This window comes from Carcharodon carcharias, chromosome 9 (genome assembly GCF_017639515.1).
Source record: "Carcharodon carcharias isolate sCarCar2 chromosome 9, sCarCar2.pri, whole genome shotgun sequence".
NCBI classification, from domain to species: Eukaryota; Metazoa; Chordata; class Chondrichthyes; order Lamniformes; family Lamnidae; genus Carcharodon; species Carcharodon carcharias.
The window spans coordinates 149,459,994-149,604,172 of NC_054475.1; the positions used below are offsets into that span (position 1 = coordinate 149,459,994).

Here is a 144,179-nt window from a genome sequence, read left to right on the forward strand (position 1 = left end):
AGATAGAGCCCATCTTTGGACAATATGAAAAACACAATGACCAGGACAGCAACCAAATTCCAACGTCAGGATTTAAAGTGAGTGGCGTGGGCCTGCAGCCAGGGGCCAAGTTGTGACCTGAATGTTCTTATGGCTGGCCAATTAATGGTCAACAGGTGGACCGTCAGACGTTAGTTGGCCCAGGCAGTTGTACGTTCCAGTTCAGGGAACACTGGTGCCATCTTTAAAAAGCAGCCAGCAGGGCCATGCAGCAGCTCTGGAGGGAACAGTTAGATTAACTCATACAAACAGACTGTACACCAGCTCAAACGATGCTTGTCAGAAGTTGCACAAATCCCTACTCCAACCCTGAGAAAACCACCTAGCTAGTCATGGATACAAGACTGTTGGCTTAGGTGTAGTTCTCCTGCAGAAAGACAGGGCAGGTAATCCATCAACTGTCACAATAGCAAGCAGATCGCTAACACCTGTTGAGAAGATTATTCACAAACATGGAGAGAAGCACTCTCCATCATATAGGGTATTTTACACTTTCATCTCTACTTGTGTGGATGCAAGTTTGAAGTGATAACTGATCATAGGCCAATTGTAAGTCTGTCCAACAATCCACATAGCAAGCCACCTTCTTGAATAGGCTGTTCATCTCATTGTGCACCATTTTGTTAAATTAATACAAAAGTTTGCATATGTAATCGTGAAAGTTTGCTATAAGTCTGGCTTAAACAAAAATGAAAGAGGTGGAAAAGATTCTTGTTGTGAAAATATCAAGTGTCACTGATGAAGTTGAAGGTTCAAGTTATGTTTAAGTTTACACTTATAAAAACAAACCAGTGAAACACTGCAAAACAAATAGTCCATTTTTGGTAGTCTGAACATTCTATTTATTTAAGGAAAATAATATATATCTCTCATGTAACAAATAGGTGTTAGTTGTAATGTATTGTTTGTCTTGTACATTTCGGGCCATCGTGCTTGTCTGAAGGAGTATGTACAATATGCCAGCAGGGGGAGTAAGAAAATGAAAACAGCCTTGTTCTGACAGCACATGCAGTCCTTTGAGTTTTGCTTATCAAGCTCTTTACATTTACCATCTCGTGTGTTCCTGTGCAATTCTCCTGCCATCCCTGACGCCTCTGGTAATATCCGCTCATGAAGTAAGCACGTCAGGCTCCCCTCCTGGCACCTTTTGCTGCCAATATACCACCCTTCCTGCCACCCAGCTAGTCTCCAATGGGCTGGTAGAATCCTAACCAATGTGTCTGAAGAGTTGGTCATGATACTGGTCCTCTGTTCAAACTCTATGCTGTTCTGCTGTCTGAACTTATAAATAGGTGGCAATCTGATTGAACTCTAATATACACATTGAACTGAATTTGTCCCTTCAGCAGATGAATCTCATGCTGTTCCAAAACAATGACCCAAGAGCTACCTCTCTGGCAGACAAGATTCTCTTTGTGTGTTGTGTTTGGATGTAATAATGAAATCCTATTCTGGTTCTCAAAGGCTTAGTAACCAGCTGAGTGCACACAGATGGATCCCATGTTTCAAACTCACTCCTTGACAGGAAACTGAACTTCTGACCAGAGCTGGGAGGTGAGAGTAATGTTTGTATTCCTCAGCTGCAGCCTCAGGCTGCATGTTTCATTCCCTAATATCACCCTGACTGAATAAACAGTATGCGGAGAGATGAAAAGGGAAATCTCTCAATGTTAGCTTTGCTTACTTCGGCAAAGACTGATTGATGTTGTGTGCAGTGTTGCAATGAATTACAAGAGCTTTTGACTATGGTGGTTTTGGATGCTCCCAAGATCCTCATATAAGCAGGGCCTGTGGTTTTAGGGTTTGCACCAATAGAGTCTTCTAATGACCCTTGAAGATGAAATCCAAAATTCCAATTAAATCTGGAAAAACCCAAAAACACAAATGTTGTTTTCAAGTATAAGTAATCTGTTGCAACCTTGCCACAAACAGGTAAAATGATCCACATCATTTGCCATGCAGCATGTCTCTTCACTTTGGAAAAAGTTAGATTCTTACTGGCTAATTCAATTCATTGTCCAAAGTCAGTACACTCTTTCTTGACTTATTGTGATTTCTCAAAAGAAGCATTTATTTATTTTAAAAATCCAACTTTTGGCGTGCGATTTGTCTGGCCAAAAGCTTAGAGCCCTCCCTCTGGCTAATTGCACAGCTGCTTCATTTCTAGATCTTTATGTGTCTGTATGGGGTGGACTGTAGACTAATAAATCTGGTTGAAGGCAGAACGAGTGCAGACAGTGAAAGTGCGTTACGACTTAGTTGAATATTGTATCCAAGGAGCCTCATATGGCTTTCTGCTGCCACATTTTTTGCAGCAGTATTATAAAATCCAGTCACAGCCTCACTTCTTTAAAGAATAAAGAGATGTGTTATTTTAACCCATTAAACTATTTTTTCTACTTTCTGTTTATGAATTCTGTGTTCATTGAGGTGGAGGATATTAGTACAGTGGAATGGCAGATTCCATTTTGAACATCCAGTGCCATCATCAAGCCTGCCTTCTTTACTCAATACGGCTGGTTTAATGAATTGTGCTCCCAATGGGGAGTCTCACCACCCAATAAGGCTTGTTGGGAAACCATAAGTACAATCTGTTGATGGACAGAAAGTCAAGGGAAGGATAGCTGTGGGCTGTCATTATGGTCTTCCACTGGCTCAGGCTCCTAGCTAGGAGCACCCGGAGTAAAGATTGTTTTCTGTCCCAACAACATGCTTCAATTGTAACCTCCAAAGAATCAATCCTGGTACACCAGCGTGAAAGCTTTCCACCTTCTGCTCCAACCATCCTGTGACCTGTTCAACAAAATTGCTGGTTTTGTGCTGTGGGCCTCAGAGTTTGACTGAGTTTGAACTCATTTAATTCAACATCATATATGACCCTTTGAGCCAGCAGACATTGGGAATTCTAATTCCATCAATCTAGGGTGGGTTTGAATTGATGTTCAGGAGTCAGTATTTCTCCATTTAAGCACAAAACTTATTTAAATTACCTAATGTAAAAGCTAAACACTCTGAATGCTGGAAATCTGATAATCTTTAAATTGCCTTATGGATGTTCTAATAGCTCCAATGAGCTCTGGCCAGTGTGATACTGAAAGCGTAGGATTTGTGCATTTCTGTGATTATGCTATTAATGGGTATGCAGAACAATGAATAGCTGGGGCCCAGGAACACTGAACAAGTCCTTGTACCTTCTCCAACACCTACTGATGGCAACATAAACACAATCCTATAACCACTCCCAGCCACATGCAATTGGTCACTGTTTTGTTGTGTGGTAGGGGTTTAGACAGGGTTTGGGGATTGTCTAGTCTCCCAAAAGTATGCTGCTCGAGTCTATAGTCTTTTTAACTAGAACCATTTATTTGCAGCAAGTATTTACACATTTGGACCTCCACATGTGGTAAGAGAGTCTCTCTTCACGATTTCTCATACTACTCAATCATGCGATCTGACATTACATCAGCATCGTGTATGCTTCTGATGTTAACCTTTACACTACATCTCCCCCCAGATGCTTATTCCCATCATATTTACATCTTCCTACAGTCTCTATGGTGTAACAACTGGCTTCATGCAGGCATTTCTGTATCACAGTGGTATGTAAACTGTAGCCCCAATTCATGTTGATCATAATCATATATATTTCTATTTGCGAGTCAATGTTCCAATTGTTCCATGACAACTGAATCTTTATTGCCCCAATATTTTAATAGTCTGCTGACCACATTTAGCAAGATAAGTCAAAGGTGTTTAAGTCTTATATGCAATGATTTGTACTTATATGTTCCTTTAATGTAGAAGAATGTCCCACAGTGTTTCACAGACCTAAAAAAAACAGGGACAATGAGCCAAAGGAGACATTTGGAAAGTCAACCAGAAGCTTGGCCATAGAAGCGGGCTTTAAGGAGGATCAAAGGAGGAGAGGCAGAAGGGGTTAGAAAGGGAAGGGTTGTATTGGGGGAATGAACAAGAGGACAGAATTAGAGGGACAGAGTTTAGGAATGGATTATTTTTACGGCTAGAGGTTGTTACAAAGATAGGAAGCGGTAAGACCATGAAGGATTTTAAACATGAGGAGGGAATTCTGAATTTAGGACACTGGGGGATCAGGAACCTATGTCGATCAGTGAAGACAAGGGTGATTGGTGAGATAGGATATGAACAGCAGAGTTTTGAATAAGCTGCAGCTTATACAGGGTGCAAGGTGAGAGGCTAGCCAGGAGAGCTGTGGAATAGTTAAGCCTGAAAAGGTGAAGGCATGGATGAGAGTTTCAGTTGTTGATAAAGCAGGGGTGGAGAGGAGCAATGATATGGGAGTGGAAGTAGTCGGTCTTTGTGATAGAGATATATAGAGCCTTGATGAGACCGCACCTGGAGTTCTGTGTACAGTTTTGGTCTCCTAACCTAAGGAATTATGTACTTGCCGTAGAGGGAGTGCAACGAAGGTTCACCAGACTGATTCCTGGGATAGTGTGATTGTCCTATGAGGCGAGATTGAGGAGATTAGGCCTATATTCTCTAGAGTGAGAAGAATGAGAGCTGATCTCATTGAAACATACAAAATTCAACAGGGTAGATGCAGGAAGGATGTCACGTCCGGCTGGGGTGTCAAGAATCAGGGACAGTCTCAGAATAAGGGATAAGCCATTTAGGATAAGCCATTCTGCATCCCAGAGGACTGTGGAAGTTCAGTCATTGAGTATCTTCAGATTTCTAGGTATTAAAGAAGGTATAGGGGATAGTAAGGGAAAATGGCATTGAGGTAGAAGATCAGCCATGATCTAATTGAATGGCTCGAGGGGCCGAATGGCCTACTCCTGTTCCTATGTCCCTATACCCCTATTTTATGATGATATGGGATCAGAAACAGAGCTCTGGACTGAATAGGGCATAAAGGTTGCGAACAGTCTGCTCAGTCTGAGACAGTGGACAGGGAGGGAGACAAAGGTGATGAATTTGACCTTACCAATCTTTAGCTGGAGGAAATTGCAACATGTCCAAGTTTTTTTTTCATTTGTTCATGGGATGTGGGTGTCGCTGGCTAGGTCAGCATTTATTGTCCATCTCTAATTGCCCTTGAGAAGAAGGTGGTGAGCTGCCCTTTTGAACCGCTGCAGTCCATGTGTTGTAGGAACACCCACAGTGCTGTTAGCGAGGGAGTTACAGGATTTTGACCCAATGAATGTCTGAATGTCTGCATTGAATGCTAATTGTATTATAAATTTATTGAAGCACCACAGAGTGCAGCATGATGTATGTTGATAACTCCAATACCATTGTCTGATTGTCTGCATTGACCATGTTGAAATGATTGTAATATTCATTGATTGAATTAATGCACCTTGTGATATATGTTGTAAAAGTTGAATCTGATTATACTTATGTGATGGTGATTTTGAAATGGTTTGGAATGTTCTTCCAGCTATTTTATGAATAAAGTATATTTTTCTAAAAAAAAGTGACTGTGAAGGAAGTGCGATATATTTCCAAGTCAGGATGGCATGTAACTTGGAGGGGAACTTGCAGGTGGTGGTGTTCCCATCTGACAAGCAGTCTGACAAGACAGCAACAGTGGAGGCATCAAGGGATGTTGGAAAGGTAGAGTTAGATGTCATTAGTGGAAGCTGACTCATTGTCTATAGATGACGTATACATCAGGCTTCCTTTGCATCAGGTGGTCCTGTGACCACAGAATTTACATATATCATGACACAGTCCTGTGATTGGGTGGAGAAGCTCAGGGGAATTTTCTCCTACCTGACACTCCCTTACCAAAAAAAATTGTCTTTGTCAGAAACGGGAGCAAGACTTGTGCAACCAGGGGCAGAATTTTCTCGTCGGCGTGCAGTGGCAGCTGTGCACCCACCGAACTGTCAAAGGGCCTGTTAAGGCCATTAGTAAACTAATTAAACTAATTCTGAACGCTGCCCGCCCAACCTTAAGGTTGGCGGGCAGGCAAAGAGCCCAAGTGGCCTTTGCATTTTTCATGAAACCTCATCCATGGGTGGGATGAGGTTTCATGAAGGGTTTCTTAAATAAATAAATATTTTTCAAACATTTGATAAACATGTCACATGAGGGGACATATGTAAATGGTTTATCATTTTCTTTAATTTGAACTTTGAAACTTATCTTACTCTCCCTGAGGCAGCTCCGTGCCTCAGGGAGATTTCTGCGCTCTTTCAAGCACATGTGCGAAAGAGCGCAGGCCCCGACTCTCCCTCCTCCCGCCATCGGTACAGGTAGTGGAGCACTACCGGCCATGCGTCATGCTGGGCAGGCCTTAATTGGCCTGCCCACGTAAAATAGCGGCGTGCAGCCTATCGCGGGTGGCAATCGGCTCCACGCCCGCCCACGCCTGCTTCTGAACAGCCCGCCTGACAGGCAGAAGATTCTACCCCAGGTCCCACCTGCCATTTTAAAGGTCTGTGGCATATTCCCATCTCTGCGAAAATCCAGTCCACATGCAATGATCAGAAATATTAATGGGGGGGGTTACTTTTGGTCATTCTACTGGATGTAACTTATATTCTGAAAAAGGAATCAATCTATTTCACCATATGACAGTCCTGTACTCATGTGTTACAAGATACAGAGTACTGAAATCCACGTTTCAATACATACACTTCTATATGTCATGTGTTAATTGTCCTGCACCCATCTGCCTACGTTATAGAATTATACCCATAGCATTATATCGCAACATTATAATATACATTTTGTGCTGTACTTCCCGTTATTGTATGTTCTGTACCATATCCCTGTGTTGTAATACACACTCAGTATTGACTATTCATGTTATATTACACAAACAATTCTTTATCCCCTGTGTTCGTTCACAGACTGATCATTATATTCCACATTTATATAGAATGCTACAGAATAGAGACTTGTCAGTGATTTTGATAGCAGCTGTCTAGCCTCATTTCATTCTTCTGCTCCCTCACTACAGCTTTTAATATCCTTTTTCAAGCAAATCCCTTTCAAGAGAATTTATGGACTTTATTTCAACAACAGTTTTGTAGTAGAGAATTACATATTCTTACTACCTTCAGTATAAATAAGTATTTCCTAATCTCTGGTTTCATTCCTGTTACTGCCTTGAAATTTAATGGAAACAATCTATTTATGACCAATGGAAACGATCTGTCACTATTTATCATATTGTAATGCCTCGCAATGACCTGATAATTGGTCTTGGAAAAGGTCTCCATTGACTTGAAAGAAAATGAAAATCAGTCAGAATGTAAAACACACCTCACACTACTACTGGCAGAACCCCAGCTGAATTGTTTCGTTGAAGGCAGCATAGAACAAGGTTTTCATTACTGAAGCTACATTTAGCACTATCAGTAGAAGACAAACAATCCAGGTTGAAAGAGAGTCATGATAAGGTTAGGGTGAGAGAAGGAAGTCTGAAATTGAACCAGAAGGTAGAGAGAAAGAACATCATCATAAGTAGTTGAAGTGGTCACCAGGAAGAGTCATGAAAATATGTGGTCCTCACACATGTTTAGTCAAGGTATTTGGTAGAGGAAACATCAGATTTGTACATATAGATCATGTTTTAACTTCAGAGGTTCATGAGAAAGAAGGAAATTGTGGAGAATCAAATGAGTCTGGTGAATTGGGTAGTTGGGATACAAGTAGGATAGCAATAATTACTCCAATACTAGTCATGCCTGAAACCAGATAGGAGTCAGAGTTAGACAGACATGTCTGATAAAGTGGAAAACTCAACTGGAGGCCAAAGTCAAGATCAGTCTGTGTTGGAGAAAACTTCTCCTCAGGCTCAGGCCAAAATGGGTCAAGATCCTTCCCCAAGTTCTGAATGTTTGTGTCAAGAAAGGAAGTATCCTCTTAGAATAGAAAACCAGTGGTTAAGTTGAATTGTAAATAAATGAAAAAACAAGAAATGTATATAAATTGTATGTAGCTTGGACTTTATCGTGCAACATTTGCATTAAGGAGGGAGGGAACAATTTGTATTGTGCACTCTGCTGCTCCATTTGAAGCAGTACAATACAGTGGAACTCTAGTGTTTCACCCCGTTCATTATCATGAATTTTACAAATTCTTCTGAACGAAACTGAAGTCCATTGCTGGACACAATTTCCCCTGGGGACCCATAAGCAGCAAAGATCGAGAGTTATCCTGGTTATTGTTTGATTCATTGGAAACCTCTTAACCCATTTTGAATCACGATGAATAGCTTTGCTCTTCAAATTCTGCAAAATCTATGTACAGCTCCTGCCACATTCTAGCTGACAATTTCTATGGATGTGAAAGTACTGATGCTGGCTTCTTTTCTATTGCTTGACACACTCTACACTGTTTCACTATGTCTTCTTGTGGACATTTGTGTATGTAAGTATATAAACAAACTGAAATAAACCAGTGTCAATTGGGTACTTGACTTCCATGTGGCACACATTCTCTTTTGTCCTGCAAAAATATCACATCCACATGTTAAAACAATCTCAGTGCTGTATCCCTGGTGCAAGAGTGTTTTGACTCATTTCCATTGGTTCTTGATGAAGGAGAGAAAAGTACCTTGTTTTACAGAAAACAAACAGATGTCCATGGAATAAATTACAGACATCCATGAGATCCCTACTGTGCAAAACTCTTATCAGTCATCATCACAATGTCACACTTCAGATGGCATAAATCAACTAGAAGGATGGAAGGGGCTTTGCTACTAAGGGAGTTATACCATCAAGTCTTTTTTAGAAATCAATTTGGATGAATATAACTAGTTGTTCTCCTATTGTGTTACTCTTCCCAGATTTTTCCTTCCTTTTGTCATATAGCTTTTATGGTTTGATTTTTTTCTAACTTTTTAATTATTTTATATTTATTCACCAATGTGGACAAAATTAATCAGAAATTGAAACCAAAGCAGATTTCAACTATTGTATAAACTGTTCAAAAACAGGATGGACGTTGCAAAAAAAAAATCCTTTTCTTTCATTTTACTGTCCCCTAGTGTTTACATTTCATTATCACAAGCAATTAACAAAGTGTTCATTATTCGTATGATAATACTCATTTCCAAAATACAATAAAAATGCATTAAAATCCTATGAATAATGTGTGACGTTCCTCAAGGCCTGTGATTATGCTTGAATGCAATATAATGTCCCTCTTAGTGTGAGATTCAGAAGAAAGATTTATGCCAATTATTCTTGTTAAACTAGCAGAGCACAGGGTTTGCATGACAAAACACACCAATCTCTTCCTGTTTAAACTTTCCCCTCATAACCAACTGTCCTACAATGCTTGGAAGATAATCAATTCTATGGTACTGTCACAGTACCTTAGGTGTGATTATTGTTTTTTAATTTGCTCTCCCTCCAACCCAATGTACGATAAATCTTATAATTTTATTGCATTTCGTATGTACAGGCTACCTCATCTGATTCTTCCATAACTTCTGCTTAGTGTCTGACCTCCCCACTTCTTCAAGCCATCGTGCACATTTGCAACCAAATTTGTCACCCTTGCTAGTTGCCTCCATGTACACATTGGACAGGAGTTTCACAACCCTGGTGGGGGTGGGTGTGTGTGGTGGGGGCAGGAAAATACCCAGGGACCCACATTGGGATGGCTCTCCCTGATGAAGTCCTGCCACTGGGGAAGTTTTCCAGTGACAAGACCAGTTGTGGAGTAGCTGCCCACCCCTGTTCGCCAGACAGCCAATTTAAATACTTAAGGACTCTAGTGTGGTTGATTCTTTGGGCTTGCCGTCATTTTGCGAGCAGTGGAGCAAACTGGACCGAGTGGGGAGGCAGCACCTTCGTGGAAGCAGCTGCCGTTCAGCCGTCCGGAAATGTGGCGCGGGTTGGGGGGGGGGGGGGGGGGGGGGGGGGGTTGGTGTGGGATAAATTAATCTGAACTGGAGGTTCAACACAGAGGCACCCTCTCAAGGCCCCTGAGTTGCCTCAGCAGTGACCACCTCTCCCAATGGGACTGCCAGCCCTCTGACTGAGCCAGCAGCATTGGAAGCCCGCTTTTGCCATCCTAAATTGGACGACCAACCCGGAGGTGGCCAGTTAGGAGGCTGCCTCTGGTAACGTTACGAGCCTGACCCATTCCTGGCAAGTGTGAGTTCAGGACCTCTGAACAATGTCCTGACGTTGTGGTCTTTAATCCCACTGGAAAATCCTACTCATTGCATCAGTCTTTTATGTGGTGAGTGGGTTCCTTTCCACCAATCTCCAGGTTATGTGTTCTAGCACTGATTCTGTAAATCTGCCAAGGCAGATTGAAATTTTGGAGTTTGAATTCCTTTACCTTTTGTTCCTCAGGGTTTCTATGGCACTCTTTAAATCAGAGTCAGCTGCGGAGCTGTAAAAGGACTTCGCTAAATAGGTGCTGCTTGCAGGGGACAAGTTCTACCAAGCTCAAATATTGGCAGTAACAGCCCTGCAAGTGCAGGCATGCTTTGGAGGCTTTAAAAAGCTGCTTCGGCCTCCTCTTACCTCTGCTCCAGGTTTAGGTAAGGTGGCTATAGACAGATCCAGATTAGGTGCAGATGATGGGGTTGCTTGTTCTGGCTGTCTACCTATCTTCCACAGCCTTATCCATGCCCGGAAGGCCCTGGTGAAGGAGCACGCAGTCTCCGCTGGTATGATTGAGACCTTCCGCAGCCCTTGACACTGGTGGGACTGTAGTGCGTAGTAGATAGAAAAGACAACATTTTTATTTAACTTGATAAGTTTCCTTTTTTTTGGATGACCTGTGTGATTATCGTTTGTGTCCCTTTAAAAGGGGGGAACCTTTGTGACATTTTTTAAATTTTATTTGCTTACGCTGGGGTTTCTATCCTAATTGGCCAGTGGAAATCTGGTTAGTAACTCATCATGTTCTAGTGTCTGGCTTGGGGTCGGCGGGGTGGTGGGGGGGTGTACTGTGGAACAGTGGTTGCTTGTGCTGTGGGGAATGAGTCTGGTTGAGATTCTGTGGACCGAAGAAGAGAGGAAAGAAAGAGAAAAGGAATACCAGAAATACTCACTTGACACCATTTACTCTTGGTTTGCAGGAACACTGGCATCGTCAGGCCAAAAGATGTTAAATGTGCATTACCGCCCTCCTGTAAATGAAAGGAAATGCACTGATTGTTTTGGGAGCGAATACATTTCAAAATTATTAGGAAACGTTTTTTGAGAGATCCATTCAAATGGTTAAGCTGTAATTAAAAAAAAACGCTGAGAATTATTTAATCTAGAGAGACATTAAAAATGTTCATTCCAAATCAATTATTTAGCATCAATTATTCGTAGATTCGAAAGTACCTAATAACTGAGTGGGTTTGATCAATAAACAGAAATTAAAATAGAATACCATTTCTCTCCCTTCATACCAGTCGGAACAGCCACACAGGCAAGTCTACAGTTCAGTTGGGAGTGCTGTAGAATTAGTTTTATTCAGATTATTGTCTGTTCTTAAAAATTCAAATTATATTCATTTTTTTTTAAACTTAGCACATGGCTAGTTACCTTTTTCCCAAACTCTCAAAAATAACGTCTTAATTCCATAAATCTTTTCTCACAATTAAGAATCTATTAGAAATCATTTAACAACTGTACTGATAATTCACAGTGAAGTCATGAGAGCTAAGTATCTTGCCAATAGATTACTATAACCCAAACATTGATTTGAGGTGATTGACACAAGAAGCAATGATGATATGAGGAAAACCTTTTTTACGCAGCAAGTGGTTAGGATCTGTAATGCACTGCCGGAGAGTATAGTGGAGGCAGATTCAATTGCGGCTTTCACAAGAAAGTTCAATCATTATCTGCAGAGGAAAAATTTGCAGGGATATAGGGAAAAGGCGGCATGTGGTATTTGGGCAGACAATGGTATGGTGGTAATGTCACTAGACTAGCAATCCAGAACGCTAGCCTAATGCTCAGGGAACATGAGTTCAAATCCTGCCAAGGCAGCTGGTGGAATTAAAACAGTAATAGTGACCATGAAACTATCATTGATTGTTGTAGAAACTCATTTGGTTTACTAATACCCTTTAGGGAAGGAAATCTGTCATCCTTACCTGGTCTGGCCTACTTGTGACTACAAATCCACAGCCCTCTGAACTGGCCCAGCAAGCCACTCAGGTCAAGGGCAATTAGGGATGGGCAGCAAATGCTAGCCTTACCATTGATGCCCACATCCCATGAAAGAGTTAAAAAAAAGGGGGGACATGCCAGGCTGAATAGCTGCCTTCTGTGCTGTAGCCATTGTATGATTCTATTTATTGAAAGTACCAGAAATAATTTCTCACATGTTTGGGGGTATTTTAACTACTTGAATTTCTGAGAGTGGAGGAGCGAGAGTGGATTGTGGGGCAAGCACCCAGTATTGCACATGAACCCAAGAAGTTGGTGCATCCCTGAATGCTGTGGGGTCTTAACTCCACATGATGTGTGTGACATAATTGATAGCTTACCCGCCCAGAGTCATCTGATAGGCTTGGTTTCCAGTTGGGCAGGGAACACTGGGACAGAGGTTGCAGGACCACATAGGCCAAAGCCTCCACCTGGGAGGGTGTAGGGGTCCTGATCCTTGGGGTGGGGGAGAGGGCGCTGTTGCTATTGGTAGGGGCATCAATCCCGGGGGGTGGGGAGGGGGCAATCAGAAGCCTTGCGATGGGGGATCGGATGCCGTTGGGAAGGGTGGGGGGGTGGGGGGGGGGGGGGGTGGGCGGCGTTGGGATGTTGGAGGCCTCGTTGAGGAGAGGAGGGTTGGAAAGGAGATCAGGAGGGGTATGGTGTTCTCCAATTACAGAATGATGTGAAGCAGGAAAAATATTTAATTTCTGGATGTAACAGTCCTTGACTTTATGTAACCACGGGGTTTCCCTAGACTCAGGAAATCGGGCCGGCAAGAACTTAATTTACAGTGATCCATAAATATGAGGCATGTGGACTCATTGTAATATTTAAGTTGCCAACCTGCCTCCTGGGAGCAGGCTGACTGCCCATGCACCCCCTCCCTGCACATCTTTTAAAACTGGAAGGAGGTGGGTTGGAATTGTAATTCAGATTTCACCGAATCACAGATTTGTTACAGCGTGGAAGGAGGCCATTCAACCCATTGTGTCTGTACCTGTCCTCTGAATGAGCAATTCACTTGGGCCATTCTGCTGCCTTCTCCCCGTAACCCTACACATTCTTTTACTTTAGATAACAGTCTAATGCCTCAATTGAATCTGCCTCCATGCTCAGGCTCCCTTGACACCAACCACTCACTGCATGAAAAAGCTTTTCCTCGTGTCGCTTTTGCTTCTTTTACTAAGTACCTTAAATCTGTGTCCTCTCATTCTTGGTCCTTTCATGAGTGGGAACAGTTTCTCCCTATCTACTCTGTCCAGACCCCTCATTATTTTGCATACCCTCTATCAAATCTCCTCTCAGCCTTCATATTTTGAAGAAGAACAGTCCTAACTTCTCCAATTATTCTATCTAACACTTTAACCTCCCTCTAGACTCAAACCTGCCCATTTTTGTATTAATATGTAAACATTTTTATACAAATATAAGTTGTTAAAACTACCCCTCCTCCTCCTCCCCCATTATATCATGCTTGTAGTAATCTGTTCACGGCTAAAGGTTGTATTGCTATGGGGCAGTAGAATACTTTGTTTTTGGGCATCTTCTATCATTTATATTAGGAGCTGTACTGAGGACGTGAAAGGAGTTACATAAACACCAGCTCGTTTTTTTGTTCACCAGATTTACCTCAGTGACACAGTAAAACATGGGCCTGAATTTTTAGTTCAGCGGGCGGGTGCGATCGGCGAGCCTGGGATTGGCTGGGAAATGGACCGGCAACCGTGATCGGCCCCTGACCACGATTTCACGCTGAAAAGCTCAGCACTGCCGGGGTGGGGGCAGGGGAAAGGTGGGCGGTGATGTCAACGTGGACTCAGGTGAGCGCTAAGAGAAAGCTCCCCGGAGGCAGGGGAGCCAAAAATGTTCCAATAATGTTTTAAGCAGCTGATTTTCACACCCGATCGGGTCAGGCATGCGCCCAGCCAATCAATGTAAGATTCAGTCCATGGTTTGTTAAAAGTGTGGACTTAGAACCATAGAAAATTACAGCTCGGAAAGAGGCCATTTGGCCCATCTTGTCCATGCCAGCCCGAGGACACCCAGGTGCCCTTTCTAATTCCACCTTCCTGCATCCGGCCCATAGCCCTGTAGTTTACAGCACTTAAGGTGCAGATCCAGGTACTTTCTAAAAGAGTTTAGAGTTTCTGCCTCTACCACCAACTTGGGCTGCGATTCCAGACACCCACTACCCTCTGCATAAAAAAGTGCTTCCTCATGTCCCCCCTACACCTTCTGTCACTTATCTTGAATCTATGTCCCCTGGTTCTAGAATTCTCCATCAAGGGAAACAATTTTATCCTGTCCACTCTTATCTATTTTATCTATTGCCTTCATAATTTTGTACACCTCAATTAAGTCACCTCTCAGCCTTCTTTGTTCCAAGGAAAATAACCCCAACCTATCCAATCTCTCCTCATAGCTACTCTTTTCTAACCCTGGCAACAACCTTGTAAACCTCCTCTGCACTCTCTCCAGAGCTATTATGTCCTTCCTGTAATGTGGTGACCAGAACTGCACACAATACTCCAGTTGTGGCCTCACCAGTGTTTTATACAATTCCAACATTTTATCCTTATTTTTATATTCTATACATCTACCAATGAAGGCGAGCATTCCATATGCCTTCTTTACAACCTTGTCTACTTGAACTGCTGTCTTCAGGGACCTATGTACTTGTACACCAAGATCTCTCACTTCATCTAGCCTTCTTAGTATATTCCCATTTATTGTGTAATCCCTGTAACTGTTTGACCTCTCCAAATGTATGACCTCACATTTCTGTATGTTAAAATCCATCTGCCACTTTACCGCCCACTCCACCAACCCATCTATATCGTTTTGGAGATTATGGCTATCCTCTACACTATCCACTACTCGGCCAATCTTTGTATCATCTGCAAATTTCCCAATCGTGCCCCCCACGTTTACGTCCAAATCGTTAATATATAACACAAACAGCAAGGGTCCCAACACCGAGCCCTGTGGAACATCACTTGAGACAACTTTCCATTCGCAAGGGCATCCATTGACCATTACCCTTTGTTTCCTGTTACAAAGCCAACCTTTTATCCAGTTTGCCACATTACCCTGAATCCCATGGGCTTTTACTTTCCTGACCAATCTGCCATGTGGGACCTTGTCAAATGCCTTGCTAAAATCCATGTAACACAACATCCACTGCGCTACCTTCATCAACCCTTCTTGTCACTTCCTCAAAGAATTCAATCAAATTTGTGAGGCAAGACCTTCCTTTAACAAATCCATGCTAACCATCCCTGACTAGTCCATGCCTTTCCACGTGACAGTTAATCCTATCTCTCAGGATTGATTCTACTCATTTGCTCACCACCGATGTAAGACTAAATGGCCTATAATTGTTTGGCATTTCCTTTGATCCCTTTTTAAATAATGGAACTACGTTTGCATTTCTCCAGTCCTCCGGTTCCTCCCCTGTATCTAGTGAAGATTGAAAAATCATCCTCAGGGCATCTGCTATCTCCTCCCTGACTTCCTCCAGCAGCCTCGGAAACAATCCATCTGGCCCTGGTGACTTATCAACTTTCAAGGATTTCAACCCTTCGAGTGCTTCCTCTCTCTTTATGACTATCCCATCCAATATCTCACAGTGTTCCTCTTGGACTACTGTATCTACAAACTCCCTTTCCTTTGTAAACATGGAGACAAAATACTCATTCAAAATCCTTCCCACAGCTTCTGCATTTACACACAAGTTTCCATCTTCATCACTTTTTCCTTCACTAACCTTTTAGCATTAATGTATTGGTAAAACATCTTTGGGTTATCTTTAACTTTACTTGCTAATCTTTTTTCACGCCCTCTCTTTGATTTCCTTATTTTGTTTTTTTACTTCGTCCCTGCACTTCCTATATTCGTCTAGGCTATCAGCCGTGCTTAGTTCTTTGTGCCTATTGTATGTTTTCTTTTTCTGTTTGATCTTCCCCTGTATTCCTCTACACAACCAGGGAGGTCTAGATTTGGCAGTACCACTCTTATTTTTGTAGGGGGCATGTATACTTTGTACAATTAGGATCTCGCTTTTTAGTGCTTCCCACTGGTTTTCCACTGTTTTATCCTCCAGCAGTGCTGTCCAGTCCACCTCAGCCAAGTCCATTCTCATTTCTGCAAAATTTGACTTCCCCCAGTTCAAGACTTTTACTCCTGCCTTATCTCTGTCCTTTTCCATGGTAATGCTAAATCTAACTGAATTGTGATCACTGTCCTCGATATGGTCACCAACTGTCACTTCACCCACTTACCCTTCTTCATTCCTCAAGACTAGGTCTAGAATTGCATCTCCTCTCGTTGGGTTTGTCACTAATTGGTTGAAAAAAATTTCCTGAGCACACTGCATGAATTTTTCTCCCTCAGTGCCCCTTATATTGTGAATCCTAGTTGATATTAGGATTGTTGAAGTCTCCTACTATTATTGTCCTCTGGTTCTTACAAGCAGAAATTTGCTACATATTTTGTTCTTCTATCTCCCTTTCACTATTTGGGGGTCTGTAGTATACTCCCAGTAGTGTAACTGCCCCCTTTTTATTTCAAAGCTCAATCCATAAAGCCTCACTTGTTGACCCATTTAGTATATCATCCCTTCTCGCAACTGGAATTGATTCTTTAACCATTAGTGCTACCCCCTCCTTATTTATCTTCTACTCTATCGTGTCTGAAGACTCTATAACCAGGGATATTAAGCTGCCACAGTTTTGTCCCTCCTTTAGCCTTTTTTTTTGAGATTTCTGAACTCAGATCCTGCTTTTCACTACACAGTACAAAAAAGTTGTATATCATTGTTTAACCTTTGCTATACTTCTTTCCCGATTCCGTCTTGGGCCTCCCAGAGGCACCCCCCTGGATTGGCGTAACTATCTCATCCAATGTAGCCTTTGAAGCTCCTTTCCCCTTCTTCATCTGCTGAATAAATAAATTGAAAAAAGAGAGAATAAAATAGTTTAGATTATTTTTCTACACTGAAATCATGGAACTATTCCTAGATTTTCCAGCCAATAAAACAACTCCTCCTCTCTCACCCTCCCAATCTAACCATTTCTCTACAATAAAAATAAATTACTGCAGATGCTGGAAATCTGAAATCGAAACGGAGAACGCTGAAAATGCACGGCAGGTCTGGCAGCACTTGTGAAGAGACAAACAGGTTGTTTCAGATCCATGGTCTTCCATCAGGTGGAAGATTATTGATCTGAAACAACTACGCTGTTTCTCTCTCCACAAATGCAGCCACACCATTTATCTGTTCAGAATGCAGGCCTAGTTACACGATTACACCAAGGAATCTTTGCAATCAGTTTCTAAGAACTACGCAAGAATGAGGAAAGCTGACTCAAGTTTTCATCTTTCTTTCAGCCCTCACTTTGGGAAAGGCCTTGGATACAATTTGTGTGGAATCATTCAGCAATTGCCAATATTGCATCACTCAGTGGCACTGCTCCATCAACATCCTCTTCATATCTGGTCAAACGTAAATATATTACCTTTAGTTTATCCATCAAGATAAGGAGTGACAATGGTTAGAAATGGGCTGTAGGGTTGCCCCTGCCGGTTCAATGGGACCAATGCACTGTGATTCTTTTTTTATTCACTCATGGGATGTGGGCTTCGCTGGCTGGGCCAGCGTTTATTGCCCATCCTTAGTTGCCCTTGAAAAGGTGGTAGTGAGCTGACTTCTTGAATTCATACTTCTTGAGCCATACAGACAAGCTAAGTTCCAGGGGCATGACGGCTTATACTGTGGGAACATTATTCGCAGGTAAGCAGGAAAGTTGTTGGAGATGCTGCTGTTTGGGAGCACTGATTGTGAAAGGCCAGTTCGAAAGCAAACTGCCCTACCCATCACTACTGTTCCTCAGGAGCCACAATTTATGGCAGGGTGAGTACAAAGTGTGCAAGCCCCAAAACCGGCAGGATACCTGAGGATAGGAAGGCTCAGCCATTTTAATTTATCTTAAATTGTCTCCAACGTGCACCAGGGCTAAGTCAGATCCACTCTCTGGCCAGCAGGCGGGAGAGAGAACTCAACAGCTGCAGGCTGCATGGAGGCCCACATCACTTCCAGAAGACAATGATAGTGGGGGATGGTGGAATGGTGTGGAGATAGCTTCGGACACAATTGGGGATGGGGGTGGGGGGAAGAAGATGAGCATGGGGTAGCAGAAGCCCATAATTTCCTTGTCAAAGCTCAGAGTAATCTAAAGAAAAGTAATAATTTCCCTTGCTGCACATCTTCTGAACCACAACCTAGCTCCTGACAGGTTTGGTCTGACAGGGAAAGCATTGCTGCTTGCCTTTTCCGCCTCCAACTAAAATTGCAGAATTGGTCTCTACAACAATATAGGCCTTGATCTCCATATTTAAACAAGAGCCCACTACCTTCCTGGGGTGCGTCCCACCCACCTACTTGGAAGAGGAGGTTAAGACCAGACACAGTAAAAAGGCAGCAGGATCAGAGTGGGTACAGTTCCTGCCAGGCAGGGGGAGTTAAAATGGGGGCCAGAGAAACTACAAAGGTGGTCTGAGGAGTTATTAACGCATTGCATTGAAACAATAAAGACACTTTTGTGAAAATGATTGGCCCATGGTAGAGGGAGTTTTATTTTGCATCACACCTGTGCTGTACCTGACCCGAGAGTGTGAGGCACTGACACAGAGAACAAAAATAGTGATGAATGCAGCTAAAAAGCAGCAAAATTGCAAAATACACATCATATCATTACAGTGAAAACAAATTATGTTATTCAACCACTATTAACAAATTTGAGGCATTTGTTCATGGAGAGTCACCAAATGTGCTGCTTTATAAGAGGATGTAATCATTTCGCTGACTATGTTCAAAATATAAAGGTGAATTTTCCAATCCCATGGTCCCAGCAGGGGGTATGCAATCAAAAACAGGGCTGCAACATTGATTTGCCAACTATGAATCCCTGCAGACATAAATCCTCACTGGGAACACAATACGATTTCCATTACAAACAGCACTTAAAAATAAATCCACCAATGTAAAATAGATTATATTGAAAATTGAAAACACACTAATCCCATTGAAAAACTTGTTCAGAGAAAAAGCCTTTCATATCATTTTGAAAGTTTTAGAAATAAAAGTTAGTATAAGATAAACAATGGAACACTAAAAAGTGCAAAAAGGTTCAATCATATATAGAAACCTTTCATATAATTTTAAAGATTTAGAAATAAAAGGAAAGTTTATTTATAAAATAAATAAAACATATTTGTGTAATAAAATATATAAATTATACCTTAGAATATTTCATAGAATTTGTATGGAAACTACAACATAAAGTATGAGTAATTGATGCAACAACTATCAATCGCAGAGAACCCAGCAGGATTTTATGTCCATCACAGTTAATTTCCATTGTAGAAAATTCATTACAGAATTCCACTATGGGACATCTGGTGGGCATTGCTTTCCACCTGCTATCTCCCGAAATACATGAATCTAAAAAAAAAAAATGACCCTATGTATAAAAGATCACAATCTGATGAGTGCTACCGAATGATGTATTATGAACTTCTGCTCAAAGGCAGCAGGAATTATGTTGTCACTTTTAGACATGAGTCAAAATGGGTGGTGAGCAACACACCCACTCTTTTTGTGCAGTGCATGGGCAAATTGTGTACAATTTTTTTTGCATGGCTGCGCACCCGCATTAAGTGAAAGGGGCCAACTTGTGCATGGCTTGCATGGGAATTTTCGGGCTGCTGTGCAGCTTAAGGGGAACATTAGTGGGGATTAGCATCAGCCATTGGCTCATGGAAACAGTCCCAGGACATAGTTATTAAAGATTTGAGGATGTGTGGAGGGGGTGGCAACTTCAAAATAGGGGGAGAGGAGAAGAGAAGACTAGGGCAAGGAAAGCCCGAAGAGTACTAATTGAATTATTTCAGACAATAAAAAAGTTAACACGCAAGAGCTACAGTGTGACAACCGGAGTGCTGAATTTGAAATACAAGCTGTTATACAGGTTGACATATAAATATGATAGGAATAGCTAATATGATTCAGAAAGAAAGACTTGCATTTATATAATACATTTCACATCCTTAAAGAACTTCACAATCAAGAAATTACTTTTGAAATTGTAGTATAAGGGTCTGGCTCATAATGTGGGGATCTGAGTATAGCACTGCACACACAGTGATGTAAGAAAGCACAAGACCCAGACCCAAGGTCAGTGTGGTGTTGAGCAAAGACGTGTATAGATTTATGCATGAAGATGGTTCCTTGTTTGTACCGTTTACCATGCTTCTGTAAATAGTTCTAGCAGTTAATAAAGGCTTATAGTTAACCTACGGAAGACTACAGAGACTTTTTTCAGACTTACTGCTCTGAAACCAACACCCTCTCAACAGAGTTGTAGCTAATGCTGGTTTTTATGCATATGTGACTGCCGATTTGCACACAACGAGGTCCCACAAACTAAAAGTGAGACAAATGACCAGCTAATGTGCTTTGATGATGTTGGTTTAGGGTCAAATTTTGGTTAGAATTCAGGACTCCCTGCTTTTCTTTGCACAGTGCCATGGGATCTTTTATGCCCACCTAAATAGAAAGGCAGGTCTAACATCTCAACTAGAAGACAGCAGAGGGTAAATTTCCTTGTTGTGAAGATGAATTTTATTTTAATACTTTTGAGAATATGGTGGTATTCAGTAGTGATTGAGTGTGTATGTGTGAGAAAGGTTAGTAAAGACAGCTTGCCTGTGAGAACAGAGAGATGAAAGGTAAAGGTGCTAAATGTAAGCATTTGTAATAAGAGGTTATGGCGAAGTTGAGTATATAAGTAAGTAGGTTGGGTTTGAAATTTGCATTATAAGATAAGTAGGAACTTGACTTTTCAGATGTTAAATTTCAAAGGGAGTTTAGGGGTAACAAGGGGCTTTCACAACTTGCAATGGATTCATAGGTAAACAAGGGAAGGTTATTAAATTTTATTTGACCCAAAAGTGGAAGCAATAGGAAAATATGAGAGATTTTTATAGTTAGGAAAAAATTAGATCAAAGAGGTGCTTAGAACAATGGAGTCTAAGATCAAAGGGGAAAGGGATATTTAAAGAAAAATGTTCAGTTGAATTGTGTTGGCTGTGTGGGGGAGATGTCCTGAGACCAGCTCTGTGCTGAGAAAAGTTGTGAATTTGAAGCAGCCATCCAGTTTCAAGCCAGAGAAGTCTTTGTTTACAGAAAGCAGTCTGTTTCTGAACTTCCTTCAGATTTTTACAGCAGAATGGAAGAGAATGAGAAATCATGTGGTGTACTTAATTAAAGTAGCAGCAGTTTTTGCCGTGGGTAATATCACTGGATTTTTATGGTTAAAAACTATATGGGAGCTGTTGCCAAATAGTTTACTTGTGTGTTTTGACCAAGTGGATATTTTTTGTGAATGTTTTATAAAACTGTGTTAACTGTGTCATTTTTAATCTTATGCTTTTAAGTTTTTTTCTTGCTAACAAATCTTTTAATTTTAAAATCTTAAAAGTGTTACTGGGATTCTATGCTTCTGGGATTAGTAGTTTTCCACTTGTTTTCAAAATACGAAAAAAAACTAATGATCAGTAAGACAAGTTTCCCTTTGGGATTTGGCTTGTACAGCGAACATCAGCTGTGCTCGTAGCATTGTTCGCCACCTCACAGCAACTTGTTGGAGCGTTTTTTCCTGCTTTTTGTAGAACCACTCCAACCACCTGCCCCAGACAATGGCAGGAGATTGGCTCCATTAGATTAGCACCCACGCGGTGAAGGCAAGGACTTATCCCTGTCCGTCAGTGTAGGGCTTCTTCAGTACAAGACTGAAGTGTCAGTCTAGGGTATCTGCTTAAATCCTTGAGTGGGGTTTGAACCCAGGACCTTCTTGGTTCAGAGGCAAGATTATTGACCTCAAAGCCAAATCGATATTCAAAGAAAGAATCAAATAGGAGGTTTTCAAAATAATGAAAGGGTAAGAAAAAGATTGAGACAATAAATAATGAATGTTGTTTCCACTGGTTGGTGATTTGGCAAGAACAAGACATAGGCATGGGAAAGGAAGATTTAAACAGTTGGGTAGGAACGATCAGTAGGAGCCCTGAAACATGTAGTGCGCCGATCTATTCTGAAAGAAGCAAGACCTGGATTGGATTTGAATGGTCAAAATTCAATGTAATATTTGAAATTGGTCTCTTATTTGAAGCTGATGGGAATGATGTTAAGTCTGATGGGTGGAAATGGGAGTTGTGGTGGGAACTGACTGCCAAGGGATGACCCCATCATAAGGTTATGCAAAGGGGAGGGGAGGAAATGCTCCCCAGAAGATGCAAGTGTGGGAGGGAAAGGGAGAGCCAGGGCAGGGGATTCCTTTCTGTGCCTGGGGTATCACCAACCCTGAAGGATAAAAATTACTTACCTTGGCCACCTCAGGCCACTCTGCTGGATCCAGCCGGTGGGTTGATACTGGGCAGCCCTTCACACCCAATCCCAGCCAAATTGTCATATGAATTATGTTGTGATGTCAATGACACCATGAGACTGCGATGTTTGGATTTATATTATACTATACTAATGGTAGGTACCATGGCCAACGTCAAAGGCGGTAATGATAAGATATGGCTGGCAGGATCGGTGGGGCTTCTGGCTGGGAAGTAGAGGCAGCCTGATTTGAACGCTGACACATACTATTTTGCCAGGCTGGCCTCATCCATACGGAAATGATTAAGTGTCATTACCCACCTGAACAGAGGTTCTGTCACCAGTTTGATGCAACTGTGGACAGCTGATTGGGAGACTCCACACAGGTCCCCCACTGAGCCCTGAAAAGAGCCGGATGCATAGAAGTTGAGGGTCACTGTGATCTCCAGAGTCATTGGCATGGGGTGTCCACTCACATACTCGGAAGTGATCTCAGACCCAATCATCTGACAAATAATGGTCACAGTCTCCTTGGAAAAACAGATCTCCCTTTGGCATTGCACCTCAGACATATTGAGGTAGCTGCATCGCCATCTGTAAACCCTGGCAGCAGCATAGTGGTATCTCCTGTGATCCCTTCCACCTTAAACTACCCGCTGGCCCTGCGCCCCTTGTGCCTGCGCCTCTCCTCCCACAGGTCACTCCCCTGGGAGCTGCATAGAGAGACCTGGCCTCCTCTCCCTTCTGCCCCTTCTGGATTGGTGGTAGGATAAAGAAATTGGCTGAACATAGATTGGCAGTGGTGTGATATGGAGCAAAACTGGTTTGAGAACTCATCTGTAGTTGGCTGATTTGGCAATCTGCAGTAGTGTTGGTTTGGTGTGGACTGGCAATGATATGGAGAGTTTGATAAAGTGTGGTTTGCTATTGAGGTAGAATGAGAAAACAGTTGACTGCATTTGTAATGGCTTTGGAAAATGCCTAGGAAAAAGGATTAATACAGATGTGTAGAAATTGATTGATCATAGATTAGCAGTGGGCTGAATTAAGTGTGGATTAGCATTAGTATTGACATATTGTTTATATATCCTCGAAGTTGAAAATAAAAATACAAGCTAGACTTGAAAAATTGGAGCCGCTTTCATCAGAACAGAAGAGATTACAGGGTAACTTAATAAACTGTTTGAAATTAAGAAGGAGTAGAACACAGTAGATAGAATAAGACTGCTTTCAGTAATAGAGAGGTCTAGAATGGTGGACATATGTAAAAATCATGGACTGAAGCCGGCTAAGAGATGGTTAAGTACAAATTCATTAGTCTGAGATTTAGGTGATAGGTGACTTCCACTGGAATGATGCAGCATTAATTCAAAGAAACCTGCATGTCAAAAACTGGGACCAGGATTTCAAAGTTGGCTGCCATAGATTAGTACTGGGGTGAAGGAGTCACAAATATGGCTTTAAGGTCATGTGAAAGGCAGAGAAGAATATCAAGGAGGAATAATGGAAGAAAAATATATTAAAATGGCTAAGGCCGATTTTACAAAGCTGAATTCCCAGTCACTCACCGGGACCACATTGTGAATTCAGGCAGCTGGTCCCTTCAGTTTTCCATCCAGTAATAGCCAATGTTATGGAATTGCACTTCTAGTTCATGAGACTTAACCTGTTTTTTTTTGTATTTAGTTATGGGATGTGGGTGATACTGGCTAGGCCAGCATTTATTGACCATCCCTAAATGCTCTCTGAATGAGGACAATTAAGAGTCAACCACATTGCTGCCGGTCTGAAGTCACATGCAGGCCACACCAGGTAAGGATGGCAGATTTCCTTCCCTAAAGGACATTAATGAACCAGATGGGTTTTTACAGCAATCGGCAATGGTTTCATGGTCATCAGACTTTTACTTCCGGATTTTTATTGAATTCAAATTTCACCATCTGCTGTGATGGGATTACCCTAGGCTACACAGAGCATTACCCTGGGTTTCTGGAATACTAGTCCAGCGACAATACCACTATGCCACCAACTCCCCTAAGAGCACAACTAGGTTTTCTGGACTAGATTAGGAAAATCAGCCAGGGTTCTGACTTTTGATTGCTATTCAGGGACTATTCCTGCAAATTGTGCATAGACATTAGATAAGGAGGCGATTGGCCTTGTATTTGAAGTTCCTGAGGTAAAGTAGCTTGTCAATGCTCACTATCAAGATTCAGACATAAAGAATGGCTACTTATTTGAAAACTGTCTGTGGTACTATACTCCAACATAACCTTGTATCTTCAGGAAAGGAGAAAAGGAAAACAAAACAATAAAATAGATTAGAAAATCTCATTATTACATGTATCAAAGACATCTTCCTGGTGGACCTTTTCTGCTTTGGTTGCTCCAAAGAGACACACTGAATCTGAAGAGCCTCTGTAAACAAAGGACAATACACAATTAAAGGACTATGATCCAACATGTCACATCAATCAATCATAAGAACTTAAGGACATAAGAAATAGGAACAGGGGTAGGCCATTTAGCCCCTCCTCAAGCCTGCTCCACCATTAAATAAGATCATGGCTGATCTAACTGTGGCCTTAACTCCGTGCGGGCGCACGTTTGACACGCCCCAGAGTAAAATGATGCACGATGACACTGGGCTTGCGAGCCGACATCATGCGCACCCGCCAATAATTGAAAGGCCTATTAAGGCTATTAACAAGCTCATTGAAATCAGATTTACGCTGCCAATCCAACCTTACGGTTGGCAGGCAAATGAAAAGGCCAAGCGGCCTTTACATTTTTTAGGAAACCTCATCCACTAGTGGGATGAGGTTTCCTAATGCAAATAAACATTAAATAAAAACTTTATTTTTGAATTAAAAACATGACAGAGTCACATGAGGGAATATGTTTTTAAAAATTTTACTGCTTTATTAATTTTATTTCAAAAGCGCTTCAATCTCCCTGAGGCAGCTCCGTGCCTCAGGGAGATTGAAACGCTCTTTTGCGCGCATGTGTGAACTGTGTACCAGGCCTGCTCCCCTTCCTCCCCCCACGCTGCACAGGTAGCGCTGAACACTGCCACTCGCCATCCACACAGGGTGGGCCTTAGTTGGCCAGCCCGACGAGCGAAAAATTCTGGCCCACTTTTCTGCTTCCCCCCCCTTCTCCATAACTTAACTCCCTTATAGATCAAAAATCTGCCTAACTTAGCTTTGAATATATTCATTGACCCAATCTCCACTGCTATCTGAGGTAGTGAATTCCAAAGATTCTAGTGAATCTTTTGGAGAAGAAATTTCTCCTCATCTCCATCTTAAGTGGAAGACATTTTATTTTGAAACTGAGCCCCCTAGTTCTAGATTCCCCCCAAAGAGGGGGAAGTAGCCACGACTCCTTTCAGCTTGTTGAACTGTCAATGGACAAACAAATTGCTTCAGTGCATGTATAGGTACACCAATAACTCAATTTTGAAAGTACAGCAGAAAAACTAACAAGGTCTTAAAATATGCATCCTGCAGTGTAAGCGTTAACAGAATGGATATGCTAATCAATGACATAGATGATGATATATAACTGACATCATTCAGTCTTGGACTCTCAATAGAGAGGTTGGAACACCATGCTCAGGAGCACATGCCTACTCTGTTAGCTCTGTAGATGTACTTGTTTTAAACAAATACCAGGGTATGACTACCGTCTGTCCAAGGAAAGATAGGTCACACATACCAGTAACCAAGAACCACATCAAAGGTCCACAGATCAGAGGCACCATCCAAAACATGGTGGCAGCAATAGAGACATTAAAAAATACATTGGTGCCATTGACAAAACCACAAGAGAGTGAAGAAAAACCTGATAGCGGCTCTAATTAAACTTGATAGAAGGAGATGGCATACTGGAGAGAGATAACGATGCCCCTGCCACGCCTGTTAGACTGTCTCAAGGGCCTGCAGAGAGGCCAAAAGTGGGAGTTATGCAAACGACATTTCCTTCAATATCGAGCAGCATCGGGCCTTCATGCAAAGGAGCAAAAACATCAAGTCAGTTCCTTTCTTTATGCTGTAGGCCCAATAGTGGACAATGTACTCCTGAGGCAGGGGGTGGAGGAGCCTACACTGTTCTGAAGGCCTTCTTGACTCCTATTTTAACCCAAAGCAAAATGCAGTAATAGAAAGAGCACATTTAAACCAAAGGTCCCAAAGACCTGGGGAATCAATTGACTTATTTCTCACTTACCTATATCGCCTAGCTAGTTCTTGTAAATACAGGGCATTGAAGGAAGAGCTAATCCGTGATTGCATAGCCATGGGTGTCCGAGACAAAAAAACTGTCTGACTTTCTGCAGACCAAAGGTGACCTTACTTTAGACCAAGTGGTCCAGTATGTGAGGCCTGAGCTTAGGGAAATAAACCGGCCTATAATTCAGTGTGACTCCAAGGCTTCACATGACTCGGTTGACTGTGTAGGGCCACGGGCAGCAGCCCCACCCACATGAAAGCCCTCCAAACTATGTGAAAGGATGGGAAACTCCACAGCAACTGTCATTTGGAGACGCTTATGTTGCAGAACGAAGAACCAACATGGACGCCAACAAAGGGTGTGGAATGCTTCCAGTGCAGGAAGACTGGGCATGTCTAGCATTTCTACAAAGCCAACAACTTCAATCAAGGTAGAAGACAAGAATATATTTCTGAAACAAACTCCATCCAAGAAATTGGAAATCAAGATAAAGATGAAAGTTTCTAGGGGAAGTTAATGGTCTTAGTCAAGACTATTAGTCAGTTACAGTGCATGTCAAAGGCTTCGATGCCACCTTTAAAATTGATACTGGAGCCGGCATTAACATTATGGCAGATGGTCTAGACTGGCTTCAGCCAGTAGCCCTTCATCCATCAAATTGCAAGGTCTAGGTGGCACAAACCTACCAATCAAAAGCAGGCTAATTGCTCCTCTTCGTTACAAGGGGAAGCAGATCATTAATTCTCTTTATGTTGTCCATAATCAACGTACATCCTTATTGAGTGGAAATGTTGGCGTACTTCTAGGAATTCTGGAAAAATTAGATGATGACCAGTATTTGGACAACTCAATGGCCAGAATTTTCTGGTCCCGTTGGCATCGGGGACAAGGCGAGTTAGGGGGGCAGGGGGACAGTATGGCAAAATGGCCAAGAATGAGTTCCATGTCATTGTGAAATCTGTTTGTGATCGTCTGCTCCACCTGTCAATGGCGGGACGTATTTCCCACCACTGCATGTTGGGAACCTAATTTCAATACTTTAGCATCTCATTATAAGTCCAGCTTGCCAGAATCATCCCCCAACCCTGGATCACCGTGTCGGTGTGATTGTAAGCCGACATATTTCACAACTCTACATAAGCGATGTGTATCTGGCGAGCTGAACTTCACTTGGGACTTTGATGCTTGTTTGCCTACCTTGCTTCAGGCAGCACTCGCAGTCATCAGCGCCAGGCTACACAGGCAGCACCACATCACTTTTATGAGGTCTCATGGGCAGGTCTGTGCCTTTCAAACTAGCCCTAAGATGGGGGGGGGGTGGCTTTTCAAAGGCTGCAGAACTAGGGCTTGCTTGCGGAAGAGGGTGAAGTGGCCTCAGGCAAGGGAAGAGGCTGCAGGGTGAGGGCTGTACTGGGAGGGGGTATCCCAGGGTGAGTTTGGGGGCACTCTGTGCAAGTGGCCTCAAGATGGTGAGGGCTGATGGGGCAATCTCCAGAGGAGATGAGGCCAATGGAGATGTGAGGGTGTGTGTGTGAGAGAGTGAGTGTGATGACCCTTGAGCTGGCAGTGAGTGAGATGCCAGTGAATGTGTGATGGGCTTGTGAGTGTGTGAGTTTAGAGTGATAAGATGGTTGCCTTACTCTGGTGACACAGATGAGATCATTCATCCTTTCTCTGCACTAGGTGGCTGACCTCGTGTGCAGCATTGACACTGACCACCTCTGCCACTGCCTCCCAAGGCAGAGTGATGAGCCTGATGGGCCTCCTGCGGCCAGAGCGGTTTATGCGACGTGCCTCCACGGTATCCAGAAGCCATCCCAGGATGTGTCATTGAATTGGGGGGGATGTACTCATCTTGGCTTTTGGGGCCATGTCTTCACCGAAGCAGTCCTGGGCTACAAGCATTGAGAAGCGTACGTGCGGCTGCAGTTTAAATATGGCGCCCTATGTGAGGAAGCGGCGAGATAACGACATGGCAGGCAAATTGGAAGCCACCCTCGGAGGTGGCATGTTTCCTGTGGCTGTATAATTAATGAGGCGGGAATGGGACGATATGGTGTGAAAACCCAGCATTGCGGCAGGCAGGTAAAACGACATTCTTCCCGCCTGCTACCGCACTTTATGCAATTCTTGGGTGATTCCACCCAATGTCTCTCATGGAACAATCTTCAACCTTTTATTTAGAACCAGTGGAACCTCAGCCTGCAGCAGCTGAAGAGGTTTATTCAATTAGCAGTGAGTTCTATCCTATCACAGAGACACCATCCACTAGACCCTGGGTGGAGACTAAGGTTACAAATCTCTCAGTTCTGCACAAAGTAGGGTCAGAGGTAGCGGGCACAGAAGGCATTGGGCCAGACTGTGGCCATCTGCATAAATACCTGGACCTGAGCTGGCTCTTTCTTGAAGGAAGAATTGAAGAAGATGCCATTGCAGCAATGAGTGATCTGTTGGAGGATGAAGTCCTAGAGGTTGGTCCCTCAATCCAAATGACAGACATACCATATGAAGTCTCTGATGCCTTTTTTGGGGAGTCAGCTGTGTTTCTAGTGGTTCCGCAGCATTCAGATCTTCTTTCACTAAACCTACCAATGCAATACCTCATCGATTGCTAGTCATCCATGAAGAGTCTTCCGGAGAGAATGCCTTGCCTGATTACTTGTCAGAGTCAGTGAAGGATCACAATGCCAAACAAATGATAGCTCCTATTTCCATGGGTGAAAGTTAACTGAGGTCCGTACTTCAGTCTCAGCTGAAAAATCTTCTTCCCTCTCGAGCTGCATGCCAGCACAGAAGCTGCGGCAGAATCTTCAGCACTGCTAAAGCCTTATAATCCCTTACAGAAAACTTGGCTCTGCAGGTATGGTAAGGTGATGGCATAGTGGCATTGTCACAGGACTAGTAATCTAAAGACCCAGGCTAATGCTCTGGAGAGCTGGGTTCAAATCCTGCCATAGCAAATAGTGAAATTTAAAATGTATTGGTTTTTCCTTTGTTGTCCAAATTCATCGGAATCTCAGATTCCTTTCCCGTTTTCGATCCAGCAGCTAATGTTACAGCTGGGAGAATTGAAAATTGTTTGTTTTTCTGAAGGTTTCTCCCTGTGAGATTCGCTCCTCAGGGATTCCTGATTTCTCCTCTTCTAGTCCCAGGCAGTCCGAAGGTTGATGCACTTCAGTCTTCTCTCTTGGATCAGACTTGCATTGCAAAAGATTCATTGCTCTCACAGTTCAATAGTCTTGAAGCCTGTACTCTGCTAACTAGCAGTGCTGCAATGTTGCTGTCCTATATTGCTGTGATGATGTGCTCCACAGGAAGAAAACCCTCATGTCTCCAAGATGTCTTCCCTCAGGGCCAAGATTCCTGTGGGAAACTGAACCCCTCAGGACTGTGACTTGGGGAGGAGGAAGAGTTGGAGTTAGGTAGAATGGAGTTGGAGTTGGGGGGAGATGAAAGCGTAGTGGTATTGTCACTGGACTAATAATCTAGAGATCCAGGATAATGCTCTGGGGACCTGGGTTCGATGATGAAATTTGAATTCAATAAAAATTTGGGATTAAAAGTCTAATGACGATCAATTGTTGTAAAAACCCACCTGGTTCACTAATGCCCTTTAGGAAAAGAAATCTGTCATCCTTACCTGGTCTGGCCTACATGTGATTCCAGACCCACAGCAATGTGGCTGACCCTTAAATGCCCTCTGAAATGGCCGTTCCTTCACTGTCGCTGGGTAAAAATCCTAGGACTCCCTTCCTAACAGCATTGCAGGTGTACCTACACCACATGGACTGCAGCGGTTCAAGAAGGCAGCTCATCACCACCTTCTCAAGGGCAACTAGGGATGGGCAATAAATGCTGGCCCAGCCAGCGAAGCCCACATCCCGTGAATGAATAAAATAAAACCTGCAGTTGTAAAAAGGGAGTTACAGAAATGCACTGTAAAAATAGTGGCATGGGCGGGAACCAGGAGTGTTTACCATCGTGGAGGCCAGTGGGATTTCACGCCGAATCGTGCGATGCCTTTATTCATTCGGGGGTTTCCTGACTTTCGAGGGAGAGGGCAGGCTGGATGGCACGCTCCCTGCCATCCTATCTGGGCGCCATATTTAAAAGATGGCCAGCCATCAACTTACCCACCATTGAAGGAGGAGATGGCACACCAATCCCAGGGAGGTCCAGCCCCCAAATTCTGTGACACATCCCTCGAAGTACAGCTCAATGCAATGGAGGACAGGAGGGGCATCTTCTACCCCGAGGATGGAAGGAGGAGGCTGAGCTGTCAGATCAGCCCTGCATGAGAGGAAGTCTCCAGGGTGGTCAGCGGTCAGGGCATTCGCCAGAGGACTGCCCTGCAAAGTCGGAAACGGATGAATGACCTCATCCGCTCCATCAGGGTAAGTAAACCCTCAAATGCTCACATTCACCTCACTGAATGGTAGAGGGAACATGGGCCTCAATGGCAAGGGCACCAGCCATGTGGCCCATTGATAAACGAGCTATTCAGCACAATAAGATGATTGCCCCACTGCAATCTATCTATACTGCAGGTGGAGAGGCCACTGTGGACCCCTGACCCTTCCACACAGAGAGCTGAGACGCTGACTGTGAGGTGGGGGAAGAGGGGGAAGGGGTTAGGCATTGAGGGCACAAGCAAGCACCACTAATGACATACCTCTGTCAGTCTTATCCTTCTATCTCACTGGTCTGCAAGGTGCTGCCCCAGAACCCTTGTGGACAACCTCTTTTTAAAGTTATTTACAGGATCTGGACATTGCTAGCCAGGCCAGCATTTATTGCCCATCCCTAATTGCCCTTGAGAAGGTGGTGGTGAGCTGCCTTCTTGAACCGCTGCAGTCCATTTGGTGTAGGTACACCCTCAGTACTGTTAGGAAGGGAGTTCCATGGTGACAGTGAAGGAACGGCAATATATTTCCAAGTTAGGATGGTGACTGGCTTTGAGGGAAACTTCCAGGTGGTGGTGTTCCCATGTGTCCCTTGTCCTTCTAGGCACAACCTGCAGTGCAATCAGATGGCACACAATCCAGTAGGCTATTTGTAAGACCAGGCACATGAGAAAGAAACCTGATACCCAATTGTTCTCAATCTCATCTTCTCTCTTTGTGCAGGAAAAGTTGAGGCACAACAGGAGAGAGCGGGAGAAGATGGGAGTGAGCCGGCATGACCTCAAGAACCTCACTGAGTTTGAGGAGCAGAAGCTGGTAGGGGAGGAACTGGACTGAGCCTGTGCGGATGGAAAGGTCGGTGGGTGGCCTCCATCCAATAAGAATGCATGCATAATAAAGTCACATTGAAACCTAAGGGTCATGCGTCCTCCATGTTGGAGGCAGCTCACGTCACTCGTGCTCTCCTCTCTCACTTACAGGTGCCAGCAGGAAGAGTGCAAGGCAACACGAGGATGCCTTGTCCCGTATTTCATCCAGCCCAGGGAGGACTGAGGACATTGGGGTGGAGAAAGAAAGTGCACCTGTACAGCCATCAGCAGTCACCCGCACTGTCCGCCAGCGCAGAGACACACACCTTGGTGGATACTAGATGTAGCTCAGGCAGGGTCTCACATTCTGGTGGTTGCCGCACGGACACATGTCTGCAGTAGGGGGAGGCAGAGTCAGCCAAGCTCACTGGCACTCGGAGGACTGGTGGGGAAGAGGCATCTGCGACGTCCAAGTCGGATGATGAGCCTCTGAGATGGGCCATGCATGAGATGATGGGGAAGCTGCAAGAGGGGAACATCAGGCAAGGGTATTGGAAGCCCTCAACAAGTGGTATGTGAAGCGTAGGAGGCTGTCTGCTGCTCTCTGATGAAGTGGTGCCGACAGGTGCGCACATCGGGCTCTCCATGGGGAGGGTGGTGGACGCCATGAAGAACCTGCTCCAACGGAATGCCCAGTTTGTGTGGCGATGTGTGCAGACCTGCACGTCACTGCTGTAGCCATGGGGGAGTTTTTGCATTGGCTACACAAGCGGGGGATCGGGGCACCTCGACCTCCGTCTAGGTGCCTTTTTCCTCAAAGAGTCAGGCAGGGGCCCTCGTGCACCCAAAGGGAGGAGGAGCAGCTGTTGGACACCTCTGGGGCCTCCAATTAGGACTCTCTGAGGTTGTCTGACCATTCAGAATCCCCCTTGCCTGTGACCCCTTCAGCTTTGTCCTCTGTGACCACAGAGGGAGCAGGTGCTCCATAGCAGGACAGCCAAAGTATGCTGGAGCCCTCCAGCTCCTGGGTCTCTAGGGGACAGCCACCAAGGTCATCGAAGACAACTGGACAAACTGGTCGGTAGGCTGCCTCCACCCCTGCTGCTGATGTCAGGGGTGTAATTAGAAGAAGTGGTAGGGACTGCAAGATTAATTAGTTATGATTTCACTTGTGGTTTTACAGGTGTACTATAATTGTTAATGTTATGACACTTTGGTAAATAGAATACACTTACATTTTAATGAGGTCTGATGTGGTTTATTTGCGATTGTAGCCCCTAAGCCCGTGTTCACTGCTCCCCCCACCCCTGCCATCTTCAGGGGGACACCCCAGACTGGATCTATGTCCCCCGGAATCATGCATCTGCAGGGAGGCAAAGGTCTTTGCCTGGGCCCTTGAGATCCAAGTGCAAGAAATTTCCCTTGCATGTGGAGCCTTTGCCCGTCATACGCTCACCTGCCCTAGCGTTGTAAGCACTACATGCTGGGGTTCCCCTTTAGATGTCCAGTTGAGATGACCTGTTGCCCCACCCACCCTGATGACCCAACTCACATGCAGAATCTGGCGATCTTGACCACAAGGCCCTTTATCGTAGCGAGCAGCCATGGTGCATGTAAGCTTCAATGTTCAGTCCAATACCTTTAGCCCTCTCCCCGTGACTTACACCCTACCCCTCATAACTATTGATCCGCTTAGGTGTAACATTTGACCTTCCCACGGTTACCCTTCAACCCGGCCCCCATCGCCCTCCATCCTGTGCAGGTCAATGTCCACGTTCCCTACTTTCCCAAGGTGCCCACTCATGTGACAGCAGATCTGCCCTCCACCCATTCTGCCAACACAGATATTCCACTTCCCCTTCCATAATCCCTCCAAAATTCCTTTATCTGTCATTGTTAAACGCTAACCCTCACAGCCTACTGGCTCCCAGTGTCCCTCAGGACTCATCAATTGACACCACAGACCCCTCTCTCTGAGCCCTTTTCTCCTCTTCTGTTCACACCCCCGCCACACCTGTTCACACCTCCGCCACACCTGTTCACACCTGCAGAACACCACTGCCGACTGCACTCCACCATGGCTCTTCCTAACCTATTGTTCCATGCGACCTCACCCATTCCATGTCCCCTGCAGCATCTCTCGCTTTGCCCTTTCACCCCAACCTCCCCTGCACCCCCAGGTTTCCACACCCACCCCACCTCTTTATTCCTCTCCTCCCCATCTAATCCCCCGCCCCAACACAGACCATCACCGCCTGACAGTTCCTCATGCAGCTGATCCACCTCCTGGAATCTCCTGCAGTGTGAAGATCCACCTCCTGGAATCTCCTGCAGTGTGAAGATCCACCTGCTGGAATCTCCTGCAGTGTGGAGATCCACCTGCTGGAATCTCCTGCAGTGTGGAGATCCACCTGCTGGAATCTCCTGCAGTGTGAAGATCCACCCCCTGGAAACTCCTGCTGTGTGAAGATCCACCTCCTGGAATCTCCTGCAGTTTGAAGATCCACCTCCTGGAATCTCCTGCAGTTTTGTAGATCCACTTCCTGGAATCTCCTGCAGTGTGAATATCCACCTCCTGGAATCTCCAGCAGTTTGAAGATCCACCTCCTGGAATCTCCTGCAGTTTGAAGATCCACTTCCTGGAATCTCCTGCAGTGTGAAGATCCACTTCCTGGAATTTCCTGCACAGAAAAGGTCCACCTCCTGGAATCTCCTGCAGTTTGAAGATCCACCTCCTGGAATCTCCTGCAGTGTGAAGATCCACTTCCTGGAATCTCCTGCAGTGTGAAGATCCACTTCCTGGAATCTCTTGCAGTGTGAAGATCCACCTCCTGGAATCTCCTACAGTGTGAAGATTCACCTCCTGGAATCTCCTGCAGTGTGAAGATCCACCTCCTGGAATCTCCTGCAGTGTGAAGATCCACTTCCTGGAATCTCCTGCACAGAAAAGATCCACCTCCTGGAATCTCCTGCAGTGTGAAGATCCACCTCCTGGAATCTCCTTGCAGTGTGAAGATTCACCTCCCGGAATCTCCTGCAGTGTGAAGATCCACCTCCTGAAATCTCCTGCAGTGTGAAGATCCACCTCCTGGAATCTCCTGCAGTATGAAGATCCACCTCCTGGAATCTCCTGCAGTTTGAAGATCCACCTCCTGGAATCTCCTGCAGTTTGAAGATCCACCTCCTGGAATCTCCTGCAGTTTGAAGATCCACCTCCTGGAATCTCCTGCAGTTTGAAGATCCACCTCCTGGAATCTCCTGCACAGAAAAGGTCCACCTCCTGGAATCTCTTGCAGTGTGAAGATTCACCTCCCGGAATCTCCTGCAGTGTGAAGATCCACCTCCTGGAATCTCCTACAGTGTGAAGATTCACCTCCTGGAATCTCCTGCAGTGTGAAGATCCACCTCCTGGAATCTCCTGCAGTGTGAAGATCCACTTCCTGGAATCTCCTGCACAGAAAAGGTCCACCTCCTGGAATCTCTTGCAGTGTGAAGATTCACCTCCCGGAATCTCCTGCAGTGTGAAGATCCACCTCCTGGAATCTCCTACAGTGTGAAGATTCACCTCCTGGAATCTCCTGCAGTGTGAAGATCCACTTCCTGGAATCTCCTGCACAGAAAAGGTCCACCTCCTGGAATCTCTTGCAGTGTGAAGATTCACCTCCCGGAATCTCCTGCAGTGTGAAGATCCACCTCCTGGAATCTCCTACAGTGTGAAGATTCACCTCCTGGAATCTCCTGCAGTGTGAAGATCCACTTCCTGGAATCTCCTGCACAGAAAAGGTCCACCTCCTGGAATCTCCTGCAGTGTGAAGATCCGCCCCCTGGAAACTCCTGCAGTGTGAAGATCCACCTCCTGGAATCTCCTGCAGTGTGAAGATCCACTTCCTGGAATCTCCTGCAGTGTGAAGATCCACCTCCTGGAATCTCCTACAGTGTGAAGATTCACCTCCTGGAATCTCCTGCAGTGTGAAGATCCACCTCCTGGAATATCCCGCAGTTTGAAGATCCACCTCCTGGAATCTCCTGCACAGAAAAGGTCCACCTCCTGGAATCTCCTGCAGTGTGAAGATCCACTTCCTGGAATCTCCTGCAGTGTGAAGATCCACCTCCTGGAATCTCCTACAGTGTGAAGATTCACCTCCTGGAATCTCCTGCAGTGTGAAGATCCACCTCCTGGAATCTCCTGCAGTGTGAAGATCCACTTCCTGGAATCTCCTGCACAGAAAAGATCCACTTCCTAGAAGCTCCTGCAGTGTGAAGATCCACCTCCTGGAATCTCCTGCAGTGTGAATATCCACCTCCTGGAATCTCCTGCAGTGTGAAGATCCACCTCCTGGAATCTCCTGCAGTGTGAAGATCCACCTCCTGAAATCTCCTGCAGTGTGATGATCCACCTCCTGGAATCTCCTGCAGTTTGAAGATCCACCTCCTGGAATCTCCTGCAGTTTGAAGATCCACCTCCTGGAATCTCCTGCAGTTTGAAGATCCACCTCCTGGAATCTCCTACAGTTTGAAGATCCACTTCCTGGAATCTCCTGCACAGAAAAGGTCCGCCTCCTGGAATCTCCTGCAGTGTGAAGATCCACCTCCTGGAATCTCCTGCAGTGTGAAGATTCACCTCCTGGAATCTCCTGCAATGTGAAGATCCACTTCCTGGAATCTTCTGCACAGAAAAGGTCCACCTCCTGGAATCTCCTGCAGTGTGAAGATCCACCTCCTGGAATCTCCTGCAGTGTGAAGATCCACCTCCTGGAATCTCCTGCACAGAAAAGATCCACCTCCTGGAATCTCCTGCAGTGTGAAGATCCACCTCCTGGAATCTCCTGCAGTGTGAAGATCCACCTCCTGGAATCTCCTGCAGTGTGAAGATCCACCTCCTGGAATCTCCTGCAGTGTGAAGATCCACCTCCTGGAATCTCCTGCAGTGTGAAGATCCGCCTTCTGGAATCTCCTGCAGTGTGAAGATCCACCTCCTGGAATCTCCTGCAGTTTGAAGATCCACCGCCCGGAAGCTGCTGCACTGAAAAGATCCACGTCGTTGATGTTCCACCCACTGCTGCATGAGGTGTTCCAGGGTCCACAGTCGCTGGAGGCCTCCATCTTCCAATCTCCGCAAAATTCCCCAGGCCTTCTTCCAGATGAGTCCTGACACGTCCGTGACACGATGGTCCAGTCGTGTTCTGGGCAGGCGTGAAATCCCACTGGCGGCGCGGATGATTGGGCGGGGGTGGGGGTGAGGGGTAGGGGGAATTCCAGTTGGGTCTTCTTCCGCATCCCATTGACAGAATGGAAAACAATTTCATTCCAGTGTCTGGTGGGAGTAATGGGCATGAGGACATGTTCCTGCTGTCATTTCAGGGCAACGGGAAACCGACTTTTCGGCTTCTGCTACATTGTCGTCCCCCCCACCCCACCCATTGGTTGGATGGTGGGGGGAAACAGAGGGACTGGAAAATTCCGCTCATTGTTCCGTATTATTGTAAAAAAGTAGATAGCATACTTGGAGGGGGGGGGGTGTAGTGTAAGTTTACAGAATGGATATTCTAATCTATGACATGGATGATGATGTGTCACTTACGTCATACGTTAAGACGAGAGATAGAGAGAGAGAGAGAGAGGGTGGAACACACCATGCCTCAGGAGCAACATGCCTAGTCTGTAACCTTTTTAGATGTAGGCCAGGACTTTCTGGCCCCGGTGCAGATGCCAAGGCAGGACTGGAAGATCCCACGGTGGCCAGGGTTGGAAAATTCCCCTCCCACAGTACTAAAAACCTGTCTTATGCAAATGCCAGAGTGTGGCTATTGTCTGTCTGAGTAAAGATCAGTCACACGTACCAGTAACCAAGAGTCCACAGATCAGGGAGACCATCCAAAGCACATATATGTGCTTAAAAATAAACATTTTTACATAAAAAAACTTCGGATCTAATTGCATATGAAAAATAAGGTTAGGAAGTCCTCCTTAATGTTAACTTTTATTTCTGATTTTTAAAAAATATGCTCATTTGGTCTCAATTTATATGTACACTCCCCAGCAGGAAACTGAATTATGTAGAACTGGAAGGTTTCATGTCTGAACCTGTTCTGTGCTGAGTGCACTGATCTCACCAAAGCAGCAATGGGGATGCCACCTCTGATATAGGAAGAGGGGAAATAAACCAGTTAGGATTTCTGCTCTTGCCTGACTTACAATAGGCCTTGCTGGGAATTGCTTTTGCATAGGGCATCATGTGAGGACTAGGTCAGGCTGGACGTGCTGCCTTCTCATGGATTAATGTCCTACGGACCCATTGTGTTTGTGCACAAACATGAAGGTGCCTTCTAGCACAAGTTAATATTTTGATGGGAGTAAAGGGCCTAAGAAACGTTATAGGCAAGAAATTGGGCTCGACTTAAGAGTGCTGTCAGGGATCTAAAACGATGTCCGTGACAGGTGTGCATACTTCTGATGTGAAGCATACTGGATGCCATCTTGCAAAGGCAATTATGCATACACAGTGTGTGCCACACTGATTTGATGCCAGCTCTACACTCCAGCCAATGCCTTGTCTTAACCTCGCACAGCTAAAGTGTTATGACACAGCCATGGTAAATGCTGAGCTGTTCAAATCCCAGAGAGAAACTTGAAACAACTGTCACAACTAATTTTCAATTTGTATAAATTTCGAGATACATGCCTTGGCCACCAGGTCTTATAGGTTTGTATAAAACTAGATTAAACATTTATTAATAAGAGAAAAGATTTTAAATACATACATAGATCTACAAATTACTACTATGATAGCTTCTGAATCCCCTAATCAATATAACTTCCAGTTACACTTTCATTAAGGCAACAGGAAGACATACAGATTTTAAAGGACCCAGGCAAAGAATCATGCTATCCTGAATAAGTCGACTTCCACATGAGTTTTCTTAACTTCAGTCCTTTGAAGACAGCAGCTTGAGGCATAAATGCTGAAGGCTTTTCATACTTGTAAGATCTTAAAAATGCCTCCCCTTACACAGCCCTTGCTCCTTCTTTATACATGTCTTCCTCTTTAAATGCAAATACCCATTGTTTCATTATTTCTTTAGACTTTATCTCCCTGATAATAAAACCTTCTCATAGCACTCAGTTTTACCAGTAATCTTTGGGAAAATAAAGACACTGTTTCTAAACTTCACCTGGCTAGGTGACACATTTGAAATCAATCTAATCTGATTTATTTCAAAATGTAAATGTTTCCCTTGACACCTATGTTTCTAAACCCCCTCATGTTTATCCAATTAACATTTCCAACCTAACCTCTCTTCATAGGTCCAAGCACCCAGACTAGCTGCCTCTAATGCAATTCGAACACACACACGCACACAATAGCTCAATTTTACAATAAATCCCAATAACGTTATGAGAATTATTATATCTTCTTGACAAAACAGACATTAGGCAGAATGACGAACCCCCAGCAGTGCTATTTAAAGGGATCATCAACAACTTTATAGGTTAGGATGCTGGTTGAATTCTTCTGACCGTTGATACAGTTCTACACAGTTTTGGTACTGTCCATAGTTGTTTGATGTTTCATAAGTCTACAGGGAGTGGTGTGGTAGGTGCTGTATTACCTTTTGCTGACTTCAAGGCCTCTGTACAAAGCAGTTGCTCCCAAACATGGGTGCAGGAGTACGTTTTTCCCTTGAAATGCAGTATGACTTGGAGAATGAGCAGAGGGCAGAGCAGGACAAGCTTCTAGAGAGGGAGGTGGTGGGGTGAGGGCTGTCAGAAGGAGGTCATATCTCCTTCCTGGACCTCAGCAACAAAATATGAAATGGCTGCACTTCACTAAGGAGGTCCTCACTGAAATGTGCCACCTGCTGCAGCCACAGCCCCCAGAGTAGGGCAAGGGTTACATTGCCAGTGGCTGTGAAGGTGACTGTGGCTATGAACTTGTATGCATCTAGTTCTTTCAGGGCTAGTGGCAGAGATACGAGCAACATCTTGCAATTCGTAGTTCATAATTGTCTCGGGGGTACCTGAGGCTCTCTAATGCAAAAAGAGTTGGAGCAGAGGTTGCAGGGAGGGCAGGTTATGTGCCATGCCCTTTGCCAGGTTGGAGCAAGACTACCTCGTGGCCCTAGACGGGAAAGTTTCTAAAAGGCCAACCAATGCACCCAGCATCTCTCTTCACATGCCCATTAATATTCTCCTGTATGCCAATGCATTGAAGTCCTCATGTGAGTGCTCTGCAACATTACTTGTCTGCTATCTCACAATCCAGTGAGCTGGCAACCGAAACATCCTTCACCTCTGGCCTGGTTGCAGACCACTCATGCCAAGATGACTCTTCAGAGTACAGATCTCAACTCCGTTCTGCCCTCTAAGGTAAATGCGGTGTCAGTATCTGAGTTGGTGGCCGTGAGTGTCAGATCAAGTGACAAAGTCTCTTCATCAGTGCTGTGTGTTGCACCCTCTCTCCTTCCTGAGGCTCCTGTGGTTGTATGGCAAGAAGCAGCCCTCACATGCCTGAAAGCAATAATCAGAGGGGAAATTTAGTGTGAGGGTTAGGTTTGGGGTGGGGATCAAGAGGTCCATGGTCACACCACCTGCAACCTGCTCATCATGATAAATCTTAGGGTGAGGATGTGCTGGGAATCAATTAGGGGCACAAGACAGGAACATGCTGAGATTCTCAATGTTCTGAGCCAAGTTGGATGCCACAAGCTCTGACATAGCTGGCATGATGCAATAACCATATCGTCCATAGGGTTCAAGAGATGCTGGCCTCCTTGTCCTCAGCAGTTCTACTCTGTTCCTTCCTATTGCTTACTACCTTGCCTGGGATAGGGAAGAATGTTAGTGATTGTGTAGTAATGTGTTTGGGTGATGTACCTGCCATAGCGGAACAGCTGGATGTGTGTGGCAACAGCAAGAGATGGAGGTGAGACTGGCAGCATTGATAGGTGTGTGAAGTTGAGGCTGAGTATCTGGATATTAAGTATGAGTTCTGAGTGCTAGGGGCTGGTGATGGGTGAGTGATGAGGGTGTGGTGCATTGAGCAGCATGTGGGGTTGGTGGTGCAGTAGGCATAAAATGTCATGCGAAGATGCATTCGCTTACCTTGACCAGCCCTGTGACATCACTAGACCTCTTCTGACACTGCTTCTGGTCCTTGAGTCCAGGACTTGGGGAGTTGACCTTCCTGCCCACATGCACCACTAATGTCTCCAGTGTTGCATCTGTCAGCCTGGTACCCTGGGCCTGCCCTGTTCACATTGCAATAATCTACATTGCAGCAATATTTTTGTGCAACTTCCCTTTAAGGTACATGCCTTTAGGAAGAACAAGCTAGCTCCATCACATAATTGGCAAACAATGCTGCCTGGACCCCACTGATATGCACAGAGGCAGCAGATAGGTTGGGGGGCAGAGAACCAATGCTGGAGCTGCTCAGACTAGCGCTACAATCACAAGGATGAGGTGGGTATACTAAACATGAATTGTCCTCACTTTGATCTCCATGATTGCAGGCAGGTAGTGAATTGTAACCCCATTCCAAAAACCAGGGCAGCCCAAATTTAGCCCATGCTAAAGTTTAACAGTAAATTTGGTAGGTGTTTGAAGGAAAGGGAGAATAAAGTGATGGCCAGGGGAGCAGATCAGGACATACCCCAATCCTGCGCTATGGCCGTTACCCTAGCCATTTTCTGCCTTATTTGGAGATCAGAGATGGACCATGTCTGCAGGCACATGATGTACAAATCTCTAGCTAAAGGGGGAAAAAGTGCACAATGTCACCCTCGTAATGACGGCCACATTTGTGTGTGGCTGCATCAAGCTTAGGTGAAGACGCTCAGTAGGAAAGTGTCAAGTGTCACTACGCCCTGAGGTTCTATCTGTTCCCATTGTTGTGAAGGATGGATTTGGCCTCATGGCTGCAGAATGCTCCACTCAGTTGAACCATGCGATACCACCTGTCCCTAGTGGAAAAGTTTATGCAAAATAACACCTTTGGCCACAAGTTAATCAGGCAGTGGTCCACATGTAACATCCTTGAGGCCCTACAGGAAAAGGAGATGGTGGATCCTGTCAGATGGTTCTCTGAGCATGCTGTCAAAGTCGTTTGGGAGAACATCTCATTGCCAGAATTTTCAAACATGCACCAAGTCGTAGCTTGGCTGTTGGTGAGAAGGACCCTCTCCTTCCTGCCCAGAGTGTCACGCCTCCACACATTGCCCTCGAGCTGGCTGCGGTAGGCAAGAAACCATTGCCAACTTCCTCCTAGAACCTGCCTTTACAAGCAGGTCTGGAAAGAGATGCCGTGAATTCTGTTGCGGTTCAACCCAAGCAGCTCCCTAACTTAGGACTCGGTGCTCCATGGGCTGTTCCCGGGGATGCATATCAAGGTAAACATCAACAGCTGCTGGAGGACCATCAGCTCAATAAAAGGCACTCCTTGGTCTGCCCAGAACTTGCTGGTCTTCCAGTGCAAAAAGATGGCAATGTCTGAGTGTTGCAGACCGGCATATTCCACAGTCCAGGACAATGTATTCAGGGATGCACCAAAGCATCCGGAAGCTTCCGGAAAGGCTCAATGGGGCAAGGTCACTGTCTAAGACCCTCGTGCCATAGTACACCGTAGTGTTTGTAACCTTGTAAAACCCCTTGAGCTGTATGTTTGACAGGAAATGAATATTGTAAATTAAGCTGTGATTCTAAGTGTAATTAGGCACATGAGTGCTACACATTGTATTAAAAGAAACTGAGCTATATAATGTCAACTTTAAACTATTATATAATGCACTTTTCCAAACTGAATGAACAAAGGATATTTTTGGAATTTATATTTTTTAAAAAGCATGGACTGACTGGGCCAAAGAGTCACTATATGGTAATTAATATGTAATTCTAAAAAAAAACTGCCAAGGGCCTAGGAGAGAAGAAATCACACCTGGGCCTAGGGTTATCAACCCTCCTGGACTGGTCTGGGGTCTCCAGGAATTGAGATTAATCTCCAGGCAGTGAGAGTAAGCCTGATCATATCAGCATTAAAATAAGTTGTTTTTATTTTTTTTTTTCAAAACTTCAGTCAGTTAGTTACAAACGTATTGAGAATGGGAAGAAAAGGCTGTTTGACTGATTGTCAAGAATCATCCAAATCAGCCCACTTTATCGGCACCACATCCACCACCTTAAACGTTCATTCCCTCCAGCGACCCACAGCGGCAGCAATGTGTACCATATACAAGATGTACTGCAGCAACTCCAAATCCTCGACCTCTACCACCTAGAAGGACATGGGCAGCAGACAAATGGGAACACCAGCACTTGCAAGTTCCACTCCAAGCCGTACACTATCCTAACTTGGAACTAGATCGTTATTCCTTCATTGTCACTGGGTCAAAATCCTGGAACTCCCTTCCTAACAACATGGTGGGTGGGTGTACCTACACCACATGGACTGCAGTGGTTCAAGGGGCAGCTCATCACCACCTTGTCAAGGACAATTAGGAATGAGCAACAATTTTGGCCTAGCCAATGATGCAGATGTCCAGTGAAAGAATACTTTAAAACAAAATCCAGTTGGGTAATAAACAGTATTTTCATTTTCCAGTTGGACGTAGGGAGGCAGGGCTTTATGAAGATGGATGTGTTGGGTGGTCAATGGCAGGAGAGTGGGGCAGAGCAGTTGGAGATGGGAGGTCATCTGATGAAACCTCCAGGGATTCATCCAGCCAAAATTGACAACCCTTCCTGGACCTGCTCAGAAAAGTTTGATATATGTGACAAGGGCCAGCATATTCTATCCTCTGTTAGAAAATAGTGATTACTGTACCTAACAATTCTGCGTTTGCATTGATTTCAAGTGGAACAATCGATTTAAAGGAATTGTCTGCTTCGTTTCCTGTAACAAGACAGACAAGGTTTATTTTCTTTTCGCTAATTTATTCTCCTGAAGATGCTGAATTTTACTGCTGTACAGCTCCGCAAGTTCTATAATCTCACCCTACTTGCCATTATTCTCAAACAAAAACAAAAACAAAAACAAAAAGCTGGAAAATCTCAGCAGGTCTGACAGCATCTGTGGAGAGGAAGACAGAGTTAACGTTTCGAGTCCGTATGACTCTTCATCAGAACCATTATTTGCCATCATTCTCATATGTGAGTTTAGCAAATGTGACATCATTTGATTGTGGGAGACATCATAGATAACCACAATTTTGACCTCACTTGACACAAATGATACAAATATTGAACAGGTGTGTGAACACTGATAGGTTTTTATATTCTGTACCACAGGGGTGCTGGAACTGATTCTAATGCCATCATTCTGGAGTTGGATGTAGGACTTTCCTCATTTCTCTGGTTTAGTATCATATTGGGCACTGCATGTGTTTACCAGGCCATCAAGGGAGTTGGACATCTTTCAGTCTCAGAAAATCAAGGCAAGTTTTCAAAGAACTGAGAAAAATAAATATTTTCAGTTGTTTTCCATTGCAATAATAATGGCTTGGCATAATGATTTTCATTCTTAGTGCACTTAATTGGCCAGGCAATGGAGAGGGACATCATGAAACCTGCCTGACATTATCAGTGAAAAGCAGGGTCTCATTTACATCTGACTGATGAGCTGCAAGCACTGAACCAGAGCTCATAGACAGCTTACCGATCAGGTTTAGGGCAAGGTGAGCAGTGGGGCCATGGAAATCTGGTAGCCTCTCCGTGGAGCCAAGCAGGAAGTCACGGCTTGAGGAAGGGGTGAGAAAATTGGCGTAAAGAGCACAAAAGGACCGACAGTGAGCCAGAGGGTTTTTGCAGGCCCAAGAAAAGCATTCCACAAAAATAATTTCAAATCCTTACCTGTGCTGTTCTTAGGGTGGCCTGCAGTGGTCCCTGCACACTCAACCCACTGGTGCTTAAAAATTCCCTTGGCAGCTGATGTATAGCATCAAGACCCTGTTTTTGTTTTGGATTTCCAGCATCCGCAGTTTTTTGATTTTATCTCTGATTTGTATGCCTTAGTGAGGTGCACATCTGAGCCAGGCAGATATTCTGGCCGCCAATTTCCAGGACCAGTTGGAAACAGTGGTAAGGGGATCAAAAACGTTGCAGCTATTTTCATAGCACTTACCACCTGTCGAAGGTAGTGAAAATCACCCCAGTGAGGTATCTCTACATCTCCAGGATCATTCTAGATTGATTGGATAATGTTTCTTCCTGCTAACTGCAGGATGTTAAGGATGAAAAACACTCACAATTCTTCACAGTTCAGCAATAAACTGGCCAACCCTCTCAGAGCAAATACAAGATTGGCTGGTGTGGAAAATAGTAACACACTGATACAGTGGAACCCGATCCTGGTACTGGGATTACGGTACATAATTGGAGTAGGAGGGAAAGAGCCTTAACCTGCATAGAACCCATGATTAATGCAATATTGACAGCGGGTGTCAAAAGTGTTCCATTTTCAGCAGCATTATCCATCACCTTACTGAATATAACAATTCTCTCAAAATAAAAGCAGCAATGAAACGACAGAATCCTTACGTTCAATTTTGCATGCATAGTAGGTTCCTCTTGGCTCAAACAGGTTTTCAAGATTTTCATTTGGATCTTTCATTCGGAACAGCAACTTCATATTCATCTGGTCATCATACAAATCCACTGTGTCTGCAGAGACAAAAGGTTTGTATTTTGAACCTGAAGGTCAAAGCTTCAAAGGTTTCAGCTGTTCAGCTAAGAATAAAGAACAGCTTGCATTTATATAGCACCTTTCATGCCCGCAGGAGATGGTAAGATGTTTTATGACCAATTAAGTACCTTTGAAGTGCTGCCGCTGGTGTAATGTCGGATAATGCGACAGCCAATTTGCACTAAAAGCAGATAATGAGACAATGACTAGATAATCTGCTTTAGTGACATTGGTTGAGGGACAAATATTGACCTTAACTCTGGGGAGGACTCATCTACTCTTCTTTGAAAAGCAGCCTCTGGTATTTTATGCTCATTTGCTCCTCCTGCATCTGAATCCCCTACGTGGGTGTATCAGAGTGGCGCTTGTATAAGCAGGAGTTTTGATGGGTGGTCTTGTGATGAAACAGGTTCCTGGTGCACATTTTGACAGACCCTGGGCTGGATTTAACTGGCCGCCATTGGCCCCATACCCTCAGCTAAAAAATCAGAGGCGGCTGCCCATGATCCTGATGCCTGTCCCACCTTAGAGAGATGTTGGCCAATCAGATGGCTGGCAGATCTGTAGTCAAAGCAGCGCCACCAGAAGTGGTGGCCACTGCCAGGACTACAGGCAGCCTACTACACCAAGGCACCCAAACTGAGATTAAGTCCGGGGTCTCCCTGGGGCCCAGTGAGAAATGCAAGGGTGGTGAGGCACTGGGTTCCAGGGGCCAGCAGTAGTGTTAAAGGGGGGATGATATTGAGGGTGTGTGTCTCTGATGGGCTGGGAGTTGGCCCAAAGGAGGTTCTCTTCTCCTCTGTGTGGCATCAGACCAAGCAGCTAAAGCTGCCAGGCTTCCTCTCTGGCATGGGCCTCCCTCCAGCCCATGTATTATACCAACAGTACTGGTAATGAGGCCCTTAAATGGCCATTAATTGGGGCCACCCAATGGCTTCCTATCCCTGTTTAATTGTGGTGGGACAGGGGCAAACGGATAGGTGGTTGGCACAGCATTCATTGGATTTTACATGTCCTCAGGTAGGGGGAGTGTATAATTCAGCTCCCTAGAAATGTGCCAGCCTGGTGCCTGTATGAAATGGCTAGACACAGAGGGGTTTAAATTGGATAGCCCCAGAAAACAAGTGTCGGGAGTGTGATTCATGATTAACTCATGCCCGTTGGTTGTAATGTGGGCAGGATGCCATCTTGTTGCTGCCCACACATTTATATGGATTGTACATGCATTGTTCTAAATGCACTTTTGATTCACTGTACACAACAGCAGTAGATCCAAAATCGATGCTTGCTAACACTACCTAAAGCTATCTGGAACTGACCATCTAGCATCTGGTTAGTAGATGTCTGGCCACCTGTTCAAACTGTTTCTGTGGATACAGTTTCTAAACTACCTCATTATGAATGTTTGGCTGAGCTCCAAGAATGGATAATGGACTAAGCCCTGTAGGCATTGTTGACTCAGCTTGCAGGAGATTGCTAGCTTTGTTTGGTTGACATCTTTATTGCTTTGTAATAACCTGACCTTTCTTTGGAACGTTTTATCAATATTTTTTCAAGAGGCATTAATTATGCTGGATTAAGAGGTATAAAGTGGATTAAAGCTACTTATGTCAATGATATAATGAATGCACTTTTATGAGGTTGTAAGATGAGTATTTTTTTGAAAATTTTTCAAAGCCTCTTTTACTTATGTTATCAGTTTCAGGAGCATTTCAAAGACTTGCCAAAGTCTTATGACTCATTGGTTCTGTATATAGCGGATACTAGAATAGTGGATATGAAGAATGCATGGCAGCATGGAAGGGACATAGAGTTATGACGGGGTATTGGAGATATAAGGGGAGCATGGAGGGGGCATGGGGGTAGGTGGGTGTGAGGTGTGAGACATGAATGCAACTGGGCTGAGGTCCCAGTGAGTGGAGGCGTGCCTTCTAGCCTGTCAGCCTTGCCATCTGCTCGCCTCCCTTGCTGCCTTGGATCTGCATGCGGAGTCAGCAGGCCTGATTCCAATCCGTCCTCGTCTCCCCAACACAAAAATAGGGTGGGCAGGCTCCTCCAAGACGGAGGTGGGATCGCGAGGTCAGAAAAATTCTCGACTCCCAATATTCATCTCCTTGGTGAAAACCGAGGCCTTAGAAACTTGTTCACCACAAAAAACAATGAACATAAAATCCAGTGCCTTTTGTCAGAATGTGTATGGCATGCTGAGGATGCCAGCCAACTCTCCAGGAGGCAGTGCATCGGTTGCAAAGAAGCTGAAGATCAGCCAGATGCTGGGTCTATCTTGAGTCCAGTGGGCGAGTGGAAGGAGAATTGAGGAGGAAACCTGGCTAGCAGTGGCCCACAGTTTTAATGTGAAGTTAGGAAGAGCACTCCTTCTGACTTCACGTTCTGATATGTAAATATTTTTAATTACCTTTTTGCTGGCACCATCTAGCAGTACGTCCCATGAAAGATCTGAGAAAATTGGCCTCAGTATGCAATTCAACCTTGAAAGGGGTCTGAGATAAATTTGCATTTATTTGATTTGCATTGACATTTGGCCTGATACCTGTTACAGGTAGATCATCTGGATAACAACAGGTCGCCCTGACCTAAATGGTGTGTGGTTCACATCTAACCTGAAATGTGTGTATGTACGCTGCAGCATATTCTGTGCCTGTTTTTGTTTAATCCAGTTTCTAGGCCACTGCAGCAATGCCAACTCCAACATCTCATAAATCCAACAAACTCTTAAAAATCAAGAGATCTGGCATAAAAATCATGAGTTGCTATTTCTGTTCAATATAAACCAGTATAGATTAATAGTTGGTTTAGAAACCTCTTTAGTGGCTTATTTAATCCCTAACAAGTCAGAACTCTTTCCTAAAGCTATAATACCACCCAGTTTGGGTGTAACAAGGCCTAATTTCAGGGGCCAAAGTCTTTCATCCCAAGGATGCCTGAAGAACAAAATGACTTTCATTCTTAATAGAATAACCATTCAATGCAAGATCAAAGTGACCTTAATATTTGTGACCGGTGCCAGAGTTGATTGCTTTGTTTGATCCAATGTTCCTTCTCCAACCCTTATTCACTCACTACAGATGGGATTTTCAGTGCATTTCGTCTATTTCCTCAAGTCACTAACCTATTGTTGATTTGACCACTTTGTAAGGTCAGAGTGAGATGTTGAACATATTAGTACAAAGTCTAAAATGATTCACAAAGTCTAAAATGGTTGTAAAGCTAATCTGGGCTGGAGGATCTTGTAGGCTAAGTACAATTGACCACATTTTCATTATTTTCGGTATAGACAAGACAAAAGTAGTGTAGGTTGGATTGGCAAATTAGACAGCAGGTGCTGTCTAAACCCACATGAGGATTAAAATGAGAGAACCCACCTGAGATTAAGAATTTTTCAGGCATCTAGAATGACTGCTTCATACCGTGACAGGGGGTGGGGGCGTGGTGTGGGGGGGGGGGGGGGGGGGGGGGGTGTTGGGTAGCGTAACAGGGTGGGATGTCGAGGGGTGCCAGATGGCGGGTATTTTACCAACAGCAGGGGAGGTGCCAGATGGTCCCATGTCCTTAGCCCAATTGGGGCCCCTAACAGCCATGTAAGGGCCTCTTCCTGCCACTGCTGGTATTTTATGTTAGAAGACCACACCCCCCTCCCTGTCCAAAGCCCTTATGTGAAACCCCCCTGCACCCATCACTGGAGCCTGCCTGATGGCCCTGGTGACTCCAATCCCATTTACCTGGACTCCAGGCTTTCTCAATGGTCGCAGATTCCAGGTCCTGCTGCAATCCCAGCAAATGGTCACCATTGCTAGTTGTGCTTCTGGCCCTTTGATTGGCTAGCAGCTTTCAGAGGCGGGACATTCTGCCTGAGAAGGGCAGAAGCCAAGACTGCAGGCAATTAATTGCCTGAACCACGTAAAATAGAGTAATGGCTTCCAGGGCTGTCAGAGTCTGGCTTGCCCACGACTTTCCAGATGCTGACAGCGCTTCCTCGTGAAGTCACGGCCAGTTTGACCCTTATCAAAGCTTAGACATAAACCCTGCTTTCTACTGGCAGGTATTAGTGTGGCAATGTAACCTGACCCTACTCACTGTCTGCATCCCAATCAAGTACGTTAGCATCAAACTCTGCTGTAAATGGCAGAACCTTCAAGTGATACTAAAGGAGGTGCTTCAAGTGAAGGGAGTCATGCCTCGTGCGAGACTTTCCAAAACATATCTGGAATCTAAAGACCACAATTGTTGAAATGCGGACAAAAGGAATAACTTAATTTTAAAATTAGAACATGACCCACTCAAAATATACATTGGATTTGACAAAGTTCATTTATTTACAAGAACTAGTTGTTCTCCAGAGACTTTCCAATTTGTGGATTTAGATTTTTTTTAACCATTATGCCACTGTTGTACTTACTCATCAATGTCTGAGAGATATCACACTTAAAAACTTCAGTGCTTTGTTTCCTGTTTAAAAAATAACCTTTCTGTGATGATCTGAAAATGTTTGTGGGTGAGACGGGTGAATCACAAATATTTTCCATTCAAAAGGTTGGTTTGAAAAGCAACTGGATATGTTTTTTGCAGAATTTGTGGGCTGGGATCAATAAACAAAAGATATAGGCTTGTCCTCAGGAGACTTCTCACATTCCTACAAGTCCTTACATGTTCCTAAGGCAGGTATCTATAGCAGTGATAAAAACAAAAAACTGTGGACGCTGGAAATCCAAAACAAAAACAGAATTACCTGGAAAACTCAGCAGGTCTGGCAGCTACCTCGACTACAGCTCCTCACACCCCGCTTCCTGTTAGGACTCCATCCCATTCTCTCAGTTCCTTCGCCTCCGTCGCATCTGTTCCGATGATGCTACCTTCAAAAACAGTTCCTCTGACATGTCCTCCTTCTTCCTTAACCGAGGTTTTCCACCCACGGTCGTTGACAGGGCCCTCAACCGTGTCCGGCCCATCTCCTGCGCATCTGCCCTCACGCCTTCTTCTCCCTTCCAGAAACATGATAGGGTCCCCCTTGTCCTCACTTATCACCCCACCAGCCTCCATATTCAAAGGATCATCTTCCACCATTTCTGCCAACTCCAGCATGATGCCGCCACCAAACACATCTTCCCTTCACCCCCCCCCGGTGGCATTCCATAGGGATCGTTCCCTCCAGGACACCCTGGTCCGTTCCTCCATCACCCCCTACTCCTCAACCCCCACCTATGGCACCTCCCCAGGCCCACGCAAAAGATGCAACACCTGCCCCTTCACTTCCTCTCTCCTCACCGTCCAAGGGCCCAAATATTCCTTTCAAGTGAAGCAGCATTTCACTTGCATTTCCCCTAACTTAGTCTATTGCATTTGTTGCTCCCAATGCGGTCTCCTCTACATTGGAGAGACTAAACGTAAACTGGGTGACTGCTTTGCAGAACACCTGCGGTCTGTCCGCAAGAAAGACCCAAACCTCTCTGTCGCTTGCCATTTTAAAACTCCACCCTGCTCTCTTGCCCACATGTCTGTCCTTGGCTTGCTGCATTGTTCCAGTGAAGTCCAACACAAACTGGAGGAACAGCACCTCATCTTCCGACCAGGCACTTTACAGCCTTCCGGACTGAATATTGAATTCAATAACTTTAGATCTTAAACTCCCTCCTCCATCCCCACCCCCTTTCCGTTTCTTCCCCCTTCCCCCTTTTTTTTTTCAATAATTTATATAGATTTTTCTTTTCCCACCTATTTCCATTATTTTTAAATCTATATCTTTTATGCCCTGCTAGTCTTTCCACCCCACCCCCACTAGAGCTGTACCTTGAGTGCCCTGCCATCCATTCTTAATTAGCACTTTAGTTTAGATTATATCACTACCTTCAACACCTCTTTGTTCTTCGGTCTGTGAAATCTTTTGATTATCTGCTCCTATCACTGCTTGCTTGTCCCTACAACCACACCACCCCCCCCCACTTCTCTACCCCCCAAACCCCCCCACCCCCCACCTTAAACCAGCTTATATTTCACCCCTCTCCTAATATTCACTCAGTTCTGTTGAAGGGTCATGAGGACTCGAAACGTCAACTCTTTTCTTCTCCGCCGATGCTGCCAGACCTGCTGAGTTTTTCCAGGTAACTCTGTTTTTGTTATCTATAGCAGTGTCCACTCCACCTTGGTCGACCAGCTTGCTTCCTGCAACCTGATCAGTAAACCAGTGTGCCTCACCCTTCACTGGCTGGATATGGGCAGCAGGCAATAGGTTTTCATTGTGACCTTCTAGAATGCCCCTTAATGTAGGAGCCTTACACTCACTGGTGACAACAAATAGAGCTCAGCGGTCACCAGGATGCCAGGTGACACCAACATGATGAAGCACCCACAGCTCCTCACCACCTAGCCCCCCTCAGCCAGCACAAAGCTGGCAAGAGTGCGCCCTTAGCCTTCGGGCTGAGCTGAAGAAGCAGATCCAAGTGGGAAGACTTTGAAGCTCCCAATTGTGGGACTCAACGGCAAAGTAAACTTCACAGAATCTTTACAGTGCAGAAGGAGGCTATTTGGCTCATCGAGTCTGCATTGGCTCTTTGAAATAGCATTCTACCTAGTCCCGCTCCCCTGCCTCATCTCCGTAACCTTGCACATTCTTTTTTTCAGGTAGCAATCCCATTCCCTATTGAATACCTCGATCGAACCTGCCTCCATTACCCTACCAGGAAGTTCATTCCACACTCCAGCCACCCTCTGGGTGAAAAAAACTTTTCCTCACTCACGTTTACTCCTTTTGCCAATTATTTTGAATCTGTGCCCTCTAGTTCTTGTTGCTGCCTTGAGTGGGAACAGTTCCTCACTCTCCAACTTGTTTGGATTTGCTGAGGCTTGTGCCAGGCTCTTGGCATGCTGTGCAATGCATCAAGTGCAGTACCACTGTTGGGAAATCGAGTTTACATATTATAAAAGCAACTTAAATTCAAGTCTTTTTGTTCCAGTTTATAAGATGGAAATGGGTTTATAAACATAGAAGTTCTTCTTTATCCTCAATCACCTCTACTCCAATCTTTCTCAGGGCTAGTTATTCATGTCCAGGCAGTCTAATTAAGTGGCAGGGTCACTATCTGTCAATGTAATCTACCTATAGTTCACGATATGTTCTTCACTAATGCAGACTAGCATACAGCTGTATGTATTTTGACAAGCAGACAGTGTATTCTCTGTGCCCAGCCTCTTCCTCAGGAACAGTGTTGACTTGGTAAGCCATTTCCTGCCATGTTTAATGCACATTGTGATGCAGAGGGGGTTTCCTCTTCTGCTACAGCTCTACCAACAGAGCATCTAAGGTTTCTTCATTCAAATGGTCTGGACGTTTCATTGTCCATTTTCCACCATTGACCTGGTTGATTTCCTGAAGCTAAGAAAACACAGTTGGTGTGAAGTGGAAGCAGCCAAGCTTAAGAGAGACAACTCCCTGTACATCTGTGCTCCAGCAATTACAATGGACTGTGTTATGACAAGCACAAATGGAACTTATTCCATGATATGCCTGAGCTGATCTCACTAAATTCAATCATCAGGAGTGTGGCACATTTGCGTGTACTGGAAGCTACATATATCAATACACAGGGCCCTGTTCTTTGCAGATGGAAAGAACATGTACACACAATGCACCTGTTTCAGCTAAACAAAATAATTGACAGTCATTTGCTGGTTCATTCCCCAGGGCAATGTCTTGACCAATCAAGCTGCTTGGTTTAAATTTCAAACAATGCGTGGCAGTTAACTGTCAGTCACCATCAACTGGTGCATTATCCATGGCAATGCCTCTACCAATCAGAGTCCACTTGCCAGCCAATTAATACACTCTTCCCAAAAAGAATAAATGTGTTGTTTTCCTTAATATTGGCATTTTCTTTGAATTGTCCTGATGAGTGCATGACGAAAAGCTTCAGTAAAAAATGTCTTTTTTTTTCTCAGCAAATTCAATCAATTTAGTCCCCCATTCATGAACACAGAATTCTTAGCATCTTTTCAACCAAGTCACTGTCCTCCCAACTTTGCCCTCATTTCAGCCTTTCTGCAGGGTGGGGCCTGGAGTTGGTGAAGGGAAGTGATTCTCTTGTAGGGGCCCCCAAGAAGGTGGTCAGACCACTTAATATTTTAAAGGTGCTGGGTAGAAGATGTACATCATTTGTTCCCACTGACATGCCCCACCGCTGCTTTCTTTATGCAATTGTGGCGAGTTTCAACCATAGTAGAACACCTCCTCAATGAGAGCAGTTTAATTCTAAAGAGAGGCTGCAGTGACTGGACATTCCGGACGATTAAAGTGTGACCTCATTGGGATGATTGAAAGATTTGGTGGAGTAGACTGAAACTATTTTCCCTGATGGGGGAACCCAGAACAATTAAGGGCACGTCACTTTAAAATTAGAGTTGCGACATGAGGTGAGAAAGCATTTCTACACACAAAGGATAGTGGAAATCTGTAACTCTCGCCCCAAAAAGCTGTTGTAGATGGGTGAATTGGGAATTTCAAAATTAAGATTGATAGATTTTTGTCTGGCAAGGGCATTCAGACGTATAATTTTGAAAGGAGGCTTAAGATCTGCCCCTGTTCTATGGGTGGGATTTTCTGGCCCCACCCACCACCGGGATTGTCCAGTCCCACCGAGAGTCAATGGGCTTTTGGCTAGCCTGCCACATCCCCAGTAGCGGGTCTCAGCACGGCAGGAGCAGAAAATTCCAGCCTATGTTTTTAGACTTATGTTAAGGGGGCTAGAGAGAGGGGCAGGGGCGATGGGGTGGCTGAATGAGACTCAGTTCACCAAAGGTGTTTAGGAAGGACAGTTTAGATTTTCAGAGTTGGCTTGACTTCACCTACCACCAGTATCCATGGGAAAATTTTCCTGCTTCAGTCATCCTGACACATCCCAACGTGCATCAGGGCCAGTAAAGTGCCCCTTAAAATATCTTGAGGAAATATGGGTCATCCTCCAATGATAAATACTGGCTATTTTACCATAATTATTCTCAGAAGGTCTAATTAATTTTATCCATTACCTGGGTGCTGAATGTTCAGCTTTTCCTCCAAGTAATTCCGGAAAATTATGAGACTACAGTTAGGGTTAGCAAGAAAATGCTGGCCATCTGGAATCAATGAAATAAAAAAAAAGTCAAAATAAATGCATGACTATGTAGTAGCAATAAAGTCCTCCAATAAATTAAAATTCAAACACAAAAGCTCAATTTTTAACCCTGGGCAGAAATTGCGTTGGGCAGCCAGCTGTCACAACCATTCCAGTTTGGGCTCCAGGCAATTTTAATTCCTAGGCCTCATTGGAATTTGATGCATTGCAGAGTCAGGCAGCCTATCCTTAAAAGACAATTTCTGGCAGGGTTCCTTGGACCTAGTTGAAGTGGGGATATACGTCTTGAAGTACAGTTGCATCCCCTGTTTGGATTAATCAGTGAAGAATTGTGGAAGACCTTTTTGAATAGCTTGATGCCTTATTACTTGAATGTTCTAGCTAAGCAGTTGAGGGCCAGGAAGTTCCAGCTCTTCCCGCAAGTCCGTAAGGACATGCCCAAGGCAGTGATGAAGCAGCATGGGACAGTGGTGGCTGACAGGCTTAGTGACACCAGCATCACCCGCAGAACCTGCATTCAATGCAGGAAAGGGTTCACTGAACTCACGAGAGCAGCAAGGGTGAGTACAGCCATTCAGCTCAATACCTCTCTCTCAAGAGCATCTCTCAACAGTCCTCCCTCCTTCTGCTTCAACACTTTTAACAATTCCTTCTGCTTCGTCATATCTTTCAATCTACAATCACGAGGTGCACATTCCAATGTTTTCTCATTCATTCACCTCTCTTTACACAACACACTAACATCATTCTCGTCTCATTTATACAACCAGCAATTACTCCTTGATCTGACGGTCGGCACCCCTTTCCCATCCCCAGCTGAACTTGTCATGCCATTCCTGGTTTGCTTTGTTGCTGGCTGATCTTGTCCACAACAGAAAGGTCACCTTTGAATTTATGTGAGCCACTTGTTTGCATCTCGGGGGAGCGCTACACCCAACTGAAATCATTCCTCTTACAAACACCACCCCCACACACTCCCTTCCCCGTACCAATCCCCTGGTCACACTGCTTATTTAGAGGAATGATTGTGCATCTGTGTGTTACTTCCAAATTCCAGTGCCTTTCTTAAGGAAGAGACATAACCTCCTTTATGATCAGCTTTCTTCAGGCTCTCTGTTCATTTCCATGCTAAGCATTATTTCCAAAGCTTAATTTTTTTTAAATACAGTAACACCTTTTAGGACACATGTTAACAGCAGTAATTAATTATACACAAAAACCCAGTAATGCTGACAGATAAATTAATCATCAATAACCAGAATTATTATAATTTTGTATTCCCCTTTCGAAAACAGCATATGAAGATGACCTAGTTGACCTCTGCTATTACTTATTGATATATCCTAAGCTTCAGAACATTTGTCAAATCTTTTATTGTGTCTTAAGCTTCTGCAATGCCTGCTTTATTCATCACATTAGGCATTGGCGTGCTTGTCATTTGAAATGTAAATTATACTTTTTCTCTCCACAGACATGCACAAAGCAAGATCAGCTCACCTCCATGCTTGATGTAGATGAACATATCCTCTTGCTAAATTTCCTCTGCTGGATCAAATTTCTGTTTCCTTCCCTGTGTTAATCTGACATCAAAAGCTTTGTGACATCAAACAGCCTGATGAAGTCATTGGATAAGAAATGTATAATTTTAACAAGTTGAATAAGAATGAAATGCAAGTACATGCTACAGCTCTCTCAAACACTTTGTGCGGGATTCCTCCAAGCATATAGAATGAAAGAATTATCTATGCACCAGGTAATAAAGGCAGAAAAAGTGTTAGCAATACACAAAGATTGGCCGGGTGCTTAACAGTGAGGTTGAGTGTCTTGGGCTACAGGAAGATATAGATGGGATGGTCAAATGGGTAGATAAGTGGCAGATGGAATTTAACCCTGAAAAGTATGAGGTGATACATTTTGGAAAGAGTAATTTGACAAGGAAGTATGCAAAAAATGGCATGGCACTAGGAAGTTCTGAGGAACAAAGGGACCTTGGCGTGTGTGTCCTTAGATCTCTGAAGGCAGAGGGGCATGTTAGTGGGGTGATGAAAAAGGCATATGGGACACATGCCTTTATCAATCGAGGCATAGATTACAAAAGTAGGGAGATCATGTTGGAGTTGTTTAGAACCTTGGTGAGGCCACAGCTGGAGTACTGTGTGCAGTTTTGGTCATCACGTTATAGGAAGGATGTGATTGCACTGGAGGGGGTGCAGAGGAGATTCACCAGGATGTTATCTGGAATGAAACATTTAAGTTATGAAGAGAGGTTGAATAGACTTGGGTTGTTTTCGTTGGAGCAGAGAAGACTGAGGGGGCGACCTGATCGAGGTGTACAAGATTATGAGGGGCGGATAAGGGTGGATAGGGATCAGCTGTTACCCTTAGTTAAAGGGTCAGTCACGAGGGGACATAAGTTCAAGGTGAGGGGCAGGAGGTTTAGGGGGGATGTTTTTCCCCAGAGGGTGGTGACGGTTTGGAATGCACTGTCTGGGAGGGTGGTGGAGGTGGGTTGCCTCACATCCTTTAAAAAGTACCTGGATGAGCACTTGGCACGTCATAACATTCAAGGCTATGGGCCAAGTGCTGGTAAATGGGGTTAGGTAGGTAGGTCAGGTGTTTCTCACGTGTTGGTGCAGACTTGATGGGCTGAAGGGCCTCCTCTGCACTCTGATTCTGTGAATAGCAGCATTACAATTGGAATAAAACCAAAATGTGCAGTAAACACTCAATAGGTCAGACACACAATTCAATGGGGTTTTCAGTCCTTGCTTCGAATTGAATTGGCCTTAGGTTCAATTCATTCTATTGATCACTATCTGCTGGAGAACAGTGTTGTTTTAATCAATTGCAATCAAGAGGAAATTTAGCTTTTAATAAAACGACTGCGCTTTTGTCAACTGAATTCAAATTAGGAGTAGACCACTGAAGACTAAAATTAAAATTTAAGATAGTGACAAAGCATAAACTAAGATTAAAATTACTTTTAGAACTCAAACAATGCAGGTCAGTAGTTTACAGTCCTGATTTCTAAAGGAATTTGGAAGGGCACTTGAGCAAAGTAAACCTGCAGAGCCACAGCGATAGACCAAGGGTATTGGGACTGACGGGATTGCTCCACAGAGTACGGGCATGGATTTGATGGGCCTGACAGCCTCCATCTGCGCCATTCGGACCATGCCCATGACTTTTGGATTTTTGAAGCAAATGAATACAGTCAGGCACCAAATGATATTGAGCACCTTGGATATTGTGAACGTTCATGGCAGCATTAAAGGTCAGTAGATTATACAGAAGGTAACATGCAGGAGGCCCAGATGGTGGAGAAAGTGTAAGTAATGAGCAGAACAGGAGGGAGTGATTTCTGAAGGGACAAATTTGGTTACAAGCCCAGTGACTTCGGGCCGGATTTAATGCACCCCTGTCAACAAGTTTGAAGGCAGGGATCCTCGTTAAATCCAACGGGCAGCCTGTCCACTGCCTGCCCGACTACCCTATCACCACCACAATTATACCAGTGGTGAGGGTCGTAACATTGAGGCCCTTAAGTGGGCTATTAATGCCAATTAAGAGCCTCATTCCAGCACTGCCTGGATTTAACCAGTGCTGGGCGAGGTCCACACCAAGCAGCACGTCTGGCGGCTTTCCCTTTGTGGGTTTGGTGGTGGGCAGGGTGGGGGTCCCTCATTAAAAGGTGGTGGTATCTTCATGAACTGCTGCAGCCTGCATGGTAAGGGTACTACCTCCGTGCTGTTAGGTAGGGAATTCAAAGATTTTGACCCAGCAATGAAGAAGGAACAGTGATATATTTCTGAGTCAGGATGGTGTTTGACTTGTCGAGTAGAGATCAAAACAATCACCAACAATCTTCTCCCAACCCACTGACCTCTACCACCTAGAAGGACAAGTGCATTTTGCACATGGTAAAAGCGTCAGCTTCTAGGTGGTAGAGGTCAGTGGGTTGGGAGAAGATTGTTGGTGAGTGTCTTGATCTCCACTGGACAAGCTTGATCCCAGGGTGGAACCCAGCTTGATAGATCCTAACTTTTATTTGTTTGTTTAGATACATGGAGAGGATCTACCAAACAGAGTCATTGGAGTCAGCTAATGAACTTTTAGCGAAAGCAGAAAACATTTATCAAACAAGAAAAGATGAACTACATTACAATACTCCTTCACCCACAACTATACTTTTACAGGCATATACAGATTTGTAAGGATAACGCATGTTACAAAAACAATCTTATACTCTAATGTTCACAGTAAGTACACAGTCCATGTAAACCAAATGGCAACCTGTGGTTAGACACCCCATATTCTGAAAACAAGTGACAGATGCCACCCCAGTCAGATGCTATGGATCTCTCCACAACTCCCCCCAGATGCTTCTTACACCATGAGCCAATCAGTCTCACTGAACTCCGTCTTTCACACAAGAGTTTCTAATCTCCAATTTCCAAGAAATCACGTTGAAATCTTCTCCCAAACCGACATTTTCTCTCGGACGCCTTCCGTAAGGGTTCACCTGCAGGCTTTTAAACTCTCCCTCTGATGTTTCTCTCCTCTGGGTCACCAGCTGTGGTCAAGCTTCTCTGCACGCACTCTCTCTCAGTGACTCAGCTGTCAACAGTACACCACTGCTTCACATGCCCATAGCAAAGAGTTACAGACCTTCAGTTATCCCTTTGGACCTTTTGACTTCTCGCAAGCCCTTATATCGCTTTGATTCTGCTTCCTGCAGCTTGGAGTTTTAAGCTTGAAGCTTGGAGCCGTTCTCTGCCCCTCACTCTTAACTTCACTTAACAGGACTTTTTCCAGTTTCCTATCTTTCCTTTGACTAGAAGGTCTGCTTGGGGATTTCTCATGTTCCACTCCGCTGGATTCTTGGGGACATTCTTCTTTAGCTTGGGACTTGCTATCTGTCCCTTTTCCTCCAGTTTTTCTCTGGCAGCTACTTGCAACCAAATTTAGCTTGGGGCTGGCTATCTAGCCCTTCTAGGTTGCTTCTGCTTGGCAGCTGTCTTCAAACTGAACTCAAAAACTGCTATTTCTAGTTTCTTGTGTGTGTGGCTGTGGGAGGGACCTGCCTCGCTGGACCCCTGTTGCTAGGCAACAGTGCAGTTTTTTTACTCTTGTGTTTGCTTAACTTCTCTTACAGTCGTAAACTCTCATTAGAAATGCAGGCACCTTTTAAAGTGGAACTAAAACTCAACTTGACCTTTTCTTAACACACAGATGCAGAAATACAAATCAAACTTAAACATTAAAGCTGAAACTTATTCCTACACCCACAAATACCAGTGTAACTTACTTTAACTATTTCTATTTCCTAACAGTGAGTAAGTTCCACTTGATGACACTGATGATGACACCTTCCATCACTTTGCTAATGATTAAGAATAAGTTATTGGGGCAGTAATTGGCTTCACCTTGGTTCGGGTTGGATTGGATTTGCCCTTTTGTGGATGGTCAGCAAAATTTGGAAGATCAACCATATTGGTTCATACATTCTACATTTCACATCACCTTGGAATCTTCTCTCAAACCAACACTTTCTCTCAGACACCTTCCACAAGAGTTCACATAATATAGTTCTACTCCTGGTCACAATCGTTTGAGCAAGGGAACTGCTTACCCAGTTTCCCTTCCCCACCATGCAGCATATAGTCTCCTGTCTGAATCAGACCGACCAGATGCATATTTAGTGGCTTATCATCAAGTAAACAAGCATGAGAAATAGGGGAGGAAAACACTAGCACTTTAACACATTCACACAAATAGTTAATAAGGATTAAGTTCAGAATGCTAACCTCATTCAGATATCGAACAGGCCTCTGTTTTTCCAGCTTTTCCACGAGACTCTAAACAGAGGGTTCCGCCTGCCACTCAGAAGTATGTTCACGATGCCATGGCAATATTCAAAGAAGGCAGGGTAATCCTTACAACCCTGATCAACATTTATCCCTTAACCAACATTATTAAAAAAAGAAACAGATTATCTGTTCATTCACCTCATTCCTGTTTGTGGCACCCAACCAGGCATAAATTAGCTGCCATGTTTGAATACATTACAACAATTACCAAACGTGAGCCCCATTCTTCGTGCACATGGGGAGGCGCTCAGGTTTAGACAGGGGCCCAAATCTGAGTCCTGCCCCTGAACCCAATCTCTGTCATTTTTATGGGGGGGGGGGTTGGTGGTGGTAGTGGTGGGGAGGGGCGGGGGTGGGGTGGGTGTGCAGCTGCCCATATAAATCAGCAGTTGCCGCCTCTCATGTGATTTTGGAGAGGTAGGCATCTGAAACCCCAAGTGTATACATTATAGCTGGTAGGAGCAGGTCTGAACTTTGTGGATTCATCTGGACAGCCAAGGTACCCTTTTGGAGAGATAAGGTATCCCTTTGGAAATGGTCCCAGGACACCTTTGGGACAGGTCAGGTGTCCTTTGGGAGAGATCAGTGCCTTTGGGATTGTTAAATTTGGCACAATTATGCATAAAAAGTGCATAAACTCATTAGAACTGTTAAAGCTGTCAAAGAACTGTCAAGCTGTCAAAGAACTGTGAAAGCTGTCAAGAGATTTAACTTTGCTGGGCTTTAAATTTTAAAAGTGTGCAGAGTTTTAAAAAAAATCAGTGCTTGCTATTTCACTCTGTTGACATAAGCCTGAGTGGCCTCCTTATAGGATTTGTGCTGCATGACTGATTTTACAACCTAACATTGTCACAGTGGAGTGCCTGTTAAGTGAGCAGTTTGATTGACAGCTTCAAGTGGATATAGTTTAGAAATGTTGTTTTCATAAGAGATTAGTTGAAGGAATTTCAATGTATTGAATGACCTATTTAACAACTAGAGTGTTTTTTAAATAGTGATGTCATCAATAGACACACAACTTTATTTTATGTTAGCGTGGCTCCTGAGGTTTGACCATGGTGGATACTAGCTGAGTTGGCATGGAGGGGGTAAGGGCAAAGGATGGTGGGTGGGGGCATGGGTTGGCATGAATTGATACTAGTTGGAATAGGGGCTATAAAGGGTTATGGTGATGAGTGGGGGCATAGATTGACATAGGGTGTACGAGGCCATCGGGGTGCGAAGAGGGGCATAGGATAGCATAGAGGGTATGTGGGGCAATGGGGGCTAGGTGGTTGGGCATAGGGTGGAATAGGAATAGGAAGGCCATGGAGGTGAACAAAGGGGCATAGGGAAATGGCCATGGGGCATGGGTAGAGGGGCATAGGTTGGCATAGCGATATGAGGGCCATGGGGTGAATGGGTAGCATAGGGTGGCTTTGGAGGCATAAGGGACTATGGAAGTGGTGGAGGGGAATTGGTTGGCATGGGGGGGTATGAGGGGTCATAGGGCTAGTAGAGAGGCATAGGGTGGCATGGAAGGGGAGTCTGTGAGGAGTGAGGTTTGTGAGGGGTGAGGGCTGGAGGGCTGTTTTTTTTTGTTTTATTCATCTTTTAAAAGCTACAAAGTGCCGGAGCACAGAGGCAGGCCTTACAGTCAGCCTGCTTTCGTACCCAGCAGCCTCCCGGGGCAGTGAACTCAACTTGTAATCCAGTCCAGTAGTAGACCACCCCCCCCCCCCACCCCACCCCCTCCCTCCCCTCCCCCTGCCCTGGAGAGAAATCCAACCTTCTGGGCCTCTTTTTCCCAAATTGGATTTGCGCAGCTAGGAATTATCCTGACTCGGAATGCCCAGCTTGGGAATGAAAATCCAGGCCTTAAAACGCACTTAATGAGTCGTGAAGTGGTTTGGACTGCCCAGAGGCTGTGCAAGGCACTACAGAAATTCAAGATCTTTTCCATTTTTTTACATTCATTCCACAGCTATAGCACTTCTTTAAAAATGTGTACTCTTTCACTATTCTGAAAACAGGCCAAAGGAGAGACAAAAGATATTCATATCTGAACCTGTCCTTCAGTTGACAAAACCTAAACTCAACATGACAGTATGACTCAATTAAATGTCCATTAAAGAATAAATGGGCTTGCATAGCTTGACCTTGAAATAAGACATGTTAGATTAGACAACCTTTACTGTTTAATTTTATCTTTGTGTGGTCACACAGCAGAGTTTGCTCACTAATTTTTTTCTCAGCTAGAATAATGTGCACTGCACAACAAATCTCCCTTAATGGTCTTAGTAACACCACTGGATAGATGATCTGAATCCAGCAATTAAATAGCCCATGCACTCACAGCCAGGCAGCTTGAAAAGACTCCTTATCGTCTACAAAGTCACAAAATCGATTTGTGCCACATCACCTTGATGTTTAGTAAGCACATATGACTTTTTGTCCATTTTATCTTCCTTCTTACCTCCTCTTTTGAAGTTTCTTTGGAATGGCACTAGCAGCCCTCCGGCTCCTAGCCAAACTGACTGTTATAAATTTATGAGTGTGGTCAATGGGGTGTTGCATGTTATTCAACCATGAAGGGCATCACAGGCTAGCTGACATCATCGGTATTCATCTGCAGTGAGGTAAACCACAACACTGAAGCTAGATTGAATTCCCAGAATAACACCATCTGGTGGTTATGCTGAATAATTACCCATTTCTCTATTTTTCCACAGCTTGCTGACAATGGATGGTCCCCAGTTCTATATTGTTTTGTGCTGCTTCAAAATAAATTAAACTAAGGTAAATTAATCAGGTACTTTACATGTCAGTGGATAACTCATGAAAGAACGTGTGGCAAAATTTCCTTTTTGTTTGCAGGGGATGAAGGGCAAGAAAACTGACAAGTCATTTTTGTTGTAAAAGCATCACTTGCAAATGTCACGATGAGATATTAGGCACAATTTGCATCGAGGATTTCCGAGTTTTCAGTATAAGCCACTACCGTCTGATAACTGTGTTCCAACTCAAAATAAAATAAAAATATTTTAAAGCACGACTAAAGTCCTCAATAACAATATCTAACACTTTCCACAGTTCTCTCCTTAACACACTTAACCCCATCCCGGGTCTTTTTGAACTTGTATTTCATATTTGCAAAAACAGTATTCATCACGAGTTCCATGATTACTAAACAAAATGTAACGTTTTCATTCGAACAGAAATGATATAGTGCTCTATAAAATCCATATTATGTAGATTGTAGAACATTCACTTCCCACCCTTGGAAGGCATGACTGTGTTTTAATAATCCTCTGTCTAACCTGGGTGCCTTTGCAACAAGGGGTTTTGGGAGCTAACTTGCTGTGTAACTGCTGAAAGGGGTGAGGGGAGTACAAGGTTATGTCCCTCTCTCCTCTGTTCCAAATCGCAGAATTGGCTCTGATACCTCCTCTTTGAGTTACTGGCTCTCTGCCATGAGCTGTGAATTCTAAAAGGCAGTGAATGGGTCAGGCCCAGCTGTAGAATTAATTGATGGGGTTGTGGTTCGGACATCCAAAGGACAGACACGAATATATTTGTTGTTCCATTGCTTGCATTCAGATGTATATCTGATCTTGCCATGCCTATGACAGCCACTAAATACATCGAGGTCAGAGCCTGACCCTTTGAACTCCTTTTTCATCAAATACTTAACAGCTAATTTTATACTCCATATCGAAACTATTTTTGAACTTGCACCCCTGCAAGAATAATCTTCTTTGAGTAAGATTGTCGGGTTCTGGATAACAAATTCCAAAGAAGAATATTCTTGCTAACCCATATCCTCTTAATCACAGATTTCCATGACTAACGGTCTGAGCTGACACTAATGAGGTGTGATTTACCACTGTTCCTGCTTTCAAATGACAGTGTTTGTTCATCATCATCTGTCTACTCCCTTCAGCAGAGGCTCAGCCCCAATGGGAGACTTTGTGAAACTAATCTTGACATAAGTACAAAGAGTATCAATTGAATCTCACACTTAGTGAAACTGGTAACCAGCCATAGTAATATTGAAAACCATTAAAAAACACAACAATTTTTAAAATCAATTTTTATCAATTTTTAAAAATCAATTAAGGAAATATTTACAGGACAATGATGAAAAAACAGGCAGGTGGTTCTAACTGGATAGCTCTTACAAAGAGCTGGCACAGGCAAGATGGGGCAAATGATCTCCTTTGCTTTGATTCTATTCTTAAATGGAGAAGGAATAATTTCTTTATGTGGTATTTGTAGCAAATTTATAAATAATGGGCTTATAATTTCATTACAAATAGCCTAGAAAGGAAATTTTCCTCAGACTGAAAAAGGTTTGTTAAATGTTTTTGCATGAGAATGTTGAATCCACTTCCAAAGCACTCTCTGTAAAATGCCCTGAGATTATAAAAGATGCTATATAAATGCAAGTCTTTCCTTTTTAATAGCTTTACATTACTCATCACCTTTCCAAAAGTAATGGATAGTTTTAAAAGTAGTTGACTAAATTAGAAGTCTCCAAGTTTTAGTTAAGAAGTATTTATAGGCACAAGTCAGGAGCATGATAGAATACTCCCCACTTGCCTGGATGAGTGCATCTCCACCAACACTCAAGAAGCTCGATACCATCCAGGACAAAACAACTCGTTGACTGGCACCCATTCCTTCAATGTCCCCTCCCTCCACCACTGACACACAGTAGCAGCAGTGTGTACCATCCAGAAGATGCACTGCAGCCAATCACCAAGGCTCCTTTGACAGCAACTTCCAAACCCGTGACCTCTATAACCTAGAAGGACAAGGACAGCAGATGCACCACCACCTGCGAGTTCCCCTCCAAGTCAGACACCGTCCTGACTTGGAACTGTATTGCCGTTCCTTCACCGTTGCTGGGTCAAAATCCTGGAACTCCCTTTCTGACAGCACTGTGGGTGTACCTACATTATATGGACTGCAGCGGTTCAAGAAGGCAGATTACCACCACCTTCTAAGGGGGAATTTGGGCTGGGGAATAAACATAGACCCAGCCAATGACAGCCACACACCATGAATGAATATATTTTAAAAAATTCTAGCTAAGATACAACAACACATGCTGGTCAGCAAATCAAGCAGAACTAGGAACATACTTTCCTGAAGCAGCAAAATTAAGTTAAGCATGACATAATGAAACAGGAAGGTGTCAGTATATAGAGATCTCATTAGAAAATGTGTGTGAAAATGGATGGGAAATGCTCCCTGAGAACACCAACACTCCTGAAGCAGATTTACCTCTTCTGGCTGATTGTTTTAGACAGTGGGGAACCAAGTACACAGTCAAATGGTAAGCAACGTGAAATTTTCTAATTGCTCTTACCCATTCTCTGATGAGAAGAGAAACTAATTCAGCCTGAGCAACAAACGCTCTCTCACCCACAGATTAAAAACCCAGAGCTGTGGAATAACTTACACTACTGGGAAACATTCTGAAGAAGAATGATATATCCCAGCAATATTAACCTAACTTTCTTTTATAAATAATAACCAACTTGCAATTTCCCATTTTTTTTCTTTATTTCTGATTTTCACCATTTATAGTCACCTAAAAAGATAAGTAAATTTGTAGCACTCAATATTTTCTTTGAAAAATGTACAGCTTAGAAATTATTGCTGGTGATGATGCTTAATGTGTCCCTTAAGAGAGGCTTTTTGTCCGCTATTTTAGTGGATACTGAAAAAGAAATGGGTTCGTGCCTTCATTAAAATAACGAGCATAGGAATATCATAAAAAGGTTGGGCAAAATCACCAGCTGTAATTTTACACATTTATGGGCTAAGAAATTTCAAGATATTGCTTGATCTTCATTACTGATAAACTATCGTGATATTGGCCAGGGTTTTCATGCCTGCCAGCTTTGGGTGTGTTCAGTGGCGTGAGTAGCACAATCTGTTTCACGATGATGTGAAACCAGCTCACAATCGTCTGCTCAGCCCATCGATGATGGGCAGTGTTCCTCGCCATCGGATGTCGAGAACCTTATTGTCATACATCAGCATATCATTATTAGCCCGCCGGAATCATCCCCTGCTGCTGGATCGTCCATCCACGTTGGCGGGAAAATACACCGACGTGTTTCACAACAGCGTATAAGCAACGTGCACCTGGCGAGCTGCACTTCGCTCGGGACTTCAAGGTTTGTTTGCTTACCTTGCTTCGGCCAGTGCTCGCAGTCATCAGCGCCACGCCTCACAGACAGAACCACATCACTTTTAGGGGGGGCTCAAAGGTAGGTCTTCAACTAGCAGGTCAGCCATATGGAGGTGACTTTTCAACGGCTGCAGGGCTAGGGCTTGCTTGGAGAAGGGGAGAAGTGGCCTCAGGCAAGGTAAGTGGCTACAGGACGAAGGCTGCACTGGGAAGGAGGGTAACCCACGGTGTGTGTGGGGGCACATGATGATCTGTGCAAGTGGCCTCAAGGCAGTGAAGGCTGAGGAGGCAGACTGCAGAGGAGATGAGGCCAGATGGACATGTAAGGGTATGTGTGTGAGAATGGGTGCTGATGTCCCTTGAGCAGATAGTGAGATGCCAGTAAATGTGCGATGGGCTTGAGTGTGTGAGTTTAGATTGATGAGATGGTTGCCATACCCTGGCTGCATGGATGAAATCATTCATCCTCTATCTGCATTGGATGCGCAACCTCTTTTGTGCAGCATTGGCACTGACCACCACTGCCACAACCTCCTAAACCTGGTTGCGCATCCTGTGACCGGAGTGGGAGTAGAGGACATCATGGCAGGACTCCACAGCATCCAAAAGGCGTTCCAGTGACACTTCACTAAACCTGGGGGTGGCAGTCTTTTTGCCTTTCGTGGATATCTTCCCTGCAGCAGTCATGGGCTGGAAGCAGAGAAATGTGCATGCGGCTGGACTTTAAATACGGCGCCCGATGTGTTGAAGTGGCAAGGTGATGGCGTGGCAGGTGAATGACAGACCGCCTGCCATCGAAATGGTGTATTTCTCAGGAATGCAAAATTAACGCCGCAGGTTTGGGGCAATACGGCATGAAAACCTGCCATTGCGTCCAGCAAATAAAATGTCATTTTACCTGCCCGCTGCCAGACTTAGTGCAAATCTGGGATTATTCCGCACATTGTTTCTATTTTATCATGATGATAATTCACTGCATGATCTCATTATCATAAGTAATGAAAATATTTCAGGGCTTTGAAAAAATAACAGCACCTCAACATCATAGGTTCAGTATCAATTAAACTTTTATAAGATAATGGATTGAGTATTGCTGATCTGGAGTTATAGGTCAAATTGTGGGCTTCAGACGGTTTAGGAATAAGAGAATAGGAACACGAAATTAATTACAGACTTGATTCAGATGGTTTCTGTATAAAATAACGGATAAATGTGAGTAAGCTGCAGGTTGGAATCTAACTGAAGGAGTTAGAGAAGATTTATGCGTATAATGTTGGATATCTGGGAGTGAGTAATAGGCTGAAATTTAATTGAAGTTTGTGTCTATGTTCAGTCAAAATGATGGTTGATGGAGATGATGGGGCTGCAGTTGCTTCCTTTGATAAAGTGGAGACATCACTAAATACATTTTCATCCCGTGTTCTATTATTCTCTTTGTTCACTGTGGACTCATATTATTGTTGGGTGATAACAGTCATGTATGGTTGTTAATGATTCTGACAGCATTCTCTGTATTTTATCAACCAACACATTGCATTATTTCACAACGTAAAATTAAAATATTTGTCACAAATTAACTGCATAAATACTATTTGCATCATGTGTTGTAATACTTTAAATACTAATGCCTATCCTAGACATGCTGAGCACCATAAGTTCTATGAGTGGCAGCATAGAGGAAGTGAGAAAAGTGGGAGAATGCCTGAAACCAGAAATTGCAGAAGTTCACTGTATATTAGGTCAAAGTGTTTTTGATGACTGCAAATTTCCCTTAAACTAGGCTTCCTGGGTCAGTTGATTCACTTCAACTAGTTCCCTAATAGTTTCATCCTCACTTGATGTAAAATGAAAAAGATGCTGTGCTTTAAACAGAAGTGGCCTAAAACCTGCAGGTTCCCTTCTGCAATTCTAAAGTGAATTTAATCATTACAGTTTCATCCCCCAATAGATACCAGTCAGATAATCATATTGCACAGAAAAAGTCAATTCAGCTCATCTTGATTGTATTGGCTCTTTGAAGACCTGGCAACTATTTCAGTAAAGCAGTTGTAACAGGTGCCCAGACGTTCTGGTTTTTTTCCCCCCAGATGGCTTTATTATGAATGCTTGGCTGAGCTCCAAGAATGTTTAATGCACTCAACCCTATAGGCAATGTTGACACAGCTTGCAGGGGAATGATAGCTTTATCTGATTGATATCTTTTTTACCTTTTAATAACCTGATCTTTCTTTGAAGACTTTTTTCAGTGTGTTTATTTATACAAGATTAAGAAGTCTGAAGTGGATAAAATGCTTTTTGTCATTGATACTAAGAATGGTTGTGATTGTCTGACAGCTTTTAAGAGGTTGTAAGATGAGAAGTCTTTTACAGACAAGATTTTCAAAGCCTCTTTACTTACTATCTGAATTCCAAGGGCATTTCAAAGACTTACTATTGGCTTATTGGTTCTGTACCTAATGGATACAGAAAGAGTGTGCATGGAGGATGCATGGGGGCACGTAAGAGATATGGGAAATATGAGGGGATATGGAGGGGCATGGGATATATGAGGGACATGGAAGGGCATGGGGGCATGGATGGGGCATGAAGGCATGAGGGCATAGGGACTGAGTGGTGTTGTGAGGAGAATGAGGGGTAAGGGCTTGAGGGTCTATTAGTCATGCTTACAACTGGGTCGATACCCCAGTAAACAGTGGCAGGCCTTGTAGCCTGCCAGCCTTGCCATCTGTCTGCATGCATTGCCACCTTGGGCCTACCTCTGATGGTGACAGGACCAACTCCATCCTGCGCCCGCCTCTCTGGAATGAAAATATGGTGGGCAGGGGGCATTATTAACAGAGTTGGGTTTGTGGAGTTTTGATATCTGTCTCCCTGAGGAAAATCTGAACCACAATACAAAACTCAAGTTTTTTTATAGGGCACCAGCAGCCCACCACCCAACTATTGTCTCATATATAAATTATTCCAGTTTCAATGAGGATATCATTACACCCAAGCAGAATTGTGGAGCACACTAACCACTGATGACATCCCCCTCTCCTGGCCCTGACCAAGCTCTTGCAGGCGAGACAGAAATTAAGGGAAGAATTTCCACCCTGTCAGGGGGAGAAGTGCAGAAGCAGGAATGGGCGCAGGCAGGCACGCCTCCAATCGGTGCCCTCAATTGGGGGCGCGCCACCATTTTACCTGTGGAGCCCAGGTAAGGCCCGCCCAGCGTGACGTCCGCCAGGAAACGCTATGTGCTCCCTGTGTGGATTCCCTCAGCCGAGAGTGTGCATTCATCTCACTGAGGCTAAGTGCTGCCTCTGGGAGATCGGCACCAAATTTAAAAATGGTAAAGGTGCAAGAGCAAAATTTCTCTGCCACGTCCCCTCATGTGACACTGTCAAATGAGTTGGGACATGTCCATCACTTAAACTCAAACCTTTACTAAATTTTACAAACCCTCATGAAACCTCATCCCGCCCGTGGAAGAGGTTTTATGCTTTTCTGAAGCCCGCTAGGGCTCCCAGCCTGCCCGCCAACCCTAAAGTTGGACGGGCAGGTCCATTAATGAGCTTAATGACTTTGTCAATGGCCTCAATTGGCCGTTGACAGGTCGGCGGGCGCACAGCTGATTCGGCTGCGCCACCATTGACCTGAAAATAGAAATGGTGTGGGGTGAAGTCGGGAGTTCCACCAAATGTCATCCCGCATCATTTTGCGCCTGCCCCTGCCCCTGCTCACCGACCTAAAGATCCTGCTCTAAGTGCCCTTCACACCTTTATTTGTATTTTACCCAAGTTAGGAACCTTGTCTTCTGCTCCATTGAATAGTGCAGTTTTAAATGGTTGCTGCTCCAAGTGCTGACCATGACTTTTCTAGCTGTAGGCTGTCAACATTCATTAGTAGGAAGGACCAGACTAGAAAATGGAAGTGTTAATGTGAACACAGTTGTCCCTTGGTGTCTAGAGTGCCGCAGAATCCATAACAAAATGTAAATGTGATTCCACAGCTCCAGTGGCCCCAGTACATTGTAGAGCTGCTTCAAGTGGCAATTATTGTAATTCAATAATAAACAAGGGGCTAGAGCAGTGTGTGTGTGTGTGTGTGTGTGTGTGTGTATGTATGTGTGTGTGGTCAATATATGTAAGCTTGTGTGTTACTTCATAGAATCACACAGTACAGAAGGTCATTCAGGGGCTGCCTAATTGCTCTCTTCCTGTTTCTCTTTCCCGAATAGTGTTGAATTTTTCTTTGCATATATATAAATATATATAGTTAAGACAAAAACCGGAAATGCTGGAAATCCAAAACAAAAACAAAAATACCTGGAAAAACTCAACAGGTCTGACAGCATCTGCGGAGAGTAACACAGTTAACGTTTCGAGTACATATGACTCTTCAACAGAACTAAGGAAAAATAGAAAAGAGGTGAAATATAAGCTGGTTTTAGAGGGGGTGGGACAGGTAGAGCTGGATAGAGGGCCAGTGATAGGTGATAACCAAAAGATGTCATAGACAAAAGGACAAAGAGGTGTTGAAGGTGGTGTTATTATCTAAGGAATGTGATAATAGGTGACATTAAGGGTAGAAATCAGGACGAGCAAGGTAAAGTTAGCCTTAGTGGGGGTGGGGTGGGGAGAAGGGATCGAAATAGGCTAGAAGGTAGAGAAAAATTTATTAATTTTATTATGGACTCGAAACATTAACTGTGTTCCATTCCGCAGAAGCTGTCTGACCTGCTGAGTTTTTCCAGGTATTTTTGTTTTTGTTTTATAAATATATATATATCCACTTCCCTTTCGAAAGCCAACATTGACCACGTCTCCTTTCAGGCTGTAATTCTCCAAGCTAGGTTTACTGACAATGTTTTCACCCCCCCACCCCATTTAAAAAAAAATACTTAATGGGAGATCAGGACAAAAATTCTTTGGTTTTACTACTAAAGGAAGAAAAGATATAACATTTTAATTTTCCTTTGTGTGTTTAGCATATTACGTTGTTATGTTGGGCTCCTTCTACGTTGCCTATGCTTCTAGGTGGGGCACGGTGAATTCTGATGAAAGGTTACAGAACTGAAACATTGGCCGGGATTTTCCATGCCCTCCGGCGTTGGGCGTGTTTGGCAGTGTGAGCGGACAATATGGCGAGAGGGCCAAAAATCGGTTTCACAATGTTGTGAAACCAATTTGCAATCGTCCATTCTGCCCGCTGATGGCGGGCTGCATTCCTTGCTATTGGTCATTGGGAACCTCTTTGTAATACATCAGCATATCAGTATAAGGCCAGCTTGTCGGATTCATTCCCCCCACCCTCCCACTGGATCATCCACCCACATCAGCGGGAAAACATGCCGAAGTGTTTCACAACAACATATATAAGGCGTGCACTTGGCGGGCTGCACTTCACTCGGGACTTCAAGCTTTGTTTGCTGACCTTGCTTCGGGCAGCACTCACAGTCATCAGCGCCAGTCTTCACAGACAGCACCACATCGCCTTCGGGGGGCTCACGGGCAGGTCTCTACCCACCTGATCAGCCATATGTGGGTGGCTTTTCAATGGCTGCTGGGCTAGGTCTTGCTTGGGGAAGGGGGAGAAGTGGCCTCGCGCAAGGGAAGAGGCTGCAGGATGAGGGCTGTACTGGCGAATAAGGGTAGCCCAGAGTGTGTGTGGGGGCACGTGTTGATCTGTGGCCTCAAGATGGTGAGGGCTGAGGAGGCAGTCTCCAGAGGAGATGAGGCCAGATGGACATGTGAGGGTGTGTGTGTGAGATTGGGTGGTGATTTCTCTTGAGCTGGCAGTGAGTGAGATGCCAGTGAATGTGTGAGGGTTGCCATACCCTGGGTGCATGGATGAGATCATTCATCCTCTATCTGCTTTGGATGGCCAACCTCTTCTGTGCAACATTGGCACTGATGACCACGGCCATCGCCTGCCAAGCGGAGTGGTAATGTAGCTGCCCCTCCTGCAGCCAGAGCGGGGGTAGAGGATATCACAGCGGGTCTCCACGTCATCCAAAAGGCACTCAAGGGCTGCAGTCGTCTTGCCTTTCAGGGCCATGTCTTCTTTGCTGCAGTCCTGGGCTGGAAGCACTGAGTGTGGCTGTACTTTAAATGTGGTGCCTGGCATGATGAAGTGACGAAGTGACGGCGTGGCAAGCCAATTGGAGCCTGCCCGCCATCGAAACAGCATGTATCCTGGGAATGCATAAGTAATGCACTGGGCTCGGATGATCCAGCATGAAAAGCCACCATTGTGGCCGGAGGGTAAAACGTCATTTTACCTGCCCGCTACCGCACTTAGTGCAAATCTGGTATGAATCCGCTCATTAACTCTATTTTTGTCTTCACAGGTGCTGCCAGACCTGCTAAGTAACTCCAGCATTATCTGTTTTTAGTTCACATTTCCAGCATCCACAGTATTCTGCTTTTCTAACAGGGTTGATCTGCTTTTTATCTAGATGTAAATTGCATTGTCTACAATGAGGAATTTATGGAGTGTACATGGAGCCATAGTGAAGGGAAACCAAACTACACCCTGTATCACTGGTGAGTCTGCTAATCAGATGAAGTGAATAGTTCCATGAATTTGTTCTGATAGAACTAGATTCAGAAGTGCACCACAGCAGTGGCTCCCTTGAATATCAGTTTACCTTGCCAATCAGTAAAAGAGGAAACCTTCTCTAGGAGCTTGACTGGTAAATACACTTTCCAATGGGATACCGAGCTGCGTGGCAGAAGGATCTCAATCTACAAACTTTGCTCCCAGTTCAGTTCAGTAAACTGATCTCAGCTGAAGAGAAATAGGGTGGGGTGTGCAGGGAGGAGGGGTTGGTTCCTGGTAATTACTTGGCAAGTTCAAACAAGGCTGTGTCATCGCACCAGCCCTCTTCTCCATTTTCCTCATTGTAATTCTGCATCTCACCTCCGACAAATTACCCACAGGCATGGAGATAGTCTTGAGATCAGACGGAAAACTGTTCAACCTACTCTGCCTTCAATTAAAAATCAAAACCACTCCAACTTCAGTCATAGGCCAGGATTTCCCAGTCTGTGAGCGGGGTGGGGGGAGGGGGGCGCTGCTGGCCGATGCGGGATGGCATTGGGCGGAACTCCCGATGTCACCCCGCCTCACTTAAATTTTCAAGTCAGCAGGGGCTCAGTCAAATCAGGTGTGCGCCCGCCGATCTATTAAGGCCATTGACAAAGTAATTAACGTGATTAGTGGACCTGTCCGTCCAACCTTCAGGTTGGCAGGTAGGCCGGGAACCCTGGCGGGCATTGGAAAAAGCATGAAACCTCATCTAAGAGCGGGCTGAGCTTTCATGTAGGTTTTTAAAAATTTAATAAAAGTGTACTTAGAAGTAATGGACATGTCCCAACTCATTTAACAGTTTCACACGAGGGGACATATCAGGGAAATTTTATTTTTCTATTTTTAACATTTTTGAATTTGGCTCCAATCTCGAGGCAGCACTTGGCCTCAGGGAGATGAGTGCGCTCGCTTCCTTGAGGATGTCACACTGGGCGGGCCTTAATTAGCCCACCGATGGGGGGGATAATTCTGCCCATAGAGCTTCAGTATGCAGATAATGCTTGTGTTTGTACTCACTCAGAAACTGAGCTCCTGGTCCTTGTCAGGTCTCCTCCGAAGCATATGAGAAAATGGGCCTTTACTAAACATTCGGAAAATTAAGGCCCTCTTCCAAACAGCTCCCACAGCAAAACACCTACACGCCTCCCAAACCCCATGGGCAACATTTCCCCCCGTCAGAGGGGATGTGCGGGAGCGGGCACAGGCGGGTGGGTTCCCGATCGACGCCCCCAAGTTGGGGGCGTGCCGCCGTTTTACGTGTGCTGGCCAATTAGGGCCCGCCCAGTGAGACATCCACCAGGACGTGCTATGCAGTCTCTGTGTGGGCTGGGTGGTGGGGGGGGGGGCGGTATGAATTCCCTGAGGCGGGAGTGCACTCTTTCGCTCATGCGCATGAAAGAGTGCACAGATCTCCCTGAGGCAAAGTGCTGTCTCAGGGAGATTGGCTGCGATTTGAAACTTCAAATAAAGATGAGAAAAAAATTTCACTGCCATGTCCCCTCATGTGACACTGTCACACGAGTTGGGACATGTCCATAACTTTTATTTTGAAATATTCTGAGATTTTCAAAACACTCATGAAACCTCTTCCCGCCCATGGGTGATGTTTCATGCTTTTTCGCAAGCCCGCCAGGGCTCCCGGCCTGTCCACCAACCTTAAGATCCATTAACGATTTCAGTTAGCTTTTTAAGGGCTTTAATAGGCCGACCTGAAAATCTAAATGACGCAGGGTAACATTGGGAAGCATGTCCGACGTCATCCCACGTCATTTTACGCATTGGCGAGCGAGCTCCAACCCTGCTTGCCAAACAGAAGATTCTGCCCCATCAATTAAGATTAATGGTGACCATTTTCCATACCCTGGGATCTTCCTCTTAATGAACGCAAACATAGATGATGAAATTCTTCATCGCCTCCAATGTGCCAGCTCAACCTTCAGTTGACAAAGGAAATGAGTATTTGAGGACCAGGATCTCAAATCTGTGATCACAGTCATGTTTTACTGGGTAGCGGTGATCTCCGCACTCTGACATGCTTCAGAGTCTTGGACAACCTACAGCAGACACCTCAAAGTACTGGCGAGATACCAACAGTGGTATCTTTGCCAGATTCTCCAAATCCGGTGGCAAGAAAGGTGGTCCAACAGCAGCTTCCTCTCCCAAACCAACTTGCCCAGCATCGAGGCACTATTCACTCAAAACCAGCTCTATTGGGCAGGAGATGTAGTTTGGATGACTGACACCAGACACCCAAAGCAGCTGCTCTACTCAGAGCTCGATCACAGCAGGAGACTCCCAGGAGGATAGCAGAAATGCAGTAGGAATGTCCTCAAAGCATTCCTGAAGAGGTCAAATATACCCGCTGACTTATGGGAGACCCTGGCTTGCAACCAGCCAAAATGGAGAAGGCTCATCCGGGAAGGCACATGGCACATTGAGGGACTTCGTCGGGAATGTGTGGAGGCAAAGTTGAGGCATTGATGGGAGTGCATAAACCTCCAAACAGCCCTTCTGCCCAAATTTTCAAGCATGATGACATGTAGCACATGTGGCACAGTCTGCAGATTGCGCATTGGAATTATCAGCCATTTCAGAGCTCATCAAACCAGAGGGAAGTAAGTTATCCTTGATCCAGGGGACTGCCTGAGAAAGGGGACTTACCAAATTATCATTTTTTTAAATAACTAAGGGCAAACACCAGCATAAGATCATAATAAAAATCATAGGAAATAGTCCATACGAACCCTGGAGGATAGGAAAACACATTAACTTCACACATTTGAACACTGTGATCACAGACAATAAAATGCAAAAACTCTGTCCATGACAGAGAAATGTCACACAAACATGTTAAAGACTCTTCTGGCTATACCTTCTCATTTGTATTTTGATGACATTGCACTTTTAATGCCAACATGTTTCCAATTGAACAGTGAGAGACTGGAAGGTGAACTGATAATGAGCTTTAAAATTATGAAGGTTTTGATTGAGTAGACATAGAAAAGATGTTTCCATTCATGGGGCAGCTAAATCATAAATATGAGATAGTCACTGATAAATCCAATAAGGAATTCAAGAGGAATGTAATTACGCAGAGAATGACCAGAATATCAAACTTGCTATCACATGGAGTAGTTGAGGTCAATAACATGGTAGTCATCAGCCGAACTTCTCAGCCAAGCAAGCTAATAGAAAGTAGAAAGGTTATGAAACTATTATTAAGGTTAAAAATGACAAAAGATGAATTCTTGATACAGTCATTTCAAACATCTAATTTGCAAATAAAAGTTGGCTTATCTGAAACTCCATATGCAAAGGCATATCACTACTTTGAAACTTAACATAAGGCTAAAAATCACAAAAGCCCCACCTTTTAGATGGGACGATTGGTAGACATAAAATATTCCATGATACCAAATTGAAGAAGTAGCAGGTTAATTCTCCCTGGTGACATGGCCAATATTTATCCCTTAACCCTTAAAACTAATGAGAAAACAGATTATTTGATTGCTGAGAGTTTGCTGTGTGTGTTATTGGCTGCTGCATTTCCTACATTACAACAGTAACTACACTTTAAAGGTACCTCATTGACTGTAAAGTAATTTCCTGAGGACGTGAAAGGTGTTATCTAAATCTAAGTCTTTTTCGCTTTAAATAATTTTTGAGCATGTAATGGTTTTCAAAAATATTCAGCTTTCCAACTGATTTTGAATATCCAGCTTACAAATAGGTACTATATATGAAATAACAACCATTTCTCATTCCTTACAGGTATTCCTCAACTCCAGTAAAGGAATGTGGGAACTACATTCAGCAGAATGGGTATAACATTGGTTGCAATTTCTCACAAAATGAGATTACCCAGTTTCAAGAATTTTTTGTTTACAAAAATGGATCCAGTGACTCAGGAAATGCATTACCACAGACCCAGTCATTCCAGTTGCAGAATCAAGGTAGAAAAACTAGTTAATAATTCATAAGATAGAACCAGTGATGCCAGTGTGACCCTTGGAATAATATTCTCATGGGGGTGTGATGGGGGAGGGAATGAGGCCTGGTTTTTGATGAATGTGTTGTTTGATAGGGGTAGGATAGTGATGTCCCCATTGCTAATGTCTCTTCCAGAAAGATCCTAAATATGGTTAACTAGAGCTCTTTTCAAAGTTATAAATGTAATATAAAGGATTAATAGGTAGGATATGCTTTTCCTGTTGTAGATGATGATGTACCACGGATACCAGTCATGTGTTAGACTCTCTCTCTCGAGAGAGAGAGGGAGGTTGGAATCATGCCTAGGATCAATGTGTCTATTCTGTAACCTGTTTAGATGTAGTATTAGTAAACAAGTGTTAAGCAGATACCAGAGTATGTCTACAATCTCTCTAAGAGCTAAGTCCCATGCCTAGAGTTCAAAATATGACAAAGGTAATTCCATCTCATACTTCTCAACCGGTGCAGCCTTTGGCACAATTAACCACCTCCTCCTCCTCCAACATCACTTCGGCAACATCATCCAGCTAAGTGCAACAGCACTCACCTGGTTTCACTCTTATCTATCCAGTCACAACCATTTCCAAAACCTGCTGCAGCTAGAATGCAGTTTCCCTTTAAAAGCAGGTTGCCTTTCAGAAGTGCCGGCTGCCCTGAACCTGGGCCCCTTGCTGAGTGTGTGTCCGCTTGGCAGTGTGTTGAGCAGTGGGCTCAATGCCACATTTATGGAGATGGGCAGGCAGCACAAAGTTTGCGGGCTACCTGCATCATTTCCATTGGATGAGTAAAGTCAAGCATCAGAGCATAAAGAGAAAAAGAAAGGTGAATGTATGTGGTATTGAGAGCTTTACCTGAAAGACTACCAGATAGCATAAGGCATAAATTTACCTTTAAGGTTAGCAGGTGTGACAAAGTAAATTAATGCTGGAACTTGAAGATTAGCAGGTAGTGTGGAGCAGTGAGAGCTTTACCTGAAAGATTAAAGATGCAGTAGAGCAGTGAATACTTTTCCCCTCACTGGTTTGAATTAATGTTGCACTTAAAATAACTCAAAAATCTCAATCACACTAAAGTTGCTGTGTCATTTTAAAATGCTACATTGTTGGAAAATTGAGCATGTGGTAAAAGAACCTCCAACGTTAAATGAAGGTTATTTCTGTCATGGAAATATTTTGTTCAAACATACATAAAACATAACGATGACAAAAGAGAAATTAACCTCAATTGGGAAAATCGTAGAATTGTAAAATGAAGATGTTTATGTATTGGGCATAGGATGGAAAATTCCTCTCGCTAACAAGTCGGGAGTCGGGGTAATTACTATTCAGCAGTTATGTAGTGGAAAACAAAGCACCTCAGCAGCTTGTGAGTGTATCAGAGTGTTTATAGATTGCACCCCTTCCTCTGTCTCCAATCCCTTGATATATTTATCGCCCCTCTTGTCCATTTCCCTCAGTGACATTATCTCCTATCTTGTGTTTTTCACTGCACATTTATCCTTGTATTTCGATTCCAACTCAATTTCCCTGTAATTTTGGATACTCCTACCATTCCTTTCCCTACTCTATTGCTGAATCAGAGCGGTCTGGAGATTTGTTGAAGCTTTTCCCAAGGCCAAAGAACAGCTACTACCAAGGTGCAACTTAGTTTCTTCTGTATAAGGTTTGAAAATGAACAAATAACATGTAGTAGTACCCAAGTTAATGGAAGGTAAGTGGCAATCCTAAAATCCTGATTTCAATAGATTGAGCTAGATCTATTGATGCCCACACATATAAAGTTAAATAGCCTGAATGAAGGATATCAGTTTACTTGTCATCGTGTTGTATGTTTAACTAAATTCTTGCATTACATAAGGTCCATTCTATGACATGAGAAAGTGTGCTGCGATTTAGAAATGCATTGATATTGACATTGACGATGATGCAGTCATGGAGGAATTTTAAGATTTGAAAGCAATGTGTGTTTTTTTAACAATGATTATCCTGTAATATAACAATAGAAACATGTATTTATATCACATCACGCCTTTAACTTGATAAAACATCCCAATGCCCTTTACAGGAGTGTTATGGAGCAAAACTGGACAGCTAGACACAAAAGGAAATATTAGGGCATTGTCAAAAGCTTGATCAAAGAGTTAGGTTATAAGGATTGTTGTAAAGGAAGAAGGAGAGGTAGAAAGTCAAAAAGCTTTAGTGAGAGAATTCCAGAGCTTAGGACTTTGGCAGCTGAAGGCACAGCCAGCAATGGTAGAGCAATAAAAATCAGTGGTGTACAAGAGGTCAGAATTAGTGGACCACAGATATCTTGGGGGGTTGTAGGGCTGCAGGAGATACAGAGATGGGAATTGATGAGACCACGGAGGGATTTGGAAACAAGGTTGATCATTTTAAAAGTGAGGCATTGCTTAATCTGGAACCAATGCGGATCAGCGAGCACAGGGAAGATGGGTGAACAAACTTAGTGGGTAAGGAAATAGGCAGCAGAGTTCTGGATGACCATAGATTTATGTAGGATGGAATGTGGGAGACCAGCCAGGAGTTGAAATAGTCAAGCTTAGAGGGAACCAAGCTTGAAAACAGATTGGTTCAGCCTCAGAGAATTGTCAGACAGAGGGATCAAGTCAATGGCTAGGGGGTGGACTTTGTAGGGGGTACCCAAGACAATAGATTCGGCCTTCCCAATATTTAGTTGGTGGAAATTTAGGCGCAACCAGCACATGAGTAATAATTTAGAAACAAATGGGGAGGGGGGGCTGGGTGTTGAGTGAGAGGGTGGAGAAGTATTCCTGGGTGTCATCAGTGTACATGTTCAGACCTTTTTTTTGCATTTGGGGAGGGAAAACAAAGCAAAGTATTACTCAATAAACGGGAAGTTATTGAGAGCGGTTGCGGAAGTGAGAGGCATTAGAGTGTCCACAGGCCTTTGAAGGTGGCAGGACAGGTGGACGAGGTGGTCAAAAAGCATATGGAATGCTTCCCTTTATTGGGCGAGGTATTGAATACAAAAGCAGGGAGGTAATGATGAAACTGTATAAAACGCTGGTTAGGCCAAAGTTGGAATTTTGTGTACAGTTCTGGTCACCACATGACAGGAAGGACATAATTGCTCTGGAGAGAATACAAAGGAGGTTTACAAGAATGTTGTCAGGGTTTGAAAATTGCAGCTATTAGGAGAGATTGGATAGGCTGGGGTTGCTTTCCTTAGAACAGAGGAAGCTAAGGGATGACCTAATTGATGTGCACAAAATTATGAGGGGCCTAGATAGGGTAGACAGGAAAAACTTGTTCCCCCTAGCTAAAGGGTCAATTACCAGGGGGCATAGATTTAAAGTGATTGGTAGAAGGATTAGAGGGGGCATGAAGAAAAGCTTTTTCATCCAGAGGGTGGTGGGCATCTAGAATTCACTGCTTAAGTTGGTGGTTGAGGCTGAAATGCTCAACTCAATTAAAAGGTACCTGGATCTGCATGTGAAGTGCTGTAACCTGCAAGGCTATGGACAAGAGCTGGAAAGTGGGATTAAAATGAGCGGCTTGTTTCTTTTTTATTTTTTGGCCAGCGCAGACATGATGGGCTGAATGGCCTCCTTCTACACCATAACTTTTCTATGGTACTATGGTTCTATATTTAAAGAGATTACAAATATGCCAATGGGAACTGCATTTTATTCAAAGATTTAATGCATCAAACGTGCCTTGCATAAAACAAATTATTTGTACATAATATGGAAAAAGAGCTCATAGAAAATAATACAGGTTATTTTCTAGAAGACTTGCAAAACTGAAATGCACTATGCAAAACAATTACTCAACTGTCTTTTTGATATTATTTAGAAATTATAAATTTGAGGGTGAAGAATCTAGGCACAGAGTGACAATTTTTTATGAAGCAGGCATCAGTAAGAAAGGTAAACAAATATTCATAGTTTTAATTAGCATTTGGGAAAGCTTGATATGAGTACTTGCAGCCATGATTTGACATCAAACTTTAGGGAGCGGGGAGGGGGGCATCTGTACAAAGAATAGCCTCTGAGAAATGTTGTGAGCAGTTGATTCCAAGGTTTAGATCTCTGAACTAAGAAGAGGCCAAGAAACAAAACTGAACCTTAATAGAAGGAAATTGCATGAAGAAGGGGCGTAATCCAAGTTTTGTATTGCTGACAAAAGAGGCATGACTAAGCTTTTCATCTTGCATTCATCAGGACACTCCCAAGACCCTTACCAATTAGGGTCAAGTTGCCTGGTTTAAATTTCAAACAATGCTTGGCAGTTAACTGTCAGTCATGCATTCTCCATGGCAATACCACTTGCCAACCAATCAGCACTCTCTTTACATTGAGTATAAATTGTTGCTTTCCCCTTGAACTGGTATTCTTACTAGTGCCCTGATGAGTGCAAGATGAAAAGCTTAGACATGCCTCCTTTATCAGCAACACTCAAGTTCTGTACTACAAAATGACCATTTTTAATGGCCTAGTTTTAATAAACAGCATTGATAATATTGTTATGAACCCTGCTGAGGTTACCCCTGGAAACACCTGACCCAGCTTGATAGATCCTAACTTTTAATTTGTTTATTTAGATATATGGAGAGTAGCTACTGAACAGAGGCACAGGAGTCAGCTAAATAACTTTTAACAAAAGAATAAAACATTTACTAAACAAGAAAAGATGAACTACAATACTCCTTCACCCACAACTATACCTTTACAAATATACACAGAATAATACAAGTTATAAAAGCTATTTTATACTTTAATGTCTATAATGAGTACACAGCCCATGCACCAATAGGCACCCTATGGTCAAACATACCACACTCTAAAATCAAGTGACAAAACCAAGATGTCGCTTCAACCAGATGCTACGGATCTTTCCTCAACTCTCCCCAGACGCTTGTCACACCGTTTTTCACATGAGAGTTTCCAATTTCCACTCTCTAAGGACTCATCTTGAAATCTTCTCCCAAACCGATGATTTATCTCAGACGCCTTCCGCCAAGAGTTCACCTCCAGTATTTAGAACTCTCCTTCTGATGCTCCTCTTCCTTGGGTCACCACACGTATTCAAGCTTCTTCCATGCACTCTCTCTTACTGGCTCAGCTGTCAACAGTACCACTACTGCTTCACATGCCCAAAGCAAAGAGTTACAGACCTTCAGTTGTCTCTTTGGACCTTCTTGCCTCTTACAGGCTGTTCTCACTTTAACCCTGCTTTCTGCAGCTTTTGTCTCTTTAAATCTGAAGCTTGGAGCCTTTCTATCTGCCCCTCTCCCTTAACTTCACTTAACAGGAACTTTTCCAAGTTCCTGTCCTTCCTTTGACTAGAAGGTGTGCTTGGGACTTTCACTCTCTTGTTCCTGTCTTGCCCCTTTGGCCTTGCAACCTTTTGATTCTTTTAGGAAATCTGCAGCTCGCTGTTCCAGTGTCCAGTCTCTCTGGGGATCTGGCTTCAAACCGATCTTAAAACTGCTGGTTCTTTAGTTTTTCTGTGTGTGTCTATGGGAGGGATCTGCCTCTCTAGCCCCCTGTTGTTAGGCACCAGTCCAGTTCTTCTACCCTTGTTTTTTATACCTTAGCTTAAGTTGTAAAACTCTTATTAGAAATGCAAGCGCCTATTTAAAGTGAAACTAAAACTCCCTTTGACGTTTCTTAACACACAGATACAGATATGCAAATCAAACTTAAACTTTAAACTCATTCTTAACACCTACAAATACCAATATAACTTAAACTGTTTCTATTTTCTAACAATATAGACATGGATATATTTTGCACCATGGCAGAACCAGAGGAAATGATTTTTAAGCTAAAGAAATCAAGGGGAGAATTTTCTCCCCGTTGGCAGGCTGGGTGGCTGCGGGTGCCAATTAAGGCCCACCCAGTGTGACACGCACCCGGAAGTGCTCAGTGCTACCTGTGCGGGCGAGGGGTGGAGGGAGAGTGGGGCCTGCACTCTTTTGCGTATACTTGCGAAAGAGTGCTGAAATCTCCCTGAGGCAAGGAGCTGTCTCGGGGAGATTAAGGAAAGTCATAAAAATGTGATAAATAAAAGAATAAAATTATTCTGGCATGTCCCCTCATTGTGGCAGTGTCACATAAGGTGGGACATGTTTATCAATTTACATGAAACAGTTTATCAAATTAATAAAGCATTCATGAAACCTCATCCATGAAAAATGTGAAGGCTGCTTGGGCTCTTTGCCTGCCCGCCAACCTTAAGGTTGGACAGGCAGCCCTGACAAGTGCCTCAATTAATTGATTAATGGCCTTAATAGGCCTTTGACAGTTTGGCAGGAGCACAGCCGACTCCGGTACGCGTCCGCTGAAATGAAGATTGGAATGACGCGTGGTGATGTTGGGATGTACGCCCATCATCACTGCGCGTCATTTTATGTGTTGGTGTGTGGGGCCCGCCCCCACATGCCGATCAGAAGATTCAGACCTAAGAGCTTGATAGCTTATGGGATAAATTCTCTGTGTTTAGGGCATTAACCTGTGGAATAGGTTTCCCAACTGGCCCATAGCTATATGGGCCATTTCGAAGAACATAGATGGATTTCTCATTCCGCAAAGAGAAGGGAGATATGCAAGAGAAAGGTCTTTGAGCCAAGAATTGCTTTCGTTTTTAATAGGCTTACAATTAAAATACAATGCTCACATTCCTCAAAATGTGACCTGCACCTTTGCTTACCATTTAACATTGTTAAAGTCACTAACAAAGATCAGATGGTTCATTTCTCAGTTTTTAAACATTCTATCAGTTTTTCTATGCTTTATCAGTAGCGATTTAACATGCAAAAAGGATCCATATAATGCTTTATTTTATGCATGGTAAATGCAGATAATTACCCTGGTCATGCCAGTGTAGTTGAAATGATTTGACTAATCCTCTTTAGTAACTGGGCAAAAACTCCCAGCTACATATGCATTTGGAGCCACACGACCTATGTGGCTGGTCCAGTTAAGTTTCTGATCAGAAACCACCCACCCCCAGCAACACCTGGGTAGTCTACCCATTATTCCATACAATGCTCTTGTGTTATCTGCAAATTTTGCCCTTAGTACAAGAGGAGAGTTGATTGCAGTGACATTGAATATTAAAGGCACTTATATGACATGAATGTTACTTATTACTTATTAACTCAACCCTGAATGTTGTCCAGGACTTGCTGCATGCAGGCATGGACTGCTTTATTATTTGATGAGTCGTGAATGAAACTTAACACTGTGCAATCTTCAGTAAATATCCCCATTTCTGACCTTATGGTTTTTAATGAAGCAACTGAAGATGGCTGTGCCTGAGGAACTCCCTTAGCGATGTCCTCAGGATGAGGTGATTGGCCTCTAACACTCGCAACCAACTTCCATTGTGGTAGGGTTGACTTCAGCTAGTTTTCACCCTTATTCCCAATGACTTCAATTTTACTAGTGCTCCTTCATGCCACACTCACTGACCCTTTAAATAGCACATGTGGAGTCCCTCATGCATCTGAATCCATGTGCAGGGGTGAATGGTTAACACAAGGCTTTCTGGGACCTGTGCAGTCCAAATTTGCAGAATGTGCTCCTCATTAGCCTGAGAGGCTGTTTGACATCAAGTTCTGCCCACTAAAAATTATGGACCATGCATGGCAAGCCCGTGCTAGCGCCCTTCCAACATGTGGCTCCTTGCCGGCTGTGCCAAAAATGGGCACAAGTACTGTTCCTGCCATTTTGAGGGCCTCTGGCTTCTGTAGCACTGGCCTCAGTGGCATTATAGCAGCAAATTTTGTGGCCTCCCTGTTTAAAGCATTGACCTATGGAATAGACTGCTTAACGGTTTGTGTGTACTGCGTTTTCAAAGGGAATCAGATGGGTTCCTCATTTAAGCAGAGACAAAAGAGGTACAGAGAGATTGACGGTATGTGGGGTGTAAGGGATACTACAATATCTTATTTTTGCTTTGAATTTGCACCTTCATTTTTTTCAGAAATTCTGAAAGCTCTTGAACTCGGGCAGTTCACTTGCTCCAATTCCATTACACTACAGTTTTTTTTCTGAAAGTATCATTCTCTGAAATGCTTGGATTAATCCACTTTAGTAACAGGACAAAAACTTAATTCATATCTTTCAGTGAAACTCAATCCTCCTGGAGACCTGGCACTGAATATCTCGAACAACAATGAGCTCATTTTGAGCTGGGACGTCCCGGGGAAACTACTGAAATGTCAAATGTATGAAATCAGGCACCGGAGTAAAAACGATAAAAAGTGGCAGGTACAGTGTGACAATGACAACAAGACTAACAAACGTTTTACCTTATAAACAGAGAAGAGTAGTTAATTTTTACACTGAAAAAATGTAGTGTGTTATCCCTTTGTCACTGGGAATTAAGATGAAGATCTATGCCTTGCCAGCTGGCTTGGATCAAATTGCTCTGTGTAGGCCCTTCCACCAGACTGAAGACAAATATCTGGCATATAGATGATGGTAAAATTCTGAGATTTGGGATGATTACTGCTTGGGGCTGTTAACTGGAGGGAGGTAGATGACATGTTCATATACCTAGGGCTTGGTGCCTATCTTAATTGACTTGCAAAACAATCAACAGCTGCAGCTACATGTCCAGTTAATGGAAGCACCATTTAATGGGATAGGGTGTGTGACCATGTTGTAGTTAGAAGCATGGTGACAACCCACTCATATTTTATGCTGAGTTACACTGCCCCCCATGCCATGTGTGAGAAGCAGCTGAGAAATTGGAAATCTCAAATCTACCGTGTCTGAATCTAACAATGGACTAATGACTGGTGCTGGTGGGATGGTAGTTAGGGTCTCTCTGTCGGTATGGCGATTCCAAACTGGCACAGCTCATGATGGAATTTAAGAACCAAATTGAATCTCCCTCCTTTCCTACTGCCCCCCCTCCCCCCCCCCGCCCCGTGTCATTCGCTCCATCCCCAATGCTACCACCACTCCTTCATGTAAGATGTGATATTTCAAAGCATCAGCTGGACAGGTTAACGTAGCACTCAGGGCACTTTGATCAATGAATAATTAAGCTGATTCACTAAGGACAACAGCAGGGATAGACTTTCACTTGTGATTGAAATTGTTCCCTGTTAGCCTGGAATCCTGGGTCAGGTGTCCCTGTCTGGAAAAACAACAGGAAACTTACCATTCCTTGCTCTTTAGTTAGTTAAACTTCAGCAGTCTGCTTGAAGCTCCTTCTTCTTAAGTTCTTTGCACAAGGGCAAGTCCAATACACAGCACCATGACCACCTTCATGGGTAGGGCAAAGAGGTGGGTCCCAAATCGACCCCAGCCAAAACAGGGATCAAACTCCATGCTGTTGGTATCAATCTGATCCACACCAGCCATCCATCCAACTGAGCAGACAGGCCCTCAAAGGGGTCCAAGTTGCTGGGGCAACATACATTTTTACAAGCATTTTGTAGCCTTGAGCTTTGGGTAGTGATGATAGAGGCTCTAATTTATTTCCATCACATGGCTGACCAGGAATCTCTCCCACTCTCACTGCCTGCCATTGGCATGTGTTGCAAGGGTTTATAAGTTGGTTCTTAACCTTCTTGGCTGCTTTATGAATGCATCTTCCTTGGCCATCAAGTCCAAGAGTGGGACATCAAGCTGGAGCTTCTGCCTCAGAAGCAGGGATCCTACCCACTTCCTTGAAGCTCCGAAGGAGAGCCAATTTGACTTGAATCTCTTCTGACTTGAGAATGTATAATATGCCCCTATGGGAAAAGAATGTGCACTTCAGATTTGATAAACAGAATGCATACAAACACATAAACTTCCTAATGGGTTGAAGAGGAGATTTAAAAAAAAAATAATGGGTTTCTATATGTGTCAGGCAGTGATTGATCAAAAATACATCTTTAAGAGTTTTACATAAGTTATAATTGAGCACTCACAGCCCAGTTCCTAGTGGACGCTAATAAAACTGCTGGCAAGTTAGTTGATAAAGGAATGCATTTAGCTAATTGGGAAAGGCAATAAAGAAACTGGTATCGCATCAATATATTCTCAAGAGCAATTAAGGATGGACAATATATGTTGGCCCTGCCAGCAATGTTCACATCCCATGAAAGAATAAAAAAAAAATGGGTACTCTTCTGAAGCTGAAGTCCTTTCTCATTTGCTGTGAATGTTTTTTTTCGGAATATGTGCATTCTGCAATGCCCTTAGGTTACTTGAAATTTTTGCCCTTAAGTACGAGACCAGTGATGTTGAAACAGCAGTTCTGAAGAAGAGTTATGTTTGATTCAAAACATTAACTTTGTTTCTCTCTCCATAGATGCTGCCAAACCTGCTGAATTTTTTCAGCACTTTCTATTTTCATTTCAGATTTCCAGCATCTGCAGGATTTTGCTTTTATTATTATATTATTGTTCAAACAGGGCAATTTTACCCATGGAAATTCTTTCCTGGACCACATTCTCCTTCCCATTATTGTATGTATAATGCAATTTTCAGAATCCTACTATTTTCACTTTTAACATCTCGGTTCCTACCTCTTCATTAACATTTCTCTTGGATCATAAATCTTTATTTGTGACAAATTTCTGCTCTACTTACCTGCTTTGCTTAGCCATCCTCAGACAAAAAAGCGCTCATGCCTTTACATCATAGCAATGACAAGCACTTCAAGAGTCTATCCCATTGCCCTATAAATTGGCATTTTCATAATTTTATTTTATGTTTTTCCACATTATTCACATATTCCGCAGCTGTGACAAATTGCTGCAGTACTCACTTGATGTATTGCACCAGCTCAGTGCTATAACAACAAACCCATTCCGATTACCTTGAGGGCTTAACCAGATAATATGGGGCAGGAATCATACCAGGTAGGATGGGCAGAAACCCTTCCTTTAAGACACTTGTGAATAAGTTGGGTTTTTAGAACATCCCAGCAGCTTTCATCCTGCCAGCCTAAAAGTTATCAGAATTCACCTTCACAGCTTGCCAGGACAGGAAATCTCAGGTTGTTAGTCCAATTCCAAAAACACAACACCTTCATACTCCACGAGGCTTTATCTTTAGCTCTCAGAAGTCTGTATTTTCCTTTCCTCAGCATGCTGCAAACATAAGAACATAAAAAAAGGAGCCAACGGACAGTAGCAGCAGTGTGTACCATCTGCAAGATGCACTGCAGGAATTCACCAAGGCTCCTTCGACAGCAACTTCCAAATCCTCGACTGCTAATATCTAGAAGGACAAGGGCAACAGATAGATGGGAACTCCACCACCTGGAAGTTCCCCTCCAAGTCATTCACCATCCTGACTTAGAAATATATCGCCATTCCTTCAGTTGCTGGGTCAAAATTCTGGAATTCCCTTCCTAGTAGCACAGTGGGTGTACTTACACCACATGGACTGCAGTGGTTCAAGAAGGCAGCTCACCACCACCTTCTCAAGGACAACTAGGGATGTGCAATAAATGCTGGCCCGGCCAGCAAAGCCCACATCCCGTGAATGAATAAAAAGAAAGCTGAAGTAGGCCATTTAGACTTTCAAGCTACCTTCACCATTCAACAAGATCATAGCTGATCTTCTACCTCGATTCCAATTTCCTGAACTATCCTTATATCGCTTAATTACCATTGTACCCAAAAAATCTGTCTTGAATATACTGTACTCAACAACTAGGTATGCACAGCTCTCATGGGTAATAATTTTCAGCGCTTTGAGTGAAGAAATTTCTCCTCATCTTGGTCCTAAGGGACTGACATCTGAGATTGTGGGAGGAACTTAATGTCCGTCCTCGGGAACGAGCTGGGAGGCAGGGGAGAATTGTATAATGAGGGCAGCAACTCTCGGGGTAGAGAGCTTATTGCCTTTCCAACTCCCACTCCCCTGCCCCGCAATTAAGCCTGGGCCACAAGGGCTGAGGACACTTTTCTACCCGGATGCCAATTGAAGCCTATTAATGGTCACTTAAGGGCTTCCTCCTACTGCCACTAGTATTCCAGCAATGGTTGGGGGCACAACCAACAAGGCAAGGCAGCCAGGTAAAGCCTGACAGGTCTTCCAAGGACTCTCTGGCAGCATGGGCTTTCTCACAGGAAGGCCTCTTGACCTTTAAATCAAAATCCCTTCCCCACCCTCATCAGGGCCTGTTTGACTGTCCCCAACAAACACACCCACGTGTTCCAGGGCTCCATGACTGGTCCTTCTCCTGGGGCCCATTGTAGTGCTGGCACTGAAGAGTTGCTGGCCTCTAGTTGACAGCTCTTGGTGACGGGAGATCTGCCCTGCGGGACCCAGGCACCCCGATGCTGACCAGGTAGGGGCCTGATTGGCTTTTAATTGTGTCGAGCATCTGGGAATGACTGTGGCGGGGTTGCAAGTCGGGCCCACTGCCATGACCATTAAATCCAGCCCTATGGTGTTCTAGATTTCCCAGCCAGAGGAAACATTTCCTCCGCATCTGCAAGCCATTTAAGAATTGTATATGCTTCAGTTAGATCACCTCTCATTCTTTTAAACTCAAGGGAATGTAGGCTTAGTCTACTCAATGTCTCCTCGTAGGGCAATCCCCTCATCTCAGGAATGAGTCTAGTAAATATTTGTTGTGCTCCTTCGGTAAGGAGACCAAAACTGTACACAGTTCTCCAGGTGTGGTCTCACCAATTCCCTATAAAATATTAGTAAGATTTCTTTACTCTTAAACTCCAATCCTCTTGTAACAAAAGCTAACACACTATTTGCCTCCCTAATTGCTTGCTGTACCAGCATGTTAACTTTCTGTGATTCATGTATCAAGTCACCCAGGCCCCTTGAAACATAAACATTTCCCAGTGTCCCACCATTAAAAAAAATGCTGCTTTTTAATTTTTCCTCCCAAAGTGGATAAATTCACACTTCCGCGCATTACATTTTGCCTGAATCTTGCCCACCTGTAGCCTTATACTTCCTCTCACTGCTTGTTTTCCCACCTAACATTATATCATCAGCAAAATCGAATATGTTACACCCTGTAACCTCATCTTAATCATTAATGTAGATTTTAAAAAGCTGAGGCTCAAGAACATGCTTCTTGTGGCACCCCGTTAGTATAGGCTACCAAACCAGAAATGTTATATTTATTCCTACTCTGTTTTCTGTCCTGTAACTAATCCTCAAACAATGCTAAAATAATATCCCCAAATCCCATGAGCTGTCATTTTGTGTCACCTTATCAAATACTTTTTGAAAATTCAAATACTCAACATTCACTTGTTCCCCCTTATCCATCCTACTTAGTTACATCCTTACATATTATCGGTGTGTTAGTTGTTAAAGTGATATAATGTGAATCAAAATGAATTTCTTATTCATCCAATTTTGGTGACGCCTTGTTGACCTCCTTTACAGAGGTCTGCGATTTAATATATTCAATTTGCCATAACTTTTAAGTTCCAATTGTTACTTGTTTATACATATAGAGAGAAATAGTCAATTCGCAAAATTGGCATTACTTGGGGAGTGTGGATTCCAGGAAGCATTACATATTTCAAGTGCGAAGGAAGATTAACCAATATTGTGGCACAGCCGAGCTGTGGAGATCAGGGAATATGATGCCACCAAAATCCAGTCTATTGTTTACCCCAGTACTGAGATGTTAATATTGTTATCACTTTTGATTACATGCTACATTTTCTTGGTTTGTTCACATAGGTATATGGAATCAATTTGCAAGCAAGATATGTTTTGTCAAGTATAGATCCAGAGAAACTCTATACCTTTCAAGTGCGAAGTAAGATTAACGAGTATTGTGCCACAACTGACCTGTGGAGTGAATGGAGCCCACCTGTTCAGTGGGGAAGAAATGACACAAGTAAATGAAATTCTTTTGTTACATACTCATAGAATCTTGCAGCACAGAGAGAAAGCATCCAGCACATCACAGTTGGTCCCATAAACATGCTCTTTTTCTATAGCTCTGCAATTTTCCACCTTTCAAATATCTATTCAATTTCCATTTTGAAAGTTACCATTGGGCAGAATTTTCCCCCCTTTGGGGGTGACGTTTAAGAGCGGGCACGCGGAGGCATGTCTCCAATCGGTGCCCCCGATCTGGGGTGCACCGCTATTTTACATGGGTGGGCCAATTAAGGCCCACCCAGCGTGACGTCCGCATGGAAGCGCTATGTGCTCCCTGTGCGGGCAGGGGGGTTGGGGGATTCCCTCAGCCGGGAGTGCTGCCTCAGGGAGATCAGCTCTACAGTAAAAAATCTTAAAAATAGAAAAAATTTTCCTGACATGTCCCCTCATGTCACATGAGTTGGGACATGTCCATCACTTTTAAATGTAGTTTAATTATATTTTTAAAAACCTACATGAAACCTCATCTCGCCCATGATGAGGTTTCATGCTTTTTCTGAAGACCGCCAGGGCTCCGGCCTTACCTTAAGGTTGGATGGGCAGGCCCATTGATGACTTTAATGACTCTGTCAATGGCCTCAATTGGCCATTGACAGGTTGGCGGGTGGACAGCTGATTCTGCTGAGCCCCCGCCTACCTGAAAATTTAAATGGGGCGGGGTGACGTTGGGAATTCCGCCCGACATCATCCCACATCATTTTACGCATCATGGAGCAGGCCCCACCCCAGCTCACTGACCAGGAAATCCTGGCTTCCACCATCCTTTTAGGCAGATCATAATAACTAACTGTGTCTTCTCATCTCTGCCTCTTTGACCAAGTACTTTAATTCTTTATCCACTGGTTAATGCCCCCACTGCCAATAGAGCCAGTTTCTCTTTTCAAACTCTATCAAAGCCCTTCCAGATTTGGTACATCTTTATTAAATATCTTCTTAACCTTCTCTGTTCTAATGAGAACATCTGTCTCACCATGTTTCTGTAGTTTCTTAACCCTGATGGTATTCTAACGAACTTGCTCTGCAGCACCACCCTCCCCCCACCCCCCTCCCTGCCACCCCCCACTGCACCATTGGCACCTTTCTTAAATTATGATGTCCAGAATTGGTCACAGTACTCCAGCTGAAACCTGCTCAATGACATATAAAGGTTGAGCATAGCTTCCTTGCTATTGTACTTGATAGACGTGAGTGTATCCCCAGGACCAGAGGCAGACGGGCACTAAACATAGAGCAGCTAGCCAGCATGCTGGTTCCTGAGCTCCATCTCACAGTGGCAGGATGGGGTGGTGGTGGTGGCGGGAGGCTTATTTACCCGCACGTGGCAGGAGCATTATGGGCCACTTAAGGCCAATTATAGGGGACTGACTTGGATTTTGCAGTTAGTCTCCAAGCTCCTGAAGGCATTGGGGGGACAGCCTGGAAGCCGTGGCATTCCAGGCAGCTAGTGCTCCAGACTGGCTTAGAGGCTCTCCTTGCCTGCCTGAGTGAAGTAGCAAAGGCCAGCCTGTAGAGGAGCTCCCCCAGCCCCTATCTCCCCCACCCCCAACATAGAGACCTGGTTGCAAAGGCCATTTTTAATTTAATTTTTGAAATACTATTTTGAAGCACCCTTTCCTTCATTTATCTTCCATTGCAGCCTGTTGCTGCTTTCAGACTGGATAGCCTCTGATTGGCTGTCCAGTTTCGAGAACCTTCCCACTGTCCTTAATTGGCCACTCTGGGGCAAATGACATTGTTCCCTACACCGTGCAGATCTTCTTGGGGAGAATCTTGTTGAGGCACCGGGGCGGTGGGTGGTGGTGGGGGGGAGAGGGGGTCTCACCTGTCAGCTGGAGAGCCTCTTTTCTGGAAGGCCCACTCAATCACAAGCCAGTCAGGCAGTAGCAAGGACACTGGCAGGTCTTCCCCTAGAATCAAGACCCTGGGGGCGGAATTCTTGCCTACCAAGAGCTGCTGGCTAATCAGAGGTCAGCAGCTCTTGTGCTCATCAGCGCCACAGGTGAGGCTGTGGCTGCTGCCAGAAGGACAGGCAATGGAGTGCCAGGATCACAGAACAAACCAGTCCACACATAAGAAATGTGGGGTGGGTGGGTGTTTCGTGGGCTGGGCGCTGAGGAGAGAGGGGTGCAGGGGGGCTGGCAGACAGGCAAGGGGTGGGTGTCAGCAGGCAGGACCACATCCCTTCTCAATATCTAATCTCTTGATTAGGCACTGAGTGCCTTTGTTCAAGGGGCCTCACCGCTCCCACACCCTTCCCCAGCCCCCAGCCCAGGAGGTGACAAGCTGGACACACCGTATTGTCTGACATGCACGTTGCACAGCAACAGGCCCTCCTCAAGCTTGGCTAATACCAGCAGCAGTGGGATGAGGCCCTTAAGTGGCCATTAATTGGCTACTTAAGGCCTCAATTGGCAGTGGAGTAGGATGGTCAACCATGGGCCTTACCGTCCAGAACTTTATTATGGCTTAGCCAGGAAGGCTTCAAGATTTCAGTATGCCACCTTCCTGCCTAAGTACATGCCCTTCGCATTTCCACGCTTGCCACCAGGGAGAACACAAGATTCCACCCCTGAAACCCCCTCAACCATCTGACTCCCCCTTGAACCCCTCAAATCTCCTCACTCCTTCAACATCCCCCAGACCCTCTGACTCCCATCCGACCCTCCAACTCCCCCGATCCTCTGACTGCTATCTGACCCTCCAAATACACACCAATCCTCTGAATCCCCACAGAGTCTCCAACTATCTCCCGATCCTCCAACTCACCCCAATCCTCTGAGTACCCCCCTGACCCTCTGACTCCTATCTGGCACTCCATATACCCCCCTGATCCTCTAACTCCCCCCAAACCTGACTCCCACCCCTGACCCAACCTGACCTGACCTCCCCACCCTATCCACCCTGCCACCCATTCCAGCTGCCACACTTCCCACCCTGCCACCTACCACTCTATCCACCCTGTCACATACCTATACCCCTGCTACCCTACCCAGCTGGCATCTTACCCACCCTACCACCCTGCCACCTATCATTCTATCCACCCTGTCACCTACCTATCCCCTGTCACCCTACCCAGCTCACACCTCACCCATCCTGCCACACTACCACTTCACTCATACTCATTCACTGACACAGTGAAAAGCTATTCAAATGTCCCAAACCTTTTCACTGTCTTAGTGAATGCAAATTTACCAAAATACGGTGTATTTTGTGTGGTAGCTGGGAGCATGATTTGGCTTCCCCCCGATGATCCCGCCCCACATAGCGAGGACTCCCAGAGCATTTAGGCTCTGCTTTTCCAAAGAGGCCTGGTTCAGAAGTTCAGGCCAGAAATGCAAAGCTCCAGTTTAAGGTAAGTAAGTGGGAGCAGAGTGACAATCCAATGATTGCCACCCCTTGGAAGTTTCAGCCCTTTGTCTTCAGATGAATGAAGGAGACAGGAAGATCTTCCATTTTTCTCCTTCAGTGTGTGTTCAGCATCAAAGAAACACAGTATGGTTACAGAACAGAAGGAGGCCATTCGGCCCGTCATTTCTGTGCCAGGTCTCTGCAGAGCAATTCAATTAATGCTGCGCCATCCCGCTGTCTCCTTGTAGCTGTGTAAATTATTCCCCTTCAGATAATGATCCAATTCTCTTTTGAGAGCCATAATTGACTCTGCCTCCATTCTCAGGCAATGCATTCCAGATCCTAACCATTCGCTACATTAAAACACTTTTCTTCATGTCACCTTTGCTTCTTTTGCCAATTATCTTAAATCAGTGTCCTTTGATTTTTGATCCTTCCACTAATGGGGACAGTTTCTCCCTCATGATTTGGAACACCTCCATCAAATCTGCTCTCCTCCAAAGAGGACAGTCCCAGCTTCTCTGATCTATCTAAGTAACTGAAGTTCCTCATCCCTGGAACCATTCTTATGAATCTTTTCTGCACCCTCTCTAATGTCTTCACATCTTTCCGAACATGCGGTGCCCAGAGCTGGACGCAATACTTCAGTTGAGGGCAAACCATTGTTTTATACAAGCCTGTTGTGTGGTACTTTGACAAACACCTTTTGGAAGTCCATGTACACCACATTAACTGCATTATCCTCATCAACCCTCTCTGTTATCTCATCAAAAATTCAAGCGTGTTAGTTAAACATGGTTTTCCCTTGACAAATCCATGCTGGCTTTCCTTAATTGATCCACATTTACCCAAGTGACCATTAGTTTGTCCTGAATTATCGTTTCTAAAAGCTTCCCCAGCCACCGAGGTTAAACTGACTAGCCTACAGTTCCTGGGTTTATCTTTTTTTGAACAAACATGTAACATGTGCAATTCTCCAGTCCCCTAGCACTACCCCTGTTTCTGAGGATTGGAAAATTATTGCCTCTGCAATTTCCACTCTTTCTTCCCTCTGTATCCTTGGATGCATCTCACCTGGTTCTGGTGACTTATCAACTTTAAGTACAGCCAGACTTTTTAATATGTCCTCTTTATCAATTTTTAATCCCTCGTGATTCTCAACTGCCTCTTCTTTCATTATGACTTGGGTAACATTTTCTTCTCTGGTAAAGACAGATGTAAAGTACTCATTTAGCATCTCAGCTACATCCCCTGCCTCCAAATCCCTTTTTAGGTCCCTAATTAGTCCCACTTTTCTTTTTGCCATCATTTTACTATTTATATAGCAATTGAAGACTTTTGGATTCCCTTTTATGCTAGCTGCCACTCTCTTCTTATACTCTTCCTTTGCTTCTCTTATTTGTTTTCTCAATTCCTCTCTGAACTTTCTATATTGAGCTTAATTCTCAATTACATTATCTCCCAATTAGTTATTCTTACTCTGGATTACTCCTTGACCTTTTCCATAGCCAGCCTAAACCTGGTGGTATCTCTAGTAGCTACAATATATTGATCCACAGTGCAAGTCTACATAATAAATAAGATTACCTTTTTGACCACCGAAAATCTTTTTTCTACTCTATTTTATAGCCCATTTGAGTGTCCAGTGTGCCCCAATTTTGGACTGAGGTAGGGTGCGGACCGACTCATGTTGGATTACTGTCTCATATTAGATCTGTTCCTATTACCAATAGGTATGAAACATGGGAAGCTCTGGTCTGTAGCCTCATAGCTTTAGTTAAGAAGAAAGGAGAATACTCTAGCCTGGTGGGGAGAGTTTCAGAGCAGATCTTGATATGGGAAGGGTTTTACAGATGTGAAGTATAAATGTTTGGAAGGATTGTGGGCCCAACTTGGTATTTTTTCTTGTTTTTCTTTCTTGGGTGTTTAGATTTTGATGACCTTTTGTGACATTTGTTAATTTATTTATTCCTACCCCTTTATCTCTTTTTCCCACTAGTAGGTTTGCCACTAGGAGCCCCTAATGGGTATATGGTGGGAAGAGGTTGACCAGGGAGGATTGCCAGGCTGGTTAAGCTGCCTGAGTGAAACTCCATGCCCATAGTCACCATCTGCACTTTCACATCCGTAGACAGGGGACTGCTTTGATATTTGCAGGATTTGTGGAGGCTCCTTTTTCCAAAGGAGACTGAGTCAGAACACCTGAGGTCACATCATGATTAGGTGTGGAAGCCTAATTTCTAAAAATTCTTCCAAAGCAGTCCAATCAGAGCATGTCATACTTTATGTGATCACATGCCAGTGTGGCCTGATTGGTCGCACTTTCCGAATTCCACCAACCATTTCTGGAGGCCCTCGCACACCAGTGCCTCCGGGATTGTTTACCTGAGTTATTAGAGATACAGAATAGTGCCATCTGATGCAAGGGCATCTGTGATGACCTTGCATAATTGGATTAGCGCATGAGGAATGGACTTGACATTTGGCTGAAGCCATTTGCAGCTTTTTTGTGTTCCATTTAGTCCTTTGCACTTCATCTTGTTCAGCCTACTTACATATCTAACTATTGTAGATTCATTTTGCTCAACACAAAAATAATAAAATGCTAACAAGGCCTCTGCCGAAAAAAATACAAGGAAGAACTTGATCTAGGCACCCCAAAGCTGCCAAAACGTTTTCAGTACTTAAAATGAAAGATGCTTTTTTCTTGATGGTTTTAGCTGACAAATTTTCTGCCATGATAAAAAGCCAAAAAAGGTCAGGAACGGTCCCAGGTTCAATTCCTGGCATGTATTAAGTTAGCTGATCTCAGCCAGAGGCTAAAGTTATCCTTTTGGGTTTAGGAAATGAAGGGTTTTCTGATGTCCTGTCCATTGATTCCTTATTGGAAAATGGATGAATGTCGACAGTGGGTTGACTGTTAAGCATCCTATAATTGAACTGCCTGCTGCTCTACACATGCATAACCATACCTGGGAGATTGTACCCCAAAGTAAGTCAGTGCTTTTTGGGAGATTAAGGCACAAGTAAGATGGAAAAGGGGAAAAAAACTAGATAATTGTTTTGTTTTTCAGAGAAGGCACAAAGAAAATGGTATCGTTTGGTGTTATTTTCTATGATGCCATTTTTGGGTTTATTGATACTTCTGGTGTGCCAAATAAAGAATAAAAGGTGAGCAGAATTCTGTTTTGATTTAGTTGCTATGGCCACATGAGCTATACAATAAATTGGTCTACTCCTCTATATGTCAAGTTGCTCTGGCCAGTGAACTGGAACTGATGGAAACACCAGCCAAATTCCTTTCACTTCAACTTGTACAATCAAGGCTCCACCACATCAGCCTGGCCTGGATTCATAATGTAAAGAATGCCTGAATTGATTAGATCCTACTAGGGTTGCTAACAACCTATGTCAATAGACATCAATAGACGTCAGAAGAGAAAACAGGAAAAATTGAAAATAAAAGGATAAAAAACGAATGCACAATGAACTCCACCTCCATTTTTTACATAGAATCATAGAACCATTAATAATAGCCTCCCACAATCCAAACACCCTGGGGTCTAGACTTCTCATACACTCTGAAGGACCCTTAGGTTTCAAGATAGAATTTCTTTGCATTTTTGATTCAATCCAGATAGTTTCAGTAAATAGCAACATAGTCAGAAGCAGTTTTGGAAAACAATCTTATTATCACGGGGAGGTGATGCTCCCATGGCGTGATCAAACGTGGACTAGAATATAGGAAAGCATGGAATGTGAAAAAAGTCCACTTGGTGCATCGAGCCCTTTCCGTTTACACTCTTCTAATTCTGAAAATCTGAAACAAAGACAAAAAATTACATTGGAAATGCTTAGCATTTCATTCAACATCTGTGCAGAGAACAGGTGAAATACATTGCACTTGTACACTCTTCGTTGGATCGTCACAGAATCTTTACACTGCAGGAGGAGGCCATTCAGCCCATTGAGTCTGCACTAGCTCTCTGAAAAAGCATTCTACCTAATCCCACTCCCCTGCCTTATCCTTGTAACCCTGCACATTCTCTCTTTTCAGATAACAATCCAATTCCCTTTTGAACATCTCTTTCGAACCTGCCTCCACCACCCTTTCAGGAAGTTCATTCCAGACTCCAACCGCCCTTTTTGAGGAAACTTTTTTCCACTCATCGCTTCTCCTCCTTTTGTCTGTTGTTTTGGATCTGTGCCCTGTAGTTCTTGACGTACTCTTGAGTGGGAACAGTCTCTCACTATTTATCCTGTCCATACCCCTCAGGATCTGAAATACCTCTATCAAGTTTCCTCTCAGCTTTCTTTTCTCCAAGGAAAACAGACCCAGCTGCTCCAATCTATCTTCATAGCTACAGTTCTTTATCCCTGGAATCAGTCTTGTGAATCTCCTCTGTACTCTCTCCAATGCCTTCACATCCTCAAGTATGGTGTCCAAAACCGGACGCAGTACTCCAGATGAGGCCTAATTAGTGTCTTATACAAGTTTAACATGACCTCCTTACTCTTGTACTCAATGCACCCACTAATAAAATCTAGGATACCATATGCTTTATTAACTGTTCTCTCAAAATGCCCTGCCACCTTTAATGACTTATATACATATATGTACTCCTAGACCTCCTTTGGAGTTTCTCTCTCTATTTTATACTGTCCCTCCACATTCTTCCTGCCAAAATGAATCACCTCAGACTTCTCTACATTGAACTTCATCTGCCATTTCTCTGCCCAATCACCAATTTGTCTATGTCCTTTTGAAGTTCAAGACTATCTTCATCACAGTTGGCAATGCTTCCAATCATTGTAACATCCGCAAATTTTGAAATCATGCCCTGCACACCACAGTCTAGGTCATTAATATATATTAAGAAGATTAAGGGCCCCAACACTGATCTCTGGGGAACTCCACTATAGACCTCCCTCCAATCTGAAAAAAAAACTGTACTACCCTCTAATCACTATCCTCTGGTTCCTGTCACTCAGCCAATTTCTTATCCAGGTGCCCATTTTCCCTTTTATTCCATGACCTAGGATTTTGCTCACAAGTCTATTGTGTGGCACCATATCAAATGCCTTTTGAAAATCCATATACACCAAATCAACAGTATTTCCCTTATCAACATTCTCTGTTACCTCCTGAAAAAACTCCCATCAAGTTAGTTAAACATTATTTTCCTTTAGTGACTCCATACTGGCTTTCCTTAATTATCCTGCACCTGTCCAAGGGACTTCTGATTTTGCCCTGAACTATGGGGCAGAATCGCCCCAGATTTGCACTGAGTGCAGTAGTGGGCAGGTAAAACACAATAGCGGGTTTTCATGCCGTATCGTCCCAAACCAGCCACATTATTTATGCACTCCAAGGAAACACACTGTTTCCATGACAGGCAGGCTCTCATTCGCCCACCCACCGTTACCCCACCGCTGCATCACACCGGGCACCAAATTCAGCCACAAGCACACACCTCAGTGCTTCCAGACCACCACTGCTGCAGGGAAGGCATGGCCCTGAAACTGAAGAAGACTGTAGCCCCCAGCTTCAGCGATGCTCTAGTACCTTTTGGATGTCGTGGAGGCCCTCCGGGATGTCCCCTACCATCCTGCTCTGGCTGCTGGATGGGCAGCAACAGCACTAACCTGCCTTGGGAGGTGGTGGCAGCGGTGGTCAGCGCCAACACCCTTCAAAAGATGACAGCCACCCAGTGCCTGACACATGCACACACGTACACACACACGCTCTCTCTCTCTCTCTGCTGGTTCAAGGGACATCACCATTCACTCTCTCACGCTCACCATCATTGTCCTCATCCCATCCATGGGACCACTCACCACCCACACATGTCAGGCATGCTCATCATCGGGCCTGGCATGCATCCTGCTTACACTCTCTTCATCTCTATTCATGCAGGACAAGCTGGCATACAACAATAGGAAGAGGTCATAGACCCATGGTGGAATGCCCAAATTCAAGGTCCTCACGGATTTTGAAAACAGAACCATCCACCCAGCCGGCGATGACTTGGACCAGTCCTCTACTGATGGGGAGGTCGGTGTAGCTCTACCCAAGTGAGAATCCAGCAGTGCAACATCCATCAGACAACCATGCCATGAGTGATGTGTCCTGTTTCACAGGCCACTGCCCTGCACTAATTATCCCTCCTTGCTTTCACAGGTACATCTGCCAAACAGCCGAGAGTCAACAATCCTCCAATCAAGCCCTGAAGAAACCTCTGATGGGGAATCTGGAGGCACCTTTCCTGAAGTCCTGTCACAGCGCTCACCCACAGCCTCCACCAACACAGAGACACACACCTCGGTGGGACTTAGCTTTCAAATAGCCTTGGGATCACAATCCAGTGAGCAAATTGCACAGCCTGATCCACAGCAGGTGGAGGCAGGGACTTCCCTGGTTCCTGGCACTTCGAAGACTGCTGGAGACCAGAATGTTGCTGAGTCCAAATCAGATGACAAGCCTCTGGACTTGGTCATTGTCACAGTTGCTGGAGCTGCAAAGGCAAACTCGGGAACATCAGGAAGGGATGTCCGCTACCCTCCTCAGATTGCAAGGCACGATGGAGGAGTCCTTCCACCTTCACTCTGAGGTGATAGCGCCAGCATGCCAACACACAGAGGTCAACACTGGTTGGATGGCGGCCAGCATTGGAGACTTTGGTCTAGGACATCGCTCCTGCACTGCTGCGCAGGCTCAACTCCATCACTGATGCTGTAGTTGGCCTCCAACAGTGTGTTTGTGAGAGGGGTGTGGGGCAGCTCAATCTCATTCCAGCTTCCCTTTCTCTTCAAGGAGTCAGCCTGCAGCCCCCAGGCATCCAAAGGGAGAAAGAACAGCAGGTGCACACTCTGAGCCCATCCATCCAGGTGACTCCGAGAGTGTCCAGCCCATCCGACTCCCCTCTTCCTGTGACCCCAGCAGCCCCAGCTCCACAGGCTGAGGTGGGTACCACTGCCAAACAGCAGGACTCTGAAAGCAGGGACCCTCCAAGTCTCGGCCCTCCAGAGGACGCTCCCAAAGGTCACCACAGACAGGGAATCGCAGTCAGCAGGCTGCCTCCACCTCCTCTGTGGATGTCCAGGGAGCACCAAGATGTAACTGCAGGGTTAGAAAAGTTACGGAGAATTAACTCTTTTGGAGTCAACCAATTAAACTAAATTAACAAAGCGAGGGACAGAATAAACACAGCCCCTAAATTAGGGAGACTGAAAATACCAAAAACTAAATTTAAAGAAAACTTACAAACATCAAATCAACATTCAAACAAGGGGGTCAATAAAACAACCCAGTCCCCGCGGTGCCCACCGAGCACGGAAGGCCTCGAGAGTGCCGGCAGACACCGCGTGCTCCCTCCCCAGGGACACCGGCCACAAACGTAGCCGCGGAAGACTGACAAACAATCGGGCGGGACTCCCCCCTCGATTGCCCGCTGCCTGGGACCTGTTAATGGCCAACTTGGTCAGGCCCAGGAGCAGGTTCACGAGGAGGTCCTCATCCTTCCCGGCCCCCCTCAGCACCGGGTGCCTGAAAATCAGGAGCGTGGGGCTGAAGCACAAATAAAGCATCAATAAAAGGTTCTTTAAATCACTGAAAAGGGAGTGCAGGCCACAACGCCCTATATATACATGGTACACGGACTCCACAAGGCTGCAAAAGGAGCAGGCATTTTGGGAGTCCATGAACCGACATGTCCTACGGTTGTAGGGGACTGCTGCATGCAACACCCTCCACCCCAGGCCCCCGATGGACCTCCATAGAGGGCCCCCCCCAATGGGGACCTCTGCCGCCGGACTGCAACAAGGCACGCCAGGGCTTGTCCAGGCGGCGGGCGAGGGCAAGGAAGTGAAGGGTGTGCAGAAGCAGCCCATACAGGAAACTCCTCTGCACCGTGCTAAAGAGCACGGAGGGCATTTCAGCGAGGCGGCTCATATTACGGGGCACCTGCTCCCGAGGGAGGGTTGGGGGCTTGGGCCAATGTGGAATTCCGTCTGGACGGGGTACACTCAGACGGAAGACCGCCATACACCTGAGTCACCTCGAGACCCAGTATGACATCGGGGCCAAGCACAACCACCCTAAGGTCTTGAAGGGTGTCAGCCATGAGCCAGACGCTCACAGACACATGACGCACCAACTCCTGCGGAAGCACCCAGCCCACTCCTCCGCCACCCGGCACGTCCCCGATCCTGGTCACCCCGCCAGCCACTGAAAAGGACGGAGGGGCGGATTCCTGAGCAGCAGCTCTCTGATGATAGCTGCTACTCCTGATGGGGGAGAGCTGCGTTGCGAGGCGACCATGTTCCAGGCTTTGATCAGGTCCTTCAAGGAGCCACTGCTCAATAAACAGGAGCTGCACGTCATAACTTAGGCCGTGCACCCGGCGGAAGAAATACATCGCCAGGGCCGCACCATCTTGGAGGGGGCTCGATGTAAAGGTATCGCTGCAGGGCCTGAAGGTGGAAGGTGGCCACCTGAGTGCCTAGGCACACTAGCGCCTGACCACCCTCCCTAAGCGGGAGACTTAGAACATCAGCAGTGACCCAGTGCAGTCTTTTGTCCCAGAAGAAGTCAACGAGCATTCTTTGGATTTTTGTGACAAAGTCCCAAGAGGCGTGGGAAAGGCTCCACACAGATAGAATACAATTGGCCAGACAGGGGGCAACCCTGACGCACTCCCCTCCCAAAGCAAGGGGGCGCCATCAGGGACCCGTTAACCTTCATTAGACACTCCGCAGCGGTGTACAGAAATCGGATCCGGGTGACAAAATGTGTCCCGAACCCGAATGCTCACAGGGTCCCGATTAAATATCCGTGATCCACCCTGTCGAATGCCTTCTCCTGGTCAAGGGACAGGAAGGCACTCAACAGACCAGTCTTCTGGGAAAAATGAATGACATCCCAGACCAAATGGATGTTATCGTAAATGGTACGGCCCAGGACAGTGTAGGACTGGTCAGGGTGGATCATGTGGTCCAGCACGGTGCCAAGGTGAGAAGATATGGCTCGGGCAAAGATTTTATAGTCCGTGCTGAGGAGGGAGACTGGGCACCAATTTTTAAGGAGGCGACAATCCCCCTTCTTAGGCAGCAGAACAATGACCGCCCTGCGCCACAAAAGGGGCATCTCCCCGGTAGCGATACTCTCCCCCAGGACCCCTGCATAGTCATTCCCCAGGATGTCCCAGAACACCACGGTCAGCCCGTCCAGCCCCAGGGGATTTGCCCCTGGAGAGGCTTTTGAGGGCGCCGGTCAGCTCCCCCAGACTTATAGGGGAGTCGAGCTTTCCGGCGCCCTCCGGGCCGACCTGCGGCAGGTCCTCCCACAAAACCCTGCAAGCATCCTCGCTGGACGGAGCCGGAGAGAACAGGGCAGTGTAATAGTCTCGGGCGATGGCCCTGATGCCCTCCGGATCCGAGACAAGGGATCTGTCGTCAGCCAGCAGCGTAAAGATTTGCAGACGGATCCTGTGCCTTTTTTCCAGTGAGTAGAAAGGGGAATGTGGTGCAGGTCCTTGAGGAACCGGATCTGCGGCCTCACGAACGCACCCTGGGCCCCGACGAGCTGCAGGTCCTGCAGCGCGCCCTTCTTCTCTTAGTATGCCAACCGCAGGGCCGGGTCCGCGTCGGGCTGATGGAGACGTGCCTCCAGGTCGAGCACCTTCTTCTCCAACTCCTCAACCCTGGATTTCCGCCTCTTTGTAGACCCCCTCACGTATTCCTGACAGGAGGTGCAGACGTGAGTCTCGCCCACGTCCCACCAAAGCCTCAAGGAGGGGAAGCCTCCCCACTTCCTTCTCCAGCCAACCTAGAAACGACGAAACGAGTCCAGGAACCGCTCGTGCTCCAGCAGCAGTTTGTTAAAGTGCCAGTACGCGGACCCTGTCCGAGCGTAGAACGGATCGAGCTCTGCCCACACCAGACGGTGGTCCGTGCACAGCACCGGCTGCACAGAAGCCGACGGAACGCAGGACACGTATGCCTTAGAAACATAAAGGGGGTCAAATCTGGACGCTCCGACTACAGGTGACATGAAAGTGAAAACGCTGGAGTCAGGATGGAGATTTCGCCAGATGTCCACCAAGTCGAAGGACCTGACCAGGTCCCGCAACCTACTCACACCTAGCGTGCGGTGCTGGGTACCATGACGGTTCCAGGCTTCAAGGGTACAGTTGAAAACCCCCCCGAGGATGATGCTCTCACCCACGTCGATGGAGCCCTGATTAGTGGACACTTCATCAAAGAAGCTCACTTGCTGCTGCTGCGCGCCCAGGGGAGCGTACACATTCACAAAGTGAAGCACCGCACCCCCCCAGGGGCACAGTCAGGTGCAGCAACTGGCCTGGCACCAGCTCCTTGACCCTCAAGATCTCCGGCTGAAAATGTGGGGCCAACAGGATAACTACCCTGCTAGAATTGGAGGCTGGGTGACTCATGTAGACCCCCCCTCGCCACTCCAGGAGCCAAGTAGCTTTGCCTCCTGGAACGGTATAGGTTTCCTGCAGGAAGCACACCACATACTTCCTGTCCTGGAGGACCGAGAAGTTCTGGGACCTGCACTGTACGTCCCTGCTGCTGTGGGTGTTGAGGCTGACTATGGTCGTCTTCATTGCCAGAAATATGTGCTGCCATCACCCAAAATATAAGGAGAGGGCTTTTTAAGTCTTCCTCTCCTTCAGGAGCCCAGCGAGAAACGTATGGACCCTCAGCTGGGAGTTCCTGTCCAAGTTGGGGGCCTTTAGGGCCTTGTGGGTGGACCAGAACACGAGCAGAAACGAATGCCACCAGTCCATGGCCAACTGGACCCTGTATCGGCGTCCATGATTATTTGCTAAAAGGTCCTGGAGTCCCCGCAAAGGGATGAGGGGATAGTCGGTGGGGGGCACCAGGGGATCCACCGCCTCACCCAACAACGACCCTAGGTTGTCCCCAGTGCTCACCACTGAAACTCCATCTTCCTCCAGGTCATTGCCTCCAGTTTCCAACACCTCCACCGAATTGAGTACGGGGCCTGGTTTGGAGCTGCCAGTTGGCTCCACCTCCACCTCGATCCCACCCCCAAGATCAAGGCTAGAGGGGTCCTCTCTGGTCTCCTCTTAGGGATTTGGGCCAAAGGGTTGCGGCAGCTCACCACTCCTCCTCAGGCACTGGGTCGTCCGGCGAGTCCAGAAAATGGTCCGGACCCAGGACAGTGGTGCCCGGCACTGAAGGATGGGAGGGAGCAGGGAGGCCCTCTTCACCACCACCACCCGATGACCCAGTTATAGTGGCTAAGAACAGAGTGCTGCAGTCCCTTGGTGGGCCAGATGACATCTCGGGGGTATAAGGTGGGTCAGGCTGGGCCACTTCCGCCAGGGCACTACCCCCACCGACCCCTGAGCAGCCCTGCTCAGGGGACTGCAGCAAGGTAACAGGGGTAACAGTGGTGATGGGGGTGATAGGGGTTTGGGCTCCCCCTGGAGGGCAGAGATAGGACTTACATGGGGGCAGATGCCACCACCTCTTCACCGGAGGAGGGGACACATCCAACTTCACGGGTCGGAACATCCTCCCCCTCCGAGGGGTGACGTCTCTTGCGGGGTAGAGGGGGCTGGGGAGACCTCCATCAGTGAGGCCCCCACCACCTCATCCAGCCCTCCCGGATGCTCCACCCTCTGGGGTTTGGATAAGTTCAATAAGTCCACCTGCTCAGGGTCACACACCTCATCGCCGCCGGACCTGGGAACCCGCGTAGGGACGACACCGGGCCCAGCACATGGCGCTGAGGCGCACACGAACCCGGGAGAATGTGCGGAAACAATGGGGTCCACATGTTTCTGTTCCCCCCAAGCTGGTGTCTCCGGGGGGGGCGCTCCCATGTGGTGGGTCTTCCTCCACGCCTTCTTACGGCGCGGGGGCTCTCCCCCCGCCTCACCGGCAGCCAAGATGGTGGTGGCTGCCGACGGCACCTCTCCTTGTGGGGAGGGGAGATGGAGTGGTGGCGGGGGGAGGAGCGACGGTGCCAGCTGCGGCCACCTGGATGTGGTTGGCGGCCTTGGAGGCGGGGGCAGTTCTTTCGGACATGCCCCACCTCCTTACAGACATGGCACTGCATGCCATCCACAGTCCAAAAGACGGGTAGGCAGCCCCCTGATACTCAATACTAAAGGCCCCCTCAACGCACTCCTCCTGGGCCAGGCAGACAAAAACCTGGTGCTGGAAGGAGTACACATGGCGGAGGGCCGCGTCCTTGAGGCCGAGTGGGATCAGTGCAACCCTGGACCTGATATCCCCCAGTTGATGGAGGTGGGGGAGGAGGAGCTCACTGGGGTCAAAGGGCGGGACGTTGGAAATAATAAGCCTCTGGGCATTAGATTCCAAAGGGTCCACCGCCACTCGGTCTGCACTGCGTCTCCATGACAGGAGCATTCTCACAGAGGGTATTTGCACTGCCATAAGCCACACTGGAGTCAAACATTCACAGATGCGATTTGAGAATCTATGGGGTCACCTCACTGCATTTCGTCATCATCCTTCACAAATCTAGCAGCTATGAGGTTCTCCCAAGCATGCCTGCCTCGTCTGGCCAGTGCGAGGGCCTCATCCCTGTCATCGCCACCTCTGAGGACCTCCTCATCCTCACCCCTGTCATCGTCCTCCTCATCGGAGGAGATGTGCAGCTCCTCCATCTCCTGATCAGCCAGCTTGTCTCCCCATTGGAGCGCCAGGTTGTAAAAGGCACAGCAGATGATGATGATGCTTGACACTCTGTGCAGACTATATTGCAGGGCTCCGCCAGACTAGCCCAGGCACTGGAACCGCGTCTTCAGCATCCTGATGGTCTGCTCCACCAAGCTGTGAGCTGCAGCATGAGCCTCATTATAGCGTTGCTCTGCTGCAGCCTGAGGCTGCTGCACGGGTGTCATCAGTCACGGCCCTTGGGACCCAACCCTGCAGCTTCTGTGGACCCTGGAAGACTCCAGGGATTTGTGACCGACTGAGGATGTAGGCATCGTGCACACTCCCTGGAAACCGTGTGCACACTTGCAGGATGCGTTTATGGTGGTTGCACAGCAGCTGCACATTCAGCGGAATGGAAGCCCTTGTAGTTGATGTAACCCACCATCTGTTGAGATGGAGATCTGAGCACCACATGACTGCAGTCAATCGCATCCTGCACCTGTGGGAATCCTGAGATCTGGGCGAATCCAATCATTCTTGCATCCTGGCTATCCTGGCCCTGGATGAAATGCACAAAGTTGTGTGACCTCGCAAAGATGGCATTGTGACCTCATGGATGCATTTGTGGGTGGCGGCTTGTGATACCCCACAGGGGTCACTTGTGGAGCCCTGAAAGGAGCCACTGGCGTAGAAATTGAGCGCCGCAGTCTCTCTCATGGCCACTGGCAGAGGCGCCAAATCCTGCAGTATCTGGCAGATGTGACCGACCAGTTCCCTGGACATGCGCAGTCTTTGGCGACACTGGCTCTCGGTCATCTGCAGGAATGAAAGACAGTGTCTATAGACCCTGGGTGTTGTGAGACGCCAGCCTGTGATGCATCGATGTGGCTCTTGGGCAGCATGTGTGGGAGCCCCAGCCTCCCTTCTTCCTGAGGTTGCTGGTCCTGCCTCTGCATAGCCAGGAGCCTCAGTCACTCTCTCTCCTCAGTCGTCTTTGCTCTCTGTAGGTCATCAGGCATACAGCTAGTTCACCAGGCTCCATGCTCCTGATGTACTCCCCCTGCAGGAGGAAAGAGAGAGATACATGGTTAGCATCGGTGTACTAAAAACCTGTCCTGGTTAAGTAGCTTTGGAGCACTTGCTGGCACTTTGATGCCTCTGCGTTGCTTGAGTGGACAGATAAGCTAGGAGCCCGACTCCAATCATATCAATGTGGCTGTGTCTCAACTGTCTCATTTGCAGAAGAATGGTCACTTTATCCAGGTTTCCCTAATGCGTGGCCACATCCCTTGCCCACCCTACTCCCCACCCCGAATGCTTGTGCGCTATATTCAACGGCAGGGCTGCTCTTGCCCCCCTCCGCCACCGGTCGCCTCAACGGCAGGGCTGCCCTTAACCCTGACTCCCCGATGTCCCTGAAGCTTGAAGTCCAACAGGCGACCCTTGGGAGTGCTGTACAACGTTACTGTGTACTCACCTCCGAGTTCCCCTCAAAGTGCAGGCTGCCAAATACACACCTTTTATGTGCTGTTGTGAAACACGTTGGCATGCTTTCCCACCGACATGGACGGACGATCCAGCTGTGGGGAGGGATGGTTGGAGTGGCGGGGCGGAAATGATTCAGGCGGGCAGGCCTAATAATGATACGCTGACGTTTACAATGAGGTTCCCAGTGTCCGATGGCGGGAAACGCTGTCTGCTGTCGGTGGGCTGAGCTGACAATCGCGTTTCCCATCGTCGTAGAACCGATCGCGCTATACTGTCCACTTACACCAGAGGCCAGCGGGCATGGAAAATTCCACCCATAGTTTCCAGAAGCTTCCCGACGACTGAAGTCAAACTGACTGGTCTATGGTTGCCGGCATAATCCTTGCATCCCTTTTTGAACAGAGGTATAACATTCACACTACTCCAGCTCTCGGGCACCTCCCCTGTGTCTAAGGAAGACTGGAAGATTATCACTAGTGCCCCTAAAATTTTCACTCTCATCTCCCTCAGTATCCTTGGATGCATTTCATCTGGTCCTTGTACCTGATCAATTTTAAGTAAAGTTAGCCTTTCTAATACCTCCTCCTTCTCGATTATAAATTCCTTGAATGTACCAGTTACCTCCTGTCTCACCTCAGCCTGGGTAGCATCCTCTTCCTTGCAATGACAGGTGTAAAGTACTTGGCTAATACCTCCGCTATTTCTTCTGCCTCCACATGCAAGTCTCCTCTTTTATCCCTAATTGGCCCAACCCTTTCTTTTATCGCTCTTTTATTATTCACATGCTTATAGAAGACCTTTTATGTTAGCTGCTTGTCTCTTTTTGTGCTCCCTCCTTGCCTTTCTCATTAGTTTTTCACTGGTCCTTCTATATTCAGCCTGATTCTCCGTTGTATTTTCTACCTGGCATCTGTCATACATGTACTTCTTCCTTTTCATCTTCATCTCTATCTCTCTTGTCATCCAGGGTGTTCTAGATTTATTTGTCCTACCTTTCCCCTTCAAGGGAATACACCTGGACATTGCTCACAATACAATGGCTGGGATTTTCCAGTCCCATCGGGCGAGGTGGTGCCCCAGCCAGAAGTCCATTGACCTGCGGCAGGACTGGATGATTCCGGTGGTGGGTGGGTGAGGAAAATTCCGCCCTATCTCTTTGAAGCTAGCCCATTGTTTAGCCACCGTCTTTTCTGCCAACATTTGATTCCAACTCACTCGGCTCAGGTGCATTCTCATCCCTTTAAATTTGGCTTTCTCCCAATTAATTATCCCTGCTCTGGATTGTTCCTTGTCCTTCTCCATGGCCAACTTAAACCTTATGATGCAATGGTCATTGTCTCCTAAATGTTCTCCCACTGATATTTGATCCAGTTGGGCCAACTCATTCCCCAGTACCAGGTGCAACAGTGCCTGCCCTCTTGTTGGACTGGAAAAATACCCCTGCAGAAAATTATCTTGAACACACTCTGGGAACTCTCGCCCCTCTTGTCCCTTTACACAATTCCTATCACAGTTTATATTTGGATAATTGAAGTCCCCCATTATAATTGTTCTATAATTCTTGCACCTCTGTAATTTCTTTGCAAATTCGTTTCTCTACATCCCTTCCGCTAGTTGGTGGTCTATGTACTACGTCAATCAATGTTATTGCACCTTTTTCATTCCTTACCTCTAGCCAGAGAGGTTCTGTCCTTGACACCTCTGGAATATTCTCTCTCTCCTGTACTGTAATATCATCCTTAACCAACACTGCCACTCATCTAACCACTACCCTTTCTTTCTTTCCTGTCTCTCCTAAATACCTTGTACCCAGAAATACTTAAGGCCCAGTCCTGCCCTTCTTTGAGTCAGGTCTCTGTTAGATCAATAATATCAAAGTTCCATTTGTCAATCTGTGCCTGTAATTCACCAATTTTATTAACCACATCCCATGCATTCACATACATGCACATTAATCCTGATTTAGACTTTTTCTCTGACCCCATCTAAAGACTTACTCTAGTTCTATCAAACTCTCCAAGTATTTTATTTACCTTGATACTACTCTCTGATGTATCCTTCATATCAGTTAATACTCCTTTACTTCCCACTGCCCAATTTTCTCCTCTTATCTCTGAATTTCCCCTCAGGTTCCCACCTCCCTGCCAATCTAAATCCTCCCCAACAGCAGTAGCAAATCTCCCTGCAAGAATATTGGTCCCTGTCCTGTTAAGGTGTAACCCATCCTTCTTGTACAGGCCCCATCTGCCCCAGAACCGGTCCCAATGTCTCAGAAATCTAAAGCCCTCCCTCTGACTCCATTTCTCCAGCCATGTTGTCTTACAATTTAGTTTGTATCGACTATTCCCAACCCACTCAATCTCCTGGGAAAGCCAACCAAATACAACACTAGCGAGCGGATAAAAGTACATGGGCTAAATTTTACGAGGTGCAGTTTGGGCGGGGGCACGAGTAGGATCCCTGTCTCCTGGTGTTAAAGTCAGTGGCAAGCACACCTGAGTTTGGCCAGCTCACCCTGCGCACATTTTACTGCCGTTTGGCTGCTAATGGACTTAAGGTGGACTTTTCACCCCAATCAGAAAGGAGGTCCTGCCCCCAAGAGCTGCCAGTCAAGCAAATGGCCAGCTGTCTTGTCCCAGTAACACCACCAGGCGCAGTGGCCACTGCTGGGATTGCATGCAATCCGGAAGTTGAGGTGTCAGTACCTGGACTTCCTGGTGAGCATGTAGTCTCTCCAGGGCCAGCCTGGCAGGCCAGGTGAGGGGAGTGGTGGTGGTTGGGGGTTGGGGGACATGTTCATCAGGGTGGGAGGAAGGGGAAACGGGGATGTGGAGTGCAGGGAATATTGGTGGGGACCTCCGACGGGCTTAAGGCTCCAGGCAGCAGGCGCGTCCCCCTAGCCCGGCCACAATGCCGCCTGGTTTCACCTGACCTCCTCCGCATTGGACAAAAGCACAGTGGCAGTGGGAAGAGGCTTGTAAATGGCCATTAGTTGAGCACTGAAGGGCACTCGCTTGACCCATGGATGGTTGGGCCACCTGACACCACGTGTCACGAGTAGAATATCTGCAGGGGCAGGCAGTTGACAGGCACAGCATTGCAGCAATTTTCTGCTCCCTGCCACCTGCCATCTCACCTCCAGGGGGTTGGAGGGGTGGTTGGGGTTGGGGGGGTGGGGGGGGGGGGGGGGGGTGTGGGGGGGGGGGGGTTGGTGGGGGTGGTTGGGGGGGCTGGGTGTAAAATTCAGCCTCATGAAATCACCTCCCATCTCTCAGTGATGAACTCAGAAGTGGATAGGAAGGCACTTTTTCCATTAGTAGAGGAGTCAATAACTAGGGGGCATATATTTAAGGTAAGAGGTAAAGGGTTAAGAGGGAAGTTGAGGAGAGATTTTTTCACCCAGAGGGTGGTGGGAGTCTGGAACTCACTGCCTGAAAGGATGGTTGAGTCAGAAACTCACGTAACATTTAAGAAGTATTTAGATATTCACTTGCATTGCCATAGGCTCCAGGGCTAGGGGCCAAGCACTGGAAAATGGGATTGGTGTAGTCAGATCTTTGTTGACTGGCGTGGAGACGATGGCCTGAATGGCCTCCTTCTGTGCTGTAAATGTCTATGAGTCCATAAATCCATAATATTACTCCAACATTACCAACCTGTTCTAAGTGATTCAGCAGCAGCACCAGCAATGCACAGTGTTTAATGATCCGGAAATTTGCAAACCTTTGACACAAATAAAAATTGATACAATACAAAGAAAATCCGTTAGCCTGTGCAGAAGAAAAGTGCATCAGACTAAGGGCCTAGCAGTTTGCTCATGTGATATTATCTGAAGGGAAATTCAATCAAAATGTTTAACCAATACCATCTAATTAGATTATCAGTTCATTTATATTCTGTTTATGGCTTCTTACTGTGCACAAGTTGGTTTTCACAAGTTTCCTTACATAACAACAGTGATTACATTTCAAAAGTAGCAGATTGTAAAATCATTTGTGATTTCCCGATGATTTGAGTGATGAATACAAATACAACTTCTTTGTTTCTTCCATCCAAAATGTTGATCTGTTTTCTCTCTTTACCGACGTTGACGAAGCTCTTCTGTATTTCCAGCTTTTTAGAAATTTTTATTTCTAAGGAAACTGTCCTTAGCATATTTAATCATCTATATGCATTTCATTACTTGTGCCTAACCGTTTCATCGTTCCCGCTCTGACTCTGCCCTCCTATATTCCTGTCTTGGATGATGGCGATCTATTCACTTGCTTTTGCCAAGTGGGCGTGGTTAAAATCGGGCCTGTTATTTCAATGAATTGTACAGTCATAATTGTCTTTCGTAAGATTAACTACAGTTAAACACACTACACAAAGCTTGCTGGGTGGACCATTGAATTTTTATGGTTTAACAGGCAAGATGTTATAGCATGGAGAAGTAACTAACTATTGTGGTCGATAAATACACTAATTACTACCCAACCTTTGTTGCACATACCTTCAGAAATCTTTGAAAATTAAGTTCAAATGTAAAATGATGGGAGTGCATTTTGTTTTGCTGTATGATGGTTATATTTTAACCAGGTTTGTTTTGGACAAAATTTTCTTACAGAACGTGTTGTCCCTCTGCTAATGAATACAAATCCTCAAAGGTAAAATATTCATAATATATCCTTTTAAACGAACATAATACCGTCTCTGTTTCTTAGGTAAGGAGACCTGTTCTGATGTCATAGAATCATAACACAAAAAGGAGTCCATTTGCTTCCTGTGCCAGCCCTTTGAAAGTTATCCAATTAGTCCCATACTCCTGCTCTTTCCCTGCAACTATTTCCTCTTCAAGTTTTTTTTTCCCACTTCCCTTTTAAAAGTTACTATTGCGTCTGCTGCCTTTCAGCTGGTGCATTTGAGATCATAAGAACTCTCAGTATAAAAAAAATCTCTTGCTCTCCCCGCTGAGCCTTTTGCCTATCATTGCCTGCACCACTGAAGGTTTCCAGAGGTAATGTCTTCACCCGTTTGTTAGTCTGTTAACAATATACCTCAAAACCTAATAGATGGATACAACAAAACTTAGTACACAGATAGGGAATGGCTCAAAGAAGTACTGCTTACTTTTTGGCAAAGATGCACATCCAGATCCTCGAAAGTCTTAAAGGATCCATTAACATTTGGAGATAGGGTGAATTTACATTGTTTTTTTTAGAATGTAGTAGGTTGTTTTATTTAGAATGTTTGAGTATTTTATAATTTTATGTATTGTCTCAGCTGCTATGGTGGAATTCGTCACAGTGTGAGCTGAGTTTTCAGAGCAGGTTGTTGGATGTGGATTGGCCTGAGGCCTCCTCAATGAGATGGAAGCTCTTCATAAAACATTTTTTTCAGAGCATCAACAATGCAGGGAAAAGCTTCAATAAAGAGCTGTGTAATTGTAATAACGTTGAGTTAACACAACGTTCCACATGTATGCGCACTACTGAGTGCCCTCTTCACTTGTCTTATATCTGTGCCCTCTAGTTACTGACCCTTCTGCCGGTGGAAACAGTTTCTCCCTATTCATTCTGTCAAAAACTCTCATTATGTTATGCAGTCACTTGATTCATCATGAAATTATATTTGTTGTACTTTGGTAACTCTAAGAGGAAAGTAGAGGTCAATAGAGTTGGATATTCTGTTTCATACTCACATCTATTTCTTCGCTATAGTTAGGAAAAAGTTGAAAATTGTGCTCCACATGGCATCTAATTTTCCAAAAATATTCAGGAGAAAATGTCTATGAACCTCCTGCCTTCTAATCACCCATTGTGATTAACAAGGCCAGAACGCATCCATCCTCAAAATATCATGTTGGCCTAGTTTGCATATTCTGGAAGATAGATCATGAGAGGTTTTTTTTTGCCCAAAACCATTCCTATTTCCACACATAGACTGACGATGAGGAGCAAGCTTTGACTTTTTTAAAATATATCCTTTTCATGAGGTGTGGGTGACACTGACAAGCCCAGCATTGATTGCCTATCCCTAAATACTCTTGAGAAGAGGGTGTTGGGGAGCAACCTTCTTGAACCACTGCAGTCCATGTGATGGTTACTATTCTTTGTCAAAGCAGCTAATAGAATAAATGACTTATTAGGCCATTTTTAAATGACAACTAAAAGCCAACCACATTACCGTGGATTTGAAATCACATACAGGCTTGACCACTAAGGACAGCAGGTTTCCTTTCCTAAAGGACATTAATTAGTGAACCATCTTATAGCTTCATGGCCATTACAAATAATACTTTTTTAAATTCCAGATTTATTTAATTAATTGAAGTTAAATTACCCCCCAACCTTCATGGAGGGATTTGAACTCATATCTCTGGATAATCAGTCCAAGCCTTTGGATTACCAGTTCCAGTAGCATAACTACTATGCTACCAGACCCCAGGCATAACAGCAGCAAGTACAAGATGAACCATTTCCTCTCTTCCTCCCTCTCCTAGGTGATATACATTTTTGTCACAAAACAATAACAAAAATACCTGGAAAAACTCAGCAGGTCTAACAGCATCTGCAGAGAGGAACACAGTTAATGCTTTGAGTCCGAATGACTCTTCAATAGAACATTTTTGTGTTGCTCATCCAGTAACTCCTGCTGAAATTAGAAATCCACAAATATAGATTTTGGAGTCAGTCTATAACTTTCTGCCTATGCAGTTCTGGACAAGGTTCAAGAGTTCCAGAGATAGGTTACACACTCTATCCCTCTGAAGAATAAAAATGTTAGGGGATGATAAAGAATTTGGAAAAAGAAATCACCCTTAAATTGAAGGTAAATAATCTACAAAAAGAGGGCTAAGGAACTAGCAAGGTACCAGCTTGTAAGCTCAAAATCATCACTTGGAAATTGATAGTGATATAATTTGATCTTTGTGAATTAAGCGATGGGTTGATATTTTTTAAAAACATATACTGTGTACCATTTTTCACAGGGATCCCAAGAAATGAATGAGTCTCACAACTGAGGATTTCCTGTACAGCAAACTACTTCACCATGTTTCCAAAGAAAAACGGATTCTTTTGTTAGACAGCAGCATTTTGTCATTCTACTACATTTTTTTAAAGTGGGCATTATTGTGACTGAAAAGTAGCAATAGCCGGAAAATGGCAGCACTCTCAAAACAATGATGCTGCTTATTTCAATGATCACAATCACACATTCTTGAAAGTTTACCATGTATTTTTAACAACGTTTGCGAGGAGCACTAACATTCTGGCCCAGCAAGACAATGCTGGTGTAAGATATAAGCTCTAACCTAGATCATTTAGTAGATTGTCTAACTAAAGTTTCAGTGATTTTACCCAAATCAAATAGCCAACTTAAATAAAGGGACCATATCCTCTACGCATCAGCTTACACAACAGCTTCATGGCCATTACTGGTACTATTTTTTTTATTTCAGATTTTAAAAATTAATTGAATTTAAATTCCCCAACCTTCATGTTGGGATTTGAACCCAAATTTCTGGATAATTAGTCCAAATAACTTTGCATCACACAACAGCAAAAATGTAATGACAAATAAACACATTAATGCAGCAATCAGCTAGTAAAATGATCTCATACTCTTTTTTTAAACCTTTATCTCCTTGATACTGTTGATTTGTTTTCTGTTAGCTTTCTCACCATCTGTTTCTAGTCCTCCCCTGTGTGCTCATTATGTTTAGATTAAGGACTCATCAAACCATCTCCCACTTACTCATGTTTCCCGCTTGGCCTAAATAGCCAAGTGGTTATGGTACTGGGTTTGTAACCCCAAGATCAAGAGTTCAAATCTCACAATGGCAAACTATGAAACAATGTAACTTCATCTGAAACAGATGGAAACAGGTTTACTCAAAAAAAAGAGTATCAAGAGTTCAAATCTCACCATGGCAAACTATGAAACAATGTAACTTCATCTGAAACAGATGGAAACGGGTTTGTACTCGAAAGAGTCAGCTTGGCCTAAATAGCCAAGTGGTTATGGTACTGGGTTTGTAACCCCAAGATCAAGAGTTCAAATCTCACAATGGCAAACTATGAAACATGTAACTTCATCTGAAACAGATGGAAACAGGTTTGTACTCGAAAGAGTATCAAGAGTTCAAATCTCACAATGGCAAACTATGAAACAATGTAATTTCATCTGAAGCAGATGGAAACGCGTTTGTACTCGAAAGAGTTACTCATGTTTCCTGCTTGGCCTGAATAGCCAAGTGGTTATGGTACTGGGTTTGTAACCCCAAGATCAAGAGTTCAAATCTCACAATGGCAAACTATGAAACAATGTAATTTCATCTGAAGCAGATGGAAACGCGTTTGTACTCGAAAGAGTTACTCATGTTTCCTGCTTGGCCTGAATAGCCAAGTGGTTATGGTACTGGGTTTGTAACCCCAAGATCAAGAGTTCAAATCTCACAATGGCAAACTATGAAACAATGTAACTTCTTCTGAAACAGATGGAAACAGGTTTGTACTGGAAAGAGTTACTCATGTTTCCCCAGCTCCCCTACAAACTTTGGGGCTCTTTAAGTTTTCCCTTCCTCCTACAATCTGTGGAGTTTTCAAACTCAGGCTTGATGTCAAGTAATCACTGCATCTCCAGTTACCTCATCCTACCTCCCACTTTTCTCAATGTTAGTGAAATTGTACAGGAATGGGGTTTAGGCCAACATGTACTCAATTTAAAAGAATCTCTGGCCAAGTGAGTGGGCATGTGATTTCTACTTCTAATGTCACTGATGTATTATTAGTCATATTTAACATCTTAAGCCCCATGGCCCACTTCATTTAATGAGCTCAAGGTCAAAAGTTCTTCTCCCATTATCTGCTGTTTAAGCAGGATCCATTCAGTCCAACATGTTTACAAGTATAAACTCTTTTTCCTGCCCAAAATATTGCCCTGCTACTTGATTCTGCCCACTTTTTGCTTCTTACATTACCATTTGGTTTCCTGATCTAACCATCACCAGTCAGAATTCTCACTAGCCTGAGGAAGTGATTCCTATAAGCACCATTTTGAGTTAGAAACGCTGGAACAAATTAATTGCACTGAAGACCATTGTCTCAGTACTGTATGATGACGTTCTTTCAAAATTTCTGGCTGAAATCAGATATCTGGAATGGATTGTGACATTGTTATGTTAAACCTGCTTCCACCACCAAAACTCATTGGGCAGAATTTTACGTCCCACATGCGGGCATGCGCCCGGCCGACCCGATCAGGCGTAAAATAGCACACGATGATGTTGGGTGAGCGTCCCGACATCATCGCGCTCTCATGTGATATTTCAGTCGGCGGGTGCCAGGACCGGCGGCTGCAATTAGTTAAAAGGCCACTAAAGGCCATTAAAAAGACAATTGACAGTGATTTTTTTGTTGCCTGTGCAATGTTGCACTCATCACACGGGCAAAACGGGCAGGAGGCCAGCCAACAATTTCAAAAACCTCATCCACAGGCGGGATAAAAGGGGTGAGCAGCATTGCCAGTGTCAGTAGTGGGGAGTTTGGTACATAGGTTTGCTGCTGGTGACTTGTTGGTACTTGGCAGCTTCATCCCTGTTCAAGGCTTCATTGTTAGCATTTCCAGGCTTCATTTCAGGTCTCCTTGGTGTCTATAGGGCCCCTGGAGAATTCAGACCATGTGTAACCTTCCAGGTATCAGACAGCCCCCCGTTACCCTTGTAATGGGGATTGTGGTCTCTGCTGGTGGCACCTCCCCTGAGGAGGAAGAGAGGGGCAAAAGGGAGACGAGGCCAGGTGTCCCCACGCAGCTTCCAGGGGAGCATCTTCTTGGGGGAGAGGCACAGGCACAAGGGGTGCAGGGCCAACAGGAAATCCAAGGCGGAAAGGGCCGTAGAAGGCGCCACTATCCTGCTGCCAGGGTTTACAGGTGGCGATGCAACCACCTCAAGCTGTCTGAGGTGCAGTGCCAAAGGAGGCTCTGCCTCTCAAAGAAGACATTGACCTCCATTTGTCAGATGATTGTGCCTGAGATCAGCTCCAACTGTGTGAGTGGACACCCCATGCCAGTGACTCTGAAGGTCACAGCGGCCCTCAACTTCCATGCCTCCGGCTCTTTCCAGGGGTCAGTGGGGGACTCTCCCAATCGGCTGTCCATAGTTGCATCAAGCTGATGACAGGTGGGTACTGACCTTTTTCTTTACTGTATGGATCAGGCCAGCCAGGCTGAGTGAGCCAAAAGATTTGTAGCGATTGCTGGGTTCCCCCACATCCAGGGTGCCATCGACTGCACACACGTGGCACACTGACCCACGCCAACACGGTTCTCACCCTACCTGAGTGCAGCAGGTCGTTGAAGCGCTTTCGGCACTGCACCCATGTGCGCTGGACCACATTATGGCTGCTCACCAGTGCTGCCACTTCCTCCCATGCCCTGTTTGTCTGGTGCGGTGGCTTTCCGTCTCCCACCTCTGGGGACAAGGGTGTCCCTCCTGGCAGCCGCATCCTCCAGCAGGACTGCGGGGGACTCATCCGAAAAGTGGGGGGGGTGCCGAGTACCCACCCGACCTGCCCTCCGGCCTGCCGTCTGCAGCTGCCCTCGACTCCGTTGAGACAGCGCAGAACAGGTGTCCTTCTGGGGTAGCCTTTCCGGGGCTGCATGGGCCGACAGGGCCCCGCCCCTGATTGGCCCTCCCCAACCAGTGAAGAGCCAAGTTTCACGGTTGGGCAGGCCAACTATCACGGCCGGGAGCCGGTTGTGGGGGTGGCAGCCGGTTTCCCAGCCACCCAGGGTCCCGCCGACCGCGGCCCGCCCGCCAACCTCAAAACCCTGCCCATTATTTCCGGAAGTGATTTCTTTACCTGACCAGCAGGTGGCAGCAACTACAAATTACATTTATTTTCTGGCATCATTTTCAGAGCAGGAGGGAAACTTACTGGCGTCCCCATTGTAACAGCATTTTACCCCGTTTTGCACTTAAGAACTGTTGCCCAGAGGCAGTGTGAAAACAGGCATTTAGTGCAGTGCCGTGTGTTATACTCTGCTCCTGAGACAGCACAAATGGAGACAAAAGCACTGTTATCCAATCGCAATATAACTGAGCTGAAGCTTATGGCATCAGAGCACACGGAGAGTCACATAAAATGCCTGATTCTAGAGTACGGTTCTAAACTCCTGCATTTCTAAAGCGTAAAACAATGTAAGAAGGGGTGAGTGGTGACAGTGATCATTATTTAAATATCTAAGCTTATGGCGAAGTTAATTCAGTACATTACATTTCCTGAGCTGTTGCCCTTAAATAACTCCAGTTCACGCAATGTGAAGGGAATAGGATAACGTGCACAAAACCTGTGGTGACAATTTAGCACAACTGCAAAAATGAAGCGTAATCAGACTATTTTTGAGGTTTCCTGTTTGTTGACAAAGCATCTCATGATGGAAAAACAAGATTGCAAATGAGGCTTAAATTCTAACATTGCTTAGCCTTTTCTCCTAACCACCATTCACCCTAGTTTCAAAATGATGGTAAACAAACTTCTGTTGGGTGAAACTCAAGAGGGTAAATAGTTTTGAGAGTGAAAATGATCTAGGCCAGCAGCACGAAGCAGACTCAACGCGGATCGGAAGCCTGTTATATGCTGCACCAGCATTTATTTCCCATTGACTTGGAAATTATTGTCAAGGTTTTTAATTTCAAACCACATAAAAGCCACAGAGAGACTTGGGAATGAGTCTCCAAAGAGAGCTTGAATTATTGCCCTGTGAATTCCAGTGGAAAGAAGATCTGTGTGTACCATCTACAAGATGAACTGAAGGAACTCACCAAGGCTCCTTGGACAGCACCTTCCAAACCCACAACCATTACTGTCTAGAAGGACAAGGGCAGCAGATAGATGGGAACACCACCACCTGGAAGTTTCCCTCCAAGTCACTCACCACCCTGACTTGGAAATACGTCACCGTTCCTTCACTGTCCAGGTGTCAAAATCCTGGAACTCCCTCCCTAACTGCACTGTGGGTGTACCTACACCACAGGGACTCCTGCGGTTCAAGAAGGCAGCTCACCACCACCTTCTCAAGGGCAATTAGGGATGGGCAATAAATGCTGGCCCAGCCGGCGATGCCCACATCCCATAAATGAATAAAAAATAGATATAGTGAAAAATCAGCAGCCCGTGTTGTGTTGCCGGCATGGATCAATTTCACTCCCTTTGTCTCTAATTCAGGATGACTTTGAACTTATCCTATCTGTAATATACTTTTTTAAAGGGCCTAACATCAGAGCTGTACCTGCCTGCCTGCAGCCTTAAATGTGAAACCTCTAAAGGATAAAAATTAGGAGTCTTGAATGATTGGAGGTAGCTGCCAGAGGCCCAAACCTAAAGATGATAAGTCAGGTCTGATTGGTTGATCAATTCCCAACACAAACACCTGGATGAGAATCAGAGGGCCGGATTGTGGGTTTTCTAAATAACTGGAATGCTGGGTGAAATGTGATATGGAAACAGTGACAAAGAGAAAGGGAAAGATCTGTCTTCTTGAAGTTATAGTTGCCTGGTTTTAGAGATTTGATTGTCCGCAGAGTGAATTTAGCCCATTGACTGGAATGTAGACAAAGGTTTCAGCTGGAATTCTGATGAAGTTACAGCAGCACAGCCTGAGCAGCTCTGAGGTAATGCCCAGCTGTTTGAATAAAGGGTATGTACCAGATATATTGGGGTGGGGGGGGTGTGGCTGGGCAGAGGAAGGGATTCATATCCACAGTACCACTGGAGATAGCTACAGAAACTGATCGTCCTCCTGGTGGGAGGTGGGGTGGGTTGAGGGTGGGGGTGGGGGGTACGCGAGTGGTGGCAGGGGCTCGCTGTTCTGCCAGCTATTCTGGCACAGACCCTTGGCATCATCTGGAGAAGGATGCAAATGCCAGAAGCAATGGAACTGGTGATATCCTGATTCCACACAGGCCGTTTTCGAATTTTGGACCACATAAATCACCCCATGAGGATCAAGCTTTTAGCTACAAAAGGGGCCTGGCACTTGTGTTAATTTAAAGGGACAAGCACCCACGTTTTATAGGTGAGATAATTTTGAAGAATGTCTGCAGTTACAAAGTCCCTGGAAGCTCTCTGGAGTGCGGTCTCTGGAGTTGGCCTTTGAGAGCTGGTGCTTAGAGTCAGGGAGGATAAAAGAACCTCCTGACCCAGGTATGAGGGTTTTGGTGGCAGAGCCTCATGGTCTGTAACATGGCCATGAATTGGAACAGAGGATGCAGAGAGGGTAAACTCTGTAAAGAGGGAGGAGGAGGAACAGGACGAGGCATTCTGGGCACCTTGTTACCAGGCAACCTGTCAGACAGCAGATTATAAGGCCCCGTTTTCAGTAACACCACTTCTCCTAACCAAAATGGACTCACTAATCCCTGCCCTTATATCCAGCTGAGATGCCTTATCAGAATATCGTCTTAGCCATCAGCCAACAGCAAAGGCCATCAGTAAAAGCTTTTACATAACATCTTTATCCAACACACATTCAATTATACAAACAATGAACTACTCATCCTTATGCGTTCCCTCGTGCCTGTTTTGTGGTGCCCTTGCCTGCCTTAGTGCTCCTTTGCATGTGCTACCCCTGTGGCTGCATCAATACTGCTGACTTTCACTGTGGGAGACGGCAGACGGCCTTTCAGGATGACCTTGAGCAGCTCTGGGCTTTGAGGGCCTGACTTCAGACTGTAACATCTCAGCATGGCAGCAGCATGAACTAGCTTTTGAGGGGCAACAGGGTTTGAGTGACATATGAACATCTAAACATATGAACTAGGAGTAGTGGCAGGAGTAGGCCACTCGGCCCCTCAAGCCTGCTCGGTCAGTCAATAAGATCATGGCTAATCTGATTGTAACCTCAACCCCACATTCCTGGATTAACAACCCCCTTGCTAATCAAGAACCTATCTAGCTCTGCCTTAAAAATATTCAAAGACCCTGCTTCCATCACCATTTGAGGAAGAGAGTTCCAAAAACTCACAACCCTCTGAGAGAAAAAAATTTCTCCTCATCTCTGTCTTAAACGAGCCACCTCTTATTTTTAAACAGTGACCCTTAGTTCTAGAACGAGTCACAGTGTTGGGAGAAACACCCTGATACAGCCTGTTGGAGGTCAGGTTGCTGGACTGCTGTAAGAGCCTGCATGTCTCTTTGAGCACTGAGGTCCACAGCCATAATAGCAACAGTCTGAACTTGCATAACAATAAGCATGGAGCTCATGATCTCCATCTGAGCTTCCACTGTAACACAACATTGGGTGACTTCCATCTACGCTGTAGGGGAAGCTGAGTCAACAGTCACCAGGTGCTGCATCGTGGACAGATCTGCAAGTGCTGTCATGTAGTTGGTCACCAATGCCACAGCGGAAAGGACAGAGTTGTGGAAGGTCCCCATGGGTTCTTTGACTCTTCCTCCTGTTATGTGTGACCATCTCCTGCCTCATTTGCTCTTAGCTCCCCTATTGTGAGTGCAGCCAGCCAGCAGTAAGGGTCACACTGGGATGCAAACCTCAATCATTCAAATGAGCAGGGATCATGACATTTCCAGTATGTGATATCTGCTACCACCAAAACTGACTTGAGCAGGTTCGTGAATCACAACCCCAATGCCTGAAAAATGGGGAAATCCAATTTTTAGCTCAGAAAATGTGAGAATAGCCAAAAGGCAAGCCTAGATATTGGGTTGGAAAGCTAAGCTGCTAAACTTGATCCACTTACGAGGGTGGCCAGTGACGCTAAACCCAGGAGAATATCTGAGCAGCTCAAGGGGAACTGTTGGCTGACAGCCAGTTCCAGAGAAGTGCCATCTGCTGCAACGAACATGCAGCAAGACACCCATTCCATAAATCTCTCGATTGTCATCAATGTGATCATAATCATTTGTATCGTGTGCGGACGGTATGGAAATAAATAAATCAAAGGACGAATAAAACATTTAATCCCCTGACAGGAACCCACACAAAAAATAAAAACTGCTGGAAAAGCTCAGCGAGCCTGGCAACATCTGCGGAGAGAGAAACCGAGTTAACGCTTCCAGTCCGGATGACTCTTCTTCGCCGAAATGTTAACTCTCTTTTCTCTCTCCACAGATGCTGCCAGAGCTGCTGAGTTTTTCCGTCATTATTTGCTTTTATTTCAGATTTCCAGCACCCGCAGCATTTTGCTTTCACACGAAACAATGACCCTGACCTTCCGAGGTAATCGGGCATAACGCCAGAGTTTCTACCCATCCCCTTATTGCTATTTCCCACACTTGGCATATTGCCCTCAGCAAAACATTCCCACTTCTGCTTCATCCCAAAAGCACTCATTGTGCCCTGTGGAGAAACTGATCATTTTGTAAGATCATCCCTGCGTTACTTAATGGATAGCCAGCGATGTTAGTCCAGCACCCTCATGCCTTCAGCGGGGAAGACTGCTGCCCTTCTTATCATCTATAACTAGTAATATCTGTGCATTGACTTCTCTTTTTCTTCATTTGTTCCTTCTATTTCTTAGACCTTCCTTCCTTCAGCCCCACCAAAGCCTATCGACGGAGGTTTTTTCCTAAATATATAAAGGGCAGAATTTTCTGCCTGGCGGGCAGGCTGTGTGGGAACAGGCGCAGGCGGACGCAGACCCGATCGCTGCCCGTGATCGGGTCTGTGCTGCCATTTTACGCGCGCGCCCAGCGTGAGAGACGCAGCTCCCGAGGACAGCGGGAGTGGGCGGGCGGCGGCGGGTCTGCCACGACCACTGGGTCCAATGGCGACCCAGCGGCCTGTTTAAAAATCCTCCTGCAGACTTGCAAAGGCTGTGAATCATGGCCAGTGGAGGGGCTCCCCAGAGCGCTGCTGATGAGCAGGCCAGGCAGGAGGGTAGGGCAGTGGGGGGGGCCACTGTGCCTCTCGTTTCTCAGATGATTGCCTTGTTGCCCTCCTCGAGGAGGTAACAGCACGGCGGGAGGTCCTCGTTCCGAGGGATGGGAGGAGGATGCCGCCACCCCCCCCCCCCACCCCTCCCCCTCCCACCCCCACACCCCCCACATGACCAAACGTACCTGGGAGGAGGTGGCGGAGGTGGTGAGCTCCCATGACTTGATGCAAAGCACTGGATCCAGTGTCACAAGTGCTTTAATGATCTGTTGTGCTCAGTAAGGGTGAAGACAATGTTGGCATTGGTCACTTAACCCAGCAGATAGGCTCCCACCCACCCCCACCCCTACCCCCCCCCCACCCCGAGGCCGCCAGCCCCACCCCCACAGGTCTGAGAGCAGTTACTGCATTGGATCATTGATGGCATGTGTCCTTCTCTGGGTGGGTGAGCAGATATTGGCCATGTCACGGTCACTCTGAGAGGGTGGTGAAGAGATGGGTTCTGCACCCTCAGCATGTGGTACAGTGACACCCACACGACTGTTTTGGGGGCAACCTGGAGGATCTGCACCTAGACGCAGTGCTGGAATCCCAGGACATGTCAAAGTCAGGGTGCTGACAGGCTGGGAGGGGAGCTTCCAGGTGGTGGGGCACCGATCCATCTGCTCCCCTTTGTGTTCCACGTGCTTGTGCCTCCTCGCTTTTCAAGGTTGGACTGTGTGATGCCAAATGTGATGTAGGCAAAATTTGGCCAAGGTGGGGGGTTGCGGGGAACAGGCCTGGCATCATTGTGTCAGTGTTCGGCAGCAGTGGGGTGAGGAGGCACTGGAGCCCTGCAATGTCCCACTCTGGTTGGGGTGGGACGGCAGCGAAGAGAATCCAGGTACAAGCTGCACTAATCAATGCTCTTCCCTTCTTTTCAGAAGAATTTTCATAATGCCGCCAAGCGGGTGAGGACTGGCAGAGGGCCAGCCCAGTTGGCCATCATTACCCGGTTCGAGCAGGAGGCCCTCGATCTGGAGAGGCGCCATGCGCCCAGGTACACCGGTGTTGGCGAGGCTGGGATGCCACGGGCAGGTATGTTTGCCCAGCACTGAGGTCACCATTAGTGTCCCATTTAGCCTTGGCAGTGCTGAATGTTCAGTGATTGAAGTTTGCAACATGGCTTGACCATTCCTTATGAAAGGATGAGCGCATAATGATCCGGGGGGACAGGGATGCACATTGACATTGTCTCCACATTAACTGATCCAATGTCCTTGCTCTTCCTTTCAGCATCAGCAGAGCAGGGCCAGGAGAAGGAGCAACAGAGGCCCCCCTCTCACACCCTTAGAGCCCTGAAGTCTCGGACTCACCTGCGTCACACCATCTCTGCCAGGCAGGCACCAGTGCAGATACTAGCACCTCAGTGGGAATTAGATCATTGGCTAGTGTCCCAGGGCACAGCAGTGAGGGCACTTCACAGTCGCTGGAGGAGCTGGCAGAGACAGAGAGTGCCCATGGCAGAGGACTGCAGGGGACCAGACACATGCTTAGTCGGTGGCTGATGATGTGCCTCTGGAGTCGTCCGGGAGGCAGCAAATGCTGGAAGTCTAGCAGGGTGTGCGGGAAGATCTGGCAGAGATACATGAGACCAGCTTGGTCTCCGTGGTGGAGGATTCCACGTGGACCATCGCCAATGCAATGAACCTTATGGCCGAGCGCCATGCTTCCTCCAATCTCGTGGAGAGGCCTCTCCAGGAGACCAATCAGGGCTTCCTGGGGATGCGCTCGGACCACAAGCCCGCACATCGGCATTGGCCTCAGCTGGTCAGTGCCAGTGAGGGAGATGGTCTGGTCACCAAGTTTCCAGCTCGATGCCCATCCATCTACAGTGAGCAGGAAGGCCCGAAGTGACCTCACATCAGCACAGCAGCTGCCTGTCATCTCTATAGTCTCCTCTCAGGGCACTCCAGGTGTGGGCAGAAGCTTCTCCACCCCTCTGCCAGTGACCATTGTATCCGATGATACAATGACTGTGACGACTGGGGAGATGCCAGCTGTGGAACTGGTAGCTCCCTCCCAGGCGGGGCCAGCACAGGCTCCACGGGCCAGAGGACGCTCGCCAAGATCATCGAGGCCAACAGGACAACACAGTGAGCAGGTTGGTTCAGATGCCAGTGCCAGCGAGTGTACAGCACCAAGACATAGTACCTGAAAGCGTAAATTTAAAGCACCTTAGGCACACCACAGGTTTCTCACTGGTGCTCTTGTGTTGCCCCACAATGAGGTCATGATTAGTCATTGTGGCGTTTAACACCTTTGTCATTTTATTTCCTTAATATCATTATGTTACATCAGTAAATTTACACGTGACCATGGCTGAGGGTGCCTCTTTTCCTCTGCAGGTGGATAGTTACCCATGATGTTATAAGTGAGTTGTGTCACATTCAGTTTTATTGACAAGGCCCTTAGTTAATGTTCCTATCCAGGCAGATTTAGCACTCAGGTATCGAGTATGGAGCCTGCAACACAGGCTTTTGTTGGAGGTCCATCTGTGGTGTTCTAGCTGAAGGTTCATTGGATTAAAGCCTCCCAGGTGTCCCTGCCTCCCTGGAGTATGCACAGGTCAGCATCTACCCCCTCTGCATTTCCCTGTGCGTGCTCATCCTCGGACTCACTGCTGGACTCATCATGTGCAGCCATAGCAACTGCATCTACATCTTCTTCGTCCACAGCGTCACCCATTTCCAGCGTCAGATTGTGGAGAGCACAGCATGCAACCACTATCAGTGACACACAAACTGGGGGTTACTGGAGTGCACCCCATGAGCAGTTCAGGCATCGGAAGCGCATCTTGAGAAGACTGTTGGTTCTCTCCATCACAGCCCTTGTGGAGGCGTAGCTCCTGTTGTACCGCTGCTCAGCTTCTGTTCTTGGATGGTGGAGAGGCGTCATGAGCCAACTTCTGAGGGGATAGCCCTTGTCACCCAGCAGCCATCCATCCAGCCGGGCTGGAGCACCTGGGAGTGTCTGAGGATTTGGGCATCATGGGAGCTGCCTGGGTACCTTGTACAGACTTGTAGAATCAGTATCCTGTGATCACACACTATCTGCACGTTCATGGAGTGGAAGCCCTTCCTGTTGACGAAGGCACCAGGCTCACCTGCTGGCGCCTTGATGGCCACATGTGTACAGCCTATTGCACACTGGACATGGGGGAAGCCAGCAATGGCTGCAAAGCCTCTGGCTCGCTGTGTCTGACTGGCATCGTCCCAGCGGAAGTGGATGAACATCAATGCACGCCTGAGCAGAGCGTCTGTCACCTGCTAGACACAAGTGTGGACAGCTGATTGGGAGATACTGCAAAGATTAGCCACCGAGACCTGGAAAGAGCCAGAGGCATAAAAGTGGAGGGCAGCTGTGACCTTCAGAGCCACTGGCATGGGGTGTCCACCCACACAGTTAGCAGAGATCTCAGGCCCTATCATCTGACAGATATAGTTGACTATCTCCCTTGAGAGATGGAGCCTCCTTTGGCACTGCACCTTAGACATATTGAGGTAGCTGCTTCGCCGCCTGTATACCCTGGCAGCAGGATATTGGCATCTTTTACGGCCCCTTCCGCCTTGGACTTCTTGTTGGCCCTGTGCCCCTTGTGCCTGTGCCTCTCCTCCCAAAGGTGGCTCCCTGGAGGCTGAATGTGAACTCCTGGCCTCCTGCCCCTTCTAGTCCTCCTTTCCTCCTCAGAGGAGGTGCCTCCAGTGGAGAGCACAACTCCCATTCCCAGGCTAAGGAAAGGCTCCCTGAAACCTGCAGGCCCCAAAAAGGATCTTCACTGTAGGGTGCTGACATGAAGGTTGTGAGTCCTGTCCAAGCAACTGGTATGAGTTTTGAAGTATTTCTGCTCACACAGGCAAAAATAAATATCTGACTGAGCACATTCGCGACCCCACTGACCCCTCTTATCCCGTCCGTGGATAAGGTTTATACAAATGTGTCCTACCCACCTGCCCATTGCACCCGTGCGATGACCTGAAGATCGCACGGACCCCGAAAAATCATGAATTGGTGCCTCGAGGGCCTCAAGTGGCCCCTTAATTAATGGTGGGCGCGCATCGGAAATCATCGCGCGCCCGCCGACCGAAATATCGCGAAGGTGCGCCGTGATGTCAGGACGCTCACCCGATGTCACTGCGCGTCATTTTACACGTCGGCGTACGGGGCCCACCCCCACACGCCAACGGGAATATTTTGCCCAAAGACTTTTGCGCAGTGTCCTGCCATTTGCCTTTAAGTGTCCATATGCCATTAAACTTCACCTATTCACAATCTTACAGGCCCACCACTAAGTTGTTCCTGCGCTCTGTTGAAATAAAGGTTGATTAATTATTTTATAAAAACAAAAACTGTTTGTCCTTTGACCATCTTTTCTTTCAACTCTCCAAAGCCTTTTAAATTCTGCCAGCAACAGCTGGCTCGTTTTTCTTGAGTTCACTTCGACATTTGTGTAACCTCATCCATGGGCCTTGACCTATATTTCTCAATAAAAAAAATTGCACACAGCCATAGACAAAGCTGGACGCACACAAGCATGTGGTTAGCATTTTAACAGCCTCTGTCGGGCAAAACTGGAGAGCCAGGCAGCTATTTGTGTTCATCCCCTTAAACTTGTGAGAAAAATTTGATCAGAGACTTTGAACAAGGAATGCCAAAAACCTATTTGAATAATCCTTGACATCACACACGTGCAACATAGTGATGTTTTTACAATGGATTAATGAGATCCAGTGTGATTTATGCCAGCCTGCTTCAATGTTCTTCAGGCAAATGAGAAAGGGCCTTTTTTATATAAAGATAATGCCCCCGCTCCCTCCCCTCCCTATCCCTCAGAAGTTTTTGTTAAATAGCTGATACACAAAGCTGCTTGACAATGTAAAAATATATACAATGCGGATCAAATACATTGTACAATGGTTAACCGAATAAAGACCATACGACCATAAGACATAGGAGCAGAAATTAGGCCATTCGGCCCATCGAGTCTGCTCCGCCATTCAATCATGGCTGATGAGTTTCTCAAACCCATTCTCCCACCTTCTCCCCGTAACCTTTGATCCCCTTACCAGTCAAAAACCTATCTATTTCAGTCTTAAATACACTCAATGACCTGGCCACCACAGCTTCTGTGGCAATGAATTCCATAGGTTCACCACTCTGGCTAAAGAAACTTCTCCTCATCTCTGTTCTACAAGGTCCTCCCTTTACTCTGAGGCTGTGCCCTCGAGTCATAGTCTCTCCTACTAATGGAAACATCTTTCCCACGTCCACTCTATCCAGGCCTTTCAGTATTCTGTAAGTTTCAATCTGATCCCCCCCTCATCTTTCTAAACTCTATTAAGTATAGACCCAGAGTGCTCAAACGTTCCTCATATGTTAAGCCTTTCATCCCTGGGTTCATTCTCATGAACCTTCTCTGGACCCTCTGCAGGGCCAGCACATCCTTCCTGAGATACATGGCCCAAAATTGCTCACAATATTCTAAATGTGGTCTGACCAGAGCCTTATGAAGCCTCAGCAACACATCCCTACTTTTATATTCTAATTCTCTCGAAATAAATGCCAACAATGCCAGTTGCATTTTAAGTGGAACTAGCTTGGAGAGGGAGCCTGAAGGCATGAGGGTGCTGGACTAACATTGCTAAATATGCATTAAGTACCACAGGGATGATCTTATAAGATGATTAAGTTCTCCACAGGACACAATAGGATAAAGCAGGAGGAGGAGATGTTTTGTGGAAGGCAATATGCCAAGTTCGGAAAATGGAGATAAGGGAATGGATAGAAACCCTGGAGTTATGCCTGATTACCTCTGAAGGTCAGAGTTATTTTTTGTATGGGTTCTTGTCAGGAGATTAAATATTTTACTTGATCTTTGATTTAGTTATTGCCATACAATTCACACACAATACAAATGATCATGATCACATTTATGACAATTGTGAGATTCAAATACATCAGTCCATATGGATTAATGACTTTTGTTTATATTGGAGAGTGAGGTTATAAGCATTGGCTTGAAGGATGACTTGCCTGGAGGGAAAGGGAGAGAGAAAGAGAGAGATATGCGAGTCATGATGTGTTGATAGGAAAGAAAGCCAGAAAGCTGAATCCTCATGTTATTCACTGAAATAATTACAGTTAATTGCAATATATGAGCCTACACATTTACAATGGGAGAGCAAGAAGCTTTAAAAAAGCAAGATATCTGGTAATATATTATCACAAAGACTATCGATTAAGGAGACATTTTTTTCACTTTAGGCTTGAATGAAAGTTTTGTTGAGCTGGTTTGTATCTCCAGGGGTATTGAATTCTGCAAGTCTGGACCAGTTGATTTATGCACTAAATCGGTTTTTGGATTGACCATATGTACATTAGAGGAATTTCTGGTAGGGTAATTGTGAATTCGTATGAACAACGTTTTGTCAAAGCTAGCAATTGATTGGAGTGAAATTGAATTATAAGGACAGCATTTTGTCAAAAAACAGTATTATTGAAACTTTTTTTATTCATTCACGGGATGTGGGCTTCACTGGCTGGGCCAGCATTTATTGCCCATTCCTAGTTGCCCTTGAGAAGGTGGTGGTGAGTTGCCTTCTTGAACCACTGCAGTCCATGTGGTGTAGGTACAGTTAGGGAGGGAGTTCCAGGATTTTGACCCAGTGACAGTGAAGGATGTGCGATATATTTCCAAGTCAGGATTTTAAGTAACTTGGAGGGGAACTTCCAGTGGCGGTGTTCCCATCAATTTGCTGCCCTTGTCCTTCTAGATGGTAGAGGTCATGGGTTTGGAGGTGCTGTTGAAGAAGCCTTGATGAATTCCTGCAGTGCACCTTATAGGTGGTACATACTGATGCTACTGTGTGTCAGTGGTGGAGAGAGTGAATATTTGTGGATGTGGTGCCAATGAAGTGGGCTGCTTTGTCCTGGACAGTGTCAAGCTTCTTGAGTGTTGTAGGAGCTGCACTCATCCAGGCAAGTGGGGTGCATTCCATCGCAGTCCTGATTTGTACCTTGTAGATGGTGGACAGGCTTTGGGGAATCAAGAGGTGAGTTATACATCGCAGGATTCCCAGCCTCTGACCTGCTCTTGTAGCCGCAGTATTTATATGGCTAGTCCAGTTCAGTTTCTAGTCAATGGTAACCCCTAGGATGTTGATAGTGGGGGATTCAGTGATGGTAATGCCATTGAACAACAAGAGGCGATGGCTGGATTCTCTCTTTTTGGAGATGGTCATTACCTGACACTTCTGTAGCACCAGTGTTACTTACCACTTGTCAGCCCAAGCCTGGACATTCTCCAGGTCTTGCTGCATTTGGACATGGAATGTTCAGTATCTGAGGAGTCGCGAATGGTGCTGAACATTATGCAATCATCAGTGAACATCCCCATTTCTGACCTTATGATGGAAGGAAGGTCATTGATGAAGTAACTGAAGATGGTTGGGCCAAGTACACTACCCTGAGGAACTCCTGCAGTGATGCCCTGGAGCTGAGATGACTAACCTCCAACAACTACAACCATTTTCCTTTGTGCTAGGTATGACTCCAACCAGCAGGGAGTTTTCCCCCTGATTCCCATTGACTCCAGTTTTGCTCGGGCTCCTTGATGCCACACTCGGTCAAACACTGCCTTGATGTCAAGGGCAGTCATTCTCGCCTCACCTCAGGAGTTCAGCTCTTTTGTCCATGTTTGAACCAAGGCTGTATTGAGGTCTGGAGCTGAGTGGTCCTGCTGGAAACCAAACTGGGCATAAGTGTGCAGGTTATTGCTAAGCAAGTGCTGCTTGATAGCACTGTTGATGATCCCCTTCCATTACTGATGATGGAGAGTAGACTGATGGGGCAGTAACTGGCCGGATTGGATTTGTCCTACTTTTTGCATACAGGACATACTTGAGCAATTTTTCACATAGCCGTGTAGATGCCAGTGTTGTAGCAGTACTGGAACAGCTTGGCTAGGGGTGCAGCATGTTCTGGAGCACAGGTCTTCAGTACTATTGCCGGAATATTGTCAGGGCCCATTGCCTTTGCAGTATCCAGTGCCTTCAGCCGTTTCTTGATATCACGTGGAGTGAATCAAATTGGCTGAAGACTGGCATCTGTGATGCTAGGGACCTCTGGAGAAGGTTCTTCAATTTTAAATCTTAAAGCAAATAAATAATAGGCCAATGATGTTAAATACCCTCCACTTGCACAAATTGGTATAGTTTTCTTCAGTGACAGAAGAACAGGATGGGTTTTTGATTTGTGGTATGCTCCATTAGGACCAGATTTTTCCCTCATTGGGCGGGCTTGGAGGGAGCGGGTGGGGACCAGCGGGAAGCCAACCGCGGCCTGCGATTGGCTCTGCTCCGTGAGTTCATGCAGGCGGGCCAATTAAGGCTCACCCTGCGTGGATCATGAGCGGCAGCGCTGAGCACTGCCTGTGTGAGCGGGGGGAGGAGAGAGAGCAGTCCTGGTGCACAGTTAGCAGATGCACGAGAATGAGCGCTTCAATCAACCTGAGGCAATCAGGGAGATTGAAGCGCCTTTTACAAAATTTAATAAAGAGAATAAAAATTTTTAAAAGCATTTCCCCTTATGTGACTCTGTCACATGAGCTGGGATGTGTTTTTAAGTCAAAAATAAAGATTTTAGTTAATGTTTATTTGCCTGAGGAAACCTCATCCCTCTTGTGGACGAGGTTTCCAAAAAAAATGTAACGGCTGCTTGGCCTTTTCACCTGCCCGCCAACCGTAAGGTTGGATGGACAGCGTTAATTTGCTTTTAATTAGCTTGTTAATGGCCTTAATAGGCCTTTCAATTATCAGCGCATCCGACTCCGGTGCGCACCCACCGAATGAAATATCGCGCAAGTGCACGATGCCATTGGGGTGCACGCCAAACGTAAAGTTCTGCCCTCGGTTTTGTGATGTGGGCAGAATCTTTAGGTCAGCTTGCGGATGCAGGCCTGACCCGATCAGACGCAAAATCGTACAGGGTGACTTTGGGCGAGCATCCCAACATTATCCTGTGCTTGCATGATATTTCGGTCGGCAGGCGCGTGCAAAAGCAGGAAGAACGCCCTCCGACAATTAAGAGGCCTATTAAGGTCATTAAAGTTGTAATTGTGTCTGATTTTTCGTGGTCTGTCCAACCTTACAGTTGCTGGACAGGCGAATCGGCCAGGCGGACTTTGCATTTTCCATGAAACCCCATCCAAGGGCGGGGTGAGGTTTCAGTTACTGAATAAAGAAAATAAAAATATATGGACAGCATTCTTATAACCTATATGTTCAGGTGACTGATTGTGATGCTTGGACATTTTTTTCCTGATTTCAAAAACTTTATTTAATTGTTTTTAAGTCTCCCAGCCCCCTGAGGCAACTCTCTGCCTTCGGGGAACTTTCACTCAGCGCTTGCCCGCGCCTACGTCAGTGGCTGCCCTCCTCCTGCCTCCACCCCAGCAGCGCTGAGCATTTCAGCATGCGTTACACGCTAGGTTAATTGTCAGGGGCTGATCATGGTAGGTGGTTCATTCCCCAGCCGATCCCGGGCCCACTGTTGGCGCCCGCCCGCTGACCTAAAAATCTTGCCCATTAGGCTATGTGCCATTTTGAGTGGACGGGCCAATTAAGGCCTGCCCAGTGGCCTGCCCGACAGGAAGTGCAATGCACTTCCTGTTCCGGGTTGCGGGGGTTGGGGGAAGGGAATCCCTGTCTGTCACTGTGTGCTCTTTCACGCATGCGGGCGGAAGAGCTCACTGCTCCCTGAGGCAAAGTCCTGTCTCAGGGAGATTCGTGAGAGGTAAGTAAAATATAAAAATAGAAAAATATTAAAATTATTAACATGTCCCCCTCATGTGACAATGTCACACGAGATGGGACATGTTAATAATCAACACTTAAAATTTATTACATTTTTAAAAAAACAGACATGGAACTTCATCCCGCCAGTGGATGAAGTTTCATGAATAATCTGGAGCCCGCTGGGACTCCTGTCCTGCCCGCCAGCCTTAAGCTTGGACGGGCAGGTCTTTATCTTAATTAGCCTGTCAATGGCCTCTATTGGCCATTGACAGGTCGGTGGGCGGACAGCTGATTTCGCTGTCCGCCCACCTTCCTAAGAATTTAAAGGGACCGGGATGACGTCGGGGGTTCCTCCTGATGTTATCCCCCGTCATTTTCCAGTTGGTGAGCTGGCCCCGCCCCCAAATCACCTATGGAAAAATCCTGGCCATGGAGTTATACACAGCTAATAATGTTTAAACCAGCAAATGATATCTCAATTTATACAATATTCCTATGCAACAGGAAACATTTTTCAACTTTTGCTATCTGTTCATGCCAATTTGAAAACTCATCAATCACAATATCTAAAATTATTGTACTTCTCTTTTCCTCAATATCTACTCCATTTATCTTTATTCCAAATTGATAAACATTCAGTACTGATTTTTAGATTTGAAGCAAATAAAATTTGTCTTTTGCAAATTTAGGGATAACTTGTGACTATGAAACCATGGGCATAATTTTGACAGCTCACAATTTAAAATGAGGGCAAGTTTCTTTGTACTGGAATGTGATTTTGTATCATAAGAGAACATAGCATTGGACAGATGAAGCATTTACTATTTCACTTTTATATATAAATAGTAAAGAATCAAGAATGGAGCCCTGTGGTACTCCACAGTCAATACTCAAATATGTCAGAATAAGTTGAATCAAAAAGTGTAAATTGCTTTCTGGTTGCAGTGTAACTATGGAGCCATGAAAGAGCAATTCTTCTAATTCTGTAATATTTGTAATGTAGAAAGTAGAGTACAATGATCCAGCATATCAAAGGCTTTACTGAGATCCATGAAAAGCCCTACTACATGTTCTTCAAACATGTCAGCAAGTGGTAAGCCAGTGGAATGATGCAGTCTGAAACCATGCTGAAATCAGTAAGGTAGAGTGAGGTCCCTGATAGGGCAGAGGTTGTCTACAGAATGGCTGAATATCATTTTCTTGTTCAAGTCTTGTATTTTTCCAAGTTGCTGGCTAGCAGTTGGATTAACATCAGCAGAAATGCTCCCAGTAACAGAGGTAATCATTAGGAAGAAATTGTGAAATTGTGATGGAGCTACAGTAAGAACAGTATTGGCATAGTCATTAATCTGAATCTGAATGCATGTACTTACTGAAGCCCACAGTATGAAGGATCCGAATTAACATTCAGCACCAATAACATCTGTCAAATTTCAAGCTGGAAGAACAACACTTGAAGTCATAGATTTAATTGCAAGAACAACATTGTTTAATCTGCTATGCTGGCTAACTCCCTGACATATACAGTCTGACCTTCAACTCCCCCCGCCCAGGTCAGGTCACCCCATAAATATCCGAGTACCGCATAGTATCCATAGTAAGTCCACACATACAATCAGCTATCATCATGACACCTCTCCCTTATTAGGCCAAAAACATATCCATGATTTTTCTGCTTGGTGTATGCAGACTCCATCCATTACTAAACACTGTAATAAATTTTGCAAACAAACTTAAAAAAATCATTATTTCCCTAATTCATTGAGTAAATTAATTTCCTCAATCATGAATGTCAGGTACATTCAGCGCATCACAGCCCAATATAGTTTCAGTGCTTTGTTCACTTTCTGGAACTGTTATTTCTCTTTGACTACTTAACTGTGGCATCCCTTGTGATAATGATCAGTATATAATTCAATGTTCCTCGAAGATCCAATCTAATTGCTTTCTCGTGTGCTTGCAAACATCACAAACAGGAACTTCAAAATCTCAAAGAGCAATGTTCCGTGTACACCCTTTTTGTTTCGAACATCATCGCAATACATAAAACTTCACATCTAGGCACATGCTTTGTGTCAAGATTTTCTGTCCTTCAACTTAAAAAAAAAATCACTTTGTTTTAAATCACAAATTGCTGCTGTAAACTGATTCCCAATTTCATGTTCATCGCTAAATCACACAAAACCTTCATATGGCTTTGGTGCTCTTCTCTCACACCGTGGTCTGCCTGCTGTCTCAGGAACTCTGGTCATTGCTTCAGGGTTAGGAAGTGTCATCATCCTCTCTGGAACTGATGTTTTTCCCTCCGGATAACTGTCTACCTGCCATCAGCATCGCTGGCTTGGACTTCTAGATTTGCTGGATGTCAGCTTCACCTCAGCCCCTGCATCTTGTACATCCGCTGCTGTGTCATAGCCACTATGATACTTTCATAGACACGAAGAATTTCTGTCATGCAGTACTCCTTTGGGAAACCACACAATCACACCGTTTCCCTTCTTGGTGACAGTGTAGCGCTCGGGGTAAATTGGTGTATTCATTTTAATCAGACTCTCCCACCTCAGCAGGATTCTATCACCCAGCATCACATCAGACTGTCTAGCTCCCCACCTTTGGTTTGCATAAAACTTTGCCGCACCCTTTTTCTCAGCATCATTATTGCAAACCTCCTGATTTAGCACTGCTGCCCCTCAGCTCTGGCATATTTTGCATCCAAGTAGTAGCTCAGCTGAACTTTTCCCGTTGCAGTGTGTGGAGTTGCTATATACATGGCCACATGTGACAGCAACGCCTCTTTCAATCTTTGCCCTCAGCCTGAGCAATCCTCATCCATTTCTCCAAGGATTAGTTTTGTTGTTCCACTTCCAATTTGTCTGTGACTATTTAACCGTTACTTTGAAATGATGAATGCCTGGAACTTGCATGTAATCTGCAAATGTCTGTGAAATCAATCGTGGCCCGTTGTTTGAATACAGAGTCACAGGTCGAGTGTGCCTTGCAAATATTTCAGTCACTGCAGACACCGTTTTTTCTGCTTCATAGCAACATACTCATAGTAACAGCTGCAGTAGTCAATCACCACTAGTTTGGACTCCCCTGATGGAAGTGGATCTAAGAAGTCAACTGCTACATCCTCCCATAGTCCAGTCAGCAAGAGTGTGCTGTGTACTGATTCTGGCTGATTGGTTTTGCTGACAAGTTGACATCCATGACATGTTTTGACAAAATGCTCCACATATTTCGCCATCCCTGGCCACCATACTTTGGTTTGTAAGTTTTGCTTAATACCAACCACTCACAAATGATCCTCATGAGCTCATATCACCTGTCTTGTCCTAAGCTTTTGTGCCACTACGAGTCTGCTGCCTCTGAGACCACATTTTCCATTGTGCACAGTTCATCTTGTATAATGGTGTACACCTTGAGTGGGCAGTTCTCTCAGTTTCCAGCTTGGTGATGATGTCATGATTGATGTCATCCAATTCTGGATCTTTGTCTGAGATACTTTCAATCTCTCTCATTGCTTTGAGCGTAACATGAACTGCACAAACCACACACCAATGACTCAGCTTCCTTCTTCAGTGAGGATCTGTGTGCTTGATCCTCCTCAGTAGTTGTGACAGTAGATTAGCAATGTCCATCTTTCCAGCAATGTAAACCACCTTGTAATTGCACTGCTGGAGTCTTAAAACCCATCTTTCAATTCTGTCACATGGTTTGGGTCTGGGAGAATAAATCATCTGTAATGTCTTGTGATCCATCACTAATTCAAACTCAATGCTGAACAAGTACACTTGGAATCTTTCACGTGTGCACACAAATCCTGGGGCTTCTTTCTCCACCTGAGAATATCACATCTGTCAGAGATCTGCTCACATCGGCCATGATTCTCAGGCCTTCAGCACACATTTGCACCAGCACTGCTCCTAATCCTACTGGACTGGCATCTGCTATGACTTTCATTGGTGCATTTGGATCATAGTATCCTGGGGTTTGGGCACTTCTCAAGCTGTCTTTCAAAGCTCTAAATGCAGCTTTCTGTTCTTCATCAAATCTGAACTATTTATTTTTTCTGATCAACTTCCTTAATGGAGCAGCCAAGGTAGGGAAGTTTGGGATATGTCTTGCACAATAGTCCCCAAGTTCCAGAAAACTTCTCACTTCGCTGGTATTTTGTGGTTCATGTGGTTCTGCTATTGCCTCTGTCTGGTCTTAAAGTGGATTGATTCCAGCGCCCATGAGTTTATGCCCCATGAGCATTAGTTCTGCCATGCCCAGCAAGCACTTGTCTGCATTTATCGTAAATCCTGCTGACTACATGCATTCTTGCTATGTTCCTCCCTATTGGCTCCATGAATAATGATGTCACTAGAGATATTAGCTGTCCCTGAGATCCCTTGTATCATCTTATGGATTTCATTTTGGTAAATCTCTGGTGTCATATTGACACCAAATAGCAATCTCTTGTATCAGTAAAGTCCACAATGAGTGATGAAAGTTGTCACTTTCCTTGTTAAGATGAAGCTCTGGGTGGTGGTATCCCCACTTTAAGTTTAGTTTGAAAAATATTTTGCTTGTTAACAACTCCCCAGTGGGAATTGAGTGACTATCATGATTGGTTTATTCACCTGTCACATATCAACACAGAGTCTGAAGTCACCATTTGGTTTGGGCACGACCACAGTAGGGTTCACCCACGGTGTTGGTCCTTCATCTAGCTCTATGATGTTTTGGTCGATCAGTTCCTTGATCTTTGCCTCAAATTTATCTCTTAGACCAAAACGTGTTCTGTGTACAGGCCAAGCTACAGGCTTCATGATCTTGTCAATGGCTAATCACACTTGTAAGTTGTGTAACTTCCCAATTCCTTGAAACACTGCTCCAAACTCCTCCCTAAGCTTCACACAAGATTTCACAGAATTCACTTTCAGTCTGATGTGTAGCACCCCCAAGGCTTGGGCAGTTCCCCTGCCCAGAAGAGCTCACCATCCTTCTCAATCGCTACAAATTCTGCCTTAACATTCCAATCCCCAGCTCTCACATCTGCAATGAATCATCCAACTGTTTTGAGTGGGGATTTAGAAGTGTAAGAATAGGGCCTTTTGATACATTTTCAAGATGTGCACTTGATTCTCTTTATCTTCAGTTCCTCCCACAGTGCTCTGTCGATGACATTACTGTCAATGCCTGAATCTACAATAATGCTCACTTCAACAACACTGACAATCACTGGAACTTTCTTATGGTTGCTCCTATTAACAGAAATCACGTATCCATGATTGTTATTTGTGACCTCACTCTCTGCATCTTCTTCAACTCAGCTCAGCTGAGTATTTTCATCTCTCTTTCCTTTATGTGGTTTGTCAGGCTTCATTCTCTGTTCTGCTTTGCTTTTGCACCTCTTGGCAAAATGGTCTTTGCCCCCACATTTTCTGCATATCTTTCCCTTGGCAGGGTAGCAGGCATCTTTTCCATAGTGCCCAAAAGTTGCCACATCTAAAACACTCTCTCAAAGACCTTTGCTGTTTACATTTACATGGACCTGGATTCCATTGTGCCGCTCAGTGTTAACCTCAATTTTTGTTGTGCCAATGGCAGAGGTGGGATCAAGTTTCATGCTGTGAAATTGTCCATCCTCACTTCCAATGCAGCTGCTATTTTCAAAGTGTCATCCAACATTGAGTCACCTCTACTTTCTGGCAGCTTACTCCTCAATTTGGACCACCTTGCAATTTTGGACCACCTGAACAGTTATCTGTTTATTCAAATCCATCGCAACATAATTGTATCTATGCAATACCTGCTTCAAACAGGTTACAAACTGGGCTATTGTTTCCCCCTCTCTCTGTCTTATTTGATAGAAAATGTGCCTTTAAAATGCGGCATTTGGCATCATGAGGTAATGGTCCTTTAGAGCTTTCACTGCATATTCACCTTTCGTAATCCACCTTTTCTCCTGTGTCAGGCAACATCTTGAAAGTCTCCTTCACTGGAGCTTCCACATTGGACAACAGACAATAAAGCCCATCCCTCTGCTTCCTGTGCCACTGTCACCTTGTCCAAACACAGACCGTGACTGTCAGCATTCCTCCAGTCAGGTTTTCCATTTCACACCGACAGTATTGGTATCGCCTGTCGGACCAAATGGCTCAATTCCCTGAACTGCAGACATATCAGCTCCAGAAAATGCCATGCCACAATCCTAAATATCTCTGTACTTGCCCTCATTGCCAATGTCACGCCCCAGGCTGAAAGAACAAGATTTAACCGCAGGAACAACATAATTTAATCTGCCATGCTGGCTAATCCTCTACCATATGCTAAATGACCTTCAACCCCCAAGTCAGATGAGTGGTATTTTACAGTGTCTTATCTGAGTACCGTTTAGTATCTAATACTCAATTCCACATACTCAATCAGCTACCATCATGATGTCAACTGTTGTATAAAACCATTCTCCCAATAGCGCACACATCAATGATAATGGGCCACTGTTGTTTTGAGTAGGATTGGGTAACTGGCTGAGGCTGTGGTAGTTATCTTGCCATGTTACTTTTCCACATTTTGGGATTCAGAGAGGAGGCAGGGGCATAGTGGTATTGTCACCGACTAGTATCCCAGAGACCCAGGGTAATGCTCTGGGAACATGGGTTCAAATCCCATCACATCAGATGATGAAATTTGAATTAGATAAAAATCTGGAATTAAAAACTCTGATGATGACCGTGAAACCATTGCCAAATGTTGTGAAAACCCACCTGGCTCACTAATGTCCTTTAGAGAAGGAAACCTGCTGCCTTTACCTGGTCTGGCCTCCATGTGACTCCAGACCCACAGCAATAATCTTTCACATGAAACTAATTAAACCAAATCAACAAAATTGGGATAAATCAGGCACAGCCCCTAATTCAGGTCAGCTATCAAACCAAGAACAATATTTAAAGGAACCTTACAAACTTTAAATCAAAATGTGATTAACGGGGTCAACAAAACACCCCAGTCCCCGCGGTGCCCACCGAGCACAGAAGGCCTCGAGAGTGCCAGCAGACACCACATGCTCCCTCTCCAGGGACATCCGGCCGCGAACGTAGCCGCGGAAGAGGGACAAACAATCGGGCGGGGCTTCCCCGTCGATCGCCCGCTGCCTGGATCTGTTAATGGCCAACTTGGCCAGGCCCAGGAGCAGGTTCACGAGGAGGTCCTCCTCCTTCCCGACCCCCTTCCACACCGGGTGCCCATAGATCAGGAGCGTGGGGCTGAAGTGCAAACAAAACATCAATAAAAGGTTTTTCAAATAACTAAAAAGGGAGTGCAGCCTACAACACCCTATATATGCATGGTACATGGACTCCACAAGACCGCAAAAAGGGCACGTGTCCTGAGAGTCCAGACCCACAGCAATGTGGTTGACTCTTAAATGCCCTCTGAACAAGGACAATTAGAGATGAGTAATAAATGCTGGCCTAGCCAGTGATGTCCACATCCCAGGAATAGAAATAGGAGGCAGTGTGTGTTATCAGAATGCCAATTTGTGGAAAGAGGTTATCAATGGGGACTTTGCAATTGCCTTAAATGGTCAGGTGAAGCCATTTAATACAAAAGCATGGAGTGGGCAGGAAATGAATGAATAAACTCCTCCATAAGAGTTTGATGCTGTTTTGTGAGGCAGTGGCATGCGATGGCTTTGTACGAGGTAAGAGATTGTTATCGACTCAGAGCTACAGCTAATTGTGTTCCTGTGTGACAGGATATGGACTTTGTGGTAAGCTATACGGGAAAAGCTGTTAGTGGCTTTGAGGCCGATGTAGAAGGGCTGGGATAACAGTCTGTATTCATTTTATGATGATTGTTAGATTGTAGCCTTTCTACAAACTCTAGATCCATGATAAATGTGTAGCATAGATAGCAATGCTTGAAAAAAGTCTCTGTATTGCACAACATTTCTACTGCCTGAAGAAATGTCACTTCTACAGCAGGTTCGCAATCATATTTTAATATAAAGCAGTCTGATTTAATATGACGGAAAGTGTACTGGCAACATGGAATGAGCATGTATGTACTGTCAGCCATATTGGATGCTTAGGCACCTATTTTGCATTTGAAAAACATGCGTGGCTCCAACTCATTTCTCGGCCAGAGTATTCCTCCTGCGCTTCTGCCAATCTCAGGAGAGCGCCACCTTTACTGCACTTAGATCTTCACTTCATCACCAAATCCATCCCAGCTCTTGATTACCCTCTGTGTTTAAAAAAAGTATGTATCCTACTGTTTCTCTTCTTAGCCTCTACACAAGATCAAGGCAGTCGCTAAGATTGCTACACACGCTTAATGCAATAGGTGCTCTAGGGAAAGCTTGGAAGTAGGTAAACTACATGCACCAGTGCCTTGAGAATTGGTGGTGTTTCTATTCTGTGTAAATAACTTGGATGCCAAAATATCAAAATATTACATCAGTCGATGCAGTACCGTCATGGCACTAAAACTTTCCTTAGAATATTTTCTAAGGGTTGTCAGGTCTGATGAAGGAACTGATGATTACGGAATGCCTGAAGCAAGCCTTACAGGTGGAATGAACTATGGCCAGTGAAGTTCAAGGTAGGTAAATGAAAGATATTGAATATTGAAAGAAAAAAGATAAACGGGATTAGATGAAGAGGGTTAGGAGAAGGCTCATGTTTGGCACGAACAGTCTGTTTCTGTGTTGTAAATACTTTGCAGTAAAAAGTAGTTGTCAAGAACGCAGTGCACTCAGTCTGTTCAATTCCCTGTAACTAACAATGGAGGAGATTGTCCTGATCACTTGTTTATAGTGAATTTTTGATTTACATATGTAGTGATGAATCTACAGGAAGAGTATTATTTGATAGCATCTCTTTACAGGACAGCACACTGCACAGTCTTCAATGGATTTTCTGCCAAACCACAACACTGGCTGTGAAACGGTCTGTAATTGGTTAAACCAATAATGACTCTCACTGATAGTTTGTTTAAGGCAGGTTTGCTCACTAAATGCTTTTTTTCATACTTGCCTAAGGATCCCGGGAGGACGATGTGCTCCTCCGATTGGGATCTTGACCTCTCTGTGCATCACTCATCTCTGCTAATTATACTTGCCAATTCCAAGGAATTTTTTTCAAAAGCTGGATTGCCACAGTTGCCACTACAAAATGGAATGGGATCTCCTTTCATAGTTTTACCTTTGAGTGGGATCTGGAAGCAGTTAAGTCTCTACTATCTTTGGAGCAGAAAACATCAGTTCAGTTCAGTTATATTCACAGGGCTAGTCAATGGTAGGAGAATCCTGTCTACACACTTACAATAATGCCTTGGCATTAGACAAGACAAACCAGAGGATGGGTGACTACTGGGTGACAAGGGCTATCTTTTGATAACATGGCTTCAAAGTAACCCACACATACACACCAAGCAGTATGCATACAATCAAAACAATAAAAATCATGTTGCCACACACAAAGTGAGACCATTGGCTACTTGAACAACGCATTTTTTAAATTCATGGGATGTGAATGTTGTTGACAAGGCCAGCATTTATTGCCCATTCCTAATTGCTCCTGTCTTGGTTGTGGTGAGCCACTGCTGCTGCCTGGACCACCCC

The 144,179-nt window shown here is 45.2% G+C and overlaps 2 protein-coding genes across 4 annotated transcripts; one reads left to right on the forward strand and one right to left on the reverse strand.

Moving 5' to 3' along the window:
* Positions 1-32,461: 32,461 nt before the first annotated feature.
* Positions 32,462-56,366, reverse strand: LOC121282485 (uncharacterized protein CXorf65 homolog). The gene is made up of 6 exons (XM_041196188.1): positions 56,342-56,366; positions 54,759-54,845; positions 45,578-45,730; positions 43,866-43,934; positions 41,150-41,295; positions 32,462-32,569 (listed from the first exon to the last, which is right to left on the reverse strand). The coding sequence occupies exons 1-6, from the start codon at positions 56,364-56,366 to the stop codon at positions 32,462-32,464; spliced, it is 588 nt and encodes a 195-aa protein (XP_041052122.1).
* Positions 56,367-65,850: 9,484 nt separating this feature from the next.
* LOC121282236 (interleukin-13 receptor subunit alpha-2-like) lies at positions 65,851-116,431 on the forward strand. Of its 3 annotated transcripts, XM_041195851.1 has the most exons (8): positions 65,851-66,034; positions 73,341-73,428; positions 77,246-77,427; positions 85,582-85,724; positions 91,131-91,290; positions 97,760-97,856; positions 113,458-113,497; positions 115,822-116,431. In XM_041195851.1, exons 1-8 carry the CDS (start codon positions 65,920-65,922, stop codon positions 115,852-115,854), a joined length of 858 nt encoding a protein of 285 aa, XP_041051785.1. In that variant the 5' UTR covers positions 65,851-65,919; the 3' UTR covers positions 115,855-116,431. The 3 variants fall into 3 exon arrangements, with proteins under 3 accessions (XP_041051785.1, XP_041051787.1, XP_041051786.1); XM_041195852.1 differs by lacking the exon at positions 97,760-97,856 and having other exon boundaries at positions 65,854-66,034; XM_041195853.1 differs by lacking the exons at positions 97,760-97,856; positions 113,458-113,497 and having other exon boundaries at positions 65,852-66,034.
* The last annotated feature ends 27,748 nt before the right edge of the window (positions 116,432-144,179 follow it).

Bases quoted from the DNA above. Each gene is read 5' to 3' on its own strand.
- LOC121282485 (XM_041196188.1), bottom strand. From the start codon at position 56,366: ATGTTCATCTACATCAAGCATGGAG. The intron at 54,846-56,341 runs GTGAGCTGATCT...CATTGATTCCAG, and splicing joins CATCTACATCAAGCATGGAG to ATGGCCAGCATTTTCTTGCT. The intron at 45,731-54,758 runs GTAATGGATAAA...TTTGACCTTCAG, and splicing joins GCTGAACATTCAGCACCCAG to GTTCAAAATACAAACCTTTT.
- LOC121282236 (XM_041195851.1), top strand. From the start codon at position 65,920: ATGTGTGTGAAAATGGATGGGAAATGCTCCCTGAGAACACCAACACTC. The intron at 91,291-97,759 runs GTAAATGAAATT...TTTGTTTTTCAG, and splicing joins GTGGGGAAGAAATGACACAA to AGAAGGCACAAAGAAAATGG. The intron at 113,498-115,821 runs GTAAAATATTCA...CATTTTTCACAG, and splicing joins ATGAATACAAATCCTCAAAG to GGATCCCAAGAAATGAATGA.